This window comes from Aquarana catesbeiana, linkage group LG06 (assembly GCF_042186555.1).
Source record: "Aquarana catesbeiana isolate 2022-GZ linkage group LG06, ASM4218655v1, whole genome shotgun sequence".
Classification (NCBI taxonomy): domain Eukaryota; kingdom Metazoa; phylum Chordata; class Amphibia; order Anura; family Ranidae; genus Aquarana; species Aquarana catesbeiana.
In genome coordinates, this window is record NC_133329.1 from 62098145 (window position 1) to 62242323 (window position 144179).

Genomic DNA, 144179 nt, shown 5'->3' on the forward strand with positions numbered 1-144179 from the left:
CCATAAAACACATCATCCAATAAAATAAAATATATCCTGTATGCTAATCTCCGCTACCAGAACCACACCTCCCGTCAGCCAATATGTTTATATAGATGTAGTTAAATAACAAATAAATGAAGGAATATGCATGCTTCAAGGAGAATAGATGTTTATATATTGTGCAGTGTCCAGAGGACTCGACGCGTTTCGGAATTAGTGCTTCTTCAGGAGACCTTGAAATATTAGAGGATAGATGAATATTAATATACAATAACAGAGCACAAAAAGATATTCAACTACATCCATATATACATACAGGCATACCCCACTTTTAAGTACACAATGGAGTTTATTTACTAAAGCTGGAAAGTGCAATATCAGGCTCACTTCTGCATAGAAACCAATGAGCTTCCAGGTTTTATTACTATGCAGAAATGAGCCGGATTTTGCACTTTCCAGCTTTAGTAAATAAACTCCATTGTGTACTTAAAAGTGGGGTATGTCTGTATTATGGGAGGTGTGGTTCTGGTGGCAGAGATTAGCATACAAGGGATGGCTTGATATTTGATTTTATGATATGTTTTATGTATTGATTTTAATCATGTTGGATAAAAAAAAAAAGATTTTACAATTTTAACAAAAAGGTCATGTGTACGTTTCCTGGGGTAATTTTTGCCACCTTAAAAAAGTCCCCTATCTCTGTCTCTCCTTTTGGTATATAGATTCATATGTTAAAGACAATAGGGATATTGTGGGATGCATAAACTAGTCACTAATGTAGAGATTTGAGACTTTTCTGTTGGATAAATCGGCCAATATATTTATATTTTATTAAACAAAAAACAAGAAAATAAATATTACCTCAGTTAAATCACAAGAAAAATGACCTGCTTGTGAACATATAAATAACAGAAGATTATCCTGTTCATGTTGAGTGTAATTACATCTCGGAAACAGTAGATTATTCTTCATTTCTTCCATTAGGTTTCTTGAAACACCTTTTCAAGTGTGTACTTATAGAACAAAATTACAAGATATATTGTTTTTAATTTCGATGTCACAAATATCTCCATCTACCCTGAGGCCTATCATTCGGCAATATACATGAGAGTTTAGAATTGTTCAATATAAGGCTAAAGTCTAGTAAAGGTCCAGGAATTACATTATAGTGTAAAGCCCTGTACACATGAGCCGAATGTCCGGCAACATTGGCCAGTTCAATAAAAACCATCCAACATTCGGCCCATTTGTATGGCAGCTGGCCCAGCTCTCAGCCAATGGACAAAAAACAAAACGAGTGCTGTGTACCAGGCTTTACACTGTGATGAGGTGTAGGCCTTTATAATACTGGTCATTGTGCTCCTGGCTCATCTTTTAGCTTAAGCTCACAATACATGTTACTGTGCATTCTTTAAACAATCAACCTGAGATTTACCAAAACTATGTAAACTGAAAACTCAACCAAACTATCCAATCAGTCTATATCCAAGCAGGCAGCCATTTGCTCTACAGAGTTACGGAAGGTGACATTTGAGGAGGTTTAGGAAATTCTCCTGTTTTCTCTTCTTAACTTGTGTAGAAGGAAGAATCTTCCATCACTTTTCTGCCTCGTTTCATTAAGAGTACTGGATTCCTCCTCTTCATCTGATCCCAGTGATGGTGAACCTTGGCACCCCAGATGTTTTGGAACTACATTTCCCATGATGCTCACCTACAGTGCACAGTGCATGAGCATCATGGGAAATTTAGTTCCAAAACATCTGGGGTGCCAAGGTTCACCATCAGTGCTACCTCTCTGAAAGTCATGGTTAGTGTCTGCTGGACGTCGATCTCCTTTATTTAACTTCTCCATCTTCTTTTCAGAGAACGTCTTCTTCTATGAGGAATGAAGGAAATTTTGTGTCAGCAATTTTTACATTTTCACTATGGGCTGTTTATTTAGCTATAGCTTTGTCCTTACTTAAAGCTTTACTAAACCCAGTAATAGGAAAATTGTTCCTCTGCCCCCCCCTCCACAGTGCTTACAGCTTATAAATCTTCTTTTTACATTAGGATACTGCCACTATATACTTTTTTTGGCTGTTATGTATACCACGGTCACATGATAAACTTCACAGTTTGTCCAGTGCTGAGTTTTCAGGTAGGAGGAGATTTCCACTACAGCCTGTACACATGCCCACATGTGTGATGTCAATATAATGGGACCTCACAGTTCAACTGAAACAGGAAATGTTCTCTCCAGCAATAGAGAATAAACTGAGCATGTGCAGGTCGGCTACCCTCACTGTATTATGTGGCCTCGCCAAGATAGACAGTGCAGGAGGGAAGGATCTGTCCATATAGGATCAACACAATGCAGAGGATTAACCCCTTAAGTTCCAAGGTGAGTATAACAAGCATGTTTTACTGCATATACAGACTGATTTTACTATTGTGAGTTTAGTAACACTTTAAGGTGTCAAAGTTTGTTGACGAAAACAAATTTTGATTTTCGTCATAGTTTTCATCAATGGATGAGAATGTAGTGTACTTTTCATTTCAGTCAATGTAAATACGCCGCTGCCAAATTTTTATGAAAATGTTTTTTTGTCTATGAAAGTAACCCAGGGGAGCAGATCTGTCTAGAACCCCTGTACATTGTTTACCGAAGGGAGGATGATGGTGAAGCATCAAGAAATTGAATGTGAGGGTGAAAATAATCTCTAAAGTCTCTCACAGCCAAGACTTTGTGAAGAGAAGACCATAAAAAGTTTTATAGTTTTAAGGTTTAAACTTTAAAGCATATGATTTTTAATTGGGGTGAAAGGTTATTGGCAGCTACAGCTGTTTGCATCTCAACTGAAATATGCACTGTCAGGTTTTTATTGATGTCTGTGTCCCCTTTAGACTCTAATTGTCACCAGTGTCCCAGGGAATAAAATGAGGGTAACTCCAAATTGTTGAGTTACCACCAGAATGGGAGGGGGAACTCTTCCAAGAGAACACGTGTTCCTGTGACAAGGGTCTAGGAAGGGATTTTCTTCACATTGGAAAGAACTTCTCACTTTTTGTTGCGTTTATAGAAAGTAAAGAAAAATCTTCCCAAAAAAACCTTTCCCTACAGTATCCAAAATCTAAAGTTTTGACCTTTTCCTTTTATGGGACGTCCGATCAGTAAAACTTTCTTTTGGCAGAGTTCCAAATCGGATGTTTACGCAAAGACTCCATTAACTCACAGCCCCCCCTTATATCACAATCCCGCTTCTACATCCGTGTCCTCAGTCCCCCTCACATCATTGTCCCCCACTTCATAGTTTACCCTTCAGAGTAATGTTCTTAGGCCCCTGTCACATCACCCCCACCCACTGAACTGAATCCCCTTTACATAACACACCCCCTTTATTCACAGCAGAGTCCTCACCCCCTTTTCACATCACCCCCCTCCCCACAGCACTGTCCCCCTTCACTTTACCTGCCCCCCCAGCACTTTTGAATTCCTTGACATCAGCCCACCTACAGCACTGCCCCCCCTTGACATTGACCCCCTCCACAGCACTTCCCCCCTTCACATCAACTCCCCGCCCACCCCCCCCCCCCCCCACACACACACACAGCACTGCCCCCTTCCAATCACTTCTCCAACACCACAGCCCCCCACATCACAAATCCCACCTCCCACAGTAGTGTGCTCTACCCTCTTCACATCACCCCCCTACTGCATTGCCCCCCCTTTACATCACCTTCCTACAGCACTGACTCCCCTCACATCACAAATCTCCCCCCCAGTAGTGTGCTCTGCCCTCTAATCCTGATTCCCCCCTTCATCACCCCCCCACCCTTTAGCACTGCACCCCTCTCACTTCACAACACCCCTTCACAGCCCCCCACAGCACTGCCTCCCACAGTAGTGTGCTCTGCTCTCTTGACATCCAGCCAGTTTCCCCCCCCCTCAGCACTGCCCCCTTGCACATCACATCTCCCCTTCCCTCCAGTAGTGTCCTGTGCCCTTCACTTTCCTACCTTAGACAGAACGGAGAGCAGGAGGCAGGATACTAATAGGCTGAGTGCGGGAGACACAGCTCCGCATTGGATGGAGGGCAGGAGCTGACTGAGTAACTTTCCAGATTGACCAGCAGGTGATTGGTGGCTAGGACGCAGGGCGGTCCTAGCCACCAATCACTTGCTTGTTAATATAAAAATGTTGACCTCCGGCAGTTCCTGCTCCCGCCCTCCATCAGATGCAGAGCTATGTCTCCCGCACTCAGCCTATTAGTATCCTGCCTCCCAACATGCTGAGTACGACAGCGGTGGATAGAAGCGCCACCTAAATGGCGAGGCCGTGGGTCCGGATGGGACACTAGCTCGGTCTGGAATCGGGTTAATGGTCCGCCATTTAATGATTCCTGCTTTAAAAAAATACTTGTTTTTCTTTATTACAGTCACACAATAACGTGTTTATCTTATAATCATTTTTTTTTTTAAATTTTTTTAATTTTTACACTGTCCCTTTAAATTTTTCTTTGATCACTTTTATTGTTAGCGCAAGAAATTTACAGTAAACATCCCTGACAGGTCCTCTTTATGGAGAGTTCCGGGGTCCATAAAACCCCACATCTCTCCTTTACAATGGAAAGCATTAGATGAAAAAAACATTGATCTAAACCTTTTTTTTTAACGGCATTGTTTACATTGGACTGGAACTGGAAGTGAAGTCATGACGTTGCTCCGATCCTCCTAGACTATAGAGTTTTGCTGAGGCCATCTTCCCTCTGCTAATCTCTGTGGTCAGCCGCTGCAACCGCTGGATCAGTTCCTGGGCTCCCCAATCATCCAGGTAAGCCTAATGCCGCGTACACACGAGCGGACTTTTCAACCGGACTAGTCCAACGGACCGAGTCCGGCAGACAATTCGACCGCGTGTGGGCTTCATCGGACCTGCAGCGGACTTTTTCAGTCGAAAATCTGACGAACTTTAGATTTGGAACATGTTTCAAATCTTTACGTCGGAACTCCGCCGGACCCAGTTGCTATTGAAAAATCCGCTCGTCTGTATGCTAGTCCGACGGACGAAAACCGACGCTAGGGCAGCTATTGGCTACTGGTTATCAACTTCCTTATTTTAGTTTGGTGTACGTCATCACGTACGAATCCGTCGGACTTTGTGTGATTGTGTGTAGGCAAGTCTGTTTGTTTGGAAAGTCCATCGGAAGTCCGCCGAAAGCCCGTCGGACCAGTCCGGTCGAAAAGTCCGCTCGTGTGTACGCGGCATAAAAACCACCAGAAAGTGGCGCGGGGGGCGACTTCTAAAAGTGATCCAGCAGCTAATCAGCCACACGGATCACTTTTAGCAGTTAGGTAATGGCTGGCTGAATAAAACAATACCGGGATTACGGCATATTGCTGCAGCCATGGCCCGGTTTGGAATTTTTAACTCTCAGAGAAAAAGGATCAGTGCTCAAACAAGCCATAATTGAGCTTTATTCTGTTCACCAAGTTACTTACCATTCTCTGATGTTTCGGGATTTTCTTTTTGCGTTTCCCCCTTTTCCTCTTGTATTCCTTGTGATTGTGAATTTTTTTTATTTTCTAGGAGAATTTCAGAAGATTCAGGATTTTCGCTTCCATTTTTCTGTGTGGATCGGTTTTGTTTTTTTTCTTTCCCTAAAATATCAAGTGTTGTCAGTATATTAAACAGTATGCCAAATACAGTGCCTTGAAAAAGTATTCATACCCCTTAAAATTTTCCCCATTTTGTCATATTACAACCAGAAACGTAAATGTATTTTATTGGGATTCTTCACTAGAAGAAGTTTTCACCTTAATGCATAGGATGCATTAAGGTGAAAAAACACGAGGGTTTACAACCCCTTTAATATTTTAGCTATCCAGAGGGTGGCTATTTAACAAATTGCTCTCCTAAATTGCTTTAAAGGAGAGGGCTGTGGTGTGCAAGGAGGGAGGGGGCTGAGGGTCCATTTGTTAGCAGGTTCTGAATTTCAGATGTGGGGGTGGGAGCTCATAGTAGAAAAAGTCATATGGCCCGATAATTCATTTGAATCTGCTTACTAGTTAAGAAGGTCATATACAGCCAACACATTTCAGGAGAAAAGCCCCCCCCTCCTTCTTCAGGGCTAACATAGAAGAGACAATGAAGAATTGTCACAATGAAGGGGAATTTGGGGCGGCCAGGGAAGGTAAAAGAAATTTTAGGTTTATTTACTTATAGTTTAAACCAGGGCTCTCCAAACCCCAGCCGGCGGGCCATATCCGGCCCGCTTGTGTCTTTTGTAAGATCCTTCGCGCTATCAAAGTGAATATATGCTAATCTGATAAGTTGCAACTAGATCTAAAGTGTATAAATGCACTTAAATGGTATAAAGTAAATAATGATCAGCGCAGCTTAATGATATATATGAAATATTAACAATAAGCGATAAATAATGTGCAAAATCGCTGATTGCGATTATGCAAATTGCTAATGATGCGATAAATGCTGTGCAAAATAACTGAAGCAACAGTAGCCCTATGTTCAGTGTAGATGGATACTAAAGTGCCTATGTTGCAACTGTTCAAAACCTCATCATGATGCTGTGTAAAAATCGCTAAAAAACAACAATAAACTGAACAAACCAATCTGAGTATGTGCACGTAGTGTTGTGCAAATGCAAAAGTGATTCTGGGTATTAACATACTAATGTAACCGAATAGCCCTATGTTCATTGTACATAAACATAGAATGACTATGTTGCAACTGTGCAAAAACGCATGAAGCTGCTATGTAAAATCGCTGAGTATATGCTAATCAGATGCAGATGCAAAAGTTACAGCTAGATCCAAAGTGTGTAAATGCACTTAAATGGTATAAAGTAAATGATAATCAGCGCAGTTTGATTATATATATAGAATATTATTATAATCGCAATTAGCGATTTTGTACACCATTTATTGCTTATTGTTAAATATTCCATATATATCATCAAACTGCGCTGATTATCATTTTGCACAGTTGCAACATAGTCATTCTATGTTTATGTACACTGAACATAGGGCTATTGGCACTTTAAAGGGGTTGTAAAGTTGTTTTTTTTTTTTTTTTAAAATAACAAACATGTTATACTTACCTTCACTGTGCAGCTCGTTCTGCACAGAGTGGCCCCGAACCTGGTCTTCTGGGGTCCCTCAGCGGCTGTTTCAGCTCCTCCCCGCAAGCATTTACCACCTTCATGCGAGCTCCCTCGCACGGTGGTGAGTGCTTGCGGGCGCGCTCCCGTGATACAGCGGGCGGCTATAGCCGCTCGCTGTATCACTCGGCCCCGCCCCCCGGCGCGCCGCGTCATCGGATGTGATTGACAGCAGCGCGAGCCAATGGCTGCGCTGCTTTCAATCCATCCACTGCAGCCAATCAGCGACCAGGCTGAGCTGCAATGAAGCTGACGAGGACGAGGAGCGAAGATTCGAGGCGTCAGGTAAGTAAAACGGGGGGCCTGGGGGCGGCGGTACTGTCAAAAGTTTTTTCACCTTAATGCATAGAATGCATTAAGGTGAAAAAATTTTTACCTTTACAACCCCTTTAATATATACTATGCGTTTACATTAGTATATTAATACCCAGAATCACTATTGCATTTGCACAACACTACGTGCTGCACATACTCCGATTGGTTTGTTCAGCACCGTTTATTGTTGTTTTTTAGCGATTTTTACACAGCATCATTATGCGGTTTTGCACAGTTACAACATAGGCACTTTAGTATTCATCTACACTGAACATAGGGCTACTGTTGCTTCAGTTATTTTGCACAGCATCATTAGCAATTTGCATAATCGCAATCAGCGATTTTGCACATCATTTATCGCTTATTGTTAATATTTCATATATATCATCAAGCTGCGCTGATCATTATTCACTTGTGTCTTTTGTCTGGCCCACAGCTGGCAGTTCCGGCTTTTTTTTTTTTTTTTTCTTTAAATATACGCTTTTATTAATTTTCAAAAAACAGACAACAAACAAAAATGAATACTTGCAGCAATTAAAGAAACTATATACATAGAAAACAAAACACACACCAACACCCCCCCCCCCCCCCCCGCATACATACATAGGTCATACCTGGTTCCTATGCCAGTTTAATTTTAAAGAAAGGTGTTATCTCGTGTTACATATGTACACCTAGAGCCCAATAGCTAATGGAGAGATTGCAAAGAGTAATTTTCCTCTAGGAGGCTATTAAGGGTGTAGAGGGGTCCGTGAGCCATTTGGACCAAACCTTTTCATATTTGAGGAGACAACCCCTATTTATATATGTTTCTTTCTATAATGGTAAGCTATTATTAATGAGTTGTTTCCACAAAGTCAGCGATGGGGGGGTGGTTTTCTTCCAGCTGAGAGCTATGGCTTTACGAGCATACAACAAAAGCAGCCCCACCAAAGTACGCCCTGCTGTCATAGGAATAAATTGCTCTATCAGACCTAGAATACATATTGGCATTAGTCGTTGCAGTGGGATATATGTTATTTTGAATATAAAAGCTAGTATTTCTTCCCAATACCTTACGATAGCTGGGCAAGTCCAGAATATATGGGTAAAGTCTCCAGGAATCTCCCCACATCGCCAACAACCAGGAGCAGAGTCTGAATTAATTTTATTTAATATATGGGGGGTGTAATATGCCCTGTGGACTATCTTAAACTGAATAAGTCTGTCTCTCAAGGAGATGAGAGAGTTGAAGGGAGAGTCCCATATATTATCCCAATCATCCTCATTGCAGGTCCGGCTTTAGGATTGGTTGCTAGGACTGCCACTGACTTAGCAGCCAGTGATGTCATTGGCACGGCAACTCCCGGCTACCTGCCTACTGTTTGTATTAAAGATCCTTCTGCGTGTCTAGCAGCGGGCAGGAGTCGGAAGATGCAGGAGATCTGAAGTCGGCTCTAGTACTGAGGCAAGTGTTGAAGATATACATGTACAGTACAGAGCTACAGGGGACACTCTGATGGGGACACTGATGATGGGGAGACTACTGAAGTCGGCTCTAGTATTGAGGCAAGTGCTGAAGATCTACATGTACAGTACACAGCTAATGGGGACACGCTGATGGGGACACTGCTGATGGAGACACTACTGAAGGGGAGTGTATATATAAAAAAGGGGGTAATGGCGCTCCCTAAGGCTAGTTCTGGCGGATGAGAAAAAAGTGTGAAGAAAACAATGATGAGAAAAAATGACTAAATTATAAGGACGGCACCCTGGCTCCAGGCCAGGTTGCCCCCCGAAGTAAAAGATACCTGACAGTGGTATGCAAGCGACACTCCCTATGGGGAATGTACATTAAAGGTGAGTTTACATGCATTCAATGTGTATGAAACCATACATAATGTTATTGTATAAACGTACACCCACTTAAGTGGTATATATTAATACTCCTGTGACTAATATATAAGTGATGATTGCCTCAAAATATCAACAATTACAATAAGCATATAAGTGGCCATAGCGTGTCAGTGAACAGACATTTTAAATTAATTTGAAATCTTGATCTATTTTGTAAAGTGTTTGTAACATTGCATGATTAGTAGGCAGTCCATAGTTGTGAAAAAATCTTCACCGTGGTGAAAAATAAATAAAAAATATAAAATGAAAATAGACATTAAACTCAAACACGTGACTTGAGTGCATTCAACGTCTTGGTGACTTGGTGACTTGGCGCTCCCCCTCAAGGATCCCCACTCACCAGATCCATTCACCCCAAAGACGTCTAGCTGTTCTGCCCTCCCCCACTCAATAGTTAATCAGTAATCCTACTGTCTTCCCTATCCCCACACCACTATGGACCCATTCATTACTTAGAGAGTCTATTCATTGTGGTCCCTAGTATATAGGTGGGTATTTGTTATAGCCATCATGCCCTTGGATTCTGATTTACTTTAGATTAAGTGTGATGTACATGTCTGTTTCCCCTTGGGAGCTGGAGGATATGTTCACACACTTAGAATCTGAGGATATGTTGATAAAACCGTACCATTAGAGGATACTATTTAACTCCCTTCATTTCATACTTAATATTGTGTAAATTGTCTGACATGCCCCGTTAGTGACCTCTCTGTAGGAAACCAGCCATAATACTGGATGCCGCACATCTATTAGAACAATGCATATTAGCCATCTAAGTTTAACCATCATTGCATACAGTTCTGTGAATGAGAGGCGTGTACTAAGCTTTGTAATCCCACCTATAAACCATTACGATAGGTGCATCTGTGTGTGAGGGGCGGCACCGACATGGCTACTTCCCTAATAAGTGACGTGGTGCGTGGCGTGCGGGTACCGTCAATGAGGACGTCTATGACGAAACGCATACAACGGCGCCACGCACGCTACGTCACTTCCGCAAAATTAGGCCGCTGGAATGCAGGTGGAGCGCAAACGTTCGGGATACCTCCACCTAGCGGTACGAGTGTTCCCAATCCACTTGAGCGGTTTGTGGATAGTTATATCTAGTCCACTTAGCTGTGCTCTGGATATATGTTTGCTGTAACACATTGTTTGCTGCTGCAATACCATAGCCAGCTGTGCTGGTCTGTGGTATTTTTATTGAAGACTTTTATCTGAGGAAAAACTATTATTTTTTGTTGGAATCAACTTTATTTTTGTTGGAATAAATTTTATTTTTAATGTACTACACTATGGGAGTCCACCATTCCTTTTTTTCACATGAGTAACAAAGTTCCATGCTTCTGTGTATGCTGAGGACCACCTCGTGAACCCATCCTTTACGCTGACGGGGAGATCGTAGAGGCCACATTTGCATGCGAATTACCCCTTTGGGGTGAATGGATCTGGTGAGTGGGGATCCTTGAGGGGGAGCACCAAGTCACCAAGTCACAAAGACGCTGAATGCACTCAAGTCACGTGTTTGAGTTTAATGTCTATTTTCATTTTATATTTTTTATTTATTTTTCACCACGGTGAAGATTTTTTCACAACTATGGACTGCCTACTAATCATGCAATGTTACAAACACTTTACAAAATAGATAAAGATTTAAAATTAATTTAAAATGTCTGTTCACTGACACGCTATGGTCACTTATATGCTTATTGTAATTGTTGATATTTTGAGGCAATCATCACTTATATATTAGTCACAGGAGTATTAATATATACCACTTAAGTGGGTGTACGTTTATACAATAACATTATATATGGTTTCATACACATTGAATGCATATAAACTCACCTTTAATGTACATTCCCCATAGGGAGTGTCGCTTGCATACCACTGTCAGGTATCTTTTACTTCGGGGGCAACCTGGCCTGGAGCCAGGGTGCCGTCCTTATAATTTAGTCATTTTTTCTCATCATTGTTTTCTTCACATTTTTTTCTCATCCGCCAGAACTAGCCTTAGGGAGCGCCATTACCCCCTTTTTTATATATACACTTAGTCTGAAGCACCTTCGGGGTGTCTCTTCAGGGGGGGCTGCATACCTACATATTGTCCTAAGCACAGTCATTACACATTGCTCCACTACTGATGGGGATACTGCTGATGGAGACACTGCTGATGGAGACACTACTGATGAGGACAAAGCTGATGGGGACAAAGCTGATGGGGACAAAGCTGATGGGGACAAGGCTGATGGGGACAAGGCTGATGGGGACAAGGCTGATGGGGACAAGGCTGATGGGGAGACTACTGATGGGGACAAGGCTGATGGGGAGACTACTGATGGAGACAAGGCTGATGGGGAGACTACTGATGGGGACAAGGCTGACAGGGACAAGGCTGATGGGGAGACTACTGATGGGGACAAGGCTGATGGGGAGACGGCTGATGGGGACAAGGCTGATGGGGAGACTACTGATGGGGACAAGGCTGACGGGGACAAGGCTGATGGGGACATGCTAATGATGAGGACACTCTGGTGGAGGACACAGATATAGGGGAGACTCTGATGAGGGACACAGAGGTGTGCAAAGGCTCTGATGGGGACACAGACGTGCGGAAAGGCTATGATGAGATTTAATTATTTTATTCATTTATTTATAATGAACACATTTTTTCGGCCCGCGAACATTTGTAAAATCTACAATGTTGCCCTCGGCCTAAAAAGTTTGGAGACCCCTGGTTTAAACTATCATACAGGAGTCTTTAGATTTGCTTAACTATTTCCCGCCCGGCCTATTAGGGAATGACGCGGGGGGCTGGCCTCTCATCAATCCGGGTGGACGTCATCTCCCCCCCTTTAATATTAATGTCCACTTTTCAGTCAGGAAAAACAGTTTTATCAAATCAAATACTTAAAGGTCCGTAGGAAAAAAAATTTTTTAAATGTATTTAGGTTGGAAATTAGGGGAGAAAGAAAAGTTTGGGACTTTATATGGTAATATGCCTCCATCCCTATATGCAATACAAACGAGGGGGGGACAAACATGGGACTTTATATAAGGCGTGTATCCACTAATAAGGTAAAAATATATATCTTTTTTGTAAACCATAATATAACCATCAGTAAGTATAGTACATATGCAACATTGGTATAACAATAACAAGAGGTATATAAGAACAAATGTTCATTGTAATAGTACATTCCAGCCAAAAAAATGGTACAGGTTTAAAAACATAGGTCAGATAATTGCACACAGCAGAATCACATGGGACTCATAGCATTCATAAAACGTGTACCAGTGAGGGGCGTGGCTTAGCAATGGCCGAGTGAGGAAGCACTTTTGGAGAGCTCCTGGTTATACCCCTCTTCAGCCTGAAATCTAACGGGATTTACAAATCGAAAACAAGGCATGCTATCATCTAAACGATACAGGACACGATCAGCAACAAGCGGTTCTCGGTCCCTAACACCCCGGTGCGGCATCAAACGATATTTTAAAGACTCACTGGCAATCTCACCAGGCGCCATTGCAACTGCACCACGTGCAGGCCCTAAGCCAGAAACGGACTTACCATCACCATCTTACGATCCTCCAGCACAGGACATTTCGCTCACGGCACCAGCACTATATCGAGACGATATGGCAGGATCGACCCAAAGACAAAGTGGCATTCCAGATGACCTCTGGACCATACTACAAGCCCTCCCCACGAAGGCTGACATTGAGGCCTTACCCTCACGAGCAGACATGGAGTCCCTTATTCTGAGGGTGGAGGAGGCTCATGCTCAATTACCAGGACTATCCTGGTGAGCGTCATAGCACTATTGTGCATCTCTTTTAGAACAACTTACCGTATTCTACTGGTACCTCTTAGATTTTAGTTTTTCTCTTTTCTCAACTGAACACCATACTCTATTTCCTACCCACCTAATCCTACCCCCAATCTCAGCTCCCTATATCCCCTATTCCTCTAAACCCAAGGAAACATGGAGGAGGTGAATATATTTACGCTGAACGCAAACGGCCTAAATGTGCCGGAAAAGAGGCGCAAGTTGCTCCAAGATCTAAAACGCAATAGAGTAGACTTGGCACTAATACAAGAAACTCATTTTAAAGACAGTAGTCTCCCCGTACTGAAGAGCAGGTTTTTTCCAACGGTCTACCACTCCACCAATGGGTCTACTAAGACGCGTGGCGTGTCTATACTCATTGCTAACAGGGTACCCTGGAAATGTACAGCTACATTATCAGACCCGGAGGGAAGATATCTGTTTCTCAAGGGAGAAATAGGGGGAACACAGGTGACACTGGCAAATGTCTACACACCTAACACTCACCAAGATAGGTTTATCACCAAGATCATAGAAACTCTATCGGAGTTTGCAAGTGGTCACCTTATACTAGGAGGCAACTTTAACGTCCCTCTGATTCCCTCGGAGGACACTTCCTCAGGATCCTCCTCTATAACCCCCGCTGGTAGGAAAAGAATTTCCAGGACACTACACAAGGCACAATTGATTGATGCCTGGAGACTCCTACACCCAACCGAACGGGATTACACTTTTTATTCCAACCCCTACAAACAATACTCCAGGATTGATTATTATCTAATTCCCCACGCCCAACTACATGCTCTCCGAGACTCTAGGATACTTTCCATCACGTGGTCTGATCATGCCCCTGTCCTGATGTCCTACGCCCTAACTGACAATCCCACAGACAGACAAAGGACCTGGCGGCTGAACGAAAGTCTCATGCAGGATGAGGAGGTACTTGCGGATACTAGGAAGGAATTAGATTGTTATTTCCAAACCAACTATACTCCAGACAGTGATCCTGGAATAGTCTGGGAGGCACATAAAACGGTGATCCGCGGGGTTTTGATAAAGCATGGAGCACGCATTAAGCGAATAAGATCAGCTCAGATGACGTCCCTTCTGCAGGATTTACACCTGGCAGAGGCGAGACACAAACACACACAGACGCCGGTGGGAGAAGCAGACATTCTGCTTCTACGCAATAAAATCACGGACTTAATACAGTTTCGAGCAAAAGCCACATTACAAAAATGCAAACGCGTGACATATGAATCGGGAAATAAATGCGGTAAAATGCTTGCCAGATCTCTACGCGAACAAACCTTAGCGAACTACATACCCCACATTATGTCGTCCTCCGGTCAAAAGACCACACTACCCCAGGCGATCGCAGATGAATTCAAGGAATTCTACTCCTCCCTTTACAACTTACAACACCAACCTGCGCCACAGTCACAAATAGAAGACTATATCACTAAAGCTGACATGCCCAAACTACCGGCTGAGTCCAGGGAGTTACTAGAAGAACCTATTACCTTAGAGGAGATACAAAAAGCAATTGCATCCATGAAACTAGGGAAAGCCCCAGGTCCGGATGGCTTTACAGCCCTATACTACAAAACTCTGTTACCATCCCTGGGCGAACACATGCATAAATTCTTTAACTCACTGGACTCCAGCACTCACTTCCCCAGAGATACACTGACAGCCCATATCGCAGTGATACCCAAGGAAGGGAAAGATACGACATTATGCGGGAGCTACAGACCAATCTCGCTTCTCAATGTTGACCTTAAAATCTTCACAAAAATACTATCAACTAGACTTCAAATATACCTTCCGTCACTGATTCATCTAGACCAGGTAGGTTTTGTCCCCTCTAGAGAGGCCAGGGACAATACAATTAAAGCCCTCAACGTCCTACATGTAGTCAATCAGAATAAGACCCCCTGTATATTCCTCAGTACAGATGCAGAGAAGGCCTTTGACAGGGTGAACTGGAACTTCATGACCTCAGTACTAAGACATGTAGGTTTGGGGAGGAGAATGTTAAATTGGATTACCTCAGTTTACACCAACCCTACAGCTAGAGTTAAGACAAATGGGAATTTGTCCGCCCCCTTTGAGATCAAGAATGGTACCCGTCAGGGGTGCCCCCTATCCCCGCTCCTGTTCGCCCTGTCACTGGAACCCTTCCTGAGAACAATCCGGGCCCATCCAGATATCTCTGGAGTAAATATGGGGGAGACGCAGCAGAAAATAGCCGCATACGCGGACGACATGCTGTTCACTCTCACAAACCCGACCATCTCTCTCCCCAACCTCATTCAGGAATTTAAAACATATGGGAATATATCAAATTTAAAGATACATTTTAACAAATCAGAAGCCATGGGTATTGGGCTTCCACCACGTAACCTCAGCACCTTACAGAATAGTTTTAAATTTAAATGGACTACGACTGCCCTGAAATATTTAGGAACCTACATTCCCCCCAAATTGTCCCAAATATTTGCTATGAATTTCCCTCCACTATTATCCACGGTCAAATCCCTACTGAAAACCTGGGGCACAGGGCTACACTCTTGGTTTGGTAGGTGCAATATTCTTAAAATGTGCATCCTGCCAAAGTTCATATATCTTTTACAGGCCCTCCCGACCCAGATTCCCTCTCACTATTTCGACCAAACCAACACCTTGTTCTCAGATTTTATTTGGGCACATAGGAGACCCAGGATCAACAGAAGACAGCTCATACTACCCAAACTTTATGGAGGATTGGCAATCCCAGACCTCCGAAAATATCAACAAGCAGTTCATCTGTCCAGACTTATTGACTGGAACCGACATAGCTCCACTAAACTATGGACCCAACTAGAACAAGCCCAATGTACTGTACCCTTAGACAGAGCTCCATGGTGCTATGACTTATTACCCAGGAATATGAAGCAGCACCCCCTGATAGGAGTTACCACACGAACCTGCTCATTTCTTTTTTCTAGACTGCGCCTTACATCCCTTAATTCCCCTATACGCCCAATCCTGGGTACCCCAGAATTCGGCCCAGGATGCACGGATCCAATATTTTGTTCCCTACGTAAAGCAGGACACTCACAAGCATTCCATTACATTACAAATGGACAGTGGACCTCAATACGAGACCTGATGAGTCCGGAGGGACGGTTTCACCTAGACTTTTGGAGAGCAATACAGCTTAACCACTTTCTCAAGACACTACCCTCTCCTGTAAATTTTGATAGAGTATTGACCACATACGAAATATATTGCTCAGGGGAGGGTGTTCTCCCCCATACATTATCAGCAACATATCAACTACTGATAACGCCACCAGAGAACTACCAAACACCCGCAATACGGTCATGGGAGAGAGATATGCAATGTAATTTTACATCAAGACAAAAACAAAATATGATCTACTTTACATTTAAATCCTCCATATGCACGAAAATGCAGGAAACTAATTACAAAATACTAAATAGATGGTACAACACCCCAGACAAGTTGCGGAAATTTTTCCCATCCTCCACAAGTAACTGCTGGAGATGCGGAGAGGAACGAGGCACGATCCTCCATGTCTTTTGGACATGTCGGAGGCTGGAGCAGTTCTGGAAGTCCGTACAGTTTATAATACAGAAATTCACAGAACGCCACATTGTAGCGGATCCTGGTTTCTTCTTGCTACATGCCACTACCATCCCTAGAAAGTCTTACAAAAAATCTCTGATTAGACACCTACTAGATGCAGCCAAGGCATGCATCCCCCTGCTGTGGAAGACCACCAGACCCCCTACTCTGGGCATGTGGTTAAAAAAAGTTGAGGATATAAGACAGATGGAAGATCTCATTCTCACTGACCGTAATCAAGCTGAGCTATACACTAAGACTTGGTCGCAATGGCTCCTATATATATTCTCAAATGAAGGTCAAAGTCTGCTGGCAAGCCCATGATTGCAGCAACAGGAAAGAATCCTCTGAGGGCAGCCCCCTCATGGACATATACATATACACTAATAGATGAACACCGCCTCCTCCGTGTTCCCCCCCCCCCCCTTTACATCTACCCCCCATATCCCCCTCTCCTACTTTTGCAATCTCCTAACTCTCTGCCTTTTTCTCTCCTTTCTATTTCTACTACTTCTTTCTTTCTTATTCTCTTTCTCTTTTATGAAAAAAGAAAATGGCAGGAAGAATGGGGATACCCTGACTTATTTACATCCCATATTAAGGGTGGACTTAATGTACAACTTGTAATGTTTTATATATATATATATATAAGACCCTAAAACTGGGAACACACTGTTAAGATTTCAGTTATGTTGCTGTAAGAGGCTGCGTCCTCGACCCTGTTTATGTATCTAGTAACATTGTTGGCCCTTGCCCTTCCTGCTTCCGAATAAACTTATATTGGAAAAAAAAAACGTGTACCAGTAAAAACTATACGGAAACAATACCAAAATACCAATACCAAAATATTGAACATATTAGAATTGATGACCAATAATGGTTAGTAGTTGAATAATTCCATAGTAAAAAAACGGTCAGGATTGCATCCTGATGCTCTACGCGTTACGTGAAAAAATTCACTTCCTCGGGAGCTGGTGCAAGCCGTATAAGAGATGTCTATATAAGCAACATTATAGCTGAATGGTCACGAGTTAGCAATAAAATTGTATATTGTTTAAAAAACAAACAGAAAAAAACGATAACCTTGAGAAGTTAGTATTAGTGGATACATGCCTCAAATAAAGTCCCATGTTTGTCCCTTATTTGTATTTAGGTTGGAAATGAGTCATAGAGTTATAAGTATAAAATATATTTGCTGTTTTTGTCATTTAGACATTATTTAAAAAAGGTAACCTAATGACATACAGTAAATAGAATTGCTATTTGCTTAAAATGATTATATGTTCTGTAGCAACGTCCCAGGCCCCTTTAAGCCTAATGGTGACCTCCAGAGTCAAGGACAGCTGACATCCTTCTGTGTAGAGTGGGTTACGAGGCATGGTGGGTGTAATGCAAGATGAAACGGTGGGCGCCAGACACTTTTAGAATGCAAAAAGATTTATTGTCGCTTGAACAGAACTGTGGGAGAGACGGTTAGGGCCGGGTTACCCTTAGGTAGATGCAATGATAATTGGCAGACTCTGAGACTTCTATAGGTAGACAGCTATACAGGTGAAGGCTTCCAGCCGGACACCACTTCTGTATAGGTAGGACGCCGTCTCCTATGGCAAAAATCTTGCAGCTGTTACAAATGGTATTTTACTATTTGTAACATGAACAGTTCTCCTTACCCCACACTCACTCACTGTGGGTCTTCACTCAACGAGCTCCCAGTCTCTCTCACTAGACTTCATATCCACCAGCCACTGGATCCCCTGAGCTCTTCCACTTTAGCACTCAGTATCTTCCTCAAGTGTCACCCCCACTTCCTTGCTGGGTCCCTGACATGGCACTTGGCGCTGAAGTTTTCCCACTTCTTCACCATCCCTGGCTGGAAGTCTGCTTTAGTACTGGCCTCAGCTCACTCACTGTGGTCTCTGGTAGCGAGGTGGATGGTCCCTCATTGGCGACAGCTTCCCCTCTACCCCGGCCGGCGGAACCGTTACTTCTGGTTGGACTACAAGCCCCCAGTCCCAACCCTACGCTGCTCTCCTGCTTCTGGATAGACCCTCAGACAGCCTAACAGCCAGATGTCCCCGGGATAGGCCTAAAGCTTACGGCCTAGTAGCCCGGGCAACATAACACACGTCCACCCAAACAGCCATCCAGGTGGCACAGAACCCCGATTACCTGACTCTACCCAAATAAATAGGCTCTCCCAGTAGGCCAAGGGACCCAAGAAAATCCCTGCCCATTGGCTGAGACACCACCATTCAGTCATAATCTGTCCTTGCCATGCCCTTGTCTTATCCACTGCTATTCGGTTAGCCCTATCCTTTTCTGTCCACGCCTGTTTGGGATACTTTTTGCTGCAGATATCCAGCCACCTAGTGACAGAAGAGAGAAGTGCAGCAATTCCAGAATTAGGGGGAAATCAATTGATCTCCTAACAATTGGCCAAGGCAACTATCACCTGGCAACTAAATGTAATAGCAACCCTGCCTAAACATCAGGGTGCTACAGTTCTATGCTTGCTAAATAACTGACCTGGAACAAGCATGCAGTATGAAAATGCATAACCTGTCAGTTCAGATTTCTTTTAAAGAGACATTGGGGTTGATGTACTAAAACTGGAGAGTGCAAAGTCTGGCGCAGGTGGTCATAGTAGCCAATCAGCTTCTAACTTCAGCTTGTTCAATTAAGCTTTGACAACAAAACCTGGAAGCCGATTGGTTTCTATGCAGAGCTGCACCAGATTTTCCACTCTACAGTCTTAGTACATCAACCCCATTTTCAGCTTGCCTATGCAGTGTGTTTGGAAAGAACACGCCCACCCCCCCTCCTCTGACCCCCCTCATAGACTCACCCTACCTGCACTTCCTCACTGCTCCATCCCTTAACATAGTGGTAGGGTCTAGCAGCCAATCGTTAGACCAATGCACTGTCACATGACTGACGGGAGTGACATCACCGCTCCCCCCAGTTTACAAACACCAGTTATGCCAATGCCAGCTGTGGAGGAAAAAGGAGCGGCGATGGATTGCCGGTAAGAGGAGTATATGCTATGCATTGCAAGGTGACAATATCTCTTGGTATTCAAAAAGCAGAGGAGGCAACTCTGAACACCCAAAGTTGATTAAAATCAGAAGTCATCCAACAAAAACATAAAACGGGCATTTAAAAAAAAAAAAAAGGAATGTCATGAAAACCGTTGAATCTTTATCATCTCTTAATATGTTAAAGAGGAGATTGAATAACCTACAAGAAATACAGGCAACCATTCTAAACTGGGATTTACAATGGTATATTATTTCAGACTGATGATTATTTTATTTAAAGAGCTCAATGTGTGTATGTTACCTTTTGTACAGATTTTTTTTCTTCTGCACCAAACAGCTACAATTATCCCAAACAGCACTGCTATGACACTACCGATAATAATGCCCACATAAGATGAGGACCCTGGAGAAATAGAAGACAATAATTATTAAAGATGGGGAGGATGTTAGTAGAACACACATGGGGGAGAGACATAATCAAATACGTGAAGATCTGATGATTAGTTACACCTTGATAGGTGATTTGGAAGTCCTCCTGTAGAGGTCCTTGTAGGGATACATGTTGGATTCTGCAGGAGAGCATTTTATTATGGTCATCATCGTTCGGTGTGATTGTCACCGTGCTGTTCACTTGGTACGTTCCATTGTCATATTGGAGTGGCTTTCCCATGGACTGATTCTTCAGGACTTCTCCATCTTTATACCACGTGACATTAATATCATTAGGGAAGAATCCATTGGCCATACAGGTCAGGGTGTTCTCTGTATTTCTCTGGACACTCTTGCTGAGTATGGAGAGTAGAGGTCGGGCTGTAGAGGACATAGGAATGGTTAATGAAGTTGTACATTAGATACTTAAGAATGTTTTGATCCACACAGGTGATCAGTTTAGAGTTAGAAAAAGGGAAAATATCCAGTGAGTGGCAGTTGTGTGGAGGAAAATGCCTTGTTGATGTCAGAGGTGAATGGGCAGACTGGCTTTAGATTATAGAAAGGCAACAGTAACTCAAATAACCACTCGTTACACCCAAGGTATGCAGGATACCATCTATGAACACACAACACATCGAACCTTGAAGCAGATGAGCTACAGCAGCAGAAGACCACACCGGGTGTCACTCCTGTCAGTTAAGAACAGGAAACGGAGGCTACAATTTGCACAGGCTCACCAAAATTGGACAATAGAAGATTGGAAAACGTTGCCTAATTTGAGGAGTCTCGATTTCAGCTGCGACATTCAGATGGTCGGGTCAGAATTTGATGTAAACAACATGAAAATATGGATCCATCCTGCCTTGTATCAACGGTTCAGGCTGGTGGTGGTGGTGTAATGGTGTGGGGGGGATATTTTCTTGGCACACTTTGGGCCTTTTGGTTTCAATTGAGAATTGTTTAAATGCCACGGCCTACCCGAGTTTCGTTGCTGACCATGTCCATCCCTTTATCACTACAGTATACCCATCTTCTGATGGCTCCTTCAAGCAGGATAATGCACCATGGGGGGGGGGGGGGTCTATTGGCGGCGCCTTAAAAAAAACAAAAAAAAAAAAAAAGACCAAACTCTCAATCAAAAGACAGCATCACCAGTGGTGTCCTCTGCCCCCTTCAAATCCCCCCCCCCCCACTGTAGTGTCCTCTGCCCCCCCCCCATAGTAGTGTTCTGTACCCCCCAAATGCTGTGACCTCTGCCCCCTTCACATTACACCCCCTGCTGTGGTGTCCTCTGCCCCCTCCGCCCACAGTAGTGTTCTGTACCCCCCAATGCTCTGTCCCCTGCCTCCTTCAAATCACCCCCCCCCCCCACTGTAGTGTCCTCTGCCCTGTTCCTCCCCCCAGTAGTGTCCTGTACCCCCTCAAAACTGTCATCTGATCCCCTTCACATCATGCCCCCCATAGTGTCCTCTGTTTCCCCTCCAACAGTATACCCCCCCCCCCCATACACACAACGCTTCATAGGTAAAACGTACCTGCCAGCTTGTGTTCATCTGGGTGGAAATCAGGAGATAGCATAGTACTGGGTGGAAGGCAGGAGCTGCTGGTGTTCATAATAGCAAGCTGGTGATTGGTTGCTAGGAACTAATCACCGAGCAGCTCCCGCCCCTTGCCCTCCATCCAGCTCCTGCCTCCCACTCTGCAGCTAACAGGAGAGCGGCGGAGGCTGGGGGAGGCAGAGCTGGGTTCATGGTCCACCTGTCGCCCCCCTGCTCTAGAGATGGACAAGGCGAAGAGGAGAGGTAGTGATATGATGATCTTCACCTAGTTAGAGAAAGAGATTGAGGACACAGAGTCCTCAATCTCCTCCTCTGCAGCCCAGCACTCACTAACACTGAATACAGAAGTGCTGAACACAGGAAGCTTCTGTGTTCATTCAAAAACATGGGACTCAGTTAAGAACACCAGAATTCTCAGTACCGAGTGCTCCATAATTCATTTAAGGGTCCAGTAAACAAAAGAGACATGTTTATTGACCTCCCTGTTTTCCATCCTGTCTGATCTTCCGCACTATATGGTCGCATCCCACTGACATACGAGCGGGGGGTGGAGGGTAAAATGTAAATGCGCATACTCACGAATACGCATAAATATGTGCAACACAAACACCTGACATTACGCCCAGAAATGCTGATGCATAATCAATACCGTGTGCAAGAGGCCTAATGAATGGCTGTGATATGGGGGCTAACAGTGTCATAGGAAGACACGCCCCGATATTATAGTGTGAGGAAACAAAATGTTCCTGCATCAGTGGTGTCACTTTGTCAATACTGTCACTGGAATGAAAAAAATGCTGTTTGGTTGGTGTCATTGGAGTACACTGGAAAGTCAGTATTGAGGCTACAGTACATCAGTGCTGTGGATGATAAAAAAAAAAAAAAAAAAAGTGTATTAGATTTAAAGTGGTTATAATCCTAAAAAAAATAATAATAATAATAATAATAATATGATTCTAAACCTTTACAGCAGGATACGCAGCATAGTGCTTGTGCTGTGTCATTTGTCCTTCTCTAAGCTGTAAAAAGCCTGGTTGATCCTGCCAGTTCCTGTGTCCTCCTGTCTATGCTGACCATGGTAATCATGGCTGCTGAGCCCTAATTACAGTGGTCAGTTTACACGCCTTCCGTCATCACGCTGCTGTCTTCTCTCCCCCTCCCTCCCTGCTTGTCAGCTCGGGAGTCTGTGTTGGCCATCTCCTCCCCGCCCCTCTGGCCACTGTTTAAATTTACTAGTGAAAAATCATGAAATTCCCTTCCTTACATGGAGATCTAATGTGCAGTAGCCATGTTTTTATAAAAATGACTCAGCAAAATACCTTATTTACAGTGCCGCAGGGCACTCACATGACCTCCTGCCGCCCTCCTCCTCCTCTCTCCTGGATGACGTCAGCGGGGATACACGGCCCCTCCCACTGTAGTGCTCGGTTTAAGAAGGGACAGCGCCAGCAGGTGACGTGAGCACCCCATGGTGCTGTAAATAAGGTATTTCATGGAGTCATTTTTAGAAAAAACGCAGCTACTGCACATTAGATCTACATGTAAGGAAGGGAATTACATGATTTTTCATAGGTGACGCAACAACCACTTTAAGGTTTTTCAGCCTACTCCATTGTATGCATTAAGGTGAAAAACCTTCTGTGCTGCAGCTCCCTCCCAGACCCCCCTTTTCCTTACCTAAGCCTGATCCGATCCAGCAATGTGCACGAGCGCAGCGGCTCCAGCTGCTGTCCCTCTCCTCATTGGACAGATTCATAGCAGCAAGAGCCATTGGCTCCCGCTGCTGTCAATCAAAAGCTGAGACACAGGGGTGGGGAGCGGGGCCGTGTCCCGCTGTCAGTGTCTATGGATGCAGCAGCAGGACTCGGGAGCGAGCCCGCACGGGTGCCCCCATGAAAAGCGGCTTTCCATGGAGGCCCCTGATGAAGAGGAGGGGCCTGGAGGACCCCAGAAGAAGAGGATCGGTGCCGCTCTGTGCATAACCATTGCATAGAGCAGGTAAGTATAGGCATTTTTTTTTTTTAATCAAACGTTTACAACCACTTTAAATCAACAGGACGTGCTAAGAAGAATTGGGAGTAGGAGGACTGATGGGACCGCATGGAGTTGCTATTTAGATTGGAGCTATGATGTGAGGGAGCGGGCAGCAGCGGCTGACCCACAGATAGCAGGCGGTTGGGAGAGGAAATGCAGCCACCCACATGCCTGTTTGAAGAGGAATTTCACTCTGCTCAGATAAGGGTCTGTTATGGATTTTTCACACCTACTGACACACACCTTTAAGTTCGAATCGCAGCAATGTATATGGGGCTGTCAGGCGGCTTTTACCTGTTTTTACCGCACGTACAAGGGACCTTTCTCTTGAAGGGGAAATGACCTTTGCTTATACTAAAGTATAGCTAATTTCTAGCTAATCTCGTTTTATTTTATCCATTTTATGTTAAGTATAGGAAATGTTTTCATTGTTGTGTGTGTATATACACAACTGACACAAGCTTAGTGAACAGATATTTCAACAACAATTGGAACAGGACGCCAAGCTGCAGTACGTGCGGATTGTTACGGAAACCCCATGCCAACGCTCAAGTGACCTTCATTTTGTCATCATCTATTGTGCATATAACCATATACTCCTATATAACCAAGGACTCATTCACTGTCTATAAAAACTTGTACACCTCTTCAATACATTGGAATAGCATTTATGCACATTTTGGTGTGTGTCTATTCTCTTGCAACTGCAATAATGATATCATAATTTGGGTCCAGTTATAATGAAGTATTCCCTTATTCCCTTATTCTATAACCATATAAACAAACATCTTTAACCACATTAATACCGGGCACTTTCACCCCCTTCCTGCCCAGGCCAATTTTCAGCTGTTGCACTTTGAATGACAATTGCGCGGTCATGCTACACTGTACTCGTATGAGATTTTTTATCTTTTTTTGAGATAAAGCTTTCTTTTGGTGGTATTTAATCACCGCTGGGTTTTTTATTTTTTGCTAAATGAAAAAAAATAAATTGAAAAAAAATAAAAATAAAAAATTTATAAAAAAACAAAAACAAAAAAACAAAAAACAAAAAAAAAAACTTGTCCTTGTTTCTGTTATACAATTACTGATGCAAATCAGTAATTTTTATTCCTTACTAATGTGCACTATAGGCTGCACTAATGGGCACTGATAGGCAGCACTGGTTGGCACTGATATGCTACACTAACTGGCACTGATGAGGGTGCACTAATAAAACGGCACTGAGATGCTGCACCGATGGACACTAATATATTCTGTACTGATGGACACTAATAAATTGCACTGATGGACACAAATAAATTACACTGATGGACACTAATATTATTATTATTATTATTATACAGGATTTATATAGCGGCAACAGTTTACGCAGCGCTTTACAATATAAAAGGGAAGGAATATATATAATATATTCCCATATATAATATATGCTGCACTGATGGACATTAATATATGCTGCACTGATGGACACTAATATATGCTGCACTGACGGACACTTATATATGCTGCACTGATGGACACTAGTATATGCTGCACTGATGATCAGTGTAAATGTCCCCTATAACTGGAAAGCCGGTTATCGTTTCTCCTTTCCTCAGACACCGACAATGCTGAGGAAAGGAAATGCTGATAACCACCATTTGTTTACATACTATCAGTTGTGATTGGACACAGCTAATCATGTTAAAGCGCCTACGTCATCGGCTCTGTACCCTGATCGGTGATGCACTGTGTCCAAGGGACCCAGCTCACCACTGATCGCCGCGGCGCATTCGCGGCAACAAGGGGAGGACATCATATGTTGTCTACCAGGAGGGACGAAAGGCCTGCCCGGCCATCATTAGACTCGTGCACAATGGAAAATTTTGTTAAATTTCGTTTCATTTTCATTCGTAAAATACATAATTTAGTTCTGTTATATTCGTTATGTTAGGTTAATTCGTTTTCGGATAATTTGTTATTTCTGTAGAGTGTCGATATTCGTTATACATACAAAACAAAACGATTCGATATATCGATTTGATCCTATTTTTATGTATGTATATTCGTGATAACGATTTGTAATTTGGAAAGTCGTTTGTTTATTGAATCCATTAACACACACAATGACAATATCTCTTCTCCTCTGCTCAAATACAATACAACACCCTTCTCACTCAGTTCTCAGGAATGCACTTTGCCAGTAATCCAACCTCCAGCACAAAATTAATCAGCTGATTGGACTGTAAGATTTACTCTGAGTGGACCTTTTGTTTCATTAGACCTTTAATGAATCACGTCAAATTCATTCATTATTTTTGCTATAATTTCTTTCGTATTCATTGAAATTCGTTTTTTTTTTTTTCTTCACACATTTGGATGCATCCGAATGTCCGAAAGATGCAAAATTCAGCCGAATTTCGATTCGTTACTAAACATATTGCACATGTCTACATCCTACTATAGGCCAGGTAGGAACTGGTTAAAGTGTGGATTTTTTTTGCAACACTGCAGCTTTCTTGTCAGTTTTTACCTTAAAGCAGAGTTACACCCAAAAGCGGAACTTCCGCTCATTTTGTCTCCTCCCCCCCTCTGGTGCCCCATTTGGCACCTTTCAGGGGGTAGGGGATACCAGTCTTTGACAGGTATCCTCTCCCTACTTCCAGGAGCCTCGGCTGTCGATGTCACCGCTCGGCTCCCTCCTCCTTCCCCATCCACCGGCCAGTAAGAGCGCAGCGGGAGCCTTGCGCATGCGCTGTAGGGACCTGGCGTGAAGCCGTAATGCTTCACTACCGTGTTCCCTTACTGGCAATGGCGAAAGAAGCACCAGACTGCTGGAAACATCAGCTGCAGTGCTGACTTTTAATTTTTGCAGCAGTGGGCGGACCTCTGCTTTAAGAGAAGCTTTGGAATTCTTTACAGCCTGAGAACCTTCGGCCTTTACAACCACTTTAACAACCAGTAACTGTCATGGTTGTCAAGGAGCAGGCAGCCGCTGCGTCCTTAACAAACAGTAAGACCCTTTTCACACCGAGCCGCCTATAGCATCGGTGGTAAAACGCCGCTATTTATAGCGGCGTTTTACCGTCGGATTTGTGGCGCATTTCGGCCGCAATAGCGGCGTTTTGCCGGCGGTATCCCATCGCTGCCCCATTGATTAAAAAAAACACACGGCTCCTTCACCGCTCCAAAGAAGCTGCTGACAGGACTTTTCCTGACGTCCTGCCAGCGCAGCGCTCCGGTGTGAAAGCCCTCGGGCTTTCACACTGGAGACAATGCTGCAGCTGTTTGAGGGAGGATTGCAGGCGCTATTTTTAACGCTATAGCGCCTGCAAAATGCCCTCGGTGTGAAAGGGGTTTAAGTCATCAGCTGTCTGCGGTCTTCCCCCACTGACAGCTAAATGATTAAAATGCCGGCAATAAAAATTAAGAAAAAGAAACAGCGTGCCCCCCCCCCACCCCCAATCCATACCGGGCCCTTTGAGTCTGGTATGGATTTTGAGGGGAACCACCACGCTAAAAGAAATAATAATTTAAAAAAAGCGCGTCCCCCAAAATCCATACCAGACCCTTATCTGAGCATGCAGCCTGGCAGGTCAGGAAGGGGAGGGGACGAGCAAGCACCCCCCTTCTGAACCATGACAGGCCACATGCCCTTAACATGGGGGGGGTCTTTGGGCCCCCCCCCAATACACCTTGTCCCCAATGTTGATTGAGACAAGAGCCTCTTCCTCACAACCCTAGTTGGTGGATGTGGGGATCTGCTGGAGGGGGCTTATTGGAATCTGAGGGCCCCAGATCAACCCCCCCATGTAAATGCGTATGGGGTACATAGTACCCCTATGCATTCCCCCAAAACAAAAACAAAAAAAAGTAATGTACAGGCGGTCCCCGGGTTACAAACATCCGACTCCTACTTACAAACGGAGGGAGACAACAGGAAATGAGATGAAATCTACCCCTAGGAAGGGAAATTCTCTCCTGTAAGAGTTATTATGGGAAAAAAAAGTGTCTCCACTGATGCTTTATCACCAATCCTTGTTTCCACAACAACCCCAAATTTTCAAAATCCAATTGTCATTGGGACAGAAAGTGAGGTGAAATCTTCTGAACAGGGGCGCAGCCAGCCAAACAAATGTTACAGGGGTGATAACCCTTCCCCATGTTATCAAAATCTTAAAAAGTATTGTTTTGGCTAAAGTTACACTTAAAAAATGTACCTGTTCCGACTTAAAAACAAATTCAACTTAAGAAAAACCTACAGACCCTATCCTGTTTGTAACCCGGGGACCGCCTATAGTGTCAAAAACTAAAAAAATTAAAAAATAAAAAGTTAAGTCCTTTATTTAAAATATAAAAAAAATTAAATGTCCCCCGGTGTCGATCCACCGTCAATCACGATCGGAAAAAAAAATAGCTTCGCTCTCACATTGAAGGCTTCCACCGTCTGCCAGTTCTTTAAAATATTAAAGTGGAGGTCCACCACAAAAAAAAAAAAAAAAATTGCACCAAAAAATCCCTAAAAAATTGGAGGAAAAAAAATTTTTTTTAACTCACCTGAAATGGCTGTTGCTAGGCAGTCTTCCTAATCTGCCTCTTCCTACGCCGCGGTGATGTTCAGTCTTCTCCTCCCCGCATTGTCTTCTGGGGAATGGGGCGCGGTGTGTTATGGGAACTGTGTGTGTCCCACAACACATCGCGTCCCATTCGACTCGCGCATGCGTAGTAGGAAACGGGCAGTGAAGCCGTAAGGCTCCACTGCCTGTTTCCCTTAGTTAGGATGGCGGTGCCGGGAACCCGAAAGTCGAGGGACGGGTCGGCCTCGGGCAGCTGACATCGCGGGCACCCGGGACAGGTAAGTGTGCTTATTTAAAGCACCCCCTGAGGCTCTTTCACACTAGCAGTGCTCTCTGAAAAGTGATCTGTTTTTGGATCTCTCTTCAGAGAGCCTTTGACAGGCTGTGAAGAGGCAATGTTTCGCCTTCTCATTGCCTGATTTAACCACACACCAGTGCAGTTGCAGAGCGGCCCTATTCACCCGAAAGCAAAGCAAAGCATTCACCCGACGCCGAGGTGCCGATAAAGCACCGCCCAGTCATCCTCCGTTCCTGGCCAATAAAAAATAAAGGACAGGAGCCGGAAGCAATGACTGGAGAGTAGGAGTGTTTGCAGGCGCATCACTTGAGCCCCGAACACTCCCTGAACACGGGCAAATTAGAAAAAAAAAAAAATGTAAAAGTCAGCAGCTACAAACACTGTAGCTGCTGACTTTTACATTTTTTTTTTCCAGGCCGGAACTCCCCTTTAAAGTGACATCGTCGACCCCAGCATGCCCCTGGCCACTTTGGGAAAACACCTAAATAGCGCATGCGATCTGATTCTGTGAATGGAGCCCATTGTGTGTTTATGTACTCAGCCTGGTGCGTCAGAGGAGCCAAGGTCTTTGAGAAGCTCGATAAACGGAGGAACCGTCTTAACCAGCGGCTCCTTTGGGGGTAGCGCTCAATAGAGGTTAAATATAATTTTATCTTGCTGATTGGGTAGAGGACATCATACTGATGGAAATAACAGTTCTTTAAGAAGAAGCGGGGTACAGTATAACATTTCCCGTCATTTAAAAAAAATGTAATCTAAATTTCTGTACCTGAAACGTTCATGCTGATCTCTCTCTTCATTAGGAAAGAACTGTAGTTGACAGAACATGTGTAGACTCCACCGTCTGATACAGATGTGTCATAAATGGTCAGATCTGCATTTCCTTTCAATGCTCGATCATTATCCATTGAATATCTGGGATCAGTTGGTATCACGGTGTTATTGTAACTTAGAATAGGTTTTCCTTCTAAATCCCAAACAACTGCAAAATATCTGGGATCTGCAGGAAGAATATCTGCGGTGAAGGTGCAGGGAATGTGGGCAATGGATCCAACTCTGGCCTCATATGTAGAAGGTCCCGTCATCTGTAGAGCACCACCTGCATGAAATGATAATAAATAATCTTTATACTTACAGTGAGGTGAACAGGTTAATCTACGATAAAGGCACAAACATTTCACTTAAAAACATTCTTTGAAAGCAACAATGGCTATAAATTCACTTTGTGTGCCATAAATGCACTTGTAAACCCAGATACTGTATCTTCCAAAAGTGATGGTGACATCATAACTGTGCTGTGGGAGGGACCCAGCAGGCCCCACCTACTACAGAAGACTACAGGAGCGGGCGGAGACAAGACCAGTCCCCCTGCACAAGGAGAGAGAGCAGAGCTGTGGGAGGGACCCAGCAGGCCCCACCTACTACAGAGGACTACAGAAGGGGGCGGAGACAAGACCAGTCCCCCTGCACAAGGAGAGAGAGCAGAGCTGTGGGAGGGACCCAGCAGGCCCCACCTACTACAGAGGACTACAGAAGGGGGCGGAGACAAGACCAGTCCCCGTGCACAAGGAGAGAGAGCAGAGCTGTGGGAGGGACTCAGCAGGCCCCACCTACTACAGAAGACTACAAGAGGGGGCGGAGACAAGACCAGTCCCCCTGCACAAGGAGAGAGAGCAGAGCTGTGGGAGGGACCCAGCAGGCCCCACCTACTACAGAGGACTACAGGAGGGGGCGGAGACAAGACCAGTCCCCCTGCACAAGGAGAGAGAGCAGAGCTGTGGGAGGGACCCAGCAGGCCCCACCTACTACAGAGGACTACAGGAGGAGGGCAGAGACAAGACCAGTCCCCCTGCACAAGGAGAGAGAGCAATGCTGTGGGAGGGACCCAGCAGGCCCCACCCACTACAGAGGACTACAGGAGGAGGGTGGAGACAAGACCAGTCCGCCCGCACAAGGAGAGAGAGCAATGCTGTGGGAGGGACCCAGCAGGCCCCACCCACTACAGAAGACTACAAGAGGGGGCGGAGACAAGACCAGTCCGCCCGCACAAGGAGAGAGAGCAATGCTGTGGGAGGGACCCAGCAGGCCCCACCTACTACAGAGGACTACAGGAGAGGGGCGGAGACAAGACCAGTCCCCCTGCACAAGGAGAGAGAGCAGAGCTGTGGGAGGGACCCAGAAGGCCCCACCTACTACAGAAGACTACAGGAGGGGGCGGAGACAAGACCAGTCCCCCTGCACAAGGAGAGAGAGCAGAGCTGTGGGAGGGACCCAGAAGGCTCCACCCACTACAGAGGACTACAGGAGGGGGTGGAGACAAGACCGGTCCCCCTGAACAAGGAGAGAGAGCAGAGCTGTGGGAGGGACCCAGAAGGCTCCACCCACTACAGAGGACTACAGGAGGGGGCGGAGACAAGACCGATCACCCTGCACAAGGAGAGAGATCAGCAGTGAGCGGTCTTTATTATAGGAAGTCTCACACTGGATTTCTGCACAGATCTGGAAGAAATACACAAAGCTCACCGAGATTGAAAAAAAATACACATTACAAATGTGTTAGGACAATATTTGCTTGGAGATCAGTTTTAACTTAAGTCAAGTAAAAGCAGAACCCCATTGTGCAGCAATCTAGATTCTGCCCCTTCTTCCCACGTGCTGCACAGCTGTTCTCCCTTATTTTAACATTAAGTTGTTATATCATTAATATCTGTTTGATAAGTGTAAGAAAACATCTGTTGATCCTGACAGAAATTCAGTGAGCTTCTAACTGTATGCTCTACCTTTTGCTGCTCTGAATTCCAAAGGAGTTTTATCAATTGTACCCAGTTCTCCCCTGTGAACTACAGAACCCCCCCATGTTATGAAAGATGAGGAAAGTGGGAGGTGTTCTGTAGTGTAAATCACGATCAAGCAGCCTACGGTGGCAATTCTGCATCTCCATGATTTTACATATGCCTGAGGCTGGGTACACATATGAGCACACAGAGGCTCCCAGCAGGAGTTTGGAGTGTCCTTGTTCATCATTTCAGGTCCGATTTCAGCCCGAAATTTTGTCTGAATTCGGAGCAAAAGACGCACAGGGCTCCTGTACAAATCACCCCGGAGATATGTAAACCGCCTCCATAGAGAGACAGTCACATCCAATTAGCACTGGTGTGAACCCAGCCTTAATGTTTCATGGCTAAGCCTGCAGGGACCTCCTAAAAACGTCAGCATACCAAGACATTTTGGACAATTTCATGCTCTTAACTTTGTGGGAATAGTTTGGGGATGGCCCCTTCCTGTTCCAACATGACTGCACACCAGTGTACAAAGCAAGGTCCATAAAGACATGGATGAGCGAGTTTGGGGTGGAGGAACTTGACTGGTCCGCACAGAGTCCTGATCTCAACCCGATAGAACACCTTTGGGATGAATTAGAGCGGAGACTGCGAGCCAGGCCTTCTCATCCAACATCAGTGCCTGACCTCAAAAATGCGCTTCTGGAAGAATGGTCACACATTCCCATAGACACACTCCTAAACCTTGTGGACAGCCTTCCCAGAAGAGTTGAAGCTGTTATAGCTGCAAAGGGTGGGCCAACTCAATATTGAACCCTACGGACTAAGACTGGGATGCCATTAAAGTTCATGTGTCCCAATACTTTTGGTAATATAGTGTATATACAGTGGAATCTCGGATTGCAAGTAACGCGGTTAACGAGCGTTTCACAAATAGGAGCAATTATTTTTTTTAAATCCTGACTCAGTTTGCGAGTGTTGTCTCGCAAAACAAGCAGGATTCAAGCCTCTGCGGTGTGCAGTACCGCATTTGGCCAGAGGTGCGGGGGGGGGGGGGGCGCCGGTGACACTCAGATAGGTTCGGAGCCGTTCGGAAATATTTGGAAACACTCGGAAATACTCAGTTCCCGAGTGTTTCCGAGCCTTTTCGAGTGCAGCTGAGCCGTCTCCAAGTATTTCCAAGGCTCTCCAGCGCCCACACCCACCTCTGACCACATGCGGTATTGCATGCAATAGAAATCCATTGACTTCTATGGGGAAACTCGCTTTGATATGCGAGCGCTTTGGATTACAAGCATTTTCCTGGAACGGATTATGTTCATAATCCAAGGTCTGTCTGTCTGTCTGTCTATATATATATATATATATATTTGTCCTCATGTTGTAAAGCACTGCACAAACTGTTGGCTTTATACAAATCCCGTACAATAATAATAATAATAATAATAATAATATTATACAGTATACAGTGGAACCTTGGTTAACGAGTAACGCGGTAAACAAGCGTTTTGAAAAAAGACTAGCAACTTTTTTTTTAAATTCTGACTCGGTGTGTGAGTGTTGTCTCGCAAAACGAGCAGAGTTCAAGCTAATGGGGTGTGCAGTACCGCATTTGGCCAGAGGTGCGGGGGCGCTCAGATACTCGGAACGGTTCGGATTCGTTCGGAAATACTCGGAATCACTCAGTTTCTGAGTCTTTCCAAGTTCAGCCGAGCTGTCCCAGAGTATTTTCGAGGCTCTCCAGGGCCCCCCCCCACCTCTGGCCACATGCGGTATTGCATGCAATAGAAGTCAATGCGGAACGAATTATCTTCGTTTCCATTGACTTCTATGGGGAAACTCGCTTTGATATGCGAGTGCTTTGGATTACAAACATTCTCCTGGAACGGATTATGCTCGTAATCCAAGGTTCCACTGTATATATATATAGATATCTATATAGATATCTATATATATATAGATATCTATATATCTATATATATAGATATCTATATATATATCTATATATATCTATATAAATATATACACATACATACATACATACATACACAGGGCTTTTTTTTAGCGGGAACGCGGGGGAACGCAGTTCTAGCACCTCCACCACTGAATGTATGTAATGGCAAGGAGTGCTGGGTTGTGCTACAGTGTCTGTTGATGCTGGCTGCTGGTGGATCTATTGTTGCTGGAGGGGATCTATTTCTGCAGAAGGGTTGATTGCTGCTGGGGAGGTCTATTGTTGCTGGTGGGGGGATCTATTGTTGCTGGGGTGGATCTTATGTTGCTGGGGGGTCAGTTGTCGCTGGGAGGGATCTACTGTTGAGGGAGGGGTCTATTATAGCTGGCTGCTAGAGGGTCTATTGTTGCTGGGGGTATTTTGTTGTAGGTGGTCCATTGTTGCAGGGGGGGGTCTATTGTTGTCTGTTTTACTGCTTTTCTTGTTATCAATAACAAATTCCATACAAATTTTTTAGTGCCACAAATTTTACTTGGTTCTGTATTCTCTAAAAGGGGGTGGAACCAAGGACTGGTGCTCAGAGGTAGGTAGGGGCAAAGACAATGGGTAACTCGCAAAAGGGGGAGTTCCTGCACCTATTCTCCGAGAAAAAAAGCCCCGTGTATATATATTTGTCCTCATGTTGTAAAGCACTGCACAACTGTTGGCTCTATATAAATATATGTTCTATATATATATATTCTATATAAATCATGTACTATAATAATAATAACAATAATAATATACAGTATACTGGTAAATTCACTTTTTATTAAGGTTTGAATAGAGTGGGGAAGGGTCAGACCCCCTCTCAGGTTTTAATTGCTGTTGGTGTCCCCAGTGGAGAAGATTCGTCCTCTCTATTTGTCTTGGTGATCATTGTCATCAGATTATAATTAAGGGAATCAAACATTTTGAGTTGCAACTGGAACAGGAACCAAGGGGAGATGTTCTTATGCTTTGGAGCAATTTCCTCTCACTTCCCGTCTACTAGACAGGAAATAAAGAAATACACCGATCAGTCATAACATTGTGACCACCCATTGTAACATTTTTATTTTTAGGACTACCCACCTAATATTGAGTAGGTTCCCCTTTTGCCTGCAAAACAGCCTTGGCCCATTGAGGTGTGGACTCCACTGGACGAAGCATCACACAGCCTCTGCCGGCTTGCCTTCTTCCCATACCTCATCCTGGTGCCATCTCTTCCCCAGGTAGGGTGATGTACACACACCCGGACATCCACATGATGTAAAAGAAAATGTCATTTATCAGACCAGGCCACGTTCTTTCTCCGTGGTCCACTTCTGATGCTCACGTGCCCATTGTAGGTACTTTTGGCTGTGGACACGGGTCAGCATGGGCAACCCGACTGGTCTGCAGCCACACAGCCCCCATACACAACAAACTGCGATGCTCTGTGTGTTGTTCTGACACCTTTCTATCAGAACAATCATTAAAGAGTTCCGGCTGGGAAAAAAAAAAAATTAAAAAAGTCAGCAGCTACAAATACTGTAGCTGCTAACTTTTAATATAAGGACACTTACCTGTCCAGGGATCCCCACGATGTTGGCACCCCAAGTCGTTTCGTCCATCAGCTTCGGGTGCAGGCGCTGGCATTGCAAGTAAGGGAAACCGGCAGTGAAGCCTGCAGGCTTCACAGCTGGTTTCCTACTGCGCATGCGCGAGTCACGCTGCACTTACTGATTGGTCCCAGAAGGCAGCGGTGGGAAGGAGGGGCCGGACATGACATACATCGCTGTGCGGCAATCTTACCAGGAAGTGGAATCGGGTAGCTGGTTTTAACAGGTGCCAAATGTGGCAATGGGGGGGGAGAGCGTGTGAACAAGCAGAGCTTCCCCTGTTAAGTGGTTCTCCGCTTTACCTTTTTTTAGCAGTATGAGCTCCAGTAGCTCTTTCTTCTATTGGATCGGACTACACGGGCCAGCCTGCGATCCCTATTTGCCTAAATGAGCCTTGTCTGCTCATGACCCGTTGCTGGTTCTCCTTCCTTGGACCACTTTTGGTCGCTCCTTACCACTGCAGACCGGGAACATCTCACAAGAGCTGCAGTTTCGGAGTTGCTCTGGCCCAGTCGTCTAGCCGTTACAATTTAGTCCTTGCCAAAGTCACTTAAATCCTTACACTTGCCAATTTCTTTTTGCTGTCAACGCACCAATTTCAGGGACAACATGCTCACTCGCTGCCTAATATATCCCACCCACTTTTAGATGCCATTGTTCTGAGATAATCATTGTACTTCACGTTACCTGTCCATAGTCATAATAATATGGCTGATTGGTGTACATATCTTCTAAATTGGGGGGGCGACTAAAAGGGGGATAACCATTCCATAGTCTTGCTAAAACTAAGAAAAAAAAAAAGGTTTGAGTCTTTAAAGTGGATGTAAACCTAATGTCATCCTTTCTAAACTACTGCCATAGGGGTTATCTATAAGGATATCCATGTCTCCTGCATGTATCTTTACCTGTCAAATGTCTCCCCTCTGTCTGTTATGAGAGCCGAAAAACTGCAGATTCTGTGGGTGGGTCTGTTGTCCGGAGCTCGTGGGTGGAGCTGTGATGTCAGTAGACTCCCCGCCCACCTCTACACTCCCCTTGTCAATATGCATTTTCTCCTGTGTATTTCTTACACTGAACTTCTGCTATGATCTCTAACATCCAGTGAAAAGACAGGAAAGTAACCACATGACTTCAGCATGCCAAATCATACTGAGGTGTGGAACAGCCAATCCTTGCAGAGCTGATGAAGAAAGGAGTGGGGGAGGGAATTCAAAAATAATGCATGTCTTAGGCTAGTGCACAAGATATGTAAATCACCTGTCACTCACAGCAAGGGGGAGGATTTGTCAAAGTTTTTCTCAGTTTGTCAAGATTTATCTCACTGAACAATAAAAGAGGATTGCTCAGAGCTGGATTAACTCTTTGTGGCAAGACTGGGCTCAAATGATAGGAAATCTTATACTCTACAGTATGATATATAAAAAAAAAAAAAAAAAATTCATGTTTACATCCACTTTAAGATATAGCTAACTGGTGGTAGCGGAGGGAACCGTAAATGGTTCTTTAGGCAAGAAAATAACTAAATGAAGTGTAAATAACACTGCGTTAACCCAATGAACAGTGGTGAAGCTGATACATACAAATATGACCAATATTCAAAACGTGTTGTAATAAAATGTAGCGCTAGTAGTGAACAAACAAAGAGGTAATCTAGTGATCGGTGAGTGTGGCTCACTGAAACATAAGGATAAATTAGAAAAAGGAAATGAATAAATAAAGTTCAATGATTATATTATGTTTCAACTAAACCATGATGAAAATAAGTAAAATAAAGTCCCATAATGGAAAGTGAATGGTGAATCCAACGTGAATGGAAAATCTTCAGGTCTGTGTTTCATCAGCATGAAAATCTTGAATAAGAAATGATGCTGAGACGGTGGATTCGGATGCCGGTGACACAGAATCAAACAGGCTTAGAGATCCAAGATGGAAATGGTCGTCCAAGGAACCCCCAGATCTCAAGGGGAATCCCTTCTCCGCTCCACCGATCAGGACCGCCAATCCGGAGAGACCGAGGGGAAAGATGGAATGTCCAAACCTCGTAGGAATCCCGGGAATGTATGGAGGCACAAAAAAATAAAACGCGCCAATGGTGCAGATCAAAGAGGTATACTTATTGGGTGACGCTAATAAACAAAACAACTAAAATAGCGTGATCACGTAAATAAAATCAAGTGCAGGGAAGAGTGTAGCTCGACCGACGCGTTTCGTCCAATTGGACTTCAACTGGGGCATGATTTGTTTGTTCACTACTAGCGCTACATTTTATTACAACAAGAAAATAACTATTCCTGTAAAAAAAAAAAATAAATAAAAAAAAATATATATATATAAATTTGAATTTCTTTACCTGAAATTTCTACTCTGATGTCTATCTCCTTTCGTAAAGGTTCTATGGTCACTGCACAAGTGTAGGTTCCACCATCTGATAGAAATGTATTAGAGATGGTCAGATTAGCGATTCCATTTAATGCTCGATCCTTATCCAATGAATATCTGGGATCGGTTGGTGTCTTATCATATCCCAGGATAATGTTTTTCTCCAGATACCAAAGAACTGTTAAATCTTTAGGATCTGCAGGAAGATTATCTGCTTTGAAGGTGCAGGGAATGTGGGCAATGGCTCCAACTCTGGCTTTATATGTAGAAGGTCCCGTCATCTGTAGAGCAGCAGCACCTGCATGAGATAGAAATCAAATTTATACTTCCAGTAAGGTGGGGTCAAGTGATCCCGTGTTCACGTACAACTTCCAATCACATCCCAGAGAAATAGAACTATTTCCTTGCATGATTACATATTTGCCATAAACACAGGTCTTCTTCAACTTACTTTGAACTTTAAGCCTAGGTTCACATATATGCAATGCGGGAACCAGCGCCGGTTCCCGCATCGCTCCTCTCCCGCACGCGGTTCAGACTGCCCTCTGCCAACTGCTGCGGGTGTCAATACAATGTTAATGACACCCCCAGACTGGTTCACAGATAGCAGTGCGAACTGTGAACTCGCACAGGAATCGGATCGCATTGGGTGAGAACACCCATGCGATCCCATTCTAGTACGGGGGGAAGTCCCTGCACTATTTTCCTGCGAATCCAATGCAAGTTCAGCCATACAAATGTATGGCTGAACTTGCATTGCATAGACATTGCATGCGATCGGCACCGCGGTGCGGGTGCGAATCACATGCGATGTCTGTGTTCGCACAAGTGTGAACCTGGGCTTGAGGGGTTCTAATCCCACATGGTTTTTCACCTTAAGGCTCTGTTCACATCTAGGCGTTGCTATTTTACAGGCGTTTTTCCCCCAGCATTTTTGTACGGGCATTTTCAAGGTTAACCACTTCAGCCAAGTGTAGCGCTAATAAATGAGAAAAAATTATAAATATTACGATAACACATGTAATAATAGTAATAAATAAGTGTTATGTATCTAATGAAAGTTCGTGCATGAAAAGTCCATCATATTAAAAAACCCTTAAGGTCACCATATGTGATGGCATAATACAAAGTGGAAAAAAGTCCAGAACTAAATAAACAAGTGCAGAAAACATAGATATTGCAATGGTGATGAACTCCAAGATATACGATCGTGGACACTCTCGAATACAATCCAATCAGTACTAATAGAACCACCACCCGAATGACTGGAGGCTTACCGGAAAGTTGGGACCCACAGAGCATACGCTATATGAGTCAAACAGGCTTAAGTTGCTCTCTGGCAATGGAGGTAGAATACCAAGGGCTGATAGATGGTGGGATCCTAGCCGTGCTATCCCAAAGCAGTCTTCTCCGTATGGAAGCTCAGACACCAGAGGACATAACCCACATGTAATGAAGAAGTGGCCAATAGTGTAATTCCGTAAACCATGTAAAAATTTTTTTATTAAAGAAAAAAAATTACATCTCAAAGTAAAAAAAGCGCTTGCAAGTATAAAATGGCGGCAGTGGAGTCCTCTCGATGCGTTTCGTCACACAGGACTTCGTCTGGGGTACTTACCCACTGCAGCCAGACTCCTTTATATATGGACAAGGACCCCTGTAATGAGAATCCAGCTCCCAGGCTTGTTGTGAATTGGCACTTCCGGGGTCATCCAAGATGGCGGACCCGCGTGCGTTCCAAGCCTCTCTTTCATGTGATCCAACCCTCATAGGTCTCATGATGTGATGTGTATAGGGGAGGGGGCTGTGACATCGCTTCATGGAATCCAACACATCCCCTATTAACATAATCACACCCTCTGGTCTCATAATATACTATGTGTGGAGGAAGAGGCCGTGACCCCACGTCACAGCGTCTAAAGACCTTGTACATGGTGCAAACCGCGATGGAGTCCGCGATCGCGCATGCGCACGTCGTGGCCCAGTGCGGTGACGTCATCAAATAGTGACGCATGCGTACAGCGCCTCAGGTCTCCCTTCAAAGCCGTCAGGATATGACGCGCGGAGAGGGGAGATGAACCGGAATTAGAGTTACAGCAACCGGAAAACCAAAGGAGTGTACGCAGTGGGTGCATATTAGTTGCTGACTTAAAAACAGACTGAAATCTCAATGGCATGTGAAACAAGTCTGTTGGGGTCAGAAAAGTAGAAAATAAAAATAAAAGGGATATATGGGTTTATAAGGAAGATGGATTCTCAGCAGGAGAAAAAGGGATGGGTAGTTGATTGTTCCATCTCATAGACCCCTCCTTGTCCCCATATAACCCATATCATATAGTATCTCATCAAAATTGCACTACTAATGGATGCACAAATATAACCGGAATAAAAATGTGAATCATTATAGAAATTGTAAATCATTATAAAAAATATCGGAGGAGATATACTTATACACATAAAGTAGGTATCAGACAGTATATATCCCTTAGGTTAATAAAATTCATCAGAGAAGGTTAATATTTCTCATAATGTATCAATCAGGATTCATCTATGAAGGCATTAATATCAACTTCAACGTTCATGTCTTGAGGAAAAAAGGTCTGTAGTTCATACGCCCAAAACATTTCCAGGCGGGTGACCCCTCTAGTTTTGGCACCCCCCCTCCAGGGCGGGACATATTTGTCTATAATGACGAATTGTGATCCAGCGGGGTTACTATTATGATATTGCTTATAATGTCTGGGTACTGTGTGTTTGGGGTCCCTGCTTTTAATTAAGGCAATATGTTCCCCTACCCTTGTTGTGAACGTTCTGGTGGTGCGACCTATATATTGTTTACGGCAAGGGCACGTAATAAGATACACTATGTATTTAGTGCTACACGTACAGAAGGGTTTCACCGTATATCTCTTCCCCGTGACTGTTGATGTGAATTCTGTGACTTTACGTCCCTCTAGGTTGTTGTGCAAACATACCACACATTTTCGACACGGATAAAAGCCTGTCATATTGTGAAAAAAAGAAGGCCGGGATGGTGGATTAATAACGTTGGGGGCTATCCGACCCTGTAGAGATGGTGCTCCCCTGAATATAATCTTAGCCTCTTCTGGCAATGACCTGCCTAGAATATTATCATGTCTCAAGACATCCCAGTGTTTTTTTACGATGTTTTTAATTTGTTTGTGCTGGGTTGAAAAAGAAGTAACCATAGCCCATTTAAACTTTTCATCTGGTTCTTTTTTCGGCTTTATCTCAAGCAAAGTTTTTCTTTCTATATTAATAGCTCTCTGGATCTCAAAATCTAAGTTGGCATAGTGGTTCTGGATAAGAGTCAATATGAGGAGGAGATGTTTAGAATCTTGAATGAACCAGGTACTTACCAAACACTCCCTAATAACCCTACCAATACATACAAAAAACAACTTCAACAACTTATCACTAAGGGTTATGATTTGAAAATTTTGAATAAAAAAGAAAGGGCATTCCTGGTCCCCACAGCACCCAGAATCCCCACTATATACTATCTGCCCAAAATCCATAAAAACCCTGTGTGTCCACCCGGTAGACCTATCGTCAGTGGCATTAACTCTATTACAGCAAGAATTGGGAAGTACATCTCCTCCTCATATTGACTCTTATCCAGAACCAACGTTATTAATCCCCCATCCCGGCCTTCTTTTTTTCACAATATGACAGGCTTTTATCCGTGTCGAAAATGTGTGGTATGTTTGCACAACAACCTAGAGGGACGTAAAGTCACACAATTCACATCAACAGTCACGGGGAAGAGATATACGGTGAAACCCTTCTGTACGTGTAGCACTAAATACATAGTGTATCTTATTACGTGCCCTTGCCGTAAACAATATATAGGTCGCACCACGAGAACGTTCACAACAAGGGTAGGGGAACATATTGCCTTAATTAAAAGCAGGGACCCCAAACACACAGTACCCAGACATTATAAGCAATATCATAATAGTAACCCCGCTGGATCACAATTCGTCATTATAGACAAATATGTAGAGTCTGGCTGCAGTGGGTAAGTACCCCAGACGAAGTCCTGTGTGACGAAACGCTTCGGGAGGACTCCACTGCCGCCATTTTATACTTGCAAGCGCTTTTTTTACTTTGAGATGTAAGTTTTTTTCTTTAATAAAAAAATGTTTTACATGGTTTACGGAATTACACTATTGGCCACTTCTTCATTACATGTGGGTTATGTCCGCTGGTGTCCGAGCTTCCATACGGAGAAGACTGCTTTGGGATAGCACGGCTAGGATCCCACCATCTATCAGCACTTGGTATTCTACCTCCATTGCCAGAGAGCAACTTAAGCCTGTTTGACTCATATAGCGTATGCTCTGTGGGTCCCAACTTTCCGGTAAGCCTCCAGTCATTCGGGTGGTGGTTCTATTAGTACTGATTGGATTGTATTCGAGAGTGTCCACGATCGTATATCTTGGAGTTCATCACCATTGCAATATCTATGTTTTCTGCACTTGTTTATTTAGTTCTGGACTTTTTTCCACTTTGTATTATGCCATCACATATGGTGACCTTAAGGGTTTTTTAATATGATAGACTTTTCATGCACGAACTTTCATTAGATACATAACACTTATTTATTACTATTATTACATGTGTTATCGTAATATTTATAATTTTTTCTCATTTATTAGAGCTACACTTGGTTTTATATGATTTATAGCAAAATTTCTATTTGTTGTGATAGCTGCTTACATATACAAATTTCTTTTGAGTAAGCGCATGGTTTTTCAGGTTTTTTAACCACTTCAGCCCCCGGACCATTTGGCTGGCAAAAGACCAGAGCACTTTTTGCGAGTCGGCACTGTGTCGCGTTAACTGACAATTGCGCGATTGTGCGACGTTGCTCCCAAACAAAATTGACGTCCTTTTTTCCCCCACAAATAGAGCTTTCTTTTGGTGGTATTTGGTCACCTCTGCTGTTTTTATTTTTTGCGCTATAAACAAAAAAATAGCGACAATTTTGAAAAAAATGCATTTTTTTTACTTTTTGCTATAATAAATATCCCCAAAAAATACATATTAAAAAAATGTTTTTTCCTCAGTTTAGGCCGATACGTATTCTACATATTTTTGTATAAAAAAAACAAAAACAAAAAACAAAACAAAATCGCAATAAGCATTTTTTATTGATTGGTTTGCACAAAAGTTATAGCGCCTACAAAATAGGGGATAGTTTTATGGCATTTTTATTAATTATTTTTTTTTTTTCACTAGTAATGGCGGCGATCTGCGATTTTTATTGTGACTGCGACATTATGGCGGACAGATTGGACACTTTTGGGACCATTCACATTTATACAGCGATCAAAAATGCATTGATTACTGTGTAAATGTGACTGGCAGTGAAGGGGTTAACCACTAGAGGGCAGTGAAGGGGTTAACCACTAGAGGGCAGTGAAGGGGTTAAGTGTGTCCTAGGGAGTGATTCTAACTGTGGGGGGGAGGGGCTGTGTGTGACATGACACTGATCACCGCTCCCGATCACAGGGAGCAGAGATCAGTGTCACTAAGCGGAACAGGGAAATGCTTGTTTGCATTAGCATCTCCCCGTTCTTCCTCACCGTGAGACAATCGCGGGTATCCCTGCGGACATCAAGTCCGTGGGACCCGCGATCACACTCATAGAGCTTGCGGCCCGCCCGCAAGCCACTTCTTAAAGGGCAACGTACAGGTACGTTAATATGCCTGTACGTGGCCTTCTGCGGACGTATATCGGCGTGAGCCGGTCACCAATGTAAAAGCAGTAAAACGCCTGTAATCTGAAAAAAAAAAAAAGAAGCTCCTGTACTTTTTGAGCGACAGATGTTTTGCTTCAAGTGACAGAACGCTCATATGTGAACAGGGGCCATTGCAATAAATGGGATTTGGGCAATTTTAGAGCTGAGGCTTACAGCAGAAAACCCCCAAAAAACGCCTAGGTGTGAACGGAGCCTAATGCATTCTATGTATTAACGTGAAAAACCTTTTGTGATGCAGCAGCCCCCCAGAACCCCCCTTTTATTTACCTTAACCGATCGTTCCAACAACAGGGATGAGCACAGCAGCTCCAGCTGCTGTCTCGGGTCCACATTGAATAGATTGATAGCAGCGGGTGCCATTGGCTCCCGCTGCTATCAAATCCAGTGACATGGGAGCCGGGGGGCGGGGCCGAGTCCTGCTGTCTGTGTCAATGGACGCAGCAAGACTCGGGAGCACTCCCGCACGAGTGCTCCCATGGAAAGAGACTCTGCATGGGGGCACTCAAGAAGAGTGCAAAACCAACTGCACAGAGGAGGCAAGTATAGGCATGTTTGTTAAAAAAAAAAAAAAAAACACACACACAAAGCTTTACAATCACTTTAAATGAAGCCAAGCTAAAGGTCTTTTGAAGAGATCCACTCACGTTGCCCATTAAGGCAAATTGACCAGATTTTATAAATGAAATATGGGGACATTTTCCTTTAATTGACAAATGGTAAACTATTTAATAAGCATATTTTCCTATAATTATATATGCAGTGTATCTGGTATGTGTTTATTAAATGATTGTATGATATATATGTGCTCTGGATGACCCGGGGGGGTGGCGGTGCGGGTTACTGGACCGGGGGGGGGGCTGTGGGTGCACTGTTTGCCGCCCCCACACAAAATTTACCACCAGCCGCCACTGGGCCACTGGTGCTGCAGGAGTGCACTACATAAAGAATGCAGGGCTCAGTTGTGCCCATCTATGCAGCCTGACCAGTGCCCAGCAATGCAGCCTCACCAGTGCCCAGCAATGCAGCCTATCAGTGCCAACTCATCAGTGAAGCCTATCAGTGCAGCCTATCAGTGCCAACTCATCAAAGCAGCCTATCAGTACCAACTCATCAAAGCAGCCTATCAGTGCCAACTCATCAAAGCAGCCTGTCAGTGCCAACTCATCAGTGCCCAGCCATCAGTGAAGGAGAAAAATGACTTCTTAAAACTGTATAACACAAACTCACCTCCTCCTTGTAGCTCCATTCATTTTTAATGCAATCCCGCCCCTCTGGACTACATTACCCATAATTCTTTCCAATACATCATCCAGGAGGGAGGGGGAGGGGGAAACATTGTGCTCTGTTCTCTCCCCGTGTTGGGAGAGTGATGGGAGGAGGGAGCAGAGGTAGGAGAAGAGAGGTGGGATGCTGGGAGAGGGCAGTCATGTGTTCCCGGAATCACAGCTGGCGGATCTACTTTTGCAGAAAAATGCAGTAGAAGTGGCGGCTGGGGACGCTCCAGCTCCTCCTCTCCTGCTACTCTGAGATTATTACTGCACATGCCACAATGACAAGTGCACAGAGCTGGAACAGCCAACTGCCCGTCCAGGATCGGCCCCGCAATCCGGGGACAAATCTGGGGACAGACAGGCTCCGGGGACAGTGTCCTCAATCCGGGGACAAATCTGGGGACAGACAGGCTCCGGGGACAGTGTCCTCAATCCGGGGACTGTCCCCGGAAACCGGGGATGTCTGGTCACCCTACATTAAGGGCAAAGTGATGTGGATTGTGTGAATGTTGTCAACAATGAGAGCCCAGAGGGTCATCAATCATTTATTAATGGTGACCATACCAAAACAGGAAGTTATGGTAGCAAGACACGTTAGTAGCGTGACTCTGTATAGGACTTTGTAAGCTCTTAAACAGCGCTCCTAGTCAGGAATAAAACATTAAAGCTGTAGTAAACCACTGAGAAAAAAACGTTTATGGATAAATCTGCGCACAGGATACAAGTACAAGAAGAAATTAAATTAAAAATGAACTGAAAATGAACTGCTGCCCCTACAGATACACCACCACCTAGGTATATTGTATTAGAGTTAATTAGAAAGGGAATGTAGGTGTGGTGCTGTTCTGATTTAAAGTAAAACACTTATTGTAGTAAACCTACTGTGTTACACCCTCTGCAGTCCTCCGGACCCAGGTGTGGATATATGAGACAATTAATAAACAAAGTACCAAAAGAGTATATAAATGATAGATCTTCAGCAGAAAATACCAATGTCAATGTCTGTGCACCCTCTACAGCAGAGATATGCAATTGGTGGACCTCCAGCTGTTGCAAAACTACAAGTCCCATCATGCCTCTGCCTCTGGGTGTCATGCTCGTGGCTGCCAGAGTCTTGCTATGCCTCATGGGAGTTGTAGTTCTGCAACAGCTGGAGGTCCGCTAATTGCATATCCCTGTTCTACAGGGTGCAATACCTCATGAAGAGGTGTTCAAATATATTACCCTCTAATGGATACGCCCAAGTTGAGGAGAAGGAGTATGTATGTTGTAAAACTAGTTTACGAATCTAGGTAGGGGAATGCAGAAAAAGGGTGAAAGAAATAGCAATGTTATTGCTGTTGTGTAGTGGTGCTTCACCCTCTGCACAAACCCAGTGCTTGTGCTGTGAACGAAAAACTAGTGTGCATGTGTGGCACTATATAGGTAAAATAAGGACTAACTGTGTCCTGATGTGAAAAATTGTACCTGGGATGTGTTGCACAAAATTCATGTTGGCAAAACTATATGTTTAAACGAAAACGAGTAAGACTAGTGAGGTAGTGATACCCAAGGATTAAATGTGTTCTAGTACAAATAGTGTAATTCAAATTTGAAGTGTGTTACACCCTCTGGTGAGTGTTAAACAAAGTTGTTGTAAACAGTATATAATAGATGATACGTTTTCTAATAAAAATAACTTCATACAAATGAGTATTCACAAAGAAAGTGACTAGTGCTCAAAAAAAAAAATTAGGGGCACGAATAAGGATCACCAACACCAGCTGTCACCTAAGGCTTCATGCACAGGAGACGCCGGTGCAAACTCTGCTGAACACGTTTTTACAATCTGAAACCTTGCGTTTAGAAACGCCCGTTTTGCTGCATTTAACCGCGTTTGCGTCTAGAAGTGTTTAGTTAAGATAACAAAGACCCTCCCCAAGCTCAGAAAGCATGATAAATTTGAACTATTTCTGTTATTTTGAGTGAACAGCAGCAGAGAGAGCAGTTGTATACTTGTATTTGCCTCTCTTTCTCAGTTTTTTTTTTTGGAAATGGATCCCATATTGAACATATTGCAGAGCAGAGAATGACATTTTGCCACCCGACTTTGGGGCCCGTATCTTGGGCCACTTGATGCTAAGAACCCCTGTGTTTGCACACCAAATTTGGGGTTCCTAGCACCAAGTGGCCCCGAAATACGGGGCCCCAAATTCGGGTCGCAAAATGTCATTCTCTGCTGCAGAAAAGTGCTTGACATTTTGCCACCCCGACTTTAGGTTCCCGTATCTCTGAGTCACTTGGTGCTAGGAACCCCAAATCTGGATATGTTGTAGTGCTAGTTCCACTTTGTTTGCACACAAAATTTGGGGTTCCTAGCACCAAGTGGCCCCGAGATATGGGGCCCCAAATTCGGGTCATAAAATGTCATTCTCTGCTGCAGAAAAGTGCTTGACATTTTGCGACCCGAATTTAGGGTCCGGTATCTTGGGGTCACTTGGTGCTAGGAACCCCAAATCTAGCACCAAGTGGCTCCGAGATACGGGCCCCAAGTCTAGCACCAAGTGGCCCCGAGATACGGGCCCCAAATTCGGGTCGCAAAATGTCATTCTCTGCTGCAGAAAAGTGCTTGACATTTTGCGACCCGAATTTAGGGTCCGGTATCTTGGGGTCACTTGGTGCTAGGAACCCCAAATCTAGCACCAAGTGGCTCCGAGATACGGGCCCCAAGTCTAGCACCAAGTGGCCCCGAGATACGGGGCCCCAAATTTGGGTCGCAAAATGTCATTCTCTGCTGCAGAAAAGTGCTTGACATTTTGCGACCCAACTTTAGGGTCCCGTATCTCGGAGTCACTTGGAGCTAGGAACCCCAAATCTGGATATGTTGTAGTGCTAGTTCCACTGTGTTTGCACACCAAAGTTGGGGTTCCTAGCACCAAGTGGCCCCGAGATACGGGGCCGCAAATTCGGATTGCAAAATGTCATTCTCTGCTGCAGTTTACCATCATATTTCTCTTTTCTGGTCCAAAAAAATAGGGTTCCTTTAAAAAAAAAGTATAAACGCGGTACTGGCGTTTAGCCGCGTTTGGCGTCTGAAACATGGAAAACTTTTGCGTCTGAACCCATTTCTTCTGGAAAAACGAGGTTAAACGCAACTGCCTAAAAACGCCAAAAAACGAGACTGTGTACACGGACACATAGGATAACATTGAATGGGTTCAGGGGCAGTTGAAAAAAGTGTCCAACTACCTCTGAACGCGCGTTTACCAGCGTCTTGTGTGCATGAGGCCTAAATAAGACGTTTTCAAAAAACATCATCCATCAGCAAACACTGGACGTTTTTTTTTTGAGCACTAGTCACTTTCTTTGTGAATACTCATTTGTATGAAGTTATTTTTATTAGAAAATGTATCATCTATTATATATTGTTTACAACAACTTTGTTTAACACTCACCAGAGGGTGTAACACACTTCAAATTCTAAATTACACTATTTGTACTAGAACACATTTAATCCAAGGGTCTCACTACCTCACTAGTCTAATGCCCCGTACACACGGTCGGATTTTCCGATGGAAAATGTCCGATCGGAGCGTGTTGTCGGAAATTCCGACCTTGTGTAGGCTCCATCACACATTTTCCATCGGATTTTCCGACACACAAAGTTGGAGAGCAGGAGATAAAATTTTCCGACAACAAAATCCGTTGTCGGAAATTCCGATTGTGTGTACACAAATCAGACGGACAAAGTGCCACGCATGCTCAGAATAAAGAGATGAAAACTATTGGCTACAGCCCAGTTTATAGTCCCGACGTACGTGTTTTACGTCACCGCGTTTAGAACGATCGGATTTTCCGACAACTTTGTGTGACCGTGTGTATGCAAGACAAGTTTGAGCCAACATCCGTCAAAAAAAAATCCTAGGATTTTGTTGTCGGAATGTCCGAACAAAGTCCGACCGTGTGTACGCCCTATTACTCTTTTTCGTTTAAACACAACATAAATTTTGTTCAGTGGCTGCCAGAGGCTGCAACACATCCCAGGTACACTTTTTTCACATCAGGACACAGTTAGTCCTTATTTTACCTATATAGTGCCACACATGCACACTAGTTTTTCGTTCGCAGCACAAGCACTGGGTTTGTGCAGAGGGTGTAGCACCACTACACAACAATAACATTGCTGTTTCTTTCACCCTTTTTCTGCATTCCCCTACCTAGATTCATAAACTAGTTTTACAACATACATACTCTGTCTCCTGAACTTGGCCCCGTTGCCTTCTGGGGCATGTGTGTGTCCCAGGAAACAACGGGGCCATTCACAGAGCGTCGCGCCGCTCGCACATGCGCGGTAGGAAACTGGCAGTGAAGCCGCAAGGCTCCACTGCCCGTTTCCCTTAGTTAGGATGGAGGCGCCGCCGGCCAATCCGATGGACAGATCGGCCCGGGGCTCGCTGGACAGGTAAGTGTCCTTATTAAAAGTCAGCAGTGTTTGTAGCTGCTGACTTAAAAAAAACAAAAACGGACGAAATCCTGCTTTAAATCAGAACAGCGCTGAGAAAAAAAACCCCAAAAACAAACAAAAAACCCCTGCAAGACAAAAGGCATAATGTGATAGTACGCATCATATACTAGCACATTATGAAATACTCACCTTAGAACAAAGCCCTCTCAGTGACGCCTGGGAGGGCTGACATCTTCTCCCCTATTTTCTTCTGGGATTGCCAGTGGCGCGATGACGTCACTCCCGCACATGCGTGTGGGAACCCTCGGTTCTGGCAAGAAGCTCTGAAGGTCTGGCACGGTATGCAGGATCTTCAGAGCGCAGGGTGAATATCTCCTAAGCGGTGCTCATTTTACCTACAGGTAAGTCTTATTATAGGATGTAGGTAAAAATAACAATGCAGGGTTTACAACTGCTTCACTAATTGAACACACACCAGTGTTGACAACTGTCAGTACTTTTACTGGCAGCCAGTAAAAAAACGGGCACTTCTCTCCTGCCAGTAAATGCCAGGGACAGCTTGCCAGTAAAAAAATATGGCTGCGACGCTCGACTATGAACTGTGCATGTGCAGTTCTGGTCCGGAGCTGGCCGAGACCATCCGAGTGCCTGCCACAGTGTGTTCGGGGGGCGGCGCCGGCGAGGGGGCGGGTCTGACGAAGCCAGTGTCTGAGCGTGTCGTGTGATGTCATAGTGCAAGGGAGCTGAGCGGAGCAGCTGGAGCCTCATGTGCGAGTCTGTGGGATGGGAGCAAGGCAAGCCAGGACCATCAGTGAAATTTGGACTGAAGAGATCACCCGGCGTGGAGAAAGAGCCGATTTCATGTGTGTATGCCACTCCTAATAATTTCTTGCCCTCCTGAGTCCTGTCCCTGAGCTACTTACTATATTGAAAATAAAAAAAGAAATGCGTTTTTTTTGTTAATATCTGCCTTAATTCACATTGCTAGTTGCATATTGTACTAGTTTGTAGCCTAAACGCTGAAATTTGCACTTAAAGCGTAAACCCTTACAATTAGAGGTGCACCGAAATTTTGGCCGCCGAAAATTATCAGCCGAAAACTGTGTTTTTTTCATTCGGCCAAAGCAAAAACCAGCCGATACCGAAAGGGGGGCGGGGTCAGCCCCGGGTGCTGCCCATTCCCTCCTCCTCCCCTCCCTACTCGCCGCTATCTCCGCATGTCACGGAGCTGAATTGTCCGGGCCGTAGTAACAATGTCCCGCCTCAACGGCACACTGATCCAACGGCGGGAGATTGAATCAAGTGTGACATGATCACAAGAGGCCGGGCATTGTTACTGCGGCCCGGGCAATTCAAACCCTGCTCCGTGACACGCAGAGATCACCACTCTGATACAGGCACAGGTAATTCTGCATATAATGGACACTGGTGAGGCTGTTGGGTACAGGTATGCTGCATATGATAGACACTGGTGAGGCTGTTGGGCACAGGCATGCTGCATATGATGGACACTGGTGAGGCTGCTGGGCACAGGTATGCTACACATGATGGGCACTGGTGAGGCTGCTGGGCACTGGTAGGCTTCATATGACGGACACTGGTGAGGCTGCTGGGCACAGGCAGGCTGCATATGTTGGGCACTGGTGAGGCTGCTGGGCACTGGTAGGCTTCATATGACAGGCACTGGTGAGGCTGCTGGGCACAGGCAGGCTACATATGATTGGCACTGGTGAAGCTGCATATGACGGGCATTGGTGAGGTTGCTGGGCACAGGCAGGCTGCATATGACAGGCACTGGTGAGGCTGCTGGGCACTGATAGGCTGCATATGACATGCCCTGGTGAGGCTGCATATGATGGGCACTGGTGAGGCTGCTGGGCACTGATAGGCTGCATATGACGGGCACTGGTGAGGTTGCTGGGCACAGGCAGGCTGCATATGACGGGCACTGGTGAGACTGCTGGGCACAAGCAGGCTGTATTTGATGGACACTGGTGAGGCTGCATTGACCTCTTGTATCATGTCTGCAGTCTCTGACCAGCCTCTGTATCATGTCTGCAGTCTCTGACCATCTCCTGTATCATGTCTGTAGTCTCTGACCATCTCCTGTATCATGTCTGCAGTCTCTGACCATCTCCTGTATCATGTCTGCAGTCTCTGACCATCTCCTGTATCATGTCTACTGTCTCTGACCATCTCTTGTATCATGTCTGCAGTCTCTGACCATCTCCTGTATCATGTCTGCAGTCTCTGACCATCTCCTGTTCATGTCTGCAGTCTCTGACCATCTCTTGTATCATGTCTGCAGTCTCTGACCATCTCCTGTACTATGTCTGCAGTCTCTGACCATCTCCTGTATCATGTCTGCAGTCTCTGACCATCTCCTGTATCATGTCTGCAGTCTCTGACCATCTCCTGTATCATGTCTGCAGTCTCTGACCATCTCCTGTATCATGTCTGCAGTCTCTGACCATCTCCTGTATCATGTCTGCAGTCTCTGACCATCTCCTGTATCATGTCTGCAGTCTCTGACCATCTCCTGTATCATGTCTGCAGTCTCTGACCGTCTCCTGTATCATGTCTGCAGTCTCTGACCATCTCCTGTATCATGTCTGCAGTCTCTGACCATCTCCTGTATCATGTCTGCAGTCTCTGACCATCTCCTGTATCATGTCTGCAGTCTCTGACCATCTCCTGTATTATGTCTGCAGTCTCTGACCATCTCTTGTATCATGTCTGCAGTCTCTGACCATCTCCTGTATCATGTCTGCAGTCTCTGACCGTCTCCTGTATCATGTCTGCAGTCTCTGACCATCTCCTGTATCATGTCTGCTAGAGGTGCATCGAATGGAAATTTTGCTAATACTATTAGCGATGTGTTTAAGTTTAAGTAAGTGATTGCAAACATGATACAAGGGTTGGTTAGAGACTGCATACTGCATTATTCTTGACCTTTCTTGCACTAAAGGTGCCAATAATGGCAAACAATAAATTCATATTAATTTAAATTGATGATATTAATTAAAAAGTTGAATATAATAAAATTATATATAAAAAAATATATAAATGTTTTTTAAAAACTGTCATTTTCGGTATCGGTTTTCGGCCTAGTGCATCCTTCATTTTCGGTATTGGTTTCAGCACCAAAATTTCAATTCGGTGCACCCCTACTTACAATCCACTTTTTACTACAGGTAAGCCTATAATAAGGCTTACCTGTAGCTACCCCAGATATCTCCTAAACCTGCACCGTTTAGCAGATATCCCCTGTATCCCCATATATATATATATATATATATATATATATATATATATATATATATCCCCCCCTATATCAGCATGTGCCAACATCATCGGCACATGCACACTGAAGCAATGGCTCGTGCCATTGCTTCAATGCCGTTGCTTCAGCTATGTATACTAGCTCATTATATCTTTGTCTTGCAGGTTTGTTTTTTTTTTGTGGGTTTACAACCACTTTAAAAATGTAATTTTGTAACTTTTGGAAATGTCAGTAAAAACGTGGCTGTGCCAGTAAATTTTTGGTGTCATGTCAGTACATTTCAATCTGGTAGGTTGGCAACACTAACATACACATAGGGGAGGGGACTGGACGGCGCAGGAGGCAGCCGGTCTGTCTTATGAAGTAGGAGCACACGATCTCATCCATGGCTTGGCGCGATTTAAGGCATGTTATAGAGCGGTGCGCTAACGCACCAGACCCATGTGAGTACCCTATAATAGGGCTTTGTTTGCATTAAATACAATCTTTTAAATCGGTATCACACTATGGAAGTTTCTTTTAGATATTTATATATGAGGAGGCTACATCTTTGAGCAGTGTCTGGACCTTGCAACCTGACCTGGAATCCGTTTTGATGATTCAAATGCGTGTATTGACCAACCTTAAATGCGAGGTCACACGCTCTGCGGGGAGCGGCCATTACCTTGGGGTGGGGGGAGCACCTAATGCCGCGTACACACGAGCGGACTGGTCCTACGGTCTATCTGACGGACTTTCCAAACGAACGGACTTGCCTACACACGATCACACCAAAGTCCGACGGCTTTGTACGTGATGACGTACGACCGGACTAAAATAAGGAAGTTGATAGCCAGTAGCCAATAGCTGCCCTAGCGTCGGTTTTAGTCCGTCGGACTAGCATACAGACGAGCGGATTCCGTTAGAAAGATTTAAAACATGTTTTATTTCTAGGTCCGTCGGACTTTTGGGGAAAAAAAAGTCAGCTGGAGCCCACACACGATCAAATTCTCTGACGGGGTCCGGTCCGTCAGACCAAGTCTGCCGGAAAGTCTGCTCGTGTGTACGCGGCATGAGTGTAATCACTGCTGCAGATCACTATATTCACAGTCACCTATCAAGTAGGGTTGCCACCTGTCTGGGATTCACACAGACAGTTCAGGTTTTTAATTATTTGTCTGGGTTTCAGTCCGCCTGAAACCCGGACACAATATTCAGACAGGAATGACAGGAATGTGGCTCAACAGGGCCTGACAGGAGGGTGTGGGGGCGCTATGCACGCCACATTACTATTCTTTTTGGAGTGCCCAAAGGTGTCCCAGGTCTGTTACATACCTATAGTGTATGGTAAAAAAAAAAAAAAAAAATTACTGTGCACTGGTAAAGTGTTCGGGTTTGGCTTGAAGAAAAAGTGGCAACCCTACTATCAAGTCACGTTTATTATCTCTGTATTAAGGACACTGAAAACCGATCCTGGGTGGTCAGAGTATCACAGACTTATATGTACTTGGGCACTTTATGGACCACTTTTGTATCTATATTTATATTATATGAAATGTGAGTACATTCACGTTATATGATGTTGTAAGCTGTATGACGACATGAGTCGCTTATATATTATTATTTCATTCTTGGATTTGATTTTATAGGCACATCAACTTTGTTTTTTAGATTTCTGCTGTAGGTTCAGCAGCTCATTAAGGGGATAGCGCAGAACATGATTTATCCATCTCTTTGTATTTCACACAGGAGCGCCACCTGACAAGTTGCGTCCCGTTCTGTACTATTGAACCGTTCTAATAGGAGCGACTCAAGTCACTCCGACTTAGAAAAAGGTTCCTGGACTACTTTTGGGGCGACTTCAGGCGACTTGCATTGACTTCTATACAGAAGTCGTTTTGCAAGTCGCCGCTGAAGTCGCGTGCAGGTCACCTCACAGAGTCGGCCTGCAAGTCGTATTGCCCCCGTGTGAACCGGGGCTTAGTACGGGACGTGCTAGCAGCTGTCATCATACTATTTGGAGATAGGGGAACTTCGTTTCGGTAGACCTTATAGACTATTTAAACACTAACATACACACCCACACAGGTTGAACTGGATGGACTGGTGTCTATCTGTACTACTGTATGTAACTATTTAAAAAAACAAAAAAACAAAATCACAATGGATGTGTGCTGAGGAGACTTGTGAAGTTTTCTGAGGCCCCTGTTTTGTGGTGCAGATGCCATGAATGATTAGGAATGTTCATTATGAACTGAATGACTGAATGTACAAGCCAGTAGATGTCGTTGTTGAGAAGGTTTGGACTTCTACTCTCAACCCCCGTTTTTTCACCACCTGAGTGGGTGTTTTGACAAGCTTGGTAACTCCTATACCCTTATGCCCCGTACACACGATCGGACTTTCCACCAACATAACCGTGGATTTTTGTTCGAAGGTTGTTGGCTCAAACTCGTCTACACGGTCACACAAATGTTGGCCAACAATTAGGAATGTGGGAACGCGGTGACGTGCAACGAGCCGAGAAAAGGGAGGTTCAACAGCCAGTGCGGCTCCTTCTGCTTGATTCCGAGCATGCGTGAACTTTAGTTGCGACGGACTTGTGTACACACGATCAGACTTTCCGACAACAAAGTTTTGTTGGCGGAAAATTTGAGATCCTGCTATCAAACATTTGTTGGCGGAAAGTCCGACAGCAAATGTTCGATGGAGCATACACACGGTCGGACTTTCCCCCAACAAGCTCACATCCAACATTTCCCGTCGGAAAGTCCGACCGTGTGTACGCGGCATAACAAAGTCTTTCCAACATCCGTCAAACTTTTCCTAGTATATTAATAACCAATTGAAGATTTGGATTTTTGACCTTCATGTCAGACCTCAGCAGATGAGCCTTTGTGGAATAGGCTCCTTCCTGGTAATAGGCCTACATATGGTGGAGGAACCAGTAATCATCTCTGATTTTAGATGCAGCATGTTGGGCAATAACCCTTGGCTAGAAACACCTCTGAAGAAGAGTTTTTCTTGAAACACGTCAGTTGTTTTCCAAAAAATATTTATACTGTGTGTGTGTGTATATATATATATATATATATATATATACACACACACACACATATATACACACATACACACACACAGTATCTCACAAAAGTGAGTACAACCCCCTCACATTTTTGTAAATATTTTATTCTATCTTTTCATGTGACAACACTGAAGAAATGACACTTTGGTACAATGTAAAGTAGTGAGTGTACAGCTTGTGTAACAGTGTAAATTTTCTGTCCCCTCAAAATAACTCAACACACAGCCATTAATGTCTAAACCGCTGGCAACAAAAGTCAGTACACCCCTAAGTGAAAATGTCTAAATTGGGCCCATTTAGCCATTTCATGTGACTCATTAGTGTTACAAGGTCCCAGGTGTGAATGGGGAGCAGGTGTGTAAATTTGGTGTTATCGCTCTCACTCTCTTATACTGGTCACTGGAAGTTCAAACATTGCACCTCATGGCAAAGAACTCTGAGAATCTGAAAAAAAAGAATTGTTGCTCTACATAAAGATGGCCTAGGCTATAAGAAGATCGCCAAGTCCCTGAAACTGAGCTGCAGCACGGTGGTCAAGACCATACAGCGGTATAACAGGACAGGTTCCACTCAGAACAGGCCTCGCCATGGTCGACCAAAGAAGCTGAGTGCACGTGCTCAGCGTCATATCCAGAGGTTGTTTTTGGGAAATAGACATATGAGTGCTGCCAGCATTGCTGCAGAGGTTGAAGGGGGGGGGGGTCAGCCTGTCAGTGCTCAGACCATACGCCGCACACTGCATCAAATTGTTCTGCATGGCTGTCATCCCAGAAGGGCGGCAAACAGTTTGCTGAAGACAAGCAGACTAAGGACATGGATTACTGGAACCATGTCCCGTGGTCTGATGAGACCAAGATAAACTTATTTGGTTTAGATGGTGTCAAGCGTGTGTGGCGGCAACCAGGTGAGGAGTACAAAGACAAGTGTGTCTTGCCTACAGCATGGTGCTGGTGGTGGGAGTGTCATGGTCTGGGGCTGCATGAGTGCTGCCGGAACTGGGGAGCTACAGTTCATTGAGGGAACCATGAATGCCAACATGTACTGTGACATACTGAAGCAGAGCATGATCCCCCCCCTTCAGAGACTGGGCCGCAGGGGAGGATTCAAAACATGATAACGACCCCAAACACACCTCAAAGATGACCCACTGCCTTGCTAAAGAAGCTGAGGGTAAAGGTAATAGACTGGCCAAGCATGTCTCCAGACCTAAACCCTATTGAGCATCTGTGGGGCATCCTCAAATGGAAGGTGGAGGAGCGCAAGGTCCTCTAACATCCGTCAGCTCTGTGATGTCATCATGGAGGAGTGGAAGAGGACTCCAGTGGTAACCTGTGAAGCTCTGGTGAACTCCATGCCCAAGAGGGGTTAAGGCAGTGCTGGAAAATAATGGTGGCCACACAAAATATTGACACTTTGGGCCCAATTTGGACATTTTTCACTTAGGGGTGTACTCACTTTTGTTGCCAGCGGTTTAGACATTAATGGCTGTGTGTTGAGTTATTTTGAGGGGACATCAAATTTACACTGTTATACACGCTGAACACTCACTACTTTACATTGTAGACAAGTGTCATTTCTTCAGTGTTGTCACATGAAAAGAATAAAATATTTACAAACATGTGAGGGGTGTACTCACTTTTGTGAGATACTGTATATATATATATATATATATATACACACATATATATATATATACACATATACACACATATACATACATACACACACACACACACACACATACACACACACACTCTCTATATATCTCAATCCTTGTCCAGCTGCTACTTTGAATTCCTGTTTCTTTATACGGAGTGTGGAGAATAGGGCTCTCTGGATTACTAGGAGACTTTAACAAACAGTACTTAACTTAAAATGTGATTAACCTCTTCAAGACCACCTTCTGCACATTTACTGTGACAAGGCGGCCCGGCTGCGTGAATCGACGTACCTGTACGCCGCTCCATGTAGGAGCCTCTGTCCAATCAGCGCATGCTAATTGGGACAGATGGGGAGCCAATCAGCAGTCATTCCCCAGAGAAGCAGAACGGCGATCTGCTTATGTAAACAAGGCAGATTGGCATTCTGTCAGGGGAGAACATGGAGATCTTGTGTTCTTGCTAAGCAGGAACACAGATCTCTGCACTTCCCCTAGTCAGACCATCCCCTGAACAGTAAGCAAGCACCCCCTAGGGACACACTTAACCCTTTGAATGCCCCTGGTGTTAACCCTTTCCCTGCCAATGTCATTTATACAATGAAAGTGCTTTTTTTTTTTAGCACTGATCGCTGTATTAGTGTCACTGGTCCCCAAAAAGTGTCACTTAGTGAGTTGTCTGCCTCAATGTCTCAGTCCTGCTAAAAATCGCTGATCGCCGCCAATACTAGTAAAAACAATAAAAAAAAGTCCATAAATCTATCCCATAGTTTGTAGATGTTCTAACTTTTGCACAAACCAATCAATATACGTTTATTGGGATTTTTTATACCAAAAATATGTAGTAGAATACATATTGGCCTAAATTGATGAAGAAATTAGATTTTTTAATTTTTTTATTTGATATGTTTTATAGCAGAAAGTAAAAAAATATTGTTTTGGTTTTTTTTCAAACTTGATCTTTTTTTGTTTAATAAAATAATAAAAACCGCAGAAGTGATCAAATACCACCAAAAGAAAGCTTTATTTTTCAGAAAATTAGGACATCAATTTTATTTAGGTACAGCGCCGCACAACCGCGCAATTGTCAGTTAAAGCAATACAGTGCCGTACCGCAAAAAAAATGGCCTGGTCATTAAGGGGGTAAATCCTTCCGGGGCTGGTTAATGACAAGGAAGGGCCTAAAACTACTTACAAGATGGAAGTGAAAAAAAACAAGCATATCAATGCATTGATTGCATCCTTGACATGGCTGTTTTTCACTTCCATCTTGGAAATAGTTTTAGCCCTTCCTTGTCAGTAAAGTGTTTTATTACTGCACTTAGAAGAAGAGCCTTCTCCTCTGATCTGTTCCTTTATATGTTTATGTGTACATATACCCAGTGCTGTAAATTATGTATTCAAGGACTTTGATTCCAGGACGTCTTTAACCACTTCAGCCCCGGAGGATTTGGCAGCTCAATGACCGGAGGACTTTTTACAATTTGGCACTGCGATGCTTTAACTGGTAATTGCGTGGTCATGCAATGTTGTACCCAAACAAAATTTGCGTCCTTTTTTTTTTCACAAATAGAGCTTTCTTTTAATGGTATTTGATTGCCTCTGCGATTTTTTTTTTTTTTTGCGATATAAACAGAAAAAAAACCCGAAAATTTGAAAAAAATGATATTTTCTACTTTTTGTTATAAAAAACATAGGCGCTGATTGGTTTTCGGGGTCCTGTACCGGGGTCCGTTGTGATAAAATGCTTTTTTTTTTTTTTTTTTTTTATAAAAACTGTAAAAAAACTATAAACTGAACGTTGCAGATTAGAGTCTCTCTAAATGTGACCATCTTTCGAGACCCCAAGACCCTGTGTACATTGTGCCTATGACTATGTGGTGCTGTACCCTACGCTAATACTCAACTAGTTGTATGGTAGTGTTCGAAACAGTCACCAATGCAAAGACCAGGATGGTCAGGACAGGAGGGACAATAAAAAGCGGGTGTCACGCCTAAATCTGCGCTTTCTACAGACACGACATCTTCTTTGGGTGTTCTTTGGGTAGGGGTACCAGAGAGGACATGTGGAAAATGCCTTTTATGCAGCCGGCTTACCTGCATTTGGATTGGGAAGTTGGGAGAGAGCACCGTCTGGAAACAGAAGGGCTGTGATGATCTCTTTCTGGAATTTAAGGAAGGATCCAGTCGTCCTGAAGCTCTGTATAGCACAAAAGTATTCAGTAAAGCCAATTGAAATAAACAAACAGACACTTTCTTGTACCAGCGTCTGGCCTTAACGGCAACTAGGTACGGCGCCAACAACTGGTCGTTGAGGTCTACCCCTCCCATATTAAGGTTATATTCGTGGACACAGAGGGGTTTCTCCACAACACCAGTCGCCATAGGAATTTGGACCGTCGTGTCTGAATGAAGGGAGGTAAGAACGAAAACATTCTTATTATCCCTCCACTTCATAGCGAGCAAATTATTACACTGCAAGCAGGCTCTCTCCCCCAGCCTAAGACGGGAATCTACAAGCCGCTGGGGAAAGCCCCGGCGATTAGATCGCTCGGTGCCACATGCTCCAATTTGATGATCAAACAAGTGACTTGTTTGTAATAATTGGGTGACACCAAGTCCCACACAATCTTGCCAGCGCTCCCTATGTAATCTGGGCAGTTCGGCTGCTATACGGAACTCTCTCTTCCCTCGTAAACCATAAAACTACATGTATAGCCTGTTGCACTGTTACAGAGCTTATACATCTTGACCCCGTATCTGGCACGCTTGCTGGGAAGGTACTGTTTGAATGACAAGTGGCCAGAAAACTTAATAAGGGACTCATCAACGCAGACAACTTGATAGGGAGTAAAGAAGGCTGCAAAATGGTTGAAATGGTTTACGAGGGGCCGAATTTTGTAGGGCCGATTGTATCCAGGGTCACCCCGAGGACAACAGAATTAATTGCCATTGAAGTGCATGAACCGCAAGATCTGCTCGTATCGTGCCCTGGTCATGGAGGCAGAGAACACGGGCATATGGTGAATTGGGTCAGTGGACCAATATGACCACAACTCACTCTTTTTAGTTATGCCCATGTTGAGGGAAAGGCCCAGAAAGAGCTTAAATTTGGAAACTGTAATTGGTCTCCAATCTCTGGCAAGGGAGGACTGGGGATTAGCGGCGATGTGTTGACCAGCGTATAAATTGCTTTGGTCCACAATAGATATATAGAGATCTTCGGTGAAAAACAGCGAATAAAAATCAAGTGACGTAAAATCAACTGTTTCCACCTGAATTCCGGGTTAGCCAGTGAATGGGGGAAGTACGGGTGCTGCAGAAGTGGTGGGTTCCCAATTAGGATTGGCGAATTCTGCCGGAAGGGCACTATGGGCTCGACGGGCCTGTCTTTGTCTTCTTCTTGGTGGCAGCGGGACACTACTCGTGCTTGCCACCTCGCCAGCTTGAACTGCACTTATGGGACTCGCCGCGTCAGCACGTGTTACTGCAGCGCTGGATGTACGACCAGGGTATACTAGGCCGCTGGTGATTGCCAGTTCACCAGAAGGTACTGCTCTGCTCCATACGAGGGACCTGCGCTTCTTGCACCTCAACAACAGCAGAAGAAGATCGGGGTCTGGTACGCCTGACCTTGGCAGGGGCCACAACTCCGTCGTCAGAGCTATCTGTCAGGGTGCCGCTGCTGTCTACAGGTTTATATTCTGAGCCTGAATCTGACAGATGAGTGACTTCCTCTTCACTATCTGTCATGCTCAGAAACATGTAGGCCTTTTCACTAGTGTACCTTCGATTTGCCATTTTGGTCTCTAAATTTATTGGTACAATAGTGAGAATCACAGGTAAAAAAAGCTCCTGACTGTTAGCGACTGATTCAAACGCTACCAAAAAAACTGTTAGCGATCACAGGGATCAGGTCTGAATCTGCGAACACTGCAGTTATGTGTGTTTTGTTTTGTAAGTGACAGTGATCGATCGATACTGCACTTGGGTGGGCAGGGCTGGGCATAGGGGCTAAACGCAGGTGCTAGCAGGTATCTGGGCTGATCCCGCTAACGCTGCGTTTTTGGGAACCCTAAACTGCTGGAGGCGCTAGTATAGATCTGATCAGATAAGATATTGATCCGCTTGCAGGACCTTTCTGCCAAACGCCTGATCATTAGCAGATGCGAGGTCCAGCCTGTAATGTTTCACGAATGTGTGAAAACTTGACCATGTTGCCGCCTTGCAAATTTGTTCAGGGGTGGCACCAGCTCTCTCTGCCCAAGTGGCCGCTAGTGCTCTTGTTGAGTGTGCAGAAATTCCTGCTGGTGGAGACACACCCGCATGCGATTAAGCCTCTGAAATGGATAGTTTCAGCCACCTTGCTAAAGAAACCTTAGAAGCCTGGCAACCTTTCCTGTTGCCCGAAAATAGCACAGTGAATCTGAACGTCTAAAGAGCTTTGTTCTTTCCAAGTAACATAACAAAGTCCTTCTGACATCCAACATGTGGAAACAAGTCTTCTTCTCCCCTGCTGGCTTAGGGCAGAAGGTTGGGAGTACAATGTCCTGAACACGATTCTGTACTGAAGCTAATTTCTGATCTGTCCTAAGTATCACCCTATCTGGAAGGATAGACAAATAGGGTTCCTTAATTGATAAAGCGTTAAGCTCACTGATCCTGCGTGCAGAGACCATGGCAATCAGAAACACAAACTTAAAAGTGAGATATCTGAGTGGCGCTTCTTCCAAAGGTTTAAAGGGACTCTTTGTTAGAGACTGAAGGACTATCAACAGATCCCATTTAGGAAAAAACCTAAGCGGTGCTGGTCTGGATCTCGTAAGAGATCTAAAGAATCTGGTTACCAACGGATTTGAGGCCACAGATTTTTCTAAGAACACTGCTAGCGCAGCAACCTGCACCTTCAAGGTACTAACTGCTAGCCCCTTGTCAGCTCCAACCTGTAAAAACTCCAGAATAGTAACAAGACTCCCTGGGTCCTGGGCAGATGAATTACACCATGTATTATAAACCTTCCAGACCTTGAAATAAATGTCCCTAGTCACCTTTTTCCTACTTGATAATAGTGTTGAAATCAACCGGTTGGAAAAGCCCTTGCTTTTTAGGAGCTGCTCTTCAGATACCAGGCTGTGAGCACCAAAGTGGCTACCTCTGGATTATTTACGGGACTTTGTAATAGTAAATTGTGCCTGGGGGCAGATGCCAATAAGGCTTGACCGCCATTCTCAGGACGGTTGAAAACCGGCCAAAAGGGTGTGATTAGGATGACTGGTACCATTTCCTTCTGAATTTTTCTTAATATTAAGGGAATTACCTGGAATGGGGGGAAAGCGTAGCAAAGATGGAATTTCCATGGATACGCCAAAGCATCTATCCCTAGTGACCCATCGTGATTGTTTAGGGAAAAAAGTTGCGGAACTAGGGCGTTCTCCTTTGAGGCGAACAGGTTCACCTCTGGCAGCCCCCATTTTTCGGCAATCATAGCGAAAACTTCTGTGTTCAGTGACCATTCTGCTTCCTGAATGGGGTTCCTGCTCAGGAAATCCGTCACCCTGTTCAGAGACCCCTTTAGGTGGACTGCTGATAGAGACAGCAAGTGTCCTTCTGCCCACCGAAGAATGTTCATGGTTAGTACTTGCAGCGATTTGCTCCTTGTACCTCCCTGCCTGTTTATATAAGCCACGGCCGTGGCATTGTCTGTTAGTATTTGAACATGCTGAGCTTGAAGACCCTGAGCAAATGACTTCAGAGCCAAGTCAATCGCCTTGAGCTCTCTCCAGTTTGAGGACCTTGTTGCCTCTTTCCTGGACCAGCTTCCCTGAGTGAAACCCTTTCCTAGGTGGGCCCCCCAACCCCAGGAACTGGCACCGGTTGTCGGCCTTTTTCGATTGGAAAGGCCCAGACTAACCCTTCCGATAGGATATCCTGCCTCTTCCACCACCATAGTGATCTTTTCACCTGGGTTGGAATTTTTACCTCTGATTCTAGGGATTCCAAATTGTGATCCCAAGCTCTCAGAAGAAAAGCCTGCAGATGTCTGAAGTGTAGCCTTGCCCACTGAACAGCCGGCATTGACGAAGTCAGAACACCCAGAGCTGACATGACCCGCCTTACCGTCAGCTGCTGGTTGGTCTGCAGTAAAGACACTGTATCCTGGATTTTTTCCTTCTTCTCTGAAGGAAGAAAGATCCTCTGATCTACAGAATATATTATATACCCTAGAAACCGATTCTCCTGAGATGGGTCCAGGGAAGATGTTTGGAGATTTAGAATCCATCCAAGAGACTGCAGATGGCTGGATGCTCTGCCTAAATTGCTCCGCAATTCCTCTCGAGGGGGCGAAAAATAGATTGTCAATATAAGGAATTACTGCGATTCCTTGAAGACGAGGGGGAGCTAGGGCCTCTGCCATCACCTTGGTGAAAATTCGGGATGCGGATGATAGCCCGAAGGGTAAGGCTCTGAATTGTACATGCTGAATTCTGCCTTCCATCCTTACCGCCAACCTGAGAAACCTCTGGGACTGGGACGAGATTGGAATATGCAGGTATGCATCTTTTAAATCCACTGACGCCATGAAGCAACCTGGAGTCAGTAGCTTTTTGGCAGTGAAAATTGAGTCCATCTTGAACTTTCTGTATTTGATGGCTACGTTTAGCGACTTTAGATTGAGAATCAATCAAAATCTTCCTGTTGGTTTTTTTTACCAGGAAGACATGCGAATAGAACCCCTCCTGCTGTTAATTTGGTGGCACTGGGATTACTACATCACCCTGCTGCATCAGTTCCTCGAGAGATTACTTCATGGCCAGGCCCTTATTGGATCTCGAGGGGTATTTGTTATCAGAAACCTTCTTGGGGGGCTTCTGGAAAACTCGAGAGTATAGCCCTGCGAGAGAGTGATCAGAATAAACTGATTTGAAGTTATCCCTGACCACTGCGGAAGAAACTCTCGTAATCTTCCGCCTACCCGCAGCGAAGAGTCATTGCGATTTCTGTGAAGGAGGACGGAAGAGAATTCCGCCTTTACCCTTCGCTTTTTGTGCGGACCAATTTTTCCTCCTCCCCTGAAACTTACTGTCCTGCTCTTGAGCTTTTTGAGGTTGAAAAAGACGTTTTGGGGCCTGCTTTTTCTTTTTGACCGGAAAGGTCTTCTTTTTATCGGCAGTTCTGTCTAGGATATTATCTAGATCAGGGCCAAAAAGAAGGTCACCTGAAAAGGGAATACCACAAAGCTTGCTCTTTGAAGCTGTATCACATGGCTAGGTTTTTAGCCATAAAGCTCTTCTTGCAGCATTTGTCAAAGCTGCAGACCTAGCTGACATTTTGATTGTTTCAGCCGAAGCATCCGCAATATAATCAACTGCCGAGATCAGGGTAGGAAAGGAATCTAAGATCTCCTGCTTGGGGGAATCTGCCACTATATGTGATCTAAGTTGGTTCACCCAGTATTCCAGATTCTGGCTACACATGTTGTGGCCATTGCTGGCTTTAAATTGCTCATGATTGATTGCCATGATCTCTTGAGCAAAAGATCCATGCGTTTGTCCATTGGATCCTTCAGAACCCCCATGTCTTCAGAAGACAGGTCTGTGGATCTTGAGACCTGGGAAAATGCAGCATCCAACCTGGGCACCTTATTCCACACCGCAGAAGGGTCCTCCTCAAAAGGGAAGCGCCTTTTGTGGGCTCTGGAAAAAAAGGGTTTTCTTTCTGGATCCTTTCTTGCCATTCCTTAGCAATGGTGTCAGAAATGACCGAATGGACCGGAAATGTTTGGCCCTTAGGTTCATTTAACCCTGCATACATGCGGTCATGAAGAGATAATTCCTTCTTTTCCTCACTTAAGCCAAGCGTAACATGAATAGCTTTAAGGAGCCCGTCCACCTCCTCAAGGGATAGCTTAAATTTGGAAGGAGCCACCTCAGCTTCCTCACCCTCTTCTTCCGAATTTTCCTACGGCCGCGCGGGCCACCAGATCTTCGGCTCTCACCGAGCACTAGGAGGGGAAGAGGAGCCCAATTGCTACCGCTGCTGTTGCTTGGGTAGGCCGGGAGGACAGCGGGTCTCTTGTGGAGGAAAAGAAAAGGAAGCCCCGTCTCCCAGGAGCACCCGAGAGACATTGACTCCCCTCCCAAAAAGATGTTCCCTCTGGGCCGGAGGAAACACAAAAGCTGAGGTATGGTAGGGAGGTGCCTCCCTTTAAAGTCTGGAGGAAGAAGGTGTTTCCTATGGTCCGGTGGGAGGAGTCACTATCTCTCAGGTGCTGTCCTGAAAGACGCCTTGGGAAAATTTAGCTAAACTGCATCACCTGTGACACTCATACTGTGATCACAGGTGACATGGGGTAATCAAGGGGTTAAACCTTTATTTGGGGGGGTTAGGGGGGGTCCCTAGACCTATCTGGGCCTAAGACTAATTACCCTAACACTGATTAGTGTCACTAATGACACTAGTACAGAGATAAAAAGAAAAAATCTGATTGCTGTACTGGGTGAAACAGTGACAGGTGGTGAAGGGGTTAACTGGGGGGGGGGGGGGGGGTGATCGGAAGATGAATAATGTGCCTATGTGACCTGGTGTCAGTGTAGTGTTGTGCAACTCACTTTTAGATGCTCTCTCCTCGGTCTGGAACGGAAAAGACCAACACGAGGAGAGATGACATCACTTCCCCTGTCAGTGTTTACAGTTACACAGATAGGGGAAGAATATCATTCGTCAGGACCGATCACCAGGTCCAGGCCAGATTTCATTGGCCTGGGCCTGGGGATTGATCGGTTCCTGATCGAATCCGATCGCCGTAGCCGGCGGGGGGTAAAAATGATAAAAATTTCATTTGGGTACAGTGTTGTATGACTGCGCAATTGTCATTCAAAGGGTCTGGGCAGGAGGGGGGTTTAAGTGCCCAGTAAGCAAGTGGTTAAAAGCATCCCGCTAGTGGACAAAATGCGCCACTAAAACGAGCGGCCACAGAGTGAAAGTAGCCTTACAAAAACTGAAGTGTGCAAATCTGAAGCAGCTGTACACAGAAACCAATCAGCTTTCAGTTTTTTTATTGTCAGAGTTTAGGGCACTTTCACACTGCCGGCGTCGGTGGTAAAGCGCTGCTATTTTTAGCAGCGCTTTACCGTCGTTTTTGCGGCGCTTTTCGGGGCGGTCAAAAGCGCCTGCAAATCGCCGCTGCAGTGGAGCTTTTCCGGCGGTGCTGCCCATTGATTTCAATGGGCAGGGGCACTTTAGGAGCGGTGTATACACTGCTCCTAAAGCGCTGCAAAGAAGCTGCTTGCAGGACTTTTTTTGACGTCCTGTCAGCGCAGCGTCCCAGTGTGAGACCCCCCCCTGACTTTCACACTGGGATTGCAGCTGAGGCTTTTTTCAGGTGCTATTTTTAGTGCTAAAGCGCCTGAAAAACGCCTGCAGTGTGAAAGGGGTTTTGATTGAACAAGCTGAAGTTAGAAGCTGATTGGTTTCTTTGCACAGCTGCAGCAGATTGTGCACCCTTCAGTTTTAGTAAATTATCCCCTTTATGTCTCCATTAGGCTCGATTCACACCTATGCATGTTGCTTTTGAGCGTTTTTGGAGGTTTTTTTTTCATGCTTGGCACGTTTTTGAGCCGCGTTTTTGCCGCGATTTGCGTTTTGCGTTTTTTTTTTTTTTTTTTTTTTCATTTTTTTTTACAGTCTTAAAAAAAAATTACAAAAAAAAAAAAAAAGGCAAAAACGCACCAAAAAAGCATCAAAAACGCTGCAAAAACGGTGCACTTGCGTTTTTGATGCTTGTCCATTGAAATCCATTACATGCAAAACGCTGCTTTTTGCATGAAAAAAAGTCCCCGACCCTTTCCAAAAACGCAGAGATACAAAAAAGCATTGATGTGAACATGTTCCATAGGAACCCATGTTAAAAAATTCCCGTGCATTTCTGCAAAATGCAAAATGCATCAAAAAACGCGCTAGTGTGAATGGGGCCTAAGGCTCCATTCACACTAGCGCGTTTTTTGATGCATTTTGCAGAAATGCATGGGAATTTTTTAACATGGGTTCCTATGGAACATGTTCACATCAATGCTTTTTTGTACCTCTGCATTTTTGGAAAGGGTCAGGGACTTTTTTTCATGCAAAATGCAGCGTTTTGCATGTAATAGAATTCAATGGACCAGCTTTAAAAACGCAAGTACAGCATTTTTACAGCGTTTTTGACGTGTTTTGCGTTTTTTTTTTACTGTAAAAAAAAGCGCAAAAACGCTGCAAAAACGCCGCTCAAAAACGTGGCAAGCATCACAAAAAACACTGCAGAAACGCTCAAAAGCAACATGCATAGATGTGAATCGAGCCTAAGGCCCCTTTCACACTGGGGCGGTTTGCAGGCGTTATTGCGCTAAAAATAGCGCCTGCAAACCGACCTAAAACTGCCTCTACTGTTTCTTCAGTGTGAGGGCTTTCACACTGAAGCGGTGCGCTGGCAGGAGAAGAACAAACTCCTGCAAGCTGCATCTTTGGAGCGGTGAAGGAGCGGTGTATTCACCACTCCTAAACCGCTCCTGCCCATTGAAATCAATGGGGCAGCGCGGCTATACCACAGCTATAGCGTTGCTATGCGAGCGGTTTTAACCCTTTTTCGGCCACCAGCGGGGGTTAAAACCGCACCGCTAGCGGCCGAATACCACCGCAAAAAACGACGGTAAAGCAGCGCTAAAAATAGCGTTGTTTTACCGCCGACGCCCCCTACCGCCCCAGTGTGAAAGGGGCCTAAGGCTGGATTCACACCTATGCCTTTTTAGTGCTTTTTGCATTTTGCAGATTTGCACTACAGAACGAGTTCCATAGGAAACCATGTTAAATGGACTGTAGTGCAAATCTGCAAAATGCACAAAGCACCAAAAATGCCTAGGTGTGAATCCAGCTTAAGGGAGGACCTCTCATCTGCCCAATGTTATCACATAGGGGGGCTCATCATTAATAAAGTTACATGTAAAAAAGTAAATAAAATACAAATACAAATTACACAAAAAAATTAAAATCATCACTGTCATCCCTGTAGAAACCCAAATGCAAACGTACGCATAGGGCGTGCACGTAATCATTAAAGTATCACCTATGGACATTTTTGGGTACAGTCGTTTTTTGCCATTTTATTGCGTGCAATTTTAAGGCTTGACATGTATCCCTTTATTTGAGACAACTTCGTCTTTTATATTTGACCTAAAACACGTGTATTATATTGTGTTTGTTTACACCAAGACCCCTTTCACACGGGCGCCTCCGGCTGGATTCACACCTATGTGTATTTTGTGTTTTTTGCATTTTGCAGATTTGCACTACAGAACGTCTTCCATAGGAAACCATGTTAAATGGACTGTAGAGCATATCTGCAAAAAGCACTAAAACTGCATAGGTGTGAATCAGGCCTTAGACGGACTTCACTCGCTCAGTGGGGGGGAAAATCGCTCCGCTGATCCCCGCTAAGCAGGCGGATGACAGGTCCGTGTCCGCTCACTGTGCAGAGCAGAGATGGACCCAGTTCCACTCTCCTCTATGGGGAAATCGGGTGAAGACCTGTCTGTCCGTTTTCATCCGATCCGATCGACTGATAGGAAAATAGGATCACCACCCGCCTGGATTTCGTGGACCGGATCGCGGCGAATGTCACATGATGACATGTCACCGTTGACATCCGCCGCTCCACAGGGGTGAATGGAGCGTCCAAACAGGTCTGCCTGGAAAAACGGACAGTCGGATCTGATTGGACAGCCCGTGTGAAAGGGGCAGAACCGTCTTTTTAGTACATTTTTTTCCTGAAAATATGCATTTGGTGCACAAATATTGTGAAAACATAAATTGTAACTGACCTGTGGAGCACAGAAGAAGGAAAAGCCAAACCGTTCTTCCATTCATTATGTTGTTTGTTTCTCTTTTAGGTAAAGTGGGGACCCCCCCCCCCCGGTGTCCGCAGCTGTTGAGAACGATGACAAGGTCGCTCCAGTTACCTAGACTTTGTTCGCAAAGAAGAAGGCTGAACTCAGATAAGGATTCTTTCATTTTCCTTATTGCCAAGACATCGCTTTCAATACGTTTGTTTGTGTTTGTTTATTTGTGACTGGTAACCATTCTTTACCTTCCTTCATTCTGTTCATAACTTTAAACCGGTTTGGTTGACGAAAGAAGAGATTCCTCTACAATACCTGACTAAAGGATCACTAAGTAAAGATTTAACCACTTCAGCCCTGGAAGATTTAACCCCCTTCATGACCAGGTCATTTTTTGCTATTCAGCACTGCGCTATTTCAACTGGCAATTTGTATCATTTTTTTCACACAATAGGAGCTCTCTCTATTTCTGGGTTTTTTATTTTTTCAAATAAAAAAAAATTTGGAGGAAAAAACAATATTTTTTTCCTCTCTGCTATAAAACGTACAAACAAAATGAAAATCAAAAAAAATAAAAAAATCTAAATTACTTTGGGATAAAGGGCCAATCACAGCTGATCCCATCTAAACAAATGCTGGTGATCGCCTTTTCCTTTCCTCAGCGCTGTCACTGTGTGAGGACAGGAAGGCTGAGAACCGGCTATCCTGCGACAGCGCACATTTACACTGATAATCAGTGCAGCCCCATCAAAGCAGCCTATCAGTGTCCATCAGTGTAGATTCATAAATGTGTCCTAGTCAGTGCAGCCCATCATTGCAGCCCCATCAGTGCAGCCTATCAGTGCCCATCAGTGCAGCCTACCAGTGCCCATCAGTGCAGCCTACCAGTGCCCATCAGTGCAGCCTATCAGTGCCCATCAGTGCAGCCTATCAGTGCCCATCAGTGCAGCCTATCAGTGCCCATCAATGCAGCCTACCAGTGCCCATCAATGCAGCCTACCAGTGCCCATCAGTGCAGCCTACCAGTGCCCATCAGTGCAGCCTACCAGTGCCCATCAGTGCAGCCTACCAGTGCCCATCAGTGCAGCCTATCAGTGCCCATCAGTGCAGCCTATCAGTGCCCATCAATGCAGCCTACCAGTGCCCATCAATGCAGCCTACCAGTGCCCATCAGTGCAGCCTACCAGTGCCCATCAGTGCAGCCTACCAGTGCCCATCAGTGCAGCCTACCAGTGCCCATCAGTGCAGCCTATCAGTGCAGCCCATCATTGCAGCCTCATCAGTGCAGCCCCATCAGTGCCAGTGTTCATCAGTGCAGGCAGATCAGTGCAGCCTTATCAATGCATCCTCGTCAGTGTAGTCCCATCAGTGCCAATCGGTGTCCATTAGTGCAGCCCCATCCGTGCAGCCCATGATTGCAGCCTCATCAGTGCCAATCAGTGTCCATTAGTGCAGCCTCATCAGTGCAGCCTCATCAATGCGTCCTCATCAGTGCCGCCCATCATTGCAGCCCCATCAGTGCCAATCAGTGTCCATTAGTGCAGCCCCATCTGTGCAGCCCATCATTGCAGCCTCATCAGTGCCAATCAGTGTCCATTAGTGCAGCCTCATCAATGCATCCTCGTCAGTGCCGCCCATCACTGCAGCCCCATCAGTGCCAATTAGTGCCCATCAGTGCTGCCTCATCAATGCGTCCTCGTCAGTGCAGGCCAATCAGTGTCCATTAGTGCAGCCTCATCAGCGAAGAAGAAAAATTACTTATGTGCAAAATGTTTTAGCAGAAACTAAGAAAAAAGGCTTTTTTTCACAAATTTTTTTGTCTTTTTTTTCGCTTGTTTAACAAATAATAAAAAACCCAGTGGTGATTGAATACCACCAATAGAAAGCTCTGTCTTGATCTGTCATGATTTAGTTTGGGTACAGCGTTGCATGACTGCGCAATTGTCATTCAAGGTGTGACAGCGCTGAAAATTGGTAAATATAATTTCCCCCTCCCAATTCCCCCTCCTAGCACAAATACTATCTGCGCCCCCAAAATCCGCCTCCTAGGACAAATCCCCCCTCCAAAATATCCCCTCCTAGCACAAGCCCCTCCCCCCACAAATCCCACCTGCACAGGACAAATCCTCTCCATCCAATCCCTCCTCTAAGCCCAAATTCCACCTCCCAGCACAACCCCCTCCCCCTAATCCATCTTCTAGCACTAATACCTCCGCACCTACCCCAGCATAACTCCCCCTGACACAAATCCTTTCACCCCCCCCCCAGCACCAATTCTCTCCCCACCAAATTCACCCCCCTCCATAACAAATCGTTTCCCCTCCAAATCCCTCATCTTAACATAAATCCTCCCCCCATCACCCTCACAGCACAGATCCCCCCCACATCACCCTTTTAGCATAAATCATCTCCCCCCTAATTCTTCTCTCTTAGGCTGGATTCACACCTATGCATTTTTAGTGCTTTTTGCAGATTTGCACTACAGTCCATTTACCATGGTTTCCTATGGAACACGTTCTGTAGTGCAAATCTGCAAAATGCAAAAAGCAGTAAAAATGCCTAGGTGTGAATCCAGCCTTAGGGCTTGTTCATATGTGGATCGCTCTTCAGAGGGGATCTGACAGGTGGTGAGGAGGTGTTATGTTGCCTCCTCATTGTCTGCGTTAAGGCTATGTTTCCACTAGTGCCACTTGTCATGCGACTTTGGACACAAAGTCGCATGACAAGTCACAGCCCATTGATTTCAATGGCACCTGTTTCAATCTATGCAACTTTGAAAATCGGCGACTTTGAAAAAGGTGCCTGCACTACTCTGATGCGACTTTGGGGTCGCAATAGTGGAAACGTAGCCTTAAAGCGGAGCTCCACCCAACTTTACTACTTCTTCGTTCTTAAATGAAAGACCACCCCTTCACCCCTCGTGTTTGGATATACATTTTTTTTCTTCCCTTAGTAGTAAACAGGTGAACTTCCATCCCTGCCTCACCGCGGCGAGGTACGTCATTTCCTCTTCTGGCTCTGCCCCTCCTCTTCCCCCCCGCTGCCTTCTGGGACCTACGTGTGTCCCAGAAGATGACAGGGCCAGACAGAAAGCGCCGCACTACTCGCGCATGCGCAGTAGGAAACCGGCTGTCAAGCCTGAAGGCTCCACTGCCAGTTTTCCTTAGTTACAATGGTGGCGCCTGCACCCGATCCCATGAACGAATCGGCCTCAGGGGGCCGACATTGCGGGCTCCCTGGACAGGTAAGTGCCCTTATTAAAAGTCAGCAGCTACTGCTTTGTAGCTGCTGACTTTTAAAAAAACTTTTTTGGAGGGTGGAGGGTCTCTGCTTTAAGAGAGCCAGAACGATGATCTGCCTATGTACACAAGGCAGATCGTTGTTCTATCAGTAGGGAAGGCATGGATCCTGCGTTTTTGCAAAGCAGGAACACGGATCTATGCCTTCCTTTAGTAAAAGCACCTCCCCCACACAGTGAGAAAACACAGGCTAGGCACACAGTTAACCCTTTGATCGCCCCTGATGTTAACCCCTTTCCCAGCCAGTGTCCTTAGTACAGTGACAGTGCATATTTTTAGCACTGATCACTGTATTAGTGTCACTGGTCCCCACAAATTTGTCCGCCGCATTATCGCTAGAAGTTGCTGATCGCCGCCATTACTAGTAAAAATAAATAAATAAAAATGCCATAAACCTATCCCATAGTTTGTAGACGCGATAACTTTTGTGCAAACCAATCAATATACGCTTATTGGGATTTTTTTGTTACTAAAAATATGCAGCATAATACATATCGATGAAGAAATTTGATTTTTTTTTACATTTTTTTTTATTGGATATGTTTTAAGCAGAAAGTAAAAAATATTGTTTTTTTCAAATTTGTCACCTGCAGAGGTGATCAAATAGCACCAGAAGAAAGCTCTATTTGTAGGGGGGAAAAAAATGACATATTTTATTTGGGTACAGCGTCGCACGACTGCGCAATTGTCAGTTAAAGTAACGCAGTGCCGTATCGCAAAAAATGGCCTGGTCATGAAGGGGGGGGTGAACCTTCCGGAGGTCGAGTGGTTAATCGGACTGTTTGCTAGTGTTACTTCAAAAAAGTTTAGAAGCAGTGCACTTTGCACCTCATAGAATGTTTATCGAATAAGTCAATTTAACTGCTTACCAATTTATTACTAGGTATGTTACATAGTAGGTGAGGTCGAAAAAAGAAAGTCCATCAAGTCCAACCTATGTGTGTGATTATATGTCAGTATTACATTCTATATCCCTGAATGTTATCTAATAGTTTCTTGAAAATATCGATGCCCTCCGCTGAGACCACTGCCTGTGGAAGGGGATTCCACATCCTTGCCGCTCTTACAATAAAGAACCCTCTACATAGTAATAAAGAACCCTCTATGTAGTAATAAAGAACCCTCTACGTCTGGAGTTGATCTGGCACTTCCGGGTAGGGGGCGTGCGCCGCTGGTAATTAAACACAGCAGATGCTGATCAGCGGGTGCCGGTGTTCTGTCAAGAAGTGCCCCCCCCTCATCGAATAGTGCCCGCGCATGCGCAGGACGGAGCCACATTTCAGCTGATTTGCCAAACAGCTGGAGTGACGTGACCAGGCGCAAGCACACATCGTAGGAGGCATCTCTCGATGGGAGATACCATTTCATGGCCACAATTGAAACCTATACAAACAGCAGGGGGGGACCGTTGTTCTCACATTGTGCCTCGATGTTGCGGGGCGGCTTTACAGTGTGCCGATGATCCGGTTTCGTCTGTTTTGCGGGGCGGCTTTACAGTGTGATGATGGTCCGGTTTCGTCTGTTTTGCGGGGCGGCTTTACAGTGTGCTGATGGTCCGGTTTCGTCTGTGTTGCGGGGCGGCTTTACAGTGTGCTGATGGTCCGGTTTCGTCTGTGTTGCGGGGCGGCTTTACAGTGTGCTGATGGTCCGGTTTTGTCTGTGTTACGGGGCGGCTTTACAGTGTGCTGATGGTCCGGTTTCGTCTGTGTTGCGGGGTGGCTGTCAGAGAGGTTACCTGGTTGGGCACCGGTGCGCGTTGGCGTTCGTGTCCCTGTGCGTGCTGGGGCGCGTGTCCCTGTGGGCACCGGCGCGCCTGGGCTCACCGGCCGTGGCGTGAGGGGTGGCGTCCGGGCGTTTGTGCGTGCGCGCGTCCGCCTGTGGGCGCTGCCTTTGACGTGCCCGGTGGTGTGGGCGTGCGTGCTGGTGTCGGGGGCGCGGCGCGCCTTGGTGGATCGGGGCGCGCGCGTGCGCGGGTTTTGGCGCCAATCTGCCTATTTGAATCCTGCCTCTGCACTGACCCGGTGCTGCCTGATCAAACAGCTTTGTGTCTTGTCCCGTGATCATCCCGTGTTCCTGTATCTCCGTAGTGTTTACCCGTTGGGACCCGGCTACCTTTGGACCTTCCTTGACTGCTGCCTGAACCCGACCCCGGCTTGTCTGACCTCGCTTCTGCCTGCTCCCTTGTACCGTTGCTGCCAGCCCGTTGCCGACCTCTGCCTGTGTGTGACCAAGTCTGATTAACTCCTGCTCAGCATCTGCTCCACCAAGTCTCAAGCTCTACCGGTTGCTTGCCAGACCACTGTGCTCCAGGACTTTACTTCAGGCTCTCATACCACTCCGCACTCGCGGGCCTCCTGTCTGCTCTACCAGGGGCCCCGAATCGGACACGTAAGGGAGCCTACCCTCTGCCCATGTGGACTCATCTGTCTGGTAAGTGTGGAACCTGACAGTATCAGGCAGCCATGACTGAGTCCGGGCAGGGGGCCTCCCCCATGGATGAACTGTGTAGGCATCTAGCGGGCCTTACTCAAGCCGTTAAAAGCCTACAGGAAGGCTATACCAGATTGGAAGGACAGGTCCAGACCCTTTCAGCTTCTCCTCCAGGGGCAGTTTCCGCCAACCCTGGCTCAGCACCCTCTGTAGTGATGCTACCACCAGAGCCCAGGGTGCCGACACCCGAAAAATTCTCCGGAGAACGCAGTAAGTTCCGAGCGTTTCGCAACGCATGCGAGCTCTACTTCGCTTTGCAGCCTCGAACATTCTCCCTGGAAGCTACTAAAGTGGGGTTCGTCATATCCCTATTGATCGGAGAGCCTCAAACCTGGGCCCACCGCTTATTGGAGCAAAAGGCCCAATCTCTTGACTCCCTAGATGCCTTCTTCCTAGCTATGTCTCAGCTGTATGAGGACCCCCAGCTAACAACCACGGCAGAAGCCGCTTTACATGCCCTTCAACAAGGTCGCAGAGCTGCTGAAGATTACGCCGTGGAGTTTAGGCGTTGGAGCTCGGATACGGACTGGAACGACGCAGCCTTGCGTCACCAATACCGGCTGGGGTTGTCAGATCTGCTAAAAGATGAACTGGCACAAGTGGGGATACCCCAGACACTGGAAGAGTTAATTAATCTGTCCATCCAGATCGACCGCCGCCTCAGGGAGAGACGCTCTGAGAGGTCTGTCAGTCACCCACGCCTTACCTGGATGTTACCTAGGGCTCCTTGTGCCCCAAACCAAGCTCCGCTGGTCTCTTCTACCCCTGGCCCGGAGGCCCCGGAGCCCATGCAGTTGGGACTGCTCCGTCCCTCTCTGACTTCTGAGGAGAAGACACGCAGGCGCACACTCAATCTGTGCCTGTACTCAATCTCTGCCGTCTTCTTCACTGTGTGCACCTGTCCTACCTAGTGCCGGTAACCATTTAACTTTCTCCATTGTATTGCAGTTACCTGGAAGGAGCATCCCAGTACCGGTCATCATTGACTCTGGAGCTTGTAGTGGTTTCATCGACCGGACCTTTGTCGAAACCCATCATATTCCCACTCAGACTAAAGCTCAAGGACTGGCAGTTCTCTTAGCGGATGGCTCCACCCTCCGCTCCGGACCCGTCACCCAAGAAACGGTTCCTCTGTTGGCCACCATTGGCCCGGAACACCAGGAACTTTTACGCCTAGATGTCATTTCCTCTCCTCTCTTCCCAGTTATCCTAGGAATACCTTGGCTACAGGCCCACAATCCCAGTATCAACTGGTCTACAGGCAAGATTCAGTTTTCCTCGGAATATTGCAGACAACATTGCTTACGGGGGACCCCATTAACTTCCTCCCAATGCCTGCGCATAGATTCTGAAGCTAAGCCCTGCCAAGATCTTCCCGAACCCTACCGGGATTTCCTGGATGTGTTCAGCAAAAAAGGAGCAGAAACCCTTCCAGTACATAGACCCTATGATTGCCCAATAGAACTCTTACCAGGCACCAAAGTCCCCTTTGGGAGGATCTTCCCCCTAACTGAGCAGGAGTTGGGCACCCTGAAAACTTATATAGACGAGAACCTGAAGAAAGGGTTCATCCGTCCTTCCACGTCTCCAGCTGGGGCAGGTATCTTCTTCGTGGAAAAGAAGGATCACTCCTTACGTCCTTGCATTGACTATCGGGAGCTCAATAAAATTACTATTAAGAACAGATACCCGCTACCCCTGGTTCCTGAGCTATTCCAGAGACTGGGATCGGCTACCGTTTTTACCAAGCTAGACCTCCGTGGAGCCTATAATTTGATCCGCATAAGAGAAGGAGACGAGTGGAAGACGGCCTTTCGTACTCGATTCGGACATTACGAGTATCTCGTCATGCCTTTTGGTCTGTGCAATGCACCGGCGACATTCCAGCATTTCATCAACGATGTCTTTCACGACTTATTGGATTTATATGTCATCGTTTACCTGGACGATATCTTGGTTTTCTCGGCCTCCCTGATGGAACACCGTAAGCATGTACGAAATGTACTTTCCCGGCTTAGACAGCATGGACTGTACGCCAAACTTGAAAAATGTGAATTCGAGCTCCAATCTATCCAGTTCCTGGGCCTGATTATTTCCCCCGATGGCATCAAAATGGATCCACAGAAAGTATCCGCTATTCTGGATTGGCCTGCACCGACCGACAAAAAAGGAGTACAACGCTTTATTGGCTTTGCCAATTTCTATAGGAAATTTATTAAAGGATTTTCTTCAATCATAACTCCCATCACAGAGCTTACTAAACAAGGATGCCGATTCCGCTGGACCCCTGAGGCACAAGAGGCCTTTGAAAAACTCAAGGCGCTGTTCACCTCAGCCACTATCCTTAAGCATCCCAACCCTGCCTTGCCTTTCGTCCTGGAGGTGGATGCGTCTGAGGTTGCAGTCGGAGCTGTACTTTCACAGAGACAGGGTGCCAAAGCACTTCTGTACCCTGTGGGATTCTTCTCACGCAAACTTTCTCTCTCCGAGAAAAACTACGACGTGGGTGATCGGGAGCTTTTGGCCATTAAAGCGGCTCTGGAGGAATGGCGTTACCTTCTGGAAGGCGCAGCACACCCCATTTTGATCTATACAGACCATAAGAACTTGGAATATCTAAGGACAGCCAAGAGATTGAGACCCCGGCAGGCCAGATGGGCACTTTTTTTTTCCCGATTTATTTTTCACATTACGTTCAGGCCCGGATCCAAGAATGTTAAACCTGATGCTCTCTCCCGGATGTTCCTCGATTCTGAAAGAACTGTGTCCCCAGATACCATCCTTCCCTCTGGAAATTTCCTAATCCTTCAGGAGGATCTAATTTCCCGAATCAGACGCGCCTCCATGGGAATGTCTCCACCTGTTGAGTCTTGTACCAAGGATGGACTGTTCTGGTTCAAGAATAAGATTGTGGTCCCTGAGGAGTTAAAGGTACAGGTGTTAAGTTTATGTCATGATCACAAACTGGCTGGCCACTTCGGCACTCGAAAAACAACCGACCTCGTCCAACGCACCTTTTGGTGGCCGTGTCTTACTAAGGATTGCAAGGACTATGTGGAGTCCTGTAACACGTGTGCCAGAAACAAGACTAGCCGAACAAGAGCATGGGGCCTGTTGAGACCATTGCCAGTCCCAGAGAGGCCATGGACCATGATATCAATGGACTTTATTGTTGAGCTTCCACCATCAGAAGGGTTTTCGTCCATTTTTGTTGTGGTTGACAGGCTGTCTAAAATGGCCCACTTCCTCCCCATGAAGGGCACCCCTTCAGCCATGGAGACCGCTTCCATCTTCATAAAGGAGATCGTCAGGCTGCATGGAGTCCCGACCAACATAGTCTCGGACAGGGGCGTCCAGTTCACCTCCAGATTCTGGAAGGCCCTTTGTGGCGCGCTCGAGATCGAGCTGTCATTCTCTTCGGCTTACCACCCTCAGTCAAATGGGCAAACCGAGAGGACGAACCAGACTTTGGAGCAATACATCCGCTGTTTTTCTGCTTTTTCCCAGGACGATTGGGCCTCCCTGCTTCCCATCGTGGAGTTCTCCTACAATAACTCCCTACATTCAGCTACGAATCAGTCTCCGTTTTTTGCCAATTACGGTTTCCATCCATCCTTCTTGCCCGGATCATTCCCCGAATGTCCTGTTCCTGCAGTATCCCAAACTTTGGACTTCTTCTCTAACAACAATAAATTGCTGCAGGAGACCATGACCAAGGCTCAGGAAGATTATAAGAAAATCTTTGACAGGAAGAGACGGGGGGAACTTGTTCTTGAACCTGGCAATTCTGTCTGGCTGTCTACCGCTAATCTCAAGTTGGCCTGCCCATCCAAGAAACTGGGCCCCAAATACCTGGGTCCCTTCCGGATCAAGAGGAAAATCAACAACGTGGCCTACGAACTTGACCTTCCTAATTCTCTGAGGATACATCCAGTGTTCCACGTGTCTCTCCTGAAGCTAGTCACTCCTAACTTCTTTTCTGGTCGCAGCATTGGTCCACCCAAACCTATTGTGGTGAATGGCGAAGAGGAGTTCGAAGTGGAAGCAATTCTAGATTGTAGAAGAAGGCACAATCAGGTGCAATATCTGGTTAAATGGAAAGGCTATGGACCCGAAGATAATTCGTGGGAGCCGGAAAGCAATTTACACGCCAGAGAACTCCTGCAGTCCTTTAAAACCTCTCATGCCACGAAGATGGCCCAACTGGGCATCCGGAGTCTGCCCTTGAGGAGGGGGCACTGTCAGAGAGGTTACCTGGTTGGGCGCCAGTGCGCGCCGGGGCGCGTTGGCGTTCGTGTCCCTGTGGGCACCGGCGCGCCTGGGCTCACCGGCCGTGGCGTGCGGGGTGGCGTCCGGGCGTTTGTGCGTATGCGCGTTCGCGCTAGCGCGCGTCCGCGTTAGCGCGTGTCCGCCTGTGGGCGCTGCCTTTGACGTGCCCGGTGGTGTGGGCGTGCATGCTGGTGTCGGGGGCGCGCGCGGGTGCGCGGCGCGCCTTGGCGGATCGGCGCACGCGCAGCGTTTTGGCGCCAATCTGCCTATTTGAATCCTGCCTCTGCACTGACCCGGTGCTGCCTGATCAAACAGCTCTGTGTCTTGTCCCGTGATCATCCTGTGTTCCTGTATCTCCGTAGTGTTTACCCGTTGTGACCCGGCTACCTTTGGACCTTCCTTGACTGCTGCCTGAACCCGACCCCGGCTTGTCTGACCTCGCTTCTGCCTGCTCCCTTGTACCGTTGCTGCCAGCCCGTTGCCGACCTCTGCCTGTGTGTGACCAAGTCTGATTAACTCCTGCTCAGCATCTGCTCCACCAAGTCTCAAGCTCTACCGGTTGCTTGCCAGACCACTGTGCTCCAGGACTTTACTTCAGGCTCTCATACCACTCCGCACTCGCGGGCCTCCTGTCTGCTCTACCAGGGGCCCCGAATCGGACACGTAAGGGAGCCTACCCTCTGCCCACGTGGACTCATCTGTCTGGTAAGTGTGGAACCTGACAGCGGCTTTACAGTGTGATGATGGTCCGGTTTCGTCTGTGTTACGGGTGGCTTTAGAGTGTGCTGATGGTCCGGTTTCGTCTGTGTTACGGGGCGGCTTTACAGTGTGATGATGGTCCGGTTTTGTCTGTGTTGCAGGGCCGCTTTACAGTGTTCTGATGGTCCGGTTTTGTCTGTGTTACGGGGCGGCTTTACAGTGTGATGATGGTCCGGTTTTGTCTGTGTTGCGGGGCGGCTTTACAGTGTGATGATGGTCCGGTTTCGTCTGTGTTACGGGTGGCTTTAGAGTGTGCTTATGGTCCGGTTTCGTCTGTTTTACGGGGCGGCTTTACAGTGTGATGATGGTCCAGTTTTGTCTGTGTTGCAGGGCGGCTTTACAGTGTTCTGATGGTCCGGTTTTGTCTGTGTTGCGGGGCGGCTTTACAGTGTAATGATGGTCCGGTTTCGTCTGTGTTACGGGGTGGCTTTACAGTGTGCTGATGGTCCGGTTTTGTCTGTGTTGCGGGGCGGCTTTACAGTGTGCTGATGGTCCGGTTTTGTCTGTGTTACGGGGCGGCTTTACAGTGTGATGATGGTCCGGTTTTGTCTGTGTTGCGGGGCGGCTTTACAGTGTGATGATGGTCCGGTTTTGTCTGTGTTGCGGGGCGGCTTTACAGTGTGATGATGGTCCGGTTTTGTCTGTGTTGCGGGGCGGCTTTACAGTGTAATGATGGTCCGGTTTCGTCTGTGTTACGGGGCGGCTTTACAGTGTGCTGATGGTCCGGTTTTGTCTGTGTTGCGGGGTGGCTTTACAGTGTGATGATGGTCCGGTTTCGTCTGTGTTACGGGGTGGCTTTACAGTGAGATGATGGTCCGGTTTTGTCTGTGTTGCGGGGCGGCTTTACAGTGTGATGATGGTCCGGTTTTGTCTGTGTTCAGGGGCGGCTTTACAGTGTGATGATGGTCCGGTTTTGTCTGTGTTGCGGGGCGGCTTTACAGTGTGATGATGGTCCGGTTTTGTCTGTGTTGCGGGGTGGCTTTACAGTGTGATGATGGTCCGGTTTCGTCTGTGTTACGGGGTGGCTTTACAGTGAGATGATGGTCCGGTTTTGTCTGTGTTGCAGGGCGGGTTTGCTGTATTGAACGGCCTGGTTTTGCCAGGCGGGTTGCAACACAGACAAAACCAGCTCTTCACCACAGCCACAAGCCGCCCTCCAGCAGCAGCGATGCACAATCTGAGAAATACGGCCTCCCCCCCGCTGTTTGTATTGGTATAAATTGTGGCTATGAAATGGTATTTCCCATCGAGAGACGCCTCCTATGATGTGCACATGCGCCCTGGTTACGTCAGCCCAGCAAATCAGCTGTTGTGCTGTTCCGTACGGCGCATGCGCAGTACATAGCGGGCACTATTCGATGGGGGCACTTCTCGACAGAACACCGGACAATAGATGACCCCAGGCACCCACTGATCCTTGGGAACATCATTCAGCAGAGAGCCAGTACGGCGGTCTGCCTATGTAAACAAGGCAGATCGCTGTTCTTTCAGTAGGGAAGGGATTGATCCGGTGTTCCTGCAAAGCAAGGACAAGGATCCATGTCTTGCCTTAGTAATGGCACCTCCCCCCACAGTGAGAAAACACAGACTAGGCATACATTTAACCCTTCGATCGCCCTAGATGTTTAACCCACTTCCCAGCCAGTGTCATTAGTACAGTGACAGTGCATATTTTAAGCACTGATCACCGTATTAGAGTCACTGGTTCCCACAAAGTGTCAAAAGTTTTCAGTCCGCTGCAATATCGCAGTCCCACTATAAGTTGCTGATTGTCGCCATTACTAGTAAAAAAATAAACATTCCAGTATATACCTCAAACTTTGTAGACGCGATAACTTTTGCACAAACCAATCAATATACACTTATTGGGATTTTTTTTTTTTTTAACCAAAAATATGTAGCAGAATATATATTGGTCTAAACTGATGAAGAAATTCGATTTTTTACATTTTTTTTTTAATTGGATGTGTTTTATAGCAGAAAGTAAAAAAAAAAAAAAAAAAAAAAATCAAATGCGCTTTTTTGTTTATAGCGCAAAAAATAAAAACCGCAGGAGGTGATCAAATTCACATTTTTTTTATTGGGAATGTTTTATAGCAGAAAGTAAAAAAAAAATATTATTTTATTTTTAAATTGTTGTTTTTTTTTGTTGTTGATAGTGTAAAAAAAATAAAACCGCAGAGGTGATCAAATACCACCAAAAGAAACCTCTATTTGGGGGGGGGGAGGAAGATCAATTTTATTTGGGTACAGCATCGCACGACCGCGCAATTGTCAGTCACACAGTGAAGTGACACCCGTTATATTGACTACGCCCCGTTTTTTTGTCTAGGAACGCGAGTGTGCGGACGGTGCGTCGCATTATCACCCCCAAATACACTCCCAGCAACAGTACAGAACAACCCCCCAAAGAAATTGTCTGGTGCTGCCCCTATATATATATATATAATATATATAATACACACACACACACGTGCTCAATTTTATATATATATATATATATATATATATATATATATATATATATATATATACACACACACACATACATGCATACAATGAGATGAAAACATACATAATTAGTCTTTTAATGGTCACCCACCTTCTCCTCTCTGCCCTCCTGCTGGTCACTTCCTGTGGTTGTAGCTCCTCCCTCTTCCCCGCCCACATACACCTGCAGCTTCCCTCCAATCAGCCATGTGATCAGTCCTCAGAGGACTCCAGTAGCTCAGGCCAGAATTTCCTGTATCCCTCCACAGAGAGAAACAAGTCCCCTGTCAGCAGGGCTGTTTGCATCCAGACAGTTACAAGTATTTGAAGACTGCTGACATTCTGATTCCTGTCCTGGATGCTGGATCATCATTATGTGTTTATAGGGGTGCTAGAACAATTTTTGGGTTTTTTTCCATCAGGACACCCAGGTACCCACCCAGCACCACCCATGCAGTTCATAGTTTATTTGCGTAAATCAACACCCATGTGTGGCATTTTTAAATGAGGTACCAATTGGTAGGAATAAATAATATTGCAGAAATAAAGATTTTGTGTGTGTGTGTTTATATACTGTATATATATATATATATATTAGAGGTACATCGAATGGAAATTTTGGTGCCGAAACTGAAAATTCAGGAGGCACTTGGCTGAAAACTGGAGCCGAAAATGACAGTTTAAAAAAATATATATATATTATATATATAATTATATTTGACTTTTTAAAAGCAGTTGTAAATCGCTGGACGTTTTTTTTTTTTTTTTGTACCTGCAAGGTAATGTCATAATGTGCTAGTATGCATCGCATACTAGCACATTATGTTAAACTTACCTTAACCACGCCAATACCGGGCACTTTCGGCCATTCCTGCCCAGGACAATTTTTAGCTTTCAGCGCTGTCGCAGTTTGAATGACAATTGCGCGGTGATGCTACACTGCACCCAGACTAAATTTTAATCATTTTCTTCCCACAAATAGAGCTTTCTTATGGTGGTATTTGATCACCTCTGGGGTTTTAATTTTTTGCTAAACAAACTAAAAAAGATCAAAATTTTTGAAAAAAAAAAGTTTTTCTTAGTTTTTGTCATAAAATTTTGTTTTCCCCTTCACTGACGGGCACTGATAAGGCAGCACTGATGGGCACTGATGAGTTGGCACTGATATGCAGCACTGATGGGCACTGATGAGTTGGCACTGATATGCAGCACTGATGGGCACTGATAGGCGGCACTGATGGGCACTGATAGGCGGCACTGATGGGCACTGATAGGCGGCACTGATGGGCACTGACAGGCGGCACTGATTGGCACTGATAGGTGGTACAGATTGGCACTGACAGGCGGCACTGTTGGGCAGCACTGATGATGAGGTACTGAGAGATTACTGACAGGTGTTACTGCTGGGCTCTGATTGGCACTGTGGTGGGCTCTGATTGGCACTGTGGTGGGCACTGGCACAGTTTATTGTTGGGACACTGCTGGGCACTGATTTACAGGTGATTTTCACAACTGAGGGGGCTGTGCTGATAATCAATGTGCTGATTATCAGCACAGACCCCCCCTCTGACAGGGAGAGCCGCCGATCGGCTCTCCCTATCAGCTCGAACTGAGGAATGCTGTTTACCTGCACTTCCTGGTTCACGCGATGATCAGCTGTGATTGGTCACAGGTGATCACATGGTAAGAAGCCTCTGTCAGAGGCTTCTTATCACGATCGGAGATGGGGTGTGTCAGACTGACACGCCGCACTCACGATCGCCACGCTGCGCGCCCCCGCGGGCGCGCGCCAGCATGTTATCCTGCTGGACGTCATATGACGCCCAGTCAGGATAACAGAACCACTTCCCGACCATCATTCTACATACGGCGGACGGGAAGTGGTTAAAGAGGAACTGCAGTCTGCTCACATAATTTGTAATAAAAACATCTTTGCCATTCTGAAGCTTCCCCCCAACCACTACTTTGCATATTATTTTATATATACTGTGATTCTGTACTTGCCAAATATGCTGCAGAAATCTCCCTCCACCAAGCCTGGCTGCAACCATTTTATCTGTGGGCAGCTGAAGCTGCTTCCTGTTCACTTCCTGGATTGACACAGACACACAGAGGCTAACTCCAGCTCTGCCGCTCTTATTGGCCCTCTTATGACTCATGCCCCCTCCCTTGCTGGCAAACTCTCAGGGGAGTGAGAGAGAGCTGTGCATGATGTCATAAGACTAGTTTTTACTGTTTTTAATAAATGAACTTGATTTTACTACACCATGGGAATGGTATATTTTTTATGAGGGATTCATTAAGGATCACGCTTAACCTACCTGTAGTCAGAGGTCTACTTCTGGAACAACGCTAACAGCTACGGTGGTGGACTGGTCGCAGTAACTACATCTACACGCTCATTGCCCCGCTGGGGTGATTGGATTTGGTGAGTGCGGACCCTTGAGGGGGAGCACAAAAGTCACCTGAGGATACTGCAAACACTCAAGTCACCATTTTGTCTCTGTTATATACCTGAGGAACATCAGACACACATTATATGAACTGGCATTTGCCCACCCATATGTGAATTTTATTTCCATCTTATACGGCTTTATATATGCCCTTGAAGTGCGGTTTTAGTTCTGGAATATACCAGGATATTATACATGGGATCTTTTTGATATCATATTTTTGAATGTTATTTTTGAATGTGGTTGATTTTCACTGGTGCATTATATATATATTTTTTTCACTGTAATATTGTGGCAGTTGGAGTAATTGCCACCAGGAATTCACTATATGTTGCACTGTGTAATTATGTCCCATACTTCTTTGGCCATATAGCTATTGGGACGTATATGGTGTTTTTCACATTTTTGTCCACACACTCATAGGTTGTGTTCTGTGGCTATCATAGGGGATTTGCTGTGTGGTAGCTCAGGTACATGGTCTATAGGGTGGTTATGTTGTATATTGTTTACCCACTTATATGTTACTGAGATTTGTAGCACTGACACTTTATCTGAGGTTGGGATTACATGCACTGAGCACATAGTTGCCAACTGTCCCGGATTTCCCGGGACATTCCCGGGACTTACACTCCATTCCCGAATTTTTGGTGTTCCGGGAAGTGTCCCAAGAAATCCGGTTTTTGATTTTCGCCGCCGCCGCTAGAGGTTTGCGGCCGGCGGAGACATTGTCTCCGTCGGCCGCCATCTTGAAGAAGCTCAGGAAGATGGCTGGGGGGGCTAGACGGAGCTCCTCCGTCGCCGCCCACCCTCCGCCCCGCTCCGCCTCACCCCGCCTACCCCCGCCCCGCTGCCAGTCTGTTATAGAAAGGGGCGGGGGTTTTGCCATGCGGTATTCGACAAGACACCGGCGGACACCTCTGAGGTAGGGGAGGGGGGGCGCACCGCTGTGGGAATTTGTAAGGGGAGCTCCACTGGGGACACACCTGATGTAAGGGGAGCTCCACTGGGGACACCTGAAGTGAGGGGGGGCTCTGCCAGGGACACCTGATGTGAGGGGGGGCTCTGCCAGGGACACCTGATGTGAGGGGGGCTCCGCCAGGGACACCTGATGTGAGGGGGGGCTCTGCCGGGGACACCTGATGTGAGGGGGGGCTCCGCCAGGGACACCTGATGTGAGGGGAGCTCCGCCAGGGACACCTGATGTGAGGGGGGCTCCGCCAGGGACACCTGATGTGAGGGGGGCTCCGCCGGGGACACCTGATGTGAGGGGGGCTCTGACGGGGACACCTGATGTGAGGGGGGCTCTGCCGGGGACACCTGATGTGAGGGGGGGCTCTGCCGGGGATACCTGATGTGAGGGGGGCTCTGCCGGGGACACCTGATGTGAGGGGGGCTCCGCCAGGGACACCTGACGTGAGGGGGGCTCCGCCAGGGACACCTGATGACCTGATGTGAGGGGGGCTCCGCCAGGGACACCTGATGTAAGAGGGGCTCTGCCGGGGACACCTGATGTGAGGGGGGGCTCCGCTGGGGACACCTGTTGTGAGGAGGGGGCTCTGCTGGGGACACCTGATGTGAGGGGGGCTCTGCCAGGGACACCTGATGTGAGGGGGGGCTCTGCTGGGGACACCTGATGTGAGGGGGGGCTCTGCCGGGGACACCTGATGTAAGGGGGGCTCTGCCGGGGACACCTGATGTAAGGGGGGCTCTGCCGGGGACACCTGATGTGAGGGGGGGCTCTGCCGGGGACACCTGATGTGAGGGGGGCTCCGCTGGGGGCACCTGATGTGAGGGGGGCTCCGCCAGGGACACCTGATGTGAGAGGGGCTCTGCCGGGGACACCTGATGTGAGGGGGGGCTCCGCTGGGGACACCTGTTGTGAGGGGGGGGCTCTGCTGGGGACACCTGATGTGAGGGGGGCTCTGCCAGGGACACCTGATGTGAGGGGGGGCTCTGCTGGGGACACCTGATGTGAGGGGGGGCTCTGCCGGGGACAACTGATGTAAGGGGGGCTCTGCCGGGGACACCTGATGTAAGGGGGCTCTGCCGGGGACACCTGATGTGAGGGGGGACTCTGCCGGGGACACCTGATGTGAGGGGGGGCTCCGCTGGGGGCACCTGATGTGAGGGGGGGCTCCGCTGGGGGCACCTGATGTAAGGGGGGGCTCCGCTGGGGGCACCTGATGTAAGGGGGGGCTCCGCTGGGGGCACCTGATGTAAGGGGGGGCTCCGCTGGGGGCACCTGGTGTGAGGGGGGCTCCGCTGGGGACACCTGATGTAAGGGGGGGCTCCGCTGGGGGCACCTGATGTAAGGGGGGCTCCGCTGGGGGCACATGATGTGAGGGGGGGCTCCGTTGGGGGCACCTGGTGTGAGGGGGGCTCCGCTGGGGGCACCTGATGAAAGGACGGACTCTTCTGGGGGCACCTGATGCAAGGACGGACGGCTGGTGGTAGGCGACATGGCTAGTGACACACTCGGGGCTCCCACTGATTCTGCATTATGGTGAGTTGAATGATTTCATTTTATATTACAATGTAATAATAGAAATAATGCACTTCAATCATCCTGACACCATAACAACCATGGTGCCGGGATGATTGAAGTGCTAACACCAGGTGTTGGAGTATCTTTATCTGCTGATTGTTAAACTTTCTAGAATACACATATTTTTATTGTGTAGGATCTGGGGCTGCTGTCCCGTCATTTCCCTCTCCCCCTTTCCCCCTCTCCCCCTTTCCTTCTCCCCCTTTCCCCCTCTCCCCCTTTCCCCCTCTCCACCTTTCCTTCTCCCCCTTTCCCTCTCCATCCCTCATTCATCTCAGACTCTAACCACACCCTCTTGAGCCACACCCATTTAAGCTACGCCCACTATGACACGTAAACCACGCCCATTTTTCGCCACAACGCGCTTAGCGCGCCGCACTTGTATATCTTTCCTAAGACACGCCCACAAATGAATGCCCCGCCCCCTAATTATTGTACAGCTCCGCCTACAGCCACAAAAGTATCCCACATTTTTTTTTTACAATGTTGGCAACTATGTGAGCATTGTTGGGGTTCACATATCTGTTTTCCTCCCTCCCCCCTCCACATACTTCTTTTCACCGTTTACCAGTAGGTAGCGCCACTTACCCCATTTTTCTGTTTGGTTTTTCTATATTTAGTTTCCCTAGGGGAGCCCTATTAGGGGAGGCAGCAGACCTATTTTTATCCTAAGTGTGGTTACTCATTTATTTACCTGGACTGATATTGGTGACGTCAGCAGAGAGCGGACTTCAGTCTGCTCTCTGCTGAAAACGGGTCACAGGAGTGCAAATTGAATTGCATGCCTCTGACCCATAGGAGAAGTACAGGCAAACCAGCTCAGGTTCAAGTAAAATGCATCCCTTTAAATGCTATGTATGTCTTCACACTGGTCCCTTGCGCTTCCGTTGTGGTGTTCAAAATCTTCCTTGCTGCATTTTTGGTCAGTTAAAAAATCTGCACCAAAAATGCACCTCCCCGATGAAATGCATTGAAAACCCAGCAAGAACGCATCAACAATGCACCGGTTACATTTTTGATGCGGTTTTTCAGTCACATGATCTATGAAAAACACACCTTAACCACTTGCCGACCAGCTGCCGCAGGGGTAACATGGCTCGGCTGCGCGAATCGCTGTCATGTTACGTCACTTCTAATTGTGGCCACTAGGGGTGCGCGCGTGCGCCCGCTGCTCGCCCCCAGAGCCGATGCGAGTGCCCGGTGGGAGCACTATGAACACCGATCTATCTCTTCCCCTAGCAAGTCCCCTCCGCCTTCAGTTAGCACACGTAGCAGGGAACACAGTTAACCCCTTGATCGCCCCCTAGTGTTAACCTCTTCACTGCCAGTGACATTTTTACAGTAATCAGTGCATTTTTATAGCACTAATTGCTGTATAAATACCAATGGTCCCAAAAATGTGTCAAAAGTGTCCGATGTGTCCGCCATAATGTCACAGTCACAATTAAAATCGCAGATCGCCACCATTACTAGTAAAAAAAAAAATAATAATAATAAAAAAAACCATAAAGCTATCCCTATTTTGTACACGGTATAACTTTTGCGCAAACCAATCACGCCCCCTTATGATGCCAGAGTCCCAGCGCATGCTGGGACTGTGAAGTCACAAGTGGGCGGGGTCACCGCCTATATAAATGGCTGTGCAGCTCGCACACAGCATTCCAGCAGGAGAGAGCGTCGTGTCAACATCGGAAGAAGAGAAGAGAAGAGAAGAGAAGAGAAGAGAAGAGAAGAGAAGAGAAGAGACGACAAGACAGCGGCAGCAGACCAGGCCCCCGTTAGAAAAAGAGCTGGAAGAAGATAGCGGAGGGGCCCGGGAGAAGAAGCCGAACACCGGGAGAAGACGGAAGAAGACCCCGAAGTCGGAAGGAGACCACCGGAGCTGCCTAATAAATTACTTTTAAAACCTGTGTAGTGTGTTTTTTTTATTGACACTTTTTTTTCCTAGGTGAATGGGTAGGGGTACCATGTGCCCCATACTCATTCACATAGGGTGGGGGGCCGGGATCTTGGGGCCCCCTTATTAAAGGGGGCTCCCAGATTCCGATAAGTCCTCCGCCCGCAGACCCCGACAACCAACAGCCAGGGTTGCCGGGAAGAGGCCCTTGTCCTCATCAACATGGGGACAAGGTGCTTTGGGGTGGGGGAGCCCGCAGGGCGCCCCACCTGCCCCAAAGCTCCCACCCCCCCATGTTGAGGGCATGCGGCCTGGTACGCTTCAGGATGGGGGGGGCGCTCGCTCATCCCCACCCACTTTTCTGACCGGCCAGGCTGCGTGCTTGGATAAGGGTCTGGTATGGATTTTGGGGGGACCCCAACGCTGATTTTTCGGCGTAGGGAGTTCCCCTTACAATGCATACCAGACCTAAGGGCCTGGTACGCTCCTGGGGGGAACCCACGCCGTTTTTTTCATTTAAAATTTGGCGCGGCATTCCCCCTCATGATTCATACCAGACAGCTGTCAGCACTGCCTGTCACTCATCGCGAAAGGAAAAAAAAGTTTTCCTTTCCTGATCAGTGAGCCAGCGCAACATGCACAGTACCCTGTCGCCGAGAACCAGTGCGATGGGATCGCGCTGGAAACACAACCTCGCAGTCAGGTACTGTACGTTCTGTAATTGCCCGGAAATCTACAAACAAGCACTCCCGGCCTCCCTCACAAAAATGCTGAGCTGTGAGAATAGACAGCTCTTGCATGGGTTGAGGGGAGGCCAGGAGTGCCCATTTGTGGATTTCTGGGGCCACGCATATGATGCTGGGTGCATCCTGCCATATGCAGGAGGAACTGCGGAGGACAATGGTGTGGGCATTTGTTTTAGGAATGGAGCAAGGAGTTTTAATATATTGGGTACACTTTGGTGCAAGGGGACCTTTTTGAGAATCACAGGTAAAGGTGATCCTACGTCTGACTAAAAATACCTATTGATTCACTGTTTGAACTGCACTCCAGGATCAGAGACGTTAAAAGAATGGAGTACCTGACAGCCTCCCTAAATGATAATCTTGACATACACAATCGAGTGTGGGAGCCGTGGGTTATGTTGGAGACCCAACCTGATATCCTGTGAACCTTGACCTCGCAGAGGTCACTTGCACTCATGGTTGGTGCCCCCCATCAGTGGTGCGGAGCTTCTAGGGTGGGTGGTTGTCCTCTCTTATCCTCTCTTCCTCACTACTCTCTATCTCGTTTCTCCCCTCCCCTTTCTCTGACTCTCCCTATCCTTCTCACAATACTCTTCTTCTCCTCCATAAGTTCACACGTACTCCTGCAGGTTAGACTCTGTTGTACTACAAAAATTCTGAATCCTACGTAACTAATCTGATCATTCCACATATTGTCACTAGATGTATGCTTTGCATGTCTTTACTGAATTTTACCACTGGCCAAAATGTATGTTGACTACCTGCCAGATATATTCTTTCTACAATAATGCGTGTCTTATATTTTATGTTGAAATGTTTTTGAAAAGCAATAAAAATTGTCAGTTTTCAAAAGAAAATACCTTTTATGATTTATGAGATCCAACACCTCCACACCTTTCTTCTACTTTGCCCGTATTAAACTCAAGTCATTGGAAACCATTATTACCCACATTCATGATTTCTGCGTGGGAGGACCACAAAAATGTCTAAGAAAGAATAAATATAAAAGAAACCAGTAATACTGGAAAAAAAATATTTGGTGTTTTGGGTAGTAAAACATTTTATGAGGTATAGAGCCCTAAAAACAATGTTTAATGTCTATAGGCATATACAAAGAATTTTAACATAGTGTGCGTAAAGGTTACCAACTCTTGCTTCATGAAGGTTAAATGTTGACTTATATATCCATAGTGTGTTGTAGCTTACATTTGGGGAGTAACATCACTTCACATACATATGATTATGTTTCATTTGTAGTTTTTCTTGATAACATACCGCTTTCGGAAACTTTATATCTTATGCCCCGTACACACGATCGGATTTTCCGACAACAAATGTTGGATGTGAGCTTGTTGATGGAAAGTCCGACCGTATGTATGCTTCATCGAACATTTGTTGTTGGACTTTCTGCCAACAATTGTTGGCTAGCAGGTTCTCAAATTTTCCGCCAACAAAACTTTGTTGTCGGAATTTCCGATCGTGTGTGTACACAAGTCCGTCGCACAAAAGTTCATGCATGCTCAGAATCAAGCAGAAGGAGCCGCACTGGCTATTGAAGTTCCTTTTTCTCAGCTCGTCATACGTCTTGTACGTCACCACGTTCCCACCTTCGTAATTGTTGGCCAACATTTGTGTGACCGTGTGTATGCAAGACAAGTTTGAGCCAACAACCTTCCACGGTTTTGTTGGCAAAAAGTCCAATCGTGTGTACGGGGTATTCGATAAATGATATATTAGAATATATAACATCGTACTGGATTGGTTTTATCTGTATTAGTCTTGGAACCTCTGGGTCAAGTGAGCTGCTATACTTCAGGTTAGTGCCTGATGTTGCCATTAAAGCAATGTAGCGCTGGTAGATTTTCAATTAATTAGTTAGATTTGCCTCTGTTCCAGCTTGGCTGAGTTGCGTGTAGTTCCCCACTGTGCCGGTGGGTATCGTTGTCACCATGGGCCGGTGTTGGAAAGGCAACGTGTTGAAGCGTATGAGTGCTCCTCTGTCCCGGAGATAACACGGTGGAGGTTGTCCTCCGAGTTGCATTCTGGGAGAGGGTATTTATGGGGCAGACGCCATGTTTGGGGGTTCGTTTTCAGCCACCTGCTCGCCCTCCTGGCCGACAGGTATGCGGCGTGTGGGTGGGCCCAGAAGCCTCTCTGGGGCCTACCACAGCGGCAGAGGAATGGTCCTGGGCTGTCTATCCAGAGTGAAGAAGCTGGACAACCGAGGAGATCCCAGGGGAGGACCCATCATGGAAGGATCATGCAGAGTGCTGGTCTGGAGAGGGGCCTGGTGACTCGGTTGGAGGACGTATGCTGAAGTAATCTTACTGCATAGTACTGACGGGTTGGCTTAAAGGTTCAAGTACTGTGTCTGACATTCATCGCAAACCAATACATCCTGTGGCAGAGGATCGTACGGGTTTTACTCCAAACAAGCCTGTGGCAGAGACTTTTGTTCGTGCTACGTACTGGCTGCTAGGCAAGTGAGAGAGGCCTATCCAGGTGGGCAAAGATTGAATCCCACGCGGGGAGTGCATTCAACTACAAGTGTTCAATTGCAAAGAATGTTCTAAAGAATACTAAGGAAAGGTATTTGAGCTTCCCTGCATCTTTCCTTCTGCCTCTTTCCTGCTACTTCCTTTATTACTTGTTCATTAAAGCATTGGAAAATACACTCATTTGGTGTCTACATCGTCCAGAGGTAAACTCAACGGAACCCTAGACCCGGTGTCGGTGAAACAGAGGTATCGAGAGTGAAGGTAACAGCCCGCTTTAAACCAGCAGCTCCACTGATAGTTAGTGCTACAGCAATAATAAAAATTCCTTCAAAAGCGTCTGTAATAGTATAGAATTTACAGGACACTATAGTACATTTTTACGTGTTGCAATGTAACTATCCTAAACTAGGCCAGAGATCAAACACACGCCTAAATAATGGTAACTATATAATAATAACGGATAGATACAAAATTGCTAAAGTTTTTTAGAATACATGATAGGCACATTATTCAAAATATATGAGTGACAACCTCAGCCTGAAAAAATCTGACTATGTGGTTAAAAATGTGACCATGTTGTCACCACCCTAATTTAAAACTGATACCTGCATGTGCAAAATGCAATACACAAAAAGCCATATAATATCATCATGGGTCATGGCTGAAGATGCAAATATAGCCAATGGAGGCATGTATGATGAGCAAATGATGAAACATAGGAATCTATACACAATGGATGTAATACATCAAAGTATGGAGGCTGTAAGCAAAGTATAGTATATATGTTGCATATTTAGGAGATTGAAGTGATGGCCATGTAATGACTTGAAGACAGATGGCAATGTACATATAAAACGCCTTACACTGGAATGGGGTATTAGCTCTTGGATTATCCTCATTGAGCTTCAGTATGTGGTTATCTCTGTGTTAATCTCTGATGTTGTCTTTACCCCTGACGAAGTATGTGTTACACAAGAAAGAAAGTCGTAAATGCCTACAAGGTACTTTACAGGTGGTACTCCACACCGGCTAGACTGGCCCGTTTCATTCCAGCCTACTCTCCCTTGTGTTTCCGAGGGTGCTCCCAGGAGGGCACCATGACACACATCTGGTGGACCTGTCCGAAGGTACGTGGGTCATGGATCAGAGTTTACTCCCTCCTCCAAAGCATACTCCATGCTGACCTCAAAAAAGATCCATACAAAGCACTTCTCTACAACCCAATCGCAGAACTGTATAAAAGGGTTTTTATCCCTGGGGTGGTCTATATAGTAGGCACCCCAGGGGTAAAATAGACAGCTACTTTTGGTTAGAAAGGGCTCTCTACACAGTTGTATAAAAAGTTAGTATCAAATTTTATTATGGTGATATCCACCTGAATCTTTGATTTAAAAAAAAACCCACAATTATGTTACTTTACATTAGAGTTGATAAATTCATATCCTCTAACAGTATGTTATTCTAAGGAAATGATACCTTGAGTAAAACTACACTGGCACATTAACAATGTTGCAGATGACTAACATTTAGACCCTCCATGACTAACATAGTGGCCCTCCAGTTGTTCAGGAACTACAATTCCCATCATGCCTAGTCATGTCTGTGAATGTCAGAGTTTTACAATGCCTCATGGGATGTGTAGTTCTGCAACAGCTGGAGGGCCATAGTTTGAGGATCCCTGATTTAGACGGACAATACTTACACATAACAATCAACTAAAAACATATATTGCAGGCGCCTGAAGCAGTTCACTCCTGTTCAGCAGTCCCAGTAGGCAAATTGCCTCTATATTGTTTATATTAAATAAATCATTTATGGATCAAATCCAAATATATAAACAGTCACGGGAGTGCCGAGCAGAAGTGAATCCCCGGGGATATACTATATTTTATGTTCGCTAGAATGGCCAGGGTTTTGTAATGGGGGCGAGGGGGCGGTAATTGTGGCGGTAAAAAAGCAAAAAAGCAAAAAGTGATATTGAAATGTCTTGGTTAGTGCTGAATCCTCAAAGTTTAATTAGGGAGTCCTCTTTGAGCTGATCCATGAGCAGAAAGATGTAAATGTATGAGGGATTAATCTACATTCAAATCATTTAAAGAGCTGAGTAGATGGCCGTGATAAGTCTATATCTTCATGGAAGCGAGGGGCAGTAATTGAAGCGGTGATAGGATAAGGGTGAGGCTGAATTGCCTTTTCCGTGCTAATTTTCAAACGATTTGCTAGGAAATCCTTTTAAACCCAATCCATAGGTGGAGGAATATAAGTATATAAAAAGTTACTTTGAATTCACATCACTTCAAATAACTGATTAAATAGATAGCCGTGTTAGGCATTGCCCTTCATGTGAATATTCAATGGCAACAAGAGCATTTGATCATTAGACCCTTGCCTCTCTAATCATTTAGGCTTTTGGCACAGCCCATAGCTTAAACAGGTTGATGTTATATATATGTCAGTCAGATTTGCAGGACACGGGACGCTGTGGATTAAGGCTATGTTTCCACTAGTGCGACTTTTCATGCGACTTGGGACCGAAAAGTCGCATAACAAGTCGTACCCCATGATTTCCAATGAGTACCGTTCATATCTGTGCGACTTCAAGTCGCAGCGACTTCAAAGTAGTCCCTGTACTACTTTGGTCCCACTTTGATGCGACTTGAGGTCCATAGACACAGGCATTGCTTCAAATCACGGTAAAAAAGTCGCGGCAAAATCGCGCGACTTTGGGGACGCAATAGTGGAAACATAACCTAAATGAAACAATATGTTTGGTTACTTTACCAGTTCCTTTCTTATTGGGCTCTAGTGAAGTGGACTCCTCGTCTTTCCCTGCTGTTCACGCTATGATTGTGAAGCAGCTGCTGGTGAGGGTTGAATCACGGAGATCAGATCTTCACTTGTCCCGCTGTTCTGTATGACTGATAGTTTGCTGGTAGCTCAGATGACCTTCAGGTTATTGGCCGCTCACCTGTCACATTAGTAAATGCTTGTCCGGCTGATAGCTCTTCGGTGGCAAGGCGGCTGCTATTGGATGTTGGGTCACTGTTGTCCAATCATGATTTATCCAACAACGCTGTGTAGTTGACCATATACACACCGATCGGATGGTCTGTTTGCCGTTTATCGCTCCCAAATTCCACAGTGCTCTCATCTGATTTCTGCTTAGAGTATGCTTACTGTCAGCTTAGCTCCTCTCTCATTGGTATCTCATATACGATGGAACCCATCTACGCCGCTCCCCCGCAGCCCGGTACTAGATCGGGGATAACTTCACACTGCTGCCCTGCATGTAGTTAACGTCGACGCGTTTCGCAATAGGTAAGTCACGTAGCTTCTACTGGACGTTCATCATGATTAACAGAGAGTGAATGACTTCATGGTCATTTCAGCAGCTTTGCAGTTTCCAGCCAATCGCAGAACTGCTTCGCCCGGAGCGCCAACTGGCTCTGCACCTCTTTACTGCAACCAAACAGACGATAGCAAGGGCATGGAGGACACCGGTACTAAGTTTTGAGGCGGTTAATAACCGCATAGATGATATAATGGTTAACGAAAAACTGACTTTTGGACACTCATAATAAGTTCCTAAAGGTATGGCGGCCATGGGTCGAGTATACTAAACCCACTAGATTTGACACCTTCAGTAGAAGCTACGTGACTTACCTGTTGCGAAACGCGTCGACGTTAACTACATGCAGGGCAGCAGTGTGAAGTTATCCCCGATCTAGTACCGGGCTGCGGGGGGGAGCGGCGTAGATGGGTTCCATCGTATATGAGATACCAATGAGAGAGGAGCTAAGCTGACAGTAAGCATACTCTAAGCAGAAATCGAACGAGAGCACTGTGGACAAGTATTTACTAATGTGACAGGTGAGCGGCCAATAACCTGAAGGTGATCTGAGCTACCAGCAAACTATCAGTCATACAGAACAGCGGGACAAGTGAAGATCTGATCTCCGTGATTCAACCTTCACCAGCAGCTGCTTCACAATCATAGCGTGAACAGCAGGGAAAGACGAGGAGTCCACTTCACTAGAGCCCAATAAGAAAGGAACTGGTAAAGTAACCAAACATATTGTTTCATTTAATCCACAGCGTCCCGTGTCCTGCAAATCTGACTGACATATATATAACATCAATACATACATTTACATCTTTCTGCTCATGGATCAGCTCAAAGAGGACTCCCCAATTAAACTTTGAGGATTCAGCACTAACCAAGACATTTCAATATCACTTTTTGCTTTTTTGCTTTTTTACCGCCCCAATTACCGCCCCCCCGCCTCCATTACAAAACCCTGGCCATTCTAGCGAACATAAAATATAGTATATCCCCGGGGATTCACTTCTGCTCGGCACTCCCGTGACTGTTTATATATTTGGATTTGATCCATAAATGATTTATTTAAAATAAACAATATAGAGGCAATTTGCCTACTGGGACTGCTGAACAGGAGTGAACTGCTTCAGGCGCCTGCCATATATGTTTTTAGTTGATTGTTATGTGTAAGTATTGTCCGTCTAAATCAGGGATCCTCAAACTATGGCCCTCCAGCTGTTGCAGAACTACACATCCCATGAGGCATTGTAAAACTCTGACATTCACAGACATGACTAGGCATGATGGGAATTGTAGTTCCTGAACAACTGGAGGGCCACTATGTTAGTCATGGAGGGTCTAAATGTTAGTCATCTGCAACATTGTTAATGTGCCAGTGTAGTTTTACTCAAGGTATCATTTCCTTAGAATAACATACTGTTAGAGGATATGAATTTATCAACTCTAATGTAAAGTAACATAATTGTGTGTTTTTTTTTAAATCAAAGATTCAGGTGAATATCACCATAATAAAATTTGATACTAACTTTTTATACAACTGTGTAGAGAGCCCTTTCTGACCAAAAGTAGCTGTCTATTTTACCCCTGGGGTGCCTACTATATAGACCACCCCAGGGATAAAAACCCTTTTATACATGTATATGCAATTGGCTACGGCCAGAACCTCTTATTTAGAGGAGAGGCAGTGAACACTTTGTATTATGATTAACAGAGAGTGAATGACTTCATGGTCATTTCAGCAGCTTTGCAGTTTCCAGCCAATCGCAGAACTGCTTCGCCCGGAGCGCCAACTGGCTCTGCACCTCTTTACTGCAACCAAACAGAAGATAGCAAGGGCATGGAGGACACCGGTACTAAGTTTTGAGGCGGTTAATATCCGCATAGACGATATAATGGTTAACGAAAAACTGACTTTCGGACACTCATAATAAGTTCCTAAAGGTATGGCGGCCATGGGTCGAGTATACTAAACCCACAAGATTTGACACCACCCTTCTTCAGATTTAATGCGCTCTTGCTCCCTACTGCAAAGACCCCCCCCCACACCTTTTTTCTCCCTCCTCTTCTTGACCTCTTCCTTCTTTGCTAATCTCAACCCCTACTTCTTCTTTAACCCACCTCTCAATACTCTTACTTCTAAGTTTCATCTAAGAATCCATCTGGCCACCGGGCATAGTCATGGATGAGTTGGTTACATGGATAGATACTCAGAACTATTTACAGTTAGGCCCCTGTTAAGATAGACTCTCCAAGTATTTGTTAAAAATCGGACGCGGTCCTACGGGCATTCCTGAAAACTTAGTGTGTCTAACCACCTTCATGTTTCCAACGTACAGATGTTTTCAGCCTCTGCTTTATTTTTATTGTTTTCTTTTTCTTTGATTTACTAGCATACTTATCTTATTCATAAGATGCTAAACTTTATGTTATGTTCACTCATGATGTATTCTCTACACTGTTAAACTGTGAAATTGCTATGGTTATTAATAAAACTCTATGTAAAAGAAAGAAAGTTGTGTCTGCATTCCCAACTTCTGGATCTGAGCTCAATGAGTTTCAATAAAATTGACTGTGTTCTATATAACCAAGTTGAGGTTTTGTGGTTGATCTCCGAAAGGTTTTCTTTTAATGTGCTGATGGTGAACTATTTTTCAGCAATTTATTATAAACAGAGCCACACAGAGGCTTAAAAAAGAGGCAGGAACACCTTGAAACGCGTAGCCACACCACAGGATGTCCTCCGGATTCTGACATAATCCATTGGGTTCCTCTGGAGCAGGGGTCTCAAACTGGCAGCCCTCCAGCTGTTGCGAAACTACAAGTCTCATCATGCCTCTGCCTGTGGGAGTCATGCTTGTAACTATCAGCCTTGCAATGCCTCATGGGACTTGTAGTTTCGGAACAGCTGGAGGGCCGCCAGTTTGAGACCCCTGCTCTGGAGTATCCGGCTGACCAGGAAGTGCTTTGAGCTTTCCATGCCTATTCAGCAGGTGGCAGTGCTGCACAATCCCTGGACTGGATGCCTCTGTTACTTACTTCGTGTGAGTTGCCAATTTTTTTTTATCATACAATATATATTTAATGCTGCACCTAGATGTCGCCCTCCACCGTGCATCTTTTTACACATGTGGAACTCCACTTGTCTTCTCCTCTCCAATCTCAGTGATAAGCTAATGGTGAGGTGCAGCCCAAACTTATAGCTACTGGTCACTATTTGTGTAATAGGCATTTAGGTTTAGGGGATAACCATGCACTGTATCAAAAACAGTGCCTCAAATTGGCTGATATTCAGTATAATTGGCATTTTAATGGGTTATAATAGCTGCAGATTTAATATGAAAATACTGGAGTTTGTATGTTCTTCCTATTCTTGCCTGGGCTGTCCCTGGGCTCTCCAGTTCCCCCCACAACCCATATACACTCACCGGCCACTTTATTAGGTACACCTGTTCAATTACTTGGTAACACAAATTGCTAATTGGGAAATCACATGGCAGCAACTCAATGCATTCAGGCATCTAGACGTGGTGAAGGCAACTTGCTGAAGTTCAAACCGAGCATCAGAATGGGGAAGAAAGAAGATTTAAGTGACTTTGAACGTGGCATGGTTGTTGGTGCCAGATGGGCTGGTTTGAGTATTTCAAAAACTGCTGATCTACTGGGATTTTCACGCATAACCGCCTCTAGGGTTTACAGAGAATGGTCCGAAAAAGAGAAAATATCCAGTGACCGTCAGTTGTGTGGTGGAAAATGCCTTGTTGATGTCAGAGGAGAATGGGCAGACTGATTCCAGATGATAGAAAGGCAACAGTAACTGAAATAAACACTCGTTACAACAAAGGTATGCAGAATACCATCTGTGAACACACAATACATTAAACCTTGAAGCAGATGGGCTACAGCAGCAGAAGACCACACCGGGTGCCACGCCTGTCAGCTAAGAACAGGAAACTGAGGCTACGATTCGCACAGGCTCACCAAAATTGGACAATAGAAGATTGGAAAAACGTTGCCTGGTCGGATGAGTCTCGAATTCAGCTGCGACATATAGATGGTGGGGTCAGAATTTGGCCTAAACAACATAAAAGCATGGATCCATCCTGCCTTGTATCAGTGGGTCAGGCTGGTGGTGGTGTAATGGTGTGGGGGATATTTTCTTGGCACACTTTGGGCCCCTTAGTACCAAATAAGTATTGCTTAAACCCCACAGCCTACCTGAGTATTATTGCTGACCATGTCCATCCCTTTATGACTACAGTGTCCCCATCTTCTGATGGCTCCTTCCAGCAGGATAATGCACCATGTCTCAAAGCTCCAATCATCTCACCACTGGTTTCCTGAACATGACTGAGGTCACTGTACTCCAATGTCCTTCACAGTCACCGGATCTCATCCAATAGAGCACCTTTGGGATGTGGTGGAACAGGAAATTCAAATAATGGATGTGCAGCCCTACAAATCTGCGTGATGCTATCATGTCACTATGGACTGAAATCTCTGAAGGAATCTTTCCAACACCTTGTTGAATCTATGCCATGAATAATTAAGGTAGTTCTGAAAGCAAAAGGAGGTCCAATCCGGTACTAGCAAGGTGTACCTAATAAAGTGTCCGGTAAGTGTAGACAGAATAAGTAGCACCCAATAAACTAGATATTGTGCATGGGGGTTTGAGTAGAGACATTAGAGCAAACTTTTTCAACCATCTTTTTACCCCAAAGGGCCCCTTGAAACTGTTTTAAGGTCTCAAGGGACAGTGGACTAAATACCCCTTATAGTGGTGGTCATAATGTCACCCATACAGTCAGCTACAAATATGTGTAGCCACTAGCCAGGTTCTTGCCTATAAATGTAAGTGGGAGAAACACTGGCTGCAGCTGCTCTCTGTAGCTACTGCCCTGTTGTCACGAGGGCCACGTTCCCGAGGTGAGACCGAAGTAGTGGGGAGGCCTCCCTTGCACCTCGGGTCCTTGAAGCCTATGGAGATGGAGACAGAGACTTGGTGGACACCGAGTGGCACAGGTGCCAAGGTGTGGAGCACATTGCAAGCCTTAGTCCGAGATCCGAGCCGAGGTCAAGTCTAGTTTGGCAACGAAGTATAAAAGGGCTAATCAGAAATAGAATGGTCGAGATCCTAGTTTGGGTCGGTTCCAATCTGGCAGCTGAGTACAAAAGGGGCAAAGAAGTAGAATGGTCAAGGTACAAATCCGAGGTCAATGGCAAACAGCAATCAAGAGTAGTCAAATAGGTTTCCAGGTCACAACAAGTTCAGACAGATCACACACTAGCACAGGAACAAGGGGGGGACTGAAGATAATCCAGCAATTTGACAATGTCTGGGCTGGGCTTGTATAGTGAAGTTTGAGGTCACTTCCTGTGCGCCTCCTGGGCATCAGGTCTTCTGCGCAGGTGCGGGTTGGCGCACTGGGGCGTTTTTGGCGCATGCTCAGTTGGTGCATGCGTAGTAAGCCCTGGACTCTTACACCTGTGGTGCTGAACTGATTAACAGCTGTTTCAGCAAAAGGAGGGAGCTGCTGAGCTGGAAGAACTAAAAAAACTGGGTCAGGCAGCAATGCACTGTGGGAACTGTAGTCTAGAAGAGAGACTCTACTGTATAATCAAGAGCTTTTGAACTACATTCCCCACAGAGGAGATTGCCAGGAGAAGGGGAATAAGTTGCATTTTCTCAGGCTGTACAGGACACAGAGGAGTGCACATTGCTGTCTAGTGTGCACCAACACTGCTGCATATTGGCTGCATATTGACTGCCAAAGGGGGATGCAGAGTCCTGAGTTTAGGGGTGCCGACAGCCAGAGTGACCTGAGTGCAGAGCAGAGAGTGGACTAATCGCTGTGTGTGACCAGATGGTGAGCTACAATATTGTTGGGACTGGCTGCTGCTGTAGGGATTTACTATCTGTTGCTAGAGAGACTGAGTCCTTTAGGAACTGACTATACAGCCATCTAGTAGCCTTATTGCTGCCTGTAGGTTTGACTGGGACTATTCTTATGTGCACCAATGGTACAATTGGGCCCCAACGCTAACTGGCTATAGAGTTGGGACTAAAGACTGCCCCTTTACAGATGCTACACAGGGACCTTCACCTATTGTTTAAGTTAAAAGGTACATCTCAGGGGAAGTTGCACCATATCCTAGCCATTCTCTTAGAGTGAACTCTAGACTAGTTGTAGTATTCTTATCCATAATAAAGTTAATGTTTATATGCACTGTTTATTGTTGACTTTGCTCTTTTCTAAGTTTGGCATAGTGATTATACTGTCTAGGGGACGAAGTCTGAATCTACCCTCTGCATGCTCATGTATGCTCAAATCACCATTTATTCTAACCTGTACCAATACATTGAGTTAATTTACCACTAAACGGCCTTGTGTCTATTTCCTGATACTAATGGACAGTCGATTTAAAGTGGGGTTCCACCCAAAAAAATAAAAATACATGAAAAATCCAAAAAAAGAAAAAACAAAAAAAATTTGGATTTTTTTTTTTTTTTAACTTACCTCTAAATGCCTGTTGCTAGGGGGTCCCTCGTAGTCTGCCCCTTCCAGTGCCTGGGCTGGTGACATCACTTCCCCCTCGGCACAGGAAGGGCTCCGCTCTGCTCCCTTCCTCCTGTCAATCATCTGGGACCCATTACAGGTCCCAGGTGACTGAGCGGCCAATCGCGGCGCCGCTCGCGCATGCGCAGTGGGTGCCAGGCTGTGAAGCCACAGCCCGGCGCCCACAGTTGCAATGCCAGCGCCGCTGAACGGAGGGGGAGACGAGCGGGGCTTCGATCCCAAGCATCGCTGGACCCAGGGACAGGTAAGTGTCCAATTAAAAGTCAGCAGGTGCAGTATTTGTAGCTGCTGACTTTTAATTTTTTTTTTTTCATGGGCCACCTGGGTGGAACTCCTCTTTAAGGCTGGGTTCACACTGCTGCGGTGCGGGAACGCAGCGAATTTACTGCGGGTTCCCGCATCGCACCAACTCGCACGGCAGTTCACACTGCCATATGCGAACTGCTGGGGAGTGTCATACAATGTTAATGACACCCCCAGTTCAGCCCGCATATCGCAATGCGAACTGACAATTCGGACATTTTCGGATCGCATAGGTGTGAACACCCATGCGATCCGATTTTGGTCCGAACAAAAAAAAGGGTCCTGTGCGAGTTTGGACCGAATGCGGTGCGATATCAGCCATACTATCTGTATGGCTGATATCGCACAGCACAGACATCGCATGTGATGTGAACAGCAGTGCGCTGCGAATCACATGCGATGTCTGCCACCGCAGCAGTGTGAACCCAGCCTAAAGGATGTCCATATTTGTGTTCCTATAAATACATGCAGCAGTTGACAATACACCATGTGTGCCAGAGGAGTTGAGGGTGTTTACAGAGTTGAGGCAAAAAACAGAGTAACCAATCAAACAAGCGCTACATTTAACTGGTGTCATGGCACTTATAATGCTATGTGGCTTTGGACCCAGGACCATGCGAGCTCTATCAAATGGGAAGCCAATCAAATCAGCTGCAACTCAAGGAACACCTAGAAACATGTAGAAACCCTGGGGTTCCACTGAACTATGGTTGAGACTGGCTGAATTAGAGAGTAAGCTCCGATAGGGTAAATACTGTAAATGTTGAGGGCCCTCAGAACAGCAGCTCCTCAGGACCTTTGTAGGGGGGCAAGCACTTTGGAGCATAAGTTTGTCAGGGTTCTTTTGGGGTAAGTGCTAAAAATCTGTACACATACTGTGTAAAATTAACATTCCATGCTAACTCAGTGTAGATATTCGCTGTAAATATATGAACACTTCCATGTAAGGTTCCTAAGTGTTACCTGTCTATATGTATCAGCTTTCTACTGTGCTGCTATAGGGATATTTTTTCATTAAAGAGCAGTTACCCTTTTAACCCTCTTGGGCATGGAGTTCACCAGAGCTTCACAGGTTGCCACTGGAGTCCTCTTCCACTCCTCCATGATGACATCATGGAGCTAGTAGATGTTGGAGACCTTGCGCTCCTCCACCTTCTGTTGAGGATGCCCCACAGATGCTGAATAGGGTATAGGTCTGGAGACTTGCTTGGCCAATTGGGTTATTATCATGTTGGAATGCTGCCCTGCGACCCAGTCTCCAAAGGGAGGGGATCATGCTCTGCTTCAGTATGTCACAGTACATGTTGGCATTCATGGTTCCCTCAATCAACTGTAGCTCCCCAGTGCCGGCAGCACTCATGCAGCCCCAGACCATTAAACTCCAACCACCATGCTTGACTGTAGGCAAGACACACTTGTCTTTGTACTCCTCACCTGGTTGCCGCCACACACGCTTGACACCATCTGAACCAAATAAGTTTATCTTGGTCTCATCAGACCACAGGACATGGTTCCAGTAATACATGTCCTTAGTCTGCTTGTCTTCAGAAAACTGTTTGCGGGTTTTCTAGTGCATTATCTTTAGAAGAGGCTTCCTTCTGGGACAACAGCCATGCAGACCAATTTGATGCAGTGTGCGGCGTATGGTCTGAGCACTGACAGGCTGACCCCCCCCCCCCCTTCAACCTCTGCAGCAATGCTGGCAGCACTCATACATCTACTTCCCAAAGACAACCTCTGGATATGACGCTGAGCACATGCACTCAACTTCTTTGGTCGAATATGGCGAGGCCTGTTCTGAGTGGAACTTGTCCTGTTAACCGCTGTATGGTCTTGGCCACCGTGCTGCAGCTCAGTTTCTTATAGCCTCGGCCATCTTTATGTAGAGCAGCAATTCAACAATTCTGATCCTCAGGGAGTTCTTGGCCATGAGGTGCCATGTTGAATTTCCAGTGACCAGTATGAGAGAGTGAGAGCGATAACACCAAATTTAACACACCTGCTCCCCATTCACACCTGAGACTTTGTAACACTAACGAGTCACATGACATCGAGAAAGAAAAGAACCACCGTGGAGAGACTGTGTCTCCAAAATGTGTTGCCAACATCCCTTAATTGAATATATGGAGCAAGAAGTACCCCCGGGTACTGTGGGACTTTATGGGAAGACTATGATTGACACTTGCATTTATTAAAATATTTCAACAAAGTTTATTAAAGTGTTAAAAACAGGAGTATTGGTGCCAACATCACCATAGAAATACAGAATATATAATACAATTGGAGAATTCCAGACTCATAAAGAGCTAATGCAAGGCATGGAAGTTTGATATGAGGGAAAATAGGGAGGGAAAATGGCTAATTGGGCCGAATTTGGACATTTTTACTTAGGGGTGTACTCACTTTTGTTGCCAGTGGTTTAGACATTAATGGCTGTATGTTGAGTTATTTTGAGGGGACAGCAAATTTACACTGTTATACAATCTGTACACTCACTACTTTGCTACAATTTACAAAAATGTGAGGGGTGTACTCAGTTTTGTGAGATACTGTGTGTGTGTATGTGTGTGTGTGTGTGTGTGTATATATATATATATATATATATATATATATATATATATATATACACACCCCATATTGTCAAAAGTATTGGGACGCTTGCCTTTACACGCACATGAACTTTAATGGCATCCCAATCTTGGTCTGTAGGGTTCAATATTGAGTTGGCCCACCCTTTGCAGCTATAACAGCTTCAACTCTTCTGGGAAGGCTGTACACAAGGTTTAGGAGTGTGTCTATGGGAAATTTTGACCATTCTTCCAGAAGCACATTTGTGAGGTCAGGCACTGATGTTGGATGAGAAGGCCTGGCTCACAGTCTCCGCTCTAATTCATCCCAAAGGTGTTCTATCGGGTTGAGATCAGGCCAGTCAAGTTCCTCCACCCCAAAATCGCTTAGCCATGTCTTTATGGACCTTGCTTTGTGCACTGGTCCAAATCATTTGGTGGAGGGGGATTATGGTGTGGGGTTGTTTTTCAGGGGTTGGGCTTGGCCCCCTTAGTTCCAGTGAAGGGAACTCTTAAGGCATCAGCATACCAAGACATTTTGAACAGTTTTTTATGCTCCCAACTTTGTGGGAACAGTTTGGGGATGGCCCCCTCCTGTTCCAACATGACTGCATACCAGTGCACAAAACAAGGTCCATAAAGACATGGATGAGTGAGTTTGGGGTGGAGGAACTTGACTGGCCTGCACAGAGTCCTGTCCTCAACCCGATAGAACATCTTTGGGATGAATTAGAGTGGAGACTGCGAACCAGGCCTTCTTGTCCAACATCAGTGCCTGACCTCACAAATGCTCTTCTGGAAGAATGGTCAAACATTCCCATAGACACCCTCCTAAACCTTGTGGACAGCCTTCCCAGAAGAGTTGAAACTGTTAAAGCAGCAAAGGGTGGGCCAACTCAATATTGAACCCTGCGGATGTATAATACAGTACAATACAGAATGAGAAATGGCATATGAATGTTATGCAGCCTTTAATCTAACCAGCAGGTGGGGCTTTTGTAAGCTTTTCACAGCAGTCTGTCCCATATGCAGCCAAAATCTGCAGATTTTATTTTATGCAATCCAAGAAACAATAATATTTAGACAAACCAAACTGATGTACTTCAGTGCATCTCCTTTCTTAAAAAAATACAAAAATAATCCCCCCCCCCTCTTTTTATATTAATTGTTTGCATACTAGAGGTAATATCATGGACAGTGAGAGAAATTTTACAGGCAGTGATTGGGAATCCCTCATAGAGGGATACCTAAAAGAATTTGGGGACAATGAAGAAATTGACTCGGAGATCTCATCTCTGTTTTTTAGGTTATCAAAAACCCTAGAAAAGAAATCACTCATGTTTTGGCATGTTAGATCATTTAGGGACTATATTAGGGAAAATATTAACCCACTTGGACTCAGAGTCCAGATCTTCCCAACTTTGGATGGTCTGGACTCCGAGTTCAAGAAGACCTGGGAACAAATACTGCAAACACGTTCACGGGTCTTAATGGAGACTCTAATTGGGGAGTAGACATGTGCATTCGTTTCCGTCTGAATACATTTTCATCCAAATTTCAGGTATTTTCGTTATCGCTTTAACAAATGATAACGAACGTGCAGAATCTGAAAACCGAAAGATGCTTTATTTTCGGTTTCGTTGCAGCAACAGTTCGATATAGATAGGAGATTCGACATGACGCTGACAATAGCGATCTGTGTCCATTGAACCTGTGGTCAAATGTGCCTAACCTTAGCTCTATTAGTCCAAGATTATTCTACATAGAGAGAAAAGATTCAATATTATAGAGACAATAGCAAAAAAGGTCAAATGTGCCTAACCTAACTCTATTAGCCCAAGATTATTCGACATAGAGAGAAAAGATTCCACATGAAGATTCGACGAAGGAGTCGCAGCGAGCGGACATTTATGGGCAAATGCTCCGCCCATAGGCTATAGAAGAATTCTAACGTTGGTTGACTAGTAATAATAATTAATAAATATAATTATTACTAGTGTCATACAACATTAGAATTCTACTATAGCTTGTAGGCAAGACATTCGACCGGAAATGTACGGTTGCGGCGTCGTACAGTTTAGCTGCTCCATCAAATCTTCTTAGAACATTCGACAGACACCATAAGCCTTCAATGACAGATTCGACCTTTATTTCAGGTTTTCGGACAAATGTATTTTTTAGCAAAACAAAATAAATAAAAATGAATTTCGGGAGTAGCTAAATAAATTTATTTTTCGGACGAAAACGAAATTCCGAAACCAAATATTTCAGTGTGCACATGTCTATTGGGGAGTATATTAAAAGATCTAAGGCCCTTGACACAGACATCATCAATCTGTGTGGGGAAATTACAACAATTGCAACAATGTAATAACTAAGGAGAAAAAACTAAAAGCACACTTAGAAGCTTTCAATTAGGAGATACTTATCAAAAAAGGACACAAATTTCTACGGGATAAAAATGCATTTCAAGATGGTAGGGCCTATAAATGAACCCAAAACAGATACACCAATAGTAAAGGTAACTCTAATCAAGGACAGCATCATACTTCCACCCAACTGGCACCTTACACCTCTTTGGCCTCCTCTCAGACTCCCTATAAACACAAACCGGCACAAAGCACGAAACGCCAATATTACAGCGACCCTACAAAAGTTCAAAAAGCTAAAAAACAAGTTTTGGATAATGCACTTAATTTTCCTCACCCCAATCCATCTACATCGGAATCTTTTCCGAACAACTCTATGGTGCAAGACCATTCAAAAACTTTAACAGAAGTTAATCCTTCTGCACAAAAAACACTAATGAGGGAATCTATCCCTCAAATCACTACTTCGTCTTTTTGATTCATTGGAGCTCACTCCAAATGACCCGTCTTTTTTTAGAACGAATCCTAGCAGGCATCAAGCCACCACATCTCAATCTCAATACCTACACACAAGTAGCACTTTAAAATCCCTAGAGGACTCAGAAATACAAGACAAAGCTTCTTTCTTCTTTCTTCTCCTCCTTCCTTCTTCTCCTTCTTCTCTTCCTTCCTTCCTTCCTTCCTTCCTTCCTTCCTTCCTTCTCCTTCTCCTTCTCCTTCTCCTCCTTCTTCTCCTTCTTCTCCTTCTTCTCCTCCTTCTTCTCCTTCTTCTCCTTCTTCTTCTCCTTCTCCTCCTTCTTCTCCTTCTTCTTCTCCTTCTCCTCCTTCTTCTCCTCCTTCTTCTCCTCCTTCTTCTCCTCCTCCTCCTTCTTCTCCTTCTTCTCCTCCTTCTCCTTCTTCTTCTCCTCCTTCTCCTTCTTCTTCTCCTCCTTCTCCTCCTTCTCCTTCTTCTCCTCCTTCTCCTCCTTCCTGTGAACAACTGGAGGGCCATAGTTTGAAGACCCCTGTTATTGACCTTCCAAGGATCCTAGAGTCAATAGAGGAATATGATCATTCTACTAAAACAAACTTGTCCAAATAATTGCTAAAGAAAAAAATCTGATTTTTGTCCACCTTTTAGCACCAACTCAAACGTTGCCTCTTTCCTGAAGTTAGTAAATAACGATTTGGAGAAACTTAGAATACAGGCTGAAGGTCCAACGATCCTAAATGAAAAAGAGACCCTGGCGCTAAAATTACTTTCTGATAATAATCACCATTAAACCTGCAGATAAGGGTGGCAATGTTGTCTTGCTCGACAATGAACAATATATCAACATGTGTAACAAAATTCTTAAAAACCAAGATTGCTACCGCTGTATTCCGAAGTACAACAAAGAATTCTACACACTAATGGATACAGCGTATCTTAACAATGTAATTAATAAAAATACAAGGGTAAAGGGCCACAGGGCCCTAATTCGGACTTTACAGGCAAAATGGACAATGATATAGTACAAAAATATATATTTTATTAACAATAAGTCATATCAAACAGGTCAAGTAAAAAAGAATTAAAAACATATGATAGTAATGAGTATCTACTGTAAACAAGAGAGTTGACACCAAATAAACAGCAGTGAGCCCCTGTGCGTCAACGCGTTTCGCTGTTTTGCTTTGTCAGGACACACTTGGGGGTAGTTGGAAAGAACAGGTCTCACTTGTCAGCATAAAAATATCTCCACATTGAGCGCTTTAAAAAGCTCTGCCTTGCTAAAATATATATATATATATATATATATATACTTTTTGTTATTACTATTTGATACCCCTCTCCTCTTAAGTTTGTACTTAATATAACACACTGTGATAACGGCCAATAAACCCTTTCTTCTTTACTTGATTTATTTATAATACAATTTATGTGTGCATTATCCACTTCAGCCCCGGAAGGATTTACCCCCTTCCTGACCAGAGCACTTTCTGCGATTCGGCACTGCGTCATTTTAACTGACAATTGCGCAGTCGTGCGAGGTTGTACCCAAACAAAATTGATGTCCTTTTTTTCCCACAAATAGAGCTTTCTTTTGGTGGTATTTGATCACCTCCTCGGTTTTTATTTTTTGCGCCATAAACAAAAAAAGAGCGACAATTTTGAAAAAAAGCAATATTTTTTACTTTTTGCTATAATAAATATCCCCCAAAAATATATATAAAAAAACATTTTTTTTTCCTCAGTTTAGGCCGATATGTATTCTTCTACATATTTATGGGGAAAAAAAAATCGCAATAAGCGTATGTTGATTGGTTTGGGCAAAATTTATAGCGTCTACAAAATAGGGGATAGATTTATAGCATTTTTTAATTATTTTTTTTTATTAGTAATGGTGGCGATCTGCGATATTTTTATGGGGACTACAACATTATGGTGGACAGATCTGACACTTTTGACACTATTTTGGGACCATTGTCATTTATACAGCGATCCGTTCTATAAAAATGCACTGATTACTGTGTAAATGACACTGGCAGGGAAGGGGTTAAACACTAGGGGGCGGTGAAGGGGTTAAGTGTGTCCTAGGGAGTGATTCTAACACTGGGGGGAGGGGCTACACCTCACATGACAGTGATCACTGCTCTCGATGACAGGGAGCAGTGATCTCTGTCCTGTCATTAGGCAGAACGGGGAAATGCTTTGTTTACAAAAGCATCTCCTCGTTCTACCTCTCCGTGACATGATCGCGGGCACCCGGCGGACATCGAGTCTGCAGGACCTGCGGTCATGGTCACGGAGACGGCGGCGGGCGCGCGCGCCCGCAACACCGCTTCTTAAAGGGGACATACCTGTACGCCCTTTTGCCCACCAGTGCCATTCTGCCAACGTAAATCGGCGTGTGCTTGACAGCAAGCGGTTAAACATACATACATACATATGGTTTTAATCGAATCTCAAACTTATATATATATATATATATATATATATATATATATATATATATATATATATATATATATATATATATTACACCTAACTAATATTCTTGGCCATTTTCAATTATATTAATATACATATTATACTTACCAGACTATTATATTTAAATATGGGCCATTTGTGTGTGTGTGTGTGTGTGTGTGTGTGTGTGTATATATATATATATATATATATATATATATATATATATATACACATGTGTGTGTGTGTGTATGTATATGTGTGTGTGTGTGTGTGTGTGTATATATGTGTATATATATATATCATCCTTCCAGATACCCTTTCACACATTTTTCTAGTATTATATCATTTTTAGACATTCTTATTTAATAGGCTCTTGTATATTCTGCAGTTGCTGTCACCTCTCCCGTTTTGATGCGGCTCATTCTGCTTTGGCTGTGCGCCTTAGCTGCACTCAGGTATACTACGTTAACTAGATTGAGGGTATATATATATAAAAATAAATAAACAAAAAAAAATATAATATAGATATAAATAAATAAATAAAATAAAATAAATAATAATAAACTCCTCTGCCGTGGGATGTGGAAGGAGCTTTAAGCCTTTTCCTTGGGGGTACCATTCTCAGCATTTAGTCCTTTTAGAGACTCTTCCTGATGCCTATGTGTTTTGAAACAGAGAATCTACAGGCACAGCTCTTACTGCTATATATATTTCTCTTGTTTTTAAACATTACATGATGGAATGTTGAAATTCTTCTTGCCACCACAAATTATGTGTGTATGAGTTAAACTCTCTACACAATCGCCTGTTTTATTATAACCCTATATAATCAGAAACTTACTGTTCTTTAACTGTGTTATAGATATATTTTCCTCTTCATACACCCCTGAAGAAGTAGAAAGATTGTACTCCGAAACGCGTTGGGTGCAAGAGGACCTCATATATGTTTTCTTTCTTACAACCATGGTGACAACATCATAAACTGTCTAGACATTCCATTGTTTCATATTTTCATATGTACAATTTTAGCGACTATGTTTAATCATTAATCATTTTTTGCATCATAAATACTTTGTATACTCTTTCAACTATATTCTCATGTGCCTTCAATGCCCACCATAGGGGATATGTTCTTTTCTGCAGTTTTAGTAAACAACCCCCATGCATGGGGATATGGAAAATAATGGTGATATAAAAACACACACTCGGGTTAAACTGGATGGACTGGTACGTTTATTCAACCTTACCAACTATGTACTCTGGATCACATATACATTTTCCATTGTGATTACATTTTATCTTACATTTTTCATTCATTAAATCTTCCTGTTGTTGTACATTTTAATTTCATCGCCTTTTATAGCTGAAGTTTACGTATAGGTATTTTTGCATAGATACATTGGTTCATCTTGGATCAATACATCAATGCATATACCATGCCTGTGGGATCCTTGTGGAAGGGGAGAATTATTTTAGTAGGCACCGCCACTTCAGTGATTGTTGCAATGCAAGCTTCCAGATCCTACTTGCTTAATGAAGACAGGGGTTTACTCGTCCAGGGCAGGCGCCATTATTTTAACTCTTTGCATTTTCTCAATGAATGCAAAGTGTTCTTTGACTGGATGAGGTGGAGAGGCGTGTCAGTGATTTTACAATCTCCACCTCATCCAATCAGGGAACACTTTTCATTCATTGAGAAAATGCAAAGAATTCTCTGCATTGCGGCCTTACGGAGCAAGTGACCTCCTGTGTCCTTTAAGCAGCAGAGCAGACATTTGGCCCAGGACCCAGAAGTTACTGGGGATCACTGGTGTAGCAGTGTCAAATACAGTAATTTCCAGCTTTTACGGGGATCCCAAAGATATGGTATATACAAACTTATATTGATCCAAGCTGGTCCCATGTAAGTATGAAAAAAGCCATACCTAAACTTCAGTTTTAAATTGCTATGTTACCTTATTGGGTTTACAGAGAAACAATTAACACACACTTAGAAAATAATTAGCCATAACTAAATAAAGCAGTGTAGGCTCAAGCCCAACAAAAGCATTACCTTTTAAATGATAACACAAAACCAGGGCTTAGTTATTAAAGCTTAATTCGAAACTGATAAATACACCGGTGACTATTAAACATAACTTGACCATCCATTTAGTGAGCGACATTTCCCTGATAAAGTATTGAGTGCAACTAAATAAGGAAATGGAGCTCTCCAACACTGTTCCAGGTGATCTGCTTAGGAGAGAGGACTCCAAGCCATAAGAATCCGCAAGTAAATGCACCCTCCTAGATTGTAAGCTCTAACGAGCTGGGCCCTCTGATTCCTCCTGTATTGAATTGTATTGTAATTGTACTGTCTCCCCTCATGTTGTAAAGCACTGCGTAAACTGTCGGCGCTATATAAATCCTGTATAATAATCATCATCATCATGTTTGGCCTACAAACCACAGTTTTGACTGCTTTTATGCCCCCACTTTCATTCTTGGCTATGGGTCTTTGTGTTCATTCAGCAAAAAAGCATTTGTGAGGTCAGGTACTGATGTTGGATGAGAAGACCTGGATCACAATCAGAGTTCCAATTCATCCCAAAGATGTTCAGTCGGGTTGAGGTCAGAACTTTACAAAGGACACTTGAGTTCCACCACACCAATCTCATCAAACTATGTCTTTATGTATGGTGGTCAGTATCAGTAGGGTTGAGGTCAGGACTTTACAAAGGGCACTCAAGTTCCTCCACATCAAACGCATCAGGCCATGTCTTTATGGATGGTGGTCAGTAGGGTTAAGGTCAGGACTTTGTGCAGAACACTCGATTTCCTCCACACGAAACTCATCAAGCCATGTCTTTATGTTTGGGGGTCAGCAGGGTTCAGGTCAGGGCCCTGTGCAGGAGACTTAAGTTCCTCCACACCAAACAAACTCACACCAAACTCATCAAACCATGTCTTTATGTATAGTGGTCAGTAGGGTTGAGGTCAGCACTTTACGCAGGACACTCGAGTTCCTCCACACCAAACTCATCAAACCATGTCTTTATGCATGGTGGTCAGTAGGGTTGAGGTCACGACTTTACGCAGGACACTTGAGTTCTTCCACACCAAACTCATCAAGCTGTGTCTTTATGTATAGTGATCAGCAGGGTTGAGATCAGGGCCCTGTGCAGGACACTCAAGTTCTTCCACACCAAACTCCTGAAGCCATGTCTTTATGTATGGTGGTCAGTAGCAGGGCTATCTTTAATATTGATTGGACCCTGGGCAAACATTTTCCTGCCCCCCCCCCAGCCCAACACCACCACCCCCCAGCCCCCACTATGCAATTTCTCTCTCTCCACCTGCTCTGAGACATACAATAAATTGCAGGTCGACTCAAAATCAGTTTACTGCAGCACATCAGACAGCAATTGCAATTGGTTGTTAGCGGTTACAGCATATCTGTCAGGTCACCTGAGGCTAGGTGACAGATGCACACCGCTGGGATCAGGGGTGCAACCCAAGGTAGTGGACCCTACGGCTAACTGCTGTGGATAGGAGTCAGGGTGGTAAGAAAGGCAGGGTCGCTGGAAAACCAATGCGGATCCCACCGGGGTTAGAGCATAAGATTCCCTAGGGCGCAGAGTCTAATGCCCTGTACACACGGTCGGATTTTCCGACGGAAAATGTGTGATAGGACCTTGTTGTCGAAAATTCCAACCGTGTGTGGGCTCCATCACACATTTTCCGTCGGAATTTCCGACACACAAAGTTTGAGAGCTTGCTTTAAATTTTTTTCAACAACAAAATCCGTTGTCGGAAATTCCGATCGCGTATATACAAATCCGACGCACAAAGTGCCACACGTGCTCAGAATAAATTAAGAGACGAAAGCTATTGGCTACTGCCCCGTTTATAGTCCCGACGTACATGTTTTACGTCACCGCGTTCAGAACGATCGGATTTTCCGACAACTTTGTGTGACCGTGTGTATGCAAGACAAGTTTGAGCCAACATCCATGGATTTTGTTGTCGGAATGTCCGATCAATGTCCGACCGTGTGTACAGGGCATAAGAGCCAGCAGGTGTTCACCAGAGCCTCTAGTGGTGAGGATGGACTGGGCTGCAACTGGCTCCAGGTCGCGACCCCCAGGGTCCCCTAGCTCACGCCCACAGTAGGCAACAGGAGGATAGGGATAGTAAGGGAATAAGCCAAGGTCGGGGCCACAAGCAGACAAGGATAACAGAGTACACGCCAAAGGTTCAGGGTCACAGGCAAACAGGAATAGTCGGGGACAAGCCAAAAGGTCAGGGTCACGAGCAGACAGGAATAGTTGAGAACGCGCCAAGGTCGGTAACAGAAAACAAACGTAGAGCACACGGCAAGCAGGAAACAGGAAGCCAAACACACAAAGGTTGATCAGCAAGGTTGGCTTGCAATGCCCAGGTTAATATAGTGTTCCTAATTAGAGACCAGGGTGGAGCTATGCTGACGGAAGATTATTTAAACAGTCAGGTGAGGGTGGCTGGCCTCTAAAGGTGAACACAGAAGGAAAGGTGAGCTGACAGACACACATTACTGCATAACCATGACAATATCATTACCACTTACGGACTGGTTTCTAGAAGTTAAAGCACATTATTACTGCTCACTGATTGGTCGCTAGAGGTTACCACACATCCTTGCTGCACACTGGTTGCTAGAGGTTACTGCACATCATTATCGCTTACTGATTGGTTGCTAGAGGTTACCGCACATCATTACTGCTCATTGCTTGGTTACTAGAGGTTACAGCACATTATTAGTGTTCATTGATTGGTCACTAGAGGTTACTTCACATCCTTGCTGCACATTGATTGGCTGCTAGAGGTTACTGCACAACATTACTGCTAACTGGTTGCTAGCGGTTACTGCACATCCTTACTGCTCTCTGATTGGTTGCTAGATTATAGATAGATTATGCTACAAATGCAAAGCAGTCCCATTGCCAGATTAAAAGTGGTGTTTTGCATTGCAGCAGAATTTGGGCAGGAAAGATGGGGTTAATGTAGCCGACCAGACTTACATTCAAAAACAGTACTGTCAATAATCATAGCAAGCAGAGATCAGTAATGGTTTAGCTGATAAAGAAGTCAAAGTTTACCTTGGCAGGCCAGGGCAAATGAGTTAATTCTGATTGTAAATCACACAACATACCAGCTGCCCGCTCATCCATGCCAGCCAGTTTTATATACAGGCAGTGCTGGTAATGTTGTTAAAAAGCAGAGAAGTAAAGAAGAAGAGCGGTAACAGAGTAATGGCTCAAACAGCCATGCACATGTTCTCATTCAGATTGTAACTCTCGCCGCTCACTAGCTTTTCTCATTCATGCTGCCTTAGGACTGTCATTGCCTCCTCACTGCGATCCTCTCTCACTCCTGTGACCCCTGCAACTGCTCATTGGTGTGTGCCTCGGCCAGTTCTGCTGCCGGAGCAAGGACACAGCTGTTTCCCGTTTTACTTTACCTGCAGCCGGACTATGTGACAGGGAGTGATTGTGAGGATGTTGGGCCCCTCAACAATGACAGGGCCCTGGGCAGGTGCCCCATTTGCCCTGCCTTAAAGAAGGCCTTGGTCAGTAGGGTTGAGGTCAGGGCCTTGTGCAGGACGTGAGTTCCTCCACACCAAACTCATCAAACCATGTCTTTATGTAGGATAGTCAATAAGGCTGAGGTCAGGGCTCTGTGCAGGACACTCAAGTTCTTCCACACTAAACTCATTAAACCATGTCTTTATGAGGCATGCTTTGTATACAGGGGTACAGTCATGCTGGAACAGAAAAGGAACTTCACCAAACTGTTACCACGGGGTTGGGAGAGCACAGTAGTTGCTGTAGTATTACACAGTACCCTTCACTGAAGACACCTGAACCCTATCATTTGGAGGGAAGGTCCACGTACTTTTGACCATATACTGTGGGTAGGTGTGATGGTCAACTATTCAAAAACTTTTGATTCTAGCTACCTGTAGAGATCTGCAATCTTGCTTGGCTGACATAGATATTATTTTTACTATTATACAGGATTTATATAGCTCCGACAGTTTACGCAGTGCTTTACGACACAATGGCAGACAGTACAGGTACAATACAGTACCCATGAATTTTGTTTAAAGCTCCATTCTGGGCTGCTTTTAAATTAAGCCGTTTGACTACAGGGAAAAATAATATGTTTAAATGCTTACCATTTATTGGTTGAACTCGATGGACTTGTGTCTTTTTTCAACCAGACTAACTATATAACTATAAAATGTAGCTTTAGCCTATGGGAAGTGGTCAGAATGGTGCTGAAAATGATCAGCGCTGGACCTCAGAAAGCCCTTTTTGCTTTTAAGAGGGCTTTATGGTTGGCTAGCTTAGCACCCAAGCAAAAGGCCCTACCCCCACTCCTACCCTGCTAGACCTGACTCCTCTGCCATCTTGTGCCCTGTTCCTTGCTGTAGGCCTCCTCACAAAATCTCTGGCCATAGACCTTTATATCTGAAGAAGGAATGTCCACAGAATAAATAACTTCACTGCACTTTACTGATGTTTTTCAGGGAATGACAAGACATCACTAGGACATACAATCTAGAGGCACATATACAGTCAATTACATAAAGTGGATGATCCGAAGTAGTCCCAGGTGAAAGCATGTGCGACACCTCATAGCCATCTTTCTACAGTCTCTCCTCTGCCTGGGGTCATTAATACTCACAAGACTATGTTCTCTGTAGACACCTAGCTGGGTACACATCTCCTGGAACCTTCCAGGGAAGCAGCCTCACACTGGGATCTCCAGCCTGGCCTAAAATTTCTTTTGCAATCTGCCCTAGCCCCCAGAATGTCTACAGCTGGCTCCTCCTGTATACAGGTCCACCCCACCCAGCCTCCCGCCCTGTTCAGGACCCACATTTTTAAAGGTGTGGGGTGTTTGGCTCTCACACCCCAAGACTGAGTATGCCCCTCCCCACCTTGCTTATATTTGGGCCTAGGGTTGCCCTCTTTTCTTCAAGCCAAACCCAAACACTTCAGCTGCGCACGGCAAAACATTTTTTTTTGTATATATTCAAAATGTATAATGCGCTAATATTAGCCTCCCAATATAACACGGTGTGATATCTTAATGATTAATCAGTGAATCATGTGCAAAATAATCAAATAGAGCCTATTATAAATAACATAACATCCTTCACCATAACAAAATCCTATAACTAAATATCAATGTGATATTAAATTACTGAACACAATTAAAAAGAGAAAAATAAAGATAAGATATATTAATGTAATGAACCACAGTGCACAGGTATCTCAATAGGACAGCATACTGCTGTGAAAAAATCTAACGTCTTTGGTGATTTGATGAATATAGACAGGTTTCAATGAGTAATCTCCAGTGATAGCTGACTTGCTCATATATTCAGCTGCTCATTAGCATGGGCTGGCTTCTGGCTTTCAAAGAACTTCCGCAGTATGAAACAACAAAGAAAGAAAGACCATCTCGCAGGCAGTGTGATATGTAATCCCCATATAATAAGGGTAAAAAATTCACTCACACTTTTCAGCAGAATAAATCGCATATGGTAAGGTCAGTTGCATACAGCTAACAGCTGGGATCTCCTCACGCGCCAACAGTGTACACACAGCACTGCTCGTCACTGGCTCCTCCCGACCAGGTTTCATCAATAGACACGTGACTTTTTCAAACTCCTTTGAAAAAAAAAAAAAGGACTTTTTCAAAGTCCTTTGAAAAAGTCACGTGTCTAGTGATGAAACTGGTCGGGAGGAGCCAGTGACGAGCAGTGCTGTGTGTACACTGTTGGCGCGTGAGGAGATCCCAGCGGTTAGCTGTATGCAACTGACCTTACCATATGTGATTTATACTGCTGAAAAGTGTGAGTGAATTTTTTACCCTTATTATATGGGGATTACATATCACACTGCCTGCGAGATGGTCTTTATTTCTTTGTTGTTTCATATTGCGGAAGTTCTTTGAAAGTCAGAATCCAGCCCCTGCTAATGAGCAGCTGAATATATGAGCAAGCCAGCTATCACTGGGGATTACTCATTGAAACCTGTCTATATTCATCAAATCACCAAAGACGTTATATTTTTTCACAGCAGTATGCTGTCCTATTGAGATACCTGTGCACTGTGGTTCATTACATTAATATATCTTATCTTTATTTTTCTCTTTTTAATTGTGTTCAATAATTTATTATCACATTGATATTTAGTTATAGGGTTTTGTTATAGTGAAGGATGTTATGTTATTTATAATAGGCTCTATTTGATTATTTTGCACATGATTTACTGATTAATCATTAAGAGATCACGCTGTGTTATATTGGGAGGTTAATATTAACGCATTATACATTTTGAATATATACAACACTTTTTGTGTGATATCAGTTCACATACACAATAATTGCAGCTATATTATTTGGTCATCTTCTAGTATTTGTCACTTATTTATTTACTAGTTCATATCAGAGCTTTAGTACACTTTTTACTTTTTTTTTTTTTTTTGTAAGTCCTTTATTTCTTTCCAAGATGGTACAGTTTAATAATCAAAAACAGATGACAGTGTATACAAAAATAACAGAAACGTGTCACAGAAAGGGTTAGATGTTATATCATCAGTGTCAAATAACGATTCCCTCGGTTATGCACTCTGTAGAATACATATATGGGTGAGGCTGTATGACGGAGCTGTCTGTGTGCTAAACCGGGGAGGCTTCCAGATTGTCATCTTAATAACCCACTTAGGCTTGTATAGCTACCAAGGCCATACAGTGAGAAACACATTCACATCTGGCTGGGAGGATTGCCTCCCGAATACCAGCTGAGCCCAGTCATGGGACACAACAGATGGGTGATGTAAAACAGGATATTCATATTATCTGACTAAACCAGCCCAAGACTGGGAGTAATTTGGGGAAGGAACAACTAGGGGAGAGAGGAAAAAAGGGGGGGATAGGACTCCCCGAAAGTGGGGAAGGAAAGAGGGGGTAGGCAGAAAGGTAGCGGGGTAGAGAGGCGAAAAGGGGGGGGAGAAAGGAAGATGGAGATGGAGATGGAGACGGTGGTGGTGCTCCCCGACTAGGAAACAACCCGAGCCCCAGGGATCATTCAGACTGTGCAACCTCTCGGAGGTATGCTTCAGAGTAGATGTAATGTTGCCATGGTCGCCATGTCTCCCGAAAGGCCTCCTCCCTACCGTACAAGGTGGCAGTGAGATCCTCCATGTTTCTTAGTTCATTCACCTTGGCAAACCACTGGGATTTCGTTGGTGGGGTCTCCGGTCTCCAACACAAGGGGATGCATGCCTTGGCGGCGACAATATAGCAAAACATTTTTAAAGAGGGAACGCTGTGGACTCTGATGTACGGGGGAACTCTGATGTATGGGGTTCTCTGCTTACCAAACCTGCCACTTACATCAGAGTTCCCAGCATTTACCTTTAAATTAGGGTTCCCAAAGCCCCCCTTACGTCAGAGTCCACAGAGCAGCCCTTACATCTGAGTCCCCCTTGCCTTAGTGTACTCACTCACTGAGAGGCAGGAGAGAGAACGGAGGGAAGGGGGAGACTTCAGACACAGACATTGGATGGTGAGCTCACTCACCTGAGGATGGAGGCTCAGGCATCAGCACCTTTTACCCACAATGTATCTGCCAGTTGCTGAGCTTCAAACTTCCAGCCCACACATCCCTTTCCTGAGGCACAGAACGCCAGGGATTGGCGTGTGGGTGGGCAGACACATGGGTAGGGGCGGGAGGAGGAGAACGAGCAGATCAAGCCCTCTCTACTCTCCTGTCTGTTTATGGGGTGGGGCCGTGTGCACACCTATATGGTTGTGGTACTTGGGGAGCCACAGTTCATTCTGAGTATTGTGTCTGGGTTTCAAGCGGTCTGAAACCTAAACACAAGCTTCAAAACCCGGACCATCCGGGTGAATCCCGGACGGGTGGCAACCCTATGTGGGCCCCTGACATCAATGTGGGAGGGCTCTACCTAACAGGGGCCTAACACTTAGTCTCACTACCTGCTGTACCAGACACTATTCTGCTGCAGGGCCACCTAGAGGCAAAATGTATAACTGCACCTGCCTACACGCTCAGGACAGCTCCAAGGAGGTTGGTATTGGCACATTTTTATTTTTCTATAATGCCAGTCAGGACAGAAAGTGATGGGACATCTTTACAAGGAGATAAAGACAAACAAAAAAACACATTTTTTTTTTTTTTTAAACATGCATTATTTTTAATGAAAAGTCATACAGTGGGTAAGGTTGCAGAGATCATGAATACAATCTGATAAAGATATGTTGCCCATTTATATAGAACCTGCATGTTGTCTCATTATGTACAGTATGTTGTATGTAGTAGGGCTTGACACCTTGGTTTTCGGAATCCAACAATAAGTTCTTATTGGGGTGAAAGAGATCATATATACATGGTGTTTAGAAAATGCTTTTAACCAGCGCATGAAATATTTTGGAAGTTATAAATCGGGAATACGGGAAAGAAAACAGGAGTAGAGAAGAAAGAAAAGGATAAGAAAGAATAAGAATGGCCAGAAGATAAGAGAAGGTATCTCTCTCCCATCCTTCCACTCCCTATGTGGGGTCTGGTAATCCTGTGTGAGAGTCATTGTGCATATGGGCTTCAAATTCTGGTGTAGTTGAGAGCTCATCCCAATAAAATCAGGTTTTTCAGAATATTTCATGGGTACGGGAACTCTCTGATCCTTTAAGGCAGGGGTGTCAAACTCAATTTAATCGCGGGCCGCATCAGCATTATGGGTTCCCTTAAAGGGCCAGATGTATTTGTAGGACTGATAAAATTTATCCGGGGCTTTTTTCCTCAAAATATGTGCAAGAATGCAACCACTACACTACACCCGCCGAAAAAGCATCAAATGGTGGGTACGGCCACAGTAACAGAGGGAGGGGCTTAAAGGGTTAATAAATACCAGGAGTGTGGTATATGTGAAGTTCAGGGTTGTGCTATGCACAAAAACCAGCTTCAGTGGTGCCCTATGCACAGAGTGCAGAGCTCAGGGGTGCGATATGCACAGAGTGCGGGGTTGAGGAGTGTACTACATTCAGAGTGCAGAATTTAGGGGTGTACTATGCACAGTGTGCCAGGGCCACATGAAATGACCTGGCGGGCTGGATTTGTGTTTGACACATGTGCTAGAATGTCCTTCATTTAATTTATTTTGACTATCCATCTGACCAGGGCCAGATTAAGAGCATCATGGGCCTGGTGCTGAGGATTTCGGTGGGCCTTTTTATGGAAACAAAATGAAAATACAAACAATTTTTCGCTAAAACGAATTAAATATACTCTCACCAGTAATACCAGCTGTGCAGCCTCTGAGCAGCAGCAACACCACCAATACCACCTGCTATGCGGTCTCTCACCAGCAGCAACATAGGGAGACCACATTTCCAAACTGTCATTCAGAGACAACCCCCTCTTCCGAAAAAAAGATGAGGGTGGGGGATGTAGTCTCGGGGTTGGCAGGGAAATCGGTGGTGGAGGTGATTTGTCAGGCAAATGGCTGGTGTTAGTACTTAAAATCAATCATCCTGACACCATGCTTGATATGGTGTCAGGATGATCAAATTCCATTATTTCAGTTACTACATTGTAATATATAGTGAAATAGTTCAACTCACCATCGTGCAGAATCAGTGGGACCTGAGCTTGTCACTTGCCACCAGATGCAGCTTGTCACTTGCCACCCATAGCCTGCCACCAAATGTAGCGTATCACTTTCCACAGTTGCCTGCCGCTAGATGCAGCATGTCACTTGCCACCAGCAGCCTGCCACCAGATACAGTGTGCCACTTGCAACCAGATACAGTGTGCCACTTGCTACCCACAGCCTGCCAAAAGGTACAATGTGCCAATTGCCACCAGCAGCCTGCCACCAGATACAGTGTGCCACTTGCCAACAGCAGCCTTTCACCAGATACAGTGTGCCACTTGCTACCGACAGCCTGTCACCAGATACAGTGTGCCACTTGCCACCAGCAGCCTGCCACTAGATACAGTGTGCCACTTGCCACCAGATACATTGTGCCACTTGCCACCAGATACAGTGTGCCACTTGCCACCAGCAGCCTGCCACCAGATACAGTGTGTCACTTGCCACCAGCAGCCTGTCACCAGATACATTGTGCCACTTGCCACCAGATACAGTGTGCCACTTGCCACCAGCAGCCTGCCACCAGATACATTGTGCCACTTGCCACCAGATACAGTGTGCCACTTGCCACCAGCTCCCTGCCACCAGATACAGTGTGCCACTTGCCACCAGCAGCCTTCCATCAGATACAGTGTGCCACTTGCCAACCACAGCCTACCACCAGATACAGTGTGTCACTTACCATCAGCAGCCTTCCACCAGATAGTGTGCCACTTGCCACCAGCAGCCTGCCATCAGATACAGTGTGCCACTTGCCACCGGCAGCCTGCCACCAGATACAGTGTGCCACTTGCCACCAGCAGCCTGCCACCAGATACAGTGTGCCACTTGCCACCGGCAGCCTGCCACCAGATACAGTGTGCCACTTGCCAACCACAGCCTACCACCAGATATAGTGTGTCACTTACCACCAGCAGCCTTCCACCAGATAGTGTGCCACTTGCCACCAGCAGCTTGCCACCAGATACAGTGTGCCACTTGCCACCAGCAGCCTGCCACCAGATACAGTGTGCCACTTGCCAACCACAGCCTACCACCAGATACAGTGTGCCACTTGCCACCGGCAGCCTGCCACCAGATACAGTGTGCCACTTGCCACCAGCAGCCTGCCACCAGATACAGTGTGCCACTTTCCAACCACAGCCTACCACCAGATACAGTGTGCCACTTGCCACCAGCAGCCTGCCACCAGATACAGTGTGCCACTTGCCACTAGCAGCCTGCCACCAGATACAGTGTGCCACATGTCACCTGCAGCCTGTCACCAGATACAGTGTGCCACTTGCCACCAGCAGCCTTCCATCAGATACAGTGTGCCATTTGCCAACCACAGCCTACCACCAGATACAGTGTGTCACTTACCATCAGCAGCCTTCCACCAGATAGTGTGCCACTTGCCACCAGCAGCCTGCCATCAGATACAGTGTGCCACTTGCCACCAGCAGCCTACCACCAGATACATTGTGCCACTTGCCAACCACAGCCTACCACCAGATACAGTGTGCCACTTGCCACCGGCAGCCTGCCACCAGATACAGTGTGCCACTTGCCACCGGCAGCCTGCCACCAGATACAGTGTGCCACTTTCCACCGGCAGCCTGCCACCAGATACAGTGTGCCACTTGCCACCAGCAGCCTGCCACCAGATACAGTGTGCCACTTGCCAACCACAGCCTACCACCAGATACAGTGTGTCACTTACCACCAGCAGCCTTCCACCAGATAGTGTGCCACTTGCCACCAGCAGCTTGCCACCAGATACAGTGTGCCACTTGCCACCAGCAGCCTGCCACCAGATACAGTGTGCCACTTGCCAACCACAGCCTACCACCAGATACAGTGTGCCACTTGCCACCGGCAGCCTGCCACCAGATACAGTGTGCCACTTGCCACCGGCAGCCTGCCACCAGATACAGTGTGCCACTTGCCAACCACAGCCTACCACCAGATACAGTGTGTCACTTGCCACCAGCAGCCTGTCACCAGATACATTGTGCCACTTGCCACCAGATACAGTGTGCCACTTGCCACCAGCAGCCTGCCACCAGATACATTGTGCCACTTGCCACCAGATACAGTGTGCCACTTGCCACCAGCTCCCTGCCACCAGTTACAGTGTGCCACTTGCCACCAGCAGCCTTCCATCAGATACAGTGTGCCACTTGCCAACCACAGCCTACCACCAGATACAGTGTGTCACTTACCACCAGCAGCCTTCCACCAGATAGTGTGCCACTTGCCACCGGCAGCCTGCCACCAGATACAGTGTGCCACTTGCCACCGGCAGCCTGCCACCAGATACAGTGTGCCACTTGCCACCAGCAGCCTGCAACCAGATACAGTGTGCCACTTGCCACCGGCAGCCTGCCACCAGATACAGTGTGCCACTTGCCAACCACAGCCTACCACCAGATATAGTGTGTCACTTACCACCAGCAGCCTTCCACCAGATAGTGTGCCACTTGCCACCAGCAGCTTGCCACCAGATACAGTGTGCCACTTGCCACCAGCAGCCTGCCACCAGATACAGTGTGCCACTTGCCAACCACAGCCTACCACCAGATACAGTGTGCCACTTGCCACCGGCAGCCTGCCACCAGATACAGTGTGCCACTTGCCACCAGCAGCCTGCCACCAGATACAGTGTGCCACTTGCCAACCACAGCCTACCACCAGATACAGTGTGCCACTTGCCACCAGCAGCCTGCCACCAGATACAGTGTGCCACTTGCCACTAGCAGCCTGCCACCAGATACAGTGTGCCACATGTCACCTGCAGCCTGTCACCAGATACAGTGTGCCACTTGCCACTAGCAGCCTGTCACCAGATACAGTGTGCCACTTGCCACTAGCAGCCTGCCACCAGATACAGTGTGCCACTTGCCACTGACAGCCTGTCACCAGATACAGCGTGTCACTTGCCACCAGCAGCCTGCCACCAGATACAGTGTGCCACTTGCCACCAGCAGCCTGCCACCAGATACAGTGTGCTACTTGCCACCAGCAGCCTGCCACCAGATACAGTGTGCCACTTGCCACTAGCAGCCTGCCACCAGATACAGTGTGCCACTTGTCACCTGCAGCCTATCACCAGATACAGTGTGCCACTTGCCACTAGCAGCCTGCCACCAGATACAGTGTGCCACTTGCCACTAGCAGCCTGCCACCAGATACAGTGTGCCACATGTCACCTGCAGCCTGTCACCAGATACAGTGTGCCACTTGCCGCCTGTCACCAGATACAGTGTGCCACTTGCCACTAGCAGCCTGCCACCAGATACAGTGTGCCACTTGCCACTGACAGCCTGTCACCAGATACAGCGTGTCACTTGCCACCAGCAGCCTGCCACCAGATACAGTGTGCCACTTGCCACCAGCAGCCTGCCACCAGATACAGTGTGCTACTTGCCACCAGCAGCCTGCCACCAGATACAGTGTGCCACTTGCCACTAGCAGCCTGCCACCAGATACAGTGTGCCACTTGTCACCTGCAGCCTATCACCAGATACAGTGTGCCACTTGCCACTAACAGCCTGCCACCAGATACAGTGTGCCACTTGCCACTAGCAGCCTGCCACCAGATACAGTGTGCCACATGTCACCTGCAGCCTGTCACCAGATACAGTGTGCCACTTGCCGCCTGTCACCAGATACAGTGTGCCACTTGCCACTAGCAGCCTGCCACCAGATACAGTGTGCCACTTGCCACTGACAGCCTGTCACCAGATACAGCGTGTCACTTGCCACCAGCAGCCTGCCACCAGATACAGTGTGCCACTTGCCACCAGCAGCCTGTCACCAGATACATTGTGCCACTTGCCACCAGATACAGTGTGCCACTTGCTACCCACAGCCTGCCAAAAGGTACAATGTGCCAATTGCCACCAGCAGCCTGCCACCAGATACAGTGTGCCACTTGCCAACAGCAGCCTTTCACCAGATACAGTGTGCCACTTGCTACCGACAGCCTGTCACCAGATACAGTGTGCCACTTGCCACCAGCAGCCTGCCACTAGATACAGTGTGCCACTTGCCACCAGATACATTGTGCCACTTGCCACCAGATACAGTGTGCCACTTGCCACCAGCAGCCTGCCACCAGATACAGTGTGTCACTTGCCACCAGCAGCCTGTCACCAGATACATTGTGCCACTTGCCACCAGATACAGTGTGCCACTTGCCACCAGCAGCCTGCCACCAGATACATTGTGCCACTTGCCACCAGATACAGTGTGCCACTTGCCACCAGCTCCCTGCCACCAGATACAGTGTGCCACTTGCCACCAGCAGCCTTCCATCAGATACAGTGTGCCACTTGCCAACCACAGCCTACCACCAGATACAGTGTGTCACTTACCATCAGCAGCCTTCCACCAGATAGTGTGCCACTTGCCACCAGCAGCCTGCCATCAGATACAGTGTGCCACTTGCCACCAGCAGCCTACCACCAGATACATTGTGCCACTTGCCAACCACAGCCTACCACCAGATACAGTGTGCCACTTGCCACCGGCAGCCTGCCACCAGATACAGTGTGCCACTTGCCACCGGCAGCCTGCCACCAGATAGAGTGTGCCACTTGCCACCGGCAGCCTGCCACCAGATACAGTGTGCCACTTGCCACCAGCAGCCTGCCACCAGATACAGTGTGCCACTTGCCAACCACAGCCTACCACCAGATACAGTGTGTCACTTACCACCAGCAGCCTTCCACCAGATAGTGTGCCACTTGCCACCAGCAGCTTGCCACCAGATACAGTGTGCCACTTGCCACCAGCAGCCTGCCACCAGATACAGTGTGCCACTTGCCAACCACAGCCTACCACCAGATACAGTGTGCCACTTGCCACCGGCAGCCTGCCACCAGATACAGTGTGCCACTTGCCACCAGCAGCCTGCCACCAGATACAGTGTGCCACTTGTCAACCACAGCCTACCACCAGATACAGTGTGTCACTTGCCACCAGCAGCCTGTCACCAGATACATTGTGCCACTTGCCACCAGATACAGTGTGCCACTTGCCACCAGCAGCCTGCCACCAGATACATTGTGCCACTTGCCACCAGATACAGTGTGCCACTTGCCACCAGCAGCCTGTCACCAGATACATTGTGCCACTTGCCACCAGATACAGTGTGCCACTTGCCACCAGCAGCCTGCCACCAGATACATTGTGCCACTTGCCACCAGATACAGTGTGCCACTTGCCACCAGCAGCCTGCCACCAGATACAGTGTGTCACTTGCCACCAGCAGCCTGTCACCAGATACATTGTGCCACTTGCCACCAGATACAGTGTGCCACTTGCCACCAGCAGCCTGCCACCAGATACATTGTGCCACTTGCCACCAGATACAGTGTGCCACTTGCCACCAGCTCCCTGCCACCAGATACAGTGTGCCACTTGCCACCAGCAGCCTTCCATCAGATACAGTGTGCCACTTGCCAACCACAGCCTACCACCAGATACAGTGTGTCACTTACCATCAGCAGCCTTCCACCAGATAGTGTGCCACTTGCCACCAGCAGCCTGCCATCAGATACAGTGTGCCACTTGCCACCAGCAGCCTACCACCAGATACATTGTGCCACTTGCCAACCACAGCCTACCACCAGATACAGTGTGCCACTTGCCACCGGCAGCCTGCCACCAGATACAGTGTGCCACTTGCCACCGGCAGCCTGCCACCAGATACAGTGTGCCACTTGCCACCGGCAGCCTGCCACCAGATACAGTGTGCCACTTGCCACCAGCAGCCTGCCACCAGATACAGTGTGCCACTTGCCAACCACAGCCTACCACCAGATACAATGTGTCACTTACCACCAGCAGCCTTCCACCAGATAGTGTGCCACTTGCCACCAGCAGCTTGCCACCAGATACAGTGTGCCACTTGCCACCAGCAGCCTGCCACCAGATACAGTGTGCCACTTGCCAACCACAGCCTACCACCAGATACAGTGTGCCACTTGCCACCGGCAGCCTGCCACCAGATACAGTGTGCCACTTGCCACCAGCAGCCTGCCACCAGATACAGTGTGCCACTTGCCAACCACAGCCTACCACCAGATACAGTGTGTCACTTGCCACCAGCAGCCTGTCACCAGATACATTGTGCCACTTGCCACCAGATACAGTGTGCCACTTGCCACCAGCAGCCTGCCACCAGATACATTGTGCCACTTGCCACCAGATACAGTGTGCCACTTGCCACCAGCTCCCTGCCACCAGATACAGTGTGCCACTTGCCACCAGCAGCCTTCCATCAGATACAGTGTGCCACTTGCCAACCACAGCCTACCACCAGATACAGTGTGTCACTTACCACCAGCAGCCTTCCACCAGATAGTGTGCCACTTGCCACCGGCAGCCTGCCACCAGATACAGTGTGCCACTTGCCACCGGCAGCCTGCCACCAGATACAGTGTGCCACTTGCCACCAGCAGCCTGCCACCAGATACAGTGTGCCACTTGCCACCGGCAGCCTGCCACCAGATACAGTGTGCCACTTGCCAACCACAGCCTACCACCAGATATAGTGTGTCACTTACCACCAGCAGCCTTCCACCAGATAGTGTGCCACTTGCCACCAGCAGCTTGCCACCAGATACAGTGTGCCACTTGCCACCAGCAGCCTGCCACCAGATACAGTGTGCCACTTGCCAACCACAGCCTACCACCAGATACAGTGTGCCACTTGCCACCGGCAGCCTGCCACCAGATACAGTGTGCCACTTGCCACCAGCAGCCTGCCACCAGATACAGTGTGCCACTTGCCAACCACAGCCTACCACCAGATACAGTGTGCCACTTGCCACCAGCAGCCTGCCACCAGATACAGTGTGCCACTTGCCACTAGCAGCCTGCCACCAGATACAGTGTGCCACATGTCACCTGCAGCCTGTCACCAGATACAGTGTGCCACTTGCCACTAGCAGCCTGTCACCAGATACAGTGTGCCACTTGCCACTAGCAGCCTGCCACCAGATACAGTGTGCCACTTGCCACTGACAGCCTGTCACCAGATACAGCGTGTCACTTGCCACCAGCAGCCTGCCACCAGATACAGTGTGCCACTTGCCACCAGCAGCCTGCCACCAGATACAGTGTGCTACTTGCCACCAGCAGCCTGCCACCAGATACAGTGTGCCACTTGCCACTAGCAGCCTGCCACCAGATACAGTGTGCCACTTGTCACCTGCAGCCTATCACCAGATACAGTGTGCCACTTGCCACTAGCAGCCTGCCACCAGATACAGTGTGCCACTTGCCACTAGCAGCCTGCCACCAGATACAGTGTGCCACATGTCACCTGCAGCCTGTCACCAGATACAGTGTGCCACTTGCCGCCTGTCACCAGATACAGTGTGCCACTTGCCACTAGCAGCCTGCCACCAGATACAGTGTGCCACTTGCCACTGACAGCCTGTCACCAGATACAGCGTGTCACTTGCCACCAGCAGCCTGCCACCAGATACAGTGTGCCACTTGCCACCAGCAGCCTGCCACCAGATACAGTGTGCTACTTGCCACCAGCAGCCTGCCACCAGATACAGTGTGCCACTTGCCACTAGCAGCCTGCCACCAGATACAGTGTGCCACTTGTCACCTGCAGCCTATCACCAGATACAGTGTGCCACTTGCCACTAACAGCCTGCCACCAGATACAGTGTGCCACTTGCCACTAGCAGCCTGCCACCAGATACAGTGTGCCACATGTCACCTGCAGCCTGTCACCAGATACAGTGTGCCACTTGCCGCCTGTCACCAGATACAGTGTGCCACTTGCCACTAGCAGCCTGCCACCAGATACAGTGTGCCACTTGCCACTGACAGCCTGTCACCAGATACAGCGTGTCACTTGCCACCAGCAGCCTGCCACCAGATACAGTGTGCCACTTGCCACCAGCAGCCTGTCACCAGATACATTGTGCCACTTGCCACCAGATACAGTGTGCCACTTGCTACCCACAGCCTGCCAAAAGGTACAATGTGCCAATTGCCACCAGCAGCCTGCCACCAGATACAGTGTGCCACTTGCCAACAGCAGCCTTTCACCAGATACAGTGTGCCACTTGCTACCGACAGCCTGTCACCAGATACAGTGTGCCACTTGCCACCAGCAGCCTGCCACTAGATACAGTGTGCCACTTGCCACCAGATACATTGTGCCACTTGCCACCAGATACAGTGTGCCACTTGCCACCAGCAGCCTGCCACCAGATACAGTGTGTCACTTGCCACCAGCAGCCTGTCACCAGATACATTGTGCCACTTGCCACCAGATACAGTGTGCCACTTGCCACCAGCAGCCTGCCACCAGATACATTGTGCCACTTGCCACCAGATACAGTGTGCCACTTGCCACCAGCTCCCTGCCACCAGATACAGTGTGCCACTTGCCACCAGCAGCCTTCCATCAGATACAGTGTGCCACTTGCCAACCACAGCCTACCACCAGATACAGTGTGTCACTTACCATCAGCAGCCTTCCACCAGATAGTGTGCCACTTGCCACCAGCAGCCTGCCATCAGATACAGTGTGCCACTTGCCACCAGCAGCCTACCACCAGATACATTGTGCCACTTGCCAACCACAGCCTACCACCAGATACAGTGTGCCACTTGCCACCGGCAGCCTGCCACCAGATACAGTGTGCCACTTGCCACCGGCAGCCTGCCACCAGATAGAGTGTGCCACTTGCCACCGGCAGCCTGCCACCAGATACAGTGTGCCACTTGCCACCAGCAGCCTGCCACCAGATACAGTGTGCCACTTGCCAACCACAGCCTACCACCAGATACAGTGTGTCACTTACCACCAGCAGCCTTCCACCAGATAGTGTGCCACTTGCCACCAGCAGCTTGCCACCAGATACAGTGTGCCACTTGCCACCAGCAGCCTGCCACCAGATACAGTGTGCCACTTGCCAACCACAGCCTACCACCAGATACAGTGTGCCACTTGCCACCGGCAGCCTGCCACCAGATACAGTGTGCCACTTGCCACCAGCAGCCTGCCACCAGATACAGTGTGCCACTTGTCAACCACAGCCTACCACCAGCTACAGTGTGTCACTTGCCACCAGCAGCCTGTCACCAGATACATTGTGCCACTTGCCACCAGATACAGTGTGCCACTTGCCACCAGCAGCCTGCCACCAGATACATTGTGCCACTTGCCACCAGATACAGTGTGCCACTTGCCACCAGCAGCCTGTCACCAGATACATTGTGCCACTTGCCACCAGATACAGTGTGCCACTTGCCACCAGCAGCCTGCCACCAGATACATTGTGCCACTTGCCACCAGATACAGTGTGCCACTTGCCACCAGCAGCCTGCCACCAGATACAGTGTGTCACTTGCCACCAGCAGCCTGTCACCAGATACATTGTGCCACTTGCCACCAGATACAGTGTGCCACTTGCCACCAGCAGCCTGCCACCAGATACATTGTGCCACTTGCCACCAGATACAGTGTGCCACTTGCCACCAGCTCCCTGCCACCAGATACAGTGTGCCACTTGCCACCAGCAGCCTTCCATCAGATACAGTGTGCCACTTGCCAACCACAGCCTACCACCAGATACAGTGTGTCACTTACCATCAGCAGCCTTCCACCAGATAGTGTGCCACTTGCCACCAGCAGCCTGCCATCAGATACAGTGTGCCACTTGCCACCAGCAGCCTACCACCAGATACATTGTGCCACTTGCCAACCACAGCCTACCACCAGATACAGTGTGCCACTTGCCACCGGCAGCCTGCCACCAGATACAGTGTGCCACTTGCCACCGGCAGCCTGCCACCAGATACAGTGTGCCACTTGCCACCGGCAGCCTGCCACCAGATACAGTGTGCCACTTGCCACCAGCAGCCTGCCACCAGATACAGTGTGCCACTTGCCAACCACAGCCTACCACCAGATACAATGTGTCACTTACCACCAGCAGCCTTCCACCAGATAGTGTGCCACTTGCCACCAGCAGCTTGCCACCAGATACAGTGTGCCACTTGCCACCAGCAGCCTGCCACCAGATACAGTGTGCCACTTGCCAACCACAGCCTACCACCAGATACAGTGTGCCACTTGCCACCGGCAGCCTGCCACCAGATACAGTGTGCCACTTGCCACCAGCAGCCTGCCACCAGATACAGTGTGCCACTTGCCAACCACAGCCTACCACCAGATACAGTGTGTCACTTGCCACCAGCAGCCTGTCACCAGATACATTGTGCCACTTGCCACCAGATACAGTGTGCCACTTGCCACCAGCAGCCTGCCACCAGATACATTGTGCCACTTGCCACCAGATACAGTGTGCCACTTGCCACCAGCTCCCTGCCACCAGATACAGTGTGCCACTTGCCACCAGCAGCCTTCCATCAGATACAGTGTGCCACTTGCCAACCACAGCCTACCACCAGATACAGTGTGTCACTTACCACCAGCAGCCTTCCACCAGATAGTGTGCCACTTGCCACCGGCAGCCTGCCACCAGATACAGTGTGCCACTTGCCACCGGCAGCCTGCCACCAGATACAGTGTGCCACTTGCCACCAGCAGCCTGCCACCAGATACAGTGTGCCACTTGCCACCGGCAGCCTGCCACCAGATACAGTGTGCCACTTGCCAACCACAGCCTACCACCAGATATAGTGTGTCACTTACCACCAGCAGCCTTCCACCAGATAGTGTGCCACTTGCCACCAGCAGCTTGCCACCAGATACAGTGTGCCACTTGCCACCAGCAGCCTGCCACCAGATACAGTGTGCCACTTGCCAACCACAGCCTACCACCAGATACAGTGTGCCACTTGCCACCGGCAGCCTGCCACCAGATACAGTGTGCCACTTGCCACCAGCAGCCTGCCACCAGATACAGTGTGCCACTTGCCAACCACAGCCTACCACCAGATACAGTGTGCCACTTGCCACCAGCAGCCTGCCACCAGATACAGTGTGCCACTTGCCACTAGCAGCCTGCCACCAGATACAGTGTGCCACATGTCACCTGCAGCCTGTCACCAGATACAGTGTGCCACTTGCCACTAGCAGCCTGTCACCAGATACAGTGTGCCACTTGCCACTAGCAGCCTGCCACCAGATACAGTGTGCCACTTGCCACTGACAGCCTGTCACCAGATACAGCGTGTCACTTGCCACCAGCAGCCTGCCACCAGATACAGTGTGCCACTTGCCACCAGCAGCCTGCCACCAGATACAGTGTGCTACTTGCCACCAGCAGCCTGCCACCAGATACAGTGTGCCACTTGCCACTAGCAGCCTGCCACCAGATACAGTGTGCCACTTGTCACCTGCAGCCTATCACCAGATACAGTGTGCCACTTGCCACTAGCAGCCTGCCACCAGATACAGTGTGCCACTTGCCACTAGCAGCCTGCCACCAGATACAGTGTGCCACATGTCACCTGCAGCCTGTCACCAGATACAGTGTGCCACTTGCCGCCTGTCACCAGATACAGTGTGCCACTTGCCACTAGCAGCCTGCCACCAGATACAGTGTGCCACTTGCCACTGACAGCCTGTCACCAGATACAGCGTGTCACTTGCCACCAGCAGCCTGCCACCAGATACAGTGTGCCACTTGCCACCAGCAGCCTGCCACCAGATACAGTGTGCTACTTGCCACCAGCAGCCTGCCACCAGATACAGTGTGCCACTTGCCACTAGCAGCCTGCCACCAGATACAGTGTGCCACTTGTCACCTGCAGCCTATCACCAGATACAGTGTGCCACTTGCCACTAACAGCCTGCCACCAGATACAGTGTGCCACTTGCCACTAGCAGCCTGCCACCAGATACAGTGTGCCACATGTCACCTGCAGCCTGTCACCAGATACAGTGTGCCACTTGCCGCCTGTCACCAGATACAGTGTGCCACTTGCCACTAGCAGCCTGCCACCAGATACAGTGTGCCACTTGCCACTGACAGCCTGTCACCAGATACAGCGTGTCACTTGCCACCAGCAGCCTGCCACCAGATACAGTGTGCCACTTGCCACCAGCAGCCTGTCACCAGATACATTGTGCCACTTGCCACCAGATACAGTGTGCCACTTGCCACCAGCAGCCTGCCACCAGATACATTGTGCCACTTGCCACCAGATACAGTGTGCCACTTGCCACCAGCTCCCTGCCACCAGATACAGTGTGCCACTTGCCACCAGCAGCCTTCCATCAGATACAGTGTGCCACTTGCCAACCACAGCCTACCACCAGATACAGTGTGTCACTTACCACCAGCAGCCTTCCACCAGATAGTGTGCCACTTGCCACCAGCAGCCTGCCATCAGATACAGTGTGCCACTTGCCACCAGCAGCCTACCACCAGATACATTGTGCCACTTGCCAACCACAGCCTACCACCAGATACAGTGTGCCACTTGCCACCGGCAGCCTGCCACCAGATACAGTGTGCCACTTGCCACCGGCAGCCTGCCACCAGATACAGTGTGCCACTTGCCACCGGCAGCCTGCCACCAGATACAGTGTGCCACTTGCCACCGGCAGCCTGCCACCAGATACAGTGTGCCACTTGCCAACCACAGCCTACCACCAGATACAGTGTGTCACTTACCACCAGCAGCCTTCCACCAGATAGTGTGCCACTTGCCACCAGCAGCTTGCCACCAGATACAGTGTGCCACTTGCCACCAGCAGCCTGCCACCAGATACAGTGTGCCACTTGCCAATCACAGCCTACCACCAGATACAGTGTGCCACTTGCCACCGGCAGCCTGCCACCAGATACAGTGTGCCACTTGCCACCAGCAGCCTGCCACCAGATACAGTGTGCCACTTGCCAACCACAGCCTACCACCAGATACAGTGTGTCACTTGCCACCAGCAGCCTGTCACCAGATACATTGTGCCACTTGCCACCAGATACAGTGTGCCACTTGCCACCAGCAGCCTGCCACCAGATACATTGTGCCACTTGCCACCAGATACAGTGTGCCACTTGCCACCAGCTCCCTGCCACCAGATACAGTGTGCCACTTGCCACCAGCAGCCTTCCATCAGATACAGTGTGCCACTTGCCACCAGCAGCCTACCACCAGATACATTGTGCCACTTGCCAACCACAGCCTGCCACCAGATACAGTGTGCCACTTGCCACCGGCAGCCTGCCACCAGATACAGTGTGCCACTTGCCACCGGCAGCCTGCCACCAGATACAGTGTGCCACTTGCCACCGGCAGCCTGCCACCAGATACAGTGTGCCACTTGCCACCGGCAGCCTGCCACCAGATACAGTGTGCCACTTGCCAACCACAGCCTACCACCAGATACAGTGTGTCACTTACCACCAGCAGCCTTACACCAGATAGTGTGCCACTTGCCACCAGCAGCTTGCCACCAGATACAGTGTGCCACTTGCCACCAGCAGCCTGCCACCAGATACAGTGTGCCACTTGCCAATCACAGCCTACCACCAGATACAGTGTGCCACTTGCCACCGGCAGCCTGCCACCAGATACAGTGTGCCACTTGCCACCAGCAGCCTGCCACCAGATACAGTGTGCCACTTGCCAACCACAGCCTACCACCAGATACAGTGTGTCACTTGCCACCAGCAGCCTGTCACCAGATACATTGTGCCACTTGCCACCAGATACAGTGTGCCACTTGCCACCAGCAGCCTGCCACCAGATACATTGTGCCACTTGCCACCAGATACAGTGTGCCACTTGCCACCAGCTCCCTGCCACCAGATACAGTGTGCCACTTGCCACCAGCAGCCTTCCATCAGATACAGTGTGCCACTTGCCAACCACAGCCTACCACCAGATACAGTGTGTCACTTACCACCAGCAGCCTTCCACCAGATAGTGTGCCACTTGCCACCAGCAGCCTGCCATCAGATACAGTGTGCCACTTGCCACCAGCAGCCTACCACCAGATACATTGTGCCACTTGCCAACCACAGCCTACCACCAGATACAGTGTGCCACTTGCCAACCACAGCCTACCACCAGATACAGTGTGCCACTTGCCACCAGCAGCCTGCCACCAGATACAGTGTGCCACTTGCCACTGACAGCCTGTCACCAGATACAGCGTGTCACTTGCCACCAGCAGCCTGCCACCAGATACAGTGTGCCACTTGCCACCAGCAGCCTGCCACCAGATACAGTGTGCTACTTGCCACCAGCAGCCTGCCACCAGATACAGTGTGCCACTTGCCACCAGCTCCCTGCCACCAGATACAGTGTGCCACTTGCCACCAGCAGCCTTCCATCAGATACAGTGTGCCACTTGCCAACCACAGCCTACCACCAGATACAGTGTGTCACTTACCACCAGCAGCCTTCCACCAGATAGTGTGCCACTTGCCACCAGCAGCCTGCCATCAGATACAGTGTGCCACTTGCCACCAGCAGCCTACCACCAGATACATTGTGCCACTTGCCAACCACAGCCTACCACCAGATACAGTGTGCCACTTGCCAACCACAGCCTACCACCAGATACAGTGTCCCACTTGCCACCAGCAGCCTGCCACCAGATACAGCGTGCCACTTGCCACTGACAGCCTGTCACCAGATACAGCGTGTCACTTGCCACCAGCAGCCTGCCACCAGATACAGTGTGCCACTTGCCACCAGCAGCCTGCCACCAGATACAGTGTGCTACTTGCCACCAGCAGCCTGCCACCAGATACAGTGTGCTACTTGCCACCAGCAGCCTGCCACCAGATACAGTGTGCCACTTGCCACCAGCTCCCTGCCACCAGATACAGTGTGCCACTTGCCACCAGCAGCCTTCCATCAGATACAGTGTGCCACTTGCCAACCACAGCCTACCACCAGATACAGTGTGTCACTTACCACCAGCAGCCTTCCACCAGATAGTGTGCCACTTGCCACCAGCAGCCTGCCATCAGATACAGTGTGCCACTTGCCACCAGCAGCCTACCACCAGATACATTGTGCCACTTGCCAACCACAGCCTACCACCAGATACAGTGTGCCACTTGCCAACCACAGCCTACCACCAGATACAGTGTGCCACTTGCCACTAGCAGCCTGCCACCAGATACAGTGTGCCACTTGCCACTGACAGCCTGTCACCAGATACAGCGTGTCACTTGCCACCAGCAGCCTGCCACCAGATACAGTGTGCCACTTGCCACCAGCAGCCTGCCACCAGATACAGTGTGCTACTTGCCACCAGCAGCCTGCCACCAGATACAGTGTGCCACTTGCCACTAGCAGCCTGCCACCAGATACAGTGTGCCACTTGTCACCTGCAGCCTATCACCAGATACAGTGTGCCACTTGCCGCCTGTCACCAGATACAGTGTGCCACTTGCCACTAGCAGCCTGCCACCAGATACAGTGTGCCACTTGCCACCAGCAGCCTGCCACCAGATACAGTGTGCCACTTGCCACTGACAGCCTGTCACCAGATACAGCGTGTCACTTGCCACTGACAGCCTGTCACCAGATACAGCGTGTCACTTGCCACCAGCAGCCTGCCACTCCCTCCAGGACTCTTCCAGGATGGGTAGAAGGGACAGGGCCTGCATAGTCAAACAAATCCCTGAAGCCCCCACCCCTCCTGATCTAGGATGGTATGGCTGTGTGTAAAATTAATGCCAGCAGTATTGATCAGACCAAGTTCTATAGAGGGTTGTGTGTACAGCCTTTGGGCTCACACTGGTTTGATGCAGTTTGGGCGCACTGCTTGTGTATCTGCAGTTTTAGCTTGCAGTCCTATTGATTTTGGTGCGCTTTCAGAACAAACATGCAACCTAATAGAAATCAATAGGACTGTGGGTAAAACGCAGGAAAACTGCGGATACACCAGCAATGGCCAAAACACAGCAAATGAGTGTGAACCCACCTAAAAGCACAAGGAGCCAAATCTACATATTGGCTGCAGTTATAAGAGCCATTGCTGAAGATAAAGGTAAAAGAGGGGGAGAGAAGGGAGATAAGAGTCCAGTCACTGAGCTCACACTTGGATGGGAAGCTTATCACTCACATATCTGTTCAGTTCACCTTCTATCTGCCGGCTGCAGTTGCTCTGTTCATAATTTCCCAGCCCACACGGCTCCTTCACTGCACACAGAGAGAGAGGAGAGAGGGGAGGGGGAAGGCAGAGCCATTTGTGTAGGGGGGGAACTGTGCACTGTGACACTGTACTAAACACAGTGAGCCAACACAGATGCAGCCAGATACCCCTCCATTTACACACAGCTTCTCCTGTCCCATAGAAGTTTATGGGCAGGAGAAAGTCGGGCTTATATTACTAGCTGTGAGGGCCGATTTTAAGGCAGGGGCCTGGAGCTGCAGCTCCATCAGCCCCTATGTTAATCCGGCCCTGGTAATGAGTGGCTGGAAGGTAGATAACTACCTTCAATCTACTAAATAATATCCCAAACAACCGGTGAAAGTAAAATCCTAATGTGCTTAGTAAAGATATTACATCAATGAACGTGAGTGAAGGTGGTCAAGCATTGAATAGATAATGTTAAATCAAAATATTATCATAGGTATATACATTGTGCAATATAAACACTCCATCCGTAGTAAACATACATAGGTATATAAATAGCTGGAGCTAAAAACCACAAAAAAGCAAAAAATAGCAAAGGTGCAATGTTACAATGAATGTCCGTAGAGATCAATTCCGGATGCAATAAAGTGTCCAGTGCCAATAATACACTTTATTGCATCCAGAATTGATCTCTATGGACATTCATTGTAACATTGCACCTTTGCTATTTTTTGCTTTTTTGTGGTTTTTAGCTCCAGCTATTTATATACCTATGTATGTTTACTACGGATGGAGTGTTTATATTGCACAATGCATATACCTATGATAATATTTTGATTTAACATTATCTAGTCAATGCTTGACCACCTTCACTCACGTTCATTGATGTAATATCTTTACTAAGCACATTAGGTTTTTACTTTCACCGGTTGTTTGGGATATTATTTAGTAGATTGAGGGTAGTTATCTACTTTCCAGCCACTCATTACTCTAGTTTATTTGTTTTTATGCACTGTTGTGCACATAAGGATTAGCGCAGCACCAAACCCATTTGCAAACATACGCCAATCCATGATGGCGCAGCCTCGTGGGGAAGAAGAATTCAGTGAGGACTCACAATCCACATGCAAGGAGGAGGTAAGGGGTAACCCCCACCCAATCACCCCCTCACACTTACCGCTATGATGAAGATAGCGGCGGACATAAAGTGCACATTTTCGTCCGCGATTACCGAGCTAAAGGCAGACATTCTTTCCCTATCTGAGAAGCTGGAGGGGGTAGAGAATGCTGGAGCCAAAAGAGACAAGGCCATCACACGCTTGGAGAGAGTCGCTGACTCCCATTCAGCGCATCTCATTGAGATGAACCGCCAACTAGAGGATCTAGATAACAAGGGGAGAAGGCACAACATCAGGGTGAGGGGCATCCCCGAATCGATTGAGCAAGGTAACATCCCATCTGCACTGCAATTTGTTTTTAATGAGCTATTGGAGCACCAAACAGATACACAGATCGAATTTGAGAGAGCACACAGAGCCCTAAGAGCTAGGCCGGCTGATGCAGCACTCCCCAGGGATATAATCTGTTGCCTACCTAATTTAAAACTAAAGGAGGAAATTATGGCCAAAGCACGTCACAATGAGCATATCACTTTTAATGACACTGAGATAACCATATTTTAGACTTATCCCCCATTACCCTGAACAACAGGCGCACACTGCGCCCCCTGCTGGAGGTACTCCGTAAACAAAGCATTCCGTACAAATGGAAATTCCCTTTTGCTCTAAATGTGGCACACCAGGGTCGGCAATTATACCTACGCATGGCTAGTGATCTGCAGGAGTTTTGCTCTGAGCTACAAATACCACCTGTTGAACTGCCGGATTGGTATCGAGAGTTCCGTAACCCGCCAAAAGCACAGAGTACCCAAGGCTCACCCTACTCCATTCCAACTAAACCTCCCAGTAAGAAACGGAAATATCAGAAGCAGCATAGCTCTACTCCTAAGCAATCCAATGCTTCCAGAGAGCTACACCCTGCAATGAGCCTAGATTAATGGGGTCAAGATGTGAGCTTGGTCCATGCACCCATGCATTCCCTGTTTTCTTCCTTTTTTTGCTGACTTTTGTTTTCTTTTTGTTTCTTGCCTCACCACAGCATTGAACTGTCTGGATCAGGAGAGCCGTATCAGAGGGGATCCTCCGAAAGAGACTGCACCAACCATTCACAAGGCAACCTGTTACAAGTGAACGTAACCTTGAGGTACCCCTGAATGCTATACATGCAGACTGGAGATGGAGGCTCAAACGCCCCAAATGAAGAGGAGGTCGTTAGTCGGTCACCAGCATCCCACTTACTCAAGGTACTGCATGACACTCCCTTTTAAAGAGATTTTACACTGCTCCCCTACCTTCACCCTCGCAACTGGGTCTCACGTCTCACCACCCTTACCATACGCAGATACTGGCTGCTCTTATATAGTGGACTACTACATCTGCACGAAACTGCAGTAAGGGGGCGGCCCACATGAGCTTGAGATGGAAACCCACTCCCTTAGGGGCTCCTATTACAGCAAACATTATTACCCCTTTCAGGAATGCAAAAGGCCCCCCTTTTTGCCCATCTCCTTGAACTGCCGTTAAACCATTTGTTACAGTTTTATTTTGGTACGTGATTTTATTTGCAACTTGCTCAATTAGTTAAGGATCAATCCGTGTGTCTTACACGTGTTAAATATTTACAACCCCTTAGGGGGTTATGGTTGCCGTTAATAATCAACAATTTACAACTTAGATTTCTCACTTAGGAGCCTCGGGGATGAGATGAGGCTCTTGACATTGATTAGCTGAATTCGATTTCTGCTAAACAAAGTACTGAAACTAGAGGCCCAACACAAAAGATCGGCGGCAATTAATTTAGCTGACGACCTTTAAACGGCCCGCAAAGAGTTGCGGGCTAAACTGGACCTACAAGCAAAACGGATGCTGTTCTTTAGGCGAGTTTTTTTTTTTTTTTATGAACATAGAAATAAAAGTGGCAAATTCTTGGCTAGAGCGTTGAGGGACATATGCACCACTACTACCATTACCCAGATCAAAAATAGAGAAAACAAACTGGTATACACCGATGACCAAATAGCATCCGAATTCCAGAGTTTTTACACCAAACTCTACAATCTTCCACCTACACACAAACCTGCGTCATTTCAGGGAACTAGACCCCAGATAATAGAACAATATCTGACACAAAGTGGCTTGCCATGTCTGTCAGCCTCTGATGCAGAGGAAATTGACAAACCCATCGACATAACAAAACTTTTACAGGCAATCAAAACCCTGAAACCCGGTAAAAGCCCAGGACCAGACGGCTTCTCAGCCATTTATTATAAAACCTTCTCGTCCCTATTAGCAAAACCCTTACTTAACGCCATAAACTCACTGAGAACATCTAAGGACCTTCCATCCTCCTTTAATGTGGCACAGATCACAGTGATTCCCAAACCCGGCAAGGACCCCAGTGCTCTAGTTATAGGTCAATATCCCTGCCTAATTTGGACATAAAGCTTCTGTCCAAAATCATAGCAACAGGACTATGCAGACACCTACCAGACATTATGAAGTGGGCTTCATACCGGGAAGGGAAGCCCGTGATAATGTCACTAAAGCCATAAATCTCATACACATGCTGAAAGAACATACGGAAGAGGGCCTTCTCCTGTCCACGGATGCGGAGAAGGCCTTTGATAGGGTTGCATGGGACGTCATGTTCGCGGTGTGCAGGCACATTGGGCTCCAACCCAACCTGCTAGCATGAATTTTGGCGTTATACCGAAATCCGTCAGCTAGGGACACTCTCAGAACCAGTACAAATACGTAATGGCACCAGGCAGGGCTGCCCCCTGTCCCCGATTTTATTCATACTCACGTTGGAGCCATGCCTGCGCACTGTGAACGGAAACCCATTGATCAAATGCCTATTGCTAGGGACTATACTCTACAAATTAGCCGCTTATGCGGATGATCTTCTATTTGTCCTCACACAACCCCATATATCGATCCCCAATCTCCTAAAAGAATTCGAGCTGTATGGATACATTTCTAATTTTAAGGTCAATTACAACAAGTTGTAGGCATTTAATATCTCTATGAACCCTAGACTTTAAACATTACTACTACACGACACACCTGATGCTAATTCTGGACTGGAACTGTCACACTACACTATAACATAGCCTTCACTCCTGGGCCACTGATGCCACTGATCCATAACAAGGATTTTGCACAGGGTCATACCACCATATCATTCCCCCACAGAGAGGACTCAACACCTATGACGGTCTCTCACTGTGTGGAAAGGGGCAAGCTCAAAACTTATGACCAACTACGGACAGAATTACAAGCAAAGCATTTCACGTATTAACAGTATAGACAGCTACATGACTATGTTCTTTGTTCAGACAATAGATAACATTTTTTGCGGGAGACGACATTTTTTGAACAACTATGTATCACAGGAAACATAGTCGGAAAAGCAACCTCTCTGATGTACAATTGGTTGCAATCCAACAAAAACAGGTTACATTGTAAACAAAAGAAGGAATGGGAAGTAGCTTTTAAGAAAAACTTTACGTATGAACAATGGCTTGACGCCGGTATTCTTGCACACAAATGCTCTATCAGCTCCAGTACTCAAGAAACGTCGCTCCCGGCATCTCCAGTAGCGGTCAGAGATTTCCGGAGAATATTTACTGATGGAGTACGATACCAACGCGTTAAAAGCTTGTAGTTATTTTCTTGGATATGGGTGCAGATGGAAGATTTCAAAGCCAGGTATACAATGGCATGTCGTTGAGCTGACGTAAAGGTCCTATCGAGATCTCTTTCCCAGGTGTTAAGGCATAACAAAATCTTCAGGGGGGGGGGATCAATAGCGCATACATCTTAGATAGGGATCTAGGGAGACGATCCCTATCCTCGCAATATGATTCAAATACTGTCCGACTACGTCGGAAATTCGCTGGGGGACCTAAGGTTCGAATATAATGCAACAACTGCAGTGCTTGCCAGGGGTTTAACCCAAATCGCCCGCTTGACTGCATCAGAGCGGAGGCTGAGGGCCAACCATCAGAGCTCAAGAAATGAGAGGCTTGAAAACAGCCTCTCTCGATAAGTCCTCGGAACAGACCCTGTTCTATTTGCGCCCATTTTGTTAATTAGGAGCAGCATCTGCTCAAAATTTTTCATGTTTAAAAGAGGGGCACAAGCATTATGCCTGCATCACTCTTTGGTAATTCCCCCACTGTTTTTTTTTTTGTCTGGTAAAACAAGTAAGACATGGCTTTTAATATCTCTTGGATGTTTCTGGAGGAAAAAGTCCCAGTTGAAAATACAGTCTGATGTTACTCTGCATACAGTGGTTTTAGGACTTTTGGCCATCATCACTGCATGGAAACCATGGCTAGGGCTTGGGATCTGATGAGAAAGTATAATCCAGAAGATTATGGTGAGAAGGGATAAAAGGAACCAAAAAAGCCCTCCAACCGAACCAGTTGAGTACCAAGCCCTTCCTTATGTGGGAACATTAACCTTTTTTTTTTTTTTTTAACAAACTTGGGTGGGGGAGCTGTAAGCTTTATTTCTGCACCTATAAAATACTAAGCTTAATGGAGATCTTCACTGGGAGAAATTTATGAGAAAAATGTCAGTTCTTTGAGTTCCATGCTATATTAATGTCCTCAAAACCTGGCCAGAAATATGCAGTTCAGGAGAGTTCTGGCTCCACTGGCATGCTTGTTCTCAATAATTAAAATAAAAAGTGACCTATCAAGTGTTAAAAGCTGATCTAGCTGCAATACTCACTTTCTTACAGAGATGCCCCTTGTGTTATTTCCTTTTTGCCAGTAAATGTCCTCTGTCTACCCGTAAGACAGAGCACATCCTGTGAGAGCTGTCGTGGTATAGTGGAGGTACCCTGTAATAATTATTAATTTGTAAAAAAAAAAAAGAATTAAAATAAATAAATAAATAAGTTAAAAAAAAAAAAAAAAATATATA

The 144179-nt window shown here is 46.4% G+C and overlaps 1 protein-coding gene across 1 annotated transcript; it reads right to left on the bottom strand.

The window, feature by feature from the left end:
* Positions 1-774: 774 nt before the first annotated feature.
* LOC141148551 (neural cell adhesion molecule 1-like) lies at positions 775-69071 on the bottom strand. Its single transcript, XM_073636100.1, has 7 exons — positions 68829-69071; positions 37440-37766; positions 29503-29832; positions 20362-20661; positions 20153-20254; positions 5464-5622; positions 775-1858 (listed from the first exon to the last, which is right to left on the bottom strand). The coding sequence occupies exons 1-7, from the start codon at positions 69016-69018 to the stop codon at positions 1842-1844; spliced, it is 1425 nt and encodes a 474-aa protein (XP_073492201.1). The 5' UTR covers positions 69019-69071; the 3' UTR covers positions 775-1841.
* Between the last annotated feature and the right edge of the window lie 75108 nt (positions 69072-144179).

Excerpts from the sequence above, each read along its gene's own strand:
- LOC141148551 (XM_073636100.1), bottom strand. The coding sequence starts at position 69,018 with ATGAAAGAATCCTTATCTGAGTTCAGCCTTCTTCTTTGCGAACAAAGT. Across the intron at positions 20,662-29,502 it reads GATCAGCATGAACGTTTCAG|CCCGACCTCTACTCTCCATA; the intron begins GTACAGAAATTT and ends TGTCCTCTACAG. Across the intron at positions 5,623-20,152 it reads AAAAAAAATCTGTACAAAAG|GGAAAGAAAAAAAACAAAAC; the intron begins GTAACATACACA and ends TTGATATTTTAG.